Source organism: Papaver somniferum, chromosome 11, assembly GCF_003573695.1.
Source record: "Papaver somniferum cultivar HN1 chromosome 11, ASM357369v1, whole genome shotgun sequence".
In the NCBI taxonomy this organism is placed as follows: domain Eukaryota; kingdom Viridiplantae; phylum Streptophyta; class Magnoliopsida; order Ranunculales; family Papaveraceae; genus Papaver; species Papaver somniferum.
In genome coordinates this window covers 133,119,758-133,263,054 of record NC_039368.1, presented here as the reverse complement: position 1 = coordinate 133,263,054, position 143,297 = coordinate 133,119,758, and the positions used below count along the sequence as shown (strand labels likewise).

At 37.1% G+C, this 143,297-nt stretch overlaps 12 protein-coding genes and 2 long non-coding RNA genes across 24 annotated transcripts in view; 5 read left to right on the top strand and 9 right to left on the bottom strand.

Annotated features, from left to right (window-relative positions):
- The window catches only part of LOC113321971 (COP1-interactive protein 1-like), a 6,945-nt gene extending 308 nt beyond the window's left edge, over positions 1-6,637 (top strand). The window contains exons 2-5 of one of the 3 annotated variants that reach the window (XM_026569960.1): positions 122-220; positions 673-760; positions 2,751-2,936; positions 3,397-6,637. In XM_026569960.1, coding sequence (XP_026425745.1) covers positions 2,843-2,936; positions 3,397-6,440 — 3,138 coding nt within the window. In that variant the 5' untranslated portion in view covers positions 122-220; positions 673-760; positions 2,751-2,842 and the 3' untranslated portion in view covers positions 6,441-6,637. Of the gene's footprint in view, positions 1-121; positions 221-672; positions 761-2,368; positions 2,492-2,538; positions 2,669-2,750; positions 2,937-3,396 lie in introns of those variants that run through there. The other 2 variants (XM_026569962.1, XM_026569961.1) reach the window with 2 other exon arrangements.
- An 8,310-nt stretch (positions 6,638-14,947) lies between these two features.
- LOC113323859 (F-box/kelch-repeat protein At3g06240-like) lies at positions 14,948-18,559 on the bottom strand. Of its 3 annotated transcripts, none has more exons than XM_026572206.1 (7): positions 18,464-18,559; positions 16,963-18,372; positions 16,737-16,868; positions 16,422-16,517; positions 16,145-16,295; positions 15,526-15,632; positions 14,948-15,379 (listed from the first exon to the last, which is right to left on the bottom strand). In XM_026572206.1, the coding sequence occupies exons 2-7, from the start codon at positions 18,190-18,192 to the stop codon at positions 15,359-15,361; spliced, it is 1,737 nt and encodes a 578-aa protein (XP_026427991.1). In that variant the 5' UTR covers positions 18,193-18,372; positions 18,464-18,559; the 3' UTR covers positions 14,948-15,358. The 3 variants fall into 3 exon arrangements, with proteins under 3 accessions (XP_026427991.1, XP_026427993.1, XP_026427992.1); XM_026572208.1 differs by having other exon boundaries at positions 16,737-16,796; XM_026572207.1 differs by having other exon boundaries at positions 16,963-18,545.
- Positions 18,560-50,690: 32,131 nt separating this feature from the next.
- On the bottom strand, positions 50,691-53,238 carry LOC113322471 (tRNA 2'-phosphotransferase 1-like). 4 transcript variants are annotated; one of them, XM_026570558.1, is made up of 9 exons: positions 53,139-53,170; positions 52,946-53,028; positions 52,319-52,523; positions 52,048-52,186; positions 51,771-51,860; positions 51,559-51,613; positions 51,338-51,460; positions 51,185-51,241; positions 50,691-51,083 (listed from the first exon to the last, which is right to left on the bottom strand). In XM_026570558.1, the coding sequence occupies exons 3-9, from the start codon at positions 52,414-52,416 to the stop codon at positions 50,959-50,961; spliced, it is 687 nt and encodes a 228-aa protein (XP_026426343.1). In that variant the 5' UTR covers positions 52,417-52,523; positions 52,946-53,028; positions 53,139-53,170; the 3' UTR covers positions 50,691-50,958. The 4 variants fall into 4 exon arrangements, with proteins under 4 accessions (XP_026426343.1, XP_026426342.1, XP_026426345.1 ...); XM_026570557.1 differs by having other exon boundaries at positions 52,946-53,238; XM_026570560.1 differs by lacking the exon at positions 52,319-52,523 and having other exon boundaries at positions 53,139-53,188.
- A 194-nt stretch (positions 53,239-53,432) lies between these two features.
- Positions 53,433-56,649, bottom strand: LOC113322470 (mitochondrial adenine nucleotide transporter ADNT1-like). The gene is made up of 8 exons (XM_026570556.1): positions 56,416-56,649; positions 56,038-56,086; positions 55,777-55,940; positions 55,617-55,654; positions 55,344-55,456; positions 54,515-54,628; positions 54,009-54,356; positions 53,433-53,900 (listed from the first exon to the last, which is right to left on the bottom strand). The coding sequence occupies exons 1-8, from the start codon at positions 56,568-56,570 to the stop codon at positions 53,817-53,819; spliced, it is 1,065 nt and encodes a 354-aa protein (XP_026426341.1). The 5' UTR covers positions 56,571-56,649; the 3' UTR covers positions 53,433-53,816.
- Positions 56,650-74,920: 18,271 nt separating this feature from the next.
- On the top strand, positions 74,921-79,017 carry LOC113322338 (F-box/kelch-repeat protein At3g23880-like). The gene is made up of 2 exons (XM_026570412.1): positions 74,921-78,353; positions 78,542-79,017. Exon 1 carries the CDS (start codon positions 75,176-75,178, stop codon positions 76,487-76,489), a length of 1,314 nt encoding a protein of 437 aa, XP_026426197.1. The 5' UTR covers positions 74,921-75,175; the 3' UTR covers positions 76,490-78,353; positions 78,542-79,017.
- A 123-nt stretch (positions 79,018-79,140) lies between these two features.
- On the bottom strand, positions 79,141-80,662 carry LOC113322339 (ribonuclease 1-like). The gene is made up of 2 exons (XM_026570413.1): positions 80,265-80,662; positions 79,141-80,064 (listed from the first exon to the last, which is right to left on the bottom strand). The coding sequence occupies exons 1-2, from the start codon at positions 80,628-80,630 to the stop codon at positions 79,600-79,602; spliced, it is 831 nt and encodes a 276-aa protein (XP_026426198.1). The 5' UTR covers positions 80,631-80,662; the 3' UTR covers positions 79,141-79,599.
- A 2,806-nt stretch (positions 80,663-83,468) lies between these two features.
- On the top strand, positions 83,469-85,234 carry LOC113325206. The gene is made up of 5 exons (XM_026573418.1): positions 83,469-83,690; positions 83,799-83,853; positions 84,175-84,269; positions 84,360-84,635; positions 84,689-85,234. Exons 1-5 carry the CDS (start codon positions 83,469-83,471, stop codon positions 85,232-85,234), a joined length of 1,194 nt encoding a protein of 397 aa, XP_026429203.1.
- Positions 85,235-92,013: 6,779 nt separating this feature from the next.
- LOC113320398 (F-box/kelch-repeat protein At3g23880-like) lies at positions 92,014-93,864 on the top strand. Its single transcript, XM_026568312.1, has one exon. It carries the CDS (start codon positions 92,260-92,262, stop codon positions 93,559-93,561), a length of 1,302 nt encoding a protein of 433 aa, XP_026424097.1. The 5' UTR covers positions 92,014-92,259; the 3' UTR covers positions 93,562-93,864.
- Positions 93,865-93,916: 52 nt separating this feature from the next.
- Positions 93,917-95,622, bottom strand: LOC113320400 (ribonuclease 1-like). The gene is made up of 2 exons (XM_026568314.1): positions 95,161-95,622; positions 93,917-94,542 (listed from the first exon to the last, which is right to left on the bottom strand). The coding sequence occupies exons 1-2, from the start codon at positions 95,428-95,430 to the stop codon at positions 94,075-94,077; spliced, it is 738 nt and encodes a 245-aa protein (XP_026424099.1). The 5' UTR covers positions 95,431-95,622; the 3' UTR covers positions 93,917-94,074.
- Positions 95,623-98,927: 3,305 nt separating this feature from the next.
- On the top strand, positions 98,928-100,599 carry LOC113325449 (ribonuclease S-2-like). The gene is made up of 2 exons (XM_026573657.1): positions 98,928-99,284; positions 99,983-100,599. Exons 1-2 carry the CDS (start codon positions 98,970-98,972, stop codon positions 100,457-100,459), a joined length of 792 nt encoding a protein of 263 aa, XP_026429442.1. The 5' UTR covers positions 98,928-98,969; the 3' UTR covers positions 100,460-100,599.
- Positions 100,600-104,072: 3,473 nt separating this feature from the next.
- Positions 104,073-106,205, bottom strand: LOC113320090 (F-box/kelch-repeat protein At3g23880-like). 2 transcript variants are annotated; one of them, XR_003345907.1, is made up of 2 exons: positions 105,858-106,205; positions 104,073-104,444 (listed from the first exon to the last, which is right to left on the bottom strand). XR_003345907.1 is itself a non-coding variant. In XM_026568024.1 (2 exons), exons 1-2 carry the CDS (start codon positions 106,039-106,041, stop codon positions 104,734-104,736), a joined length of 1,227 nt encoding a protein of 408 aa, XP_026423809.1. In that variant the 5' UTR covers positions 106,042-106,205; the 3' UTR covers positions 104,608-104,733. The 2 variants fall into 2 exon arrangements, 1 of the variants encoding a protein (XP_026423809.1); XM_026568024.1 differs by lacking the exon at positions 104,073-104,444 and adding an exon at positions 104,608-105,776.
- A 1,541-nt stretch (positions 106,206-107,746) lies between these two features.
- Positions 107,747-108,765, bottom strand: LOC113325205 (F-box/kelch-repeat protein At3g06240-like). Its single transcript, XM_026573417.1, has 2 exons — positions 108,237-108,765; positions 107,747-108,144 (listed from the first exon to the last, which is right to left on the bottom strand). The coding sequence occupies exons 1-2, from the start codon at positions 108,763-108,765 to the stop codon at positions 107,747-107,749; spliced, it is 927 nt and encodes a 308-aa protein (XP_026429202.1).
- A 10,985-nt stretch (positions 108,766-119,750) lies between these two features.
- LOC113322083 lies at positions 119,751-120,334 on the bottom strand. The gene is made up of 3 exons (XR_003346954.1): positions 120,269-120,334; positions 120,103-120,178; positions 119,751-119,816 (listed from the first exon to the last, which is right to left on the bottom strand). It is a non-coding gene; the product is annotated as an uncharacterized LOC113322083 (long non-coding RNA).
- A 12,642-nt stretch (positions 120,335-132,976) lies between these two features.
- LOC113320222 lies at positions 132,977-135,743 on the bottom strand. Of its 3 annotated transcripts, XR_003345969.1 has the most exons (7): positions 135,543-135,743; positions 135,136-135,201; positions 134,870-134,976; positions 134,523-134,605; positions 134,283-134,379; positions 133,898-134,054; positions 132,977-133,354 (listed from the first exon to the last, which is right to left on the bottom strand). It is a non-coding gene; the product is annotated as an uncharacterized LOC113320222 (long non-coding RNA). The 3 variants fall into 3 exon arrangements; XR_003345968.1 differs by having other exon boundaries at positions 134,283-134,605; XR_003345971.1 differs by lacking the exon at positions 134,523-134,605.
- Between the last annotated feature and the right edge of the window lie 7,554 nt (positions 135,744-143,297).

The window sequence follows — 143,297 nt, the reverse complement described above, 5'->3', positions numbered from 1 at the left end:
AAAATTAAAATGGTCTCTAGTACTTGAAAAAAAGAATCCAACAAAATCCAAACCCGACTTTATTTTAAATTTTTTCTCCTCTCCTCACTTTCCACCTGATTTTTTTCTCCTCTAATCACAGCTTGTTTCCAGTCCTCTCTCCTCAAAGACTCTCCCTCTCTTGGGTTTTTCATCTCAAGAATCCAGACAGGGAGAGTGTAAAGCTTCAGAAAAATTACAGGTATGGATGCCACTCTCCCACTTAAACACTTCTTTCTATTTTTCTTTCTTGAAGTTTAGATTGATTACTAATAAATGTTTTAGATCAAGTTTTTGGGAAATTTTGAGTCTGAATTTTGAATTTTCCTTGGATTTTTGAATCAAAGACTAAGTAAATTCTTATGTTTACCTCTTTTTCATCTTTAAATTCTTTATTTATTTAGTTAGTATTAATCTTTTCTCTAGCTCCGATCTGGGTCACTAGTAGGATCATGTCTTCATCTTCTTTGGAAATTTCAAATTAGATCTTTGATTGAATTTTTGACTGTTACTAGCATTGATCGTGTCAAGTAATTCTAGACTGAGATGATTTTTTTTGTTTTGTTTTTCATTTCTTTCCGCTCTTCTTTATTTATTAGCTTATCATGAAATTTGGACTGGAAGTGATTAATGAAAAGTTGTTAAATTCTACAGGAACTAATTAAAGAAACAAGATATTCAAAAAGTTCGTTGTTGCAAAATCAAGAGGATTCTTCGTCTTCTTCAAAAGTTAGGGCAAAAGGTAAATTTAATTTAATGATTTTTTTTTTCCAGATACTTCGATTTACTACTATGTGTTGTTGATTTTGAAATAATTTACTGTTGAGTGTAAATTTTTGCTTTTCTTCATAGTATCTGAGGAGGTGGAGGAGTATTTTAAATTTTAATGGAGATTATTATTTAAAAAAGTTAGGATTAGTTTAATGGAGAAATTGATTAATCTGTCTTTTTTAAGAAAGTTGGGAAAAACAAAACAAAAACCAGCTCATTGTCTTGTCTGACTATATTCAAGCTGGATATTCATTAGTATATATATTATTCTCTCATCTTTAGATTTGGAAGAAGATGATGACGATTTTAACAAGGGCCGTTATCCAGCTAAGCCCCCACCACCCCCATCATCTATAACTCCGCCACATGTGGCCCTAGTCATATGCCCAATCATGTCACTGGTCTTAAGTCAAAAAAATCTTTGTCATGGAACCCATAACAAAGACAAACTCATAATAGAGCAATAGCAACTAATTATATGGTTTAGTTTTGGGGGTGTAATATGTCAAAGGGATGGAAGTTTATGTAAGTAGGCCTACAATCAATGGTTTGAATTCGATGGTTGTTTCTCTAAATTTGATGATGGGATCGGAAACATGCCGGAGTTTGGCTGTGATACCTTTTGATATTGTACTGTCACCTTTTTGCTGCTTTAAAATTAGTTGTATTAGTAGTTATGCATGGGCCGAGCAAAGTTAACTTCTGTGGTTTTGTTCTTTGTTCGCCAAATTGCCTGAGCCTTATGTAACTTCTTGGTTTGTTTTTTTGTTCGCCAAATTGCCCGAGGCTTATGTAACTTCTATTGACCAGATTTGGTGTTTGGATTGGGGCATGTTAGGCATGTATAACATCTCTAGCAGGCCATTGTTTTGTTGTTTTTTATATTATTTATTCATAGCAGTTTGTTTATGGCATAAGGAACCTGTATAGCATGGGGTGAATGAAATAGGTTGACTTATGGGATATGGCAGTTAAGGCAAGGTTACTGCCTTCGATGTTGCTGCATTTCCTTCGAATTCTTTTAGAAAAAAAGCAAGGTTGTATGTATGCTGTGTGACAGCGTGAGCTCGCGAGACGGCTAAGTTATTTTTCCGTTTTATTCGTTTTTAGTGGTTACAGGTTTGTGAGTCTTTGACTTTTTGAGACATTTTTGTAGTTACCTCTAGTGCACTAGTTTTATGTCTGGTCCAAATGGAAATAATGGATCCTGCCACTGGGTTTGTTTGACCTTCATGAAAAATGAGTCAGCAGATTAGGACGGGTCTTTCTGTGAATGGTGGGTTTGCATAGTTTTGTGGATCTTTCATCACTGAGGTGATGTTTAACGTGGGTTAAGAAGACCCAACCATGTGAAATGCAGAAATGGTGGGAAAGCTTAAAATGGGCAAAACCAATCACATGGTGGGGTTATGTTTGCCTACCTCTTAGCCTTTTGTCTTCCCAATGGGATGAATGTTAGAGTTTCTCTAGCTGCATTTGTTTTACCATCACCTTCACTAATTAGAATCTGATGGGATTTGGGAATTTCTTAGGTTTATGCAAATGAAATGGTAGGGTTGTGGGGGATCAGCTCATTAATGGGCCTTCCCTGTATCTCCTCTGTCCTGGATTTTCTAGGGTAAGAATATATTTTAACATTTCTATCTGGTGGTCATCAAGTTCTCTCCAAATTTAGCTCAGGAGATTTTTTGTACTTTTTATGGTAATTTTTCACATTTCTCTTTTTGCATCATAATAATTTTATATTAACTATGGTAAGAATCTGAGATTGTTGAGAAGGCCCTGAGAATATTTTGCTGTAATTTCATAGAAATTGGAATTTAGGTTCATGAGGTGCAATTTATGCAACCTAATTTGTTTGTTCTGATTCGGAATTATGGTACCCTTTTTCTCGTTTTCTTTTTGTTGTGTGCTTTCATTCTTTGGATGTTTGAGTGAGTTTTATGATTTGATATTTTCAGGTTCTGAGATCGGATTGGAGTCTGCCTAGTTTCGCTCTCTGAATGGCAAACTAGTTAAAGGAAAGGCTTGACGGAAATTGTAATCAGGAGAGATGTCGAAACACGGGTTTAGTAAGTCAATAAAATCCTTCTTCGGGGATCACATTCATCATGAGAAAACCCAAGAACATGAAAGTAATAGAACAGGTAAATTTTCTTTTGCCAATGTGTTTCTCTGTATCTTAAATGATAGTTCAAAGAGGGTTTTGTCAATTTTAGATATCAGATGGACTCAATCCCTGTTTTAATTCACTCATATAGTTATATTCCAGTAAAGTTAGTCGAACATATTTATTCCTACACTAATGAGTGAAACAACGCTACCTCTGGATAAAACAAGTTGGCATATGTCTGCAATTTGTCTAAGTTAACACTCTACACATGACCATTATCTGGCTAGTCGCATATATGTATGATAACATTTGTTGACACAAATCTGTTGTATTCCGTAAACTTTTCTCATTTGGCATTCTTTTGATATTTAAGATGGAGTTTGTTGAATTATCCAGACTCCCTTAAGAGATAAGCTTTTCAATAGTAGTCCTTTGCATCTTACATTCTACTTGTGTTAGATTTTCATATTGAGAGCCTTGTTATATGCTTACAGATTTCGAGGATAAAGTAAAGAAATTGTTGAAGCTGACCAAAGAAGTAGATAATGAAGCAGAATCTGACAAAAGTTCAGAAATCGTTCATCTGGTCGAGAATGTCCGCGAACAATATGAATCCCTCCATAATCGTTACAGTCATCTCACTGGACAGCTACGAAGCAAGGCTGATTACAAGGGTAAAACAGATGGAAGCTCTTCATCTTCCTCCAGCTCAGACTCGGAATCTGACCATTCTTCGAAGAAGCAAACCAAGAAAAAAAGCAAAGGAGAGAATGGGTCTAAAAATCTTACAGAAAGCCTGAAACATGAACCTGAAGTTACAAATAAGAAATTGGCTGCTATCAGTGATGAGATAGAAGCTTTAAATTTGAAAATGCAAGAATCAGATAAAATCATTGAAGATCTCAAAAAGATAGAAGCTGAACTGAACCAGAAATTGGAAGACAGAAAGAAAGAAAATGAAGCTTTGATCACGGAGAAGTCAACGGTTGTGGCCAAGATGGAAGAGAGGGAGGATGCATTTTCTGCACTTACAAAGAAATACTCAGACCTCGAAAGTGAAAAATCAGCTGCAGTTCACGGGTTAGAGGCGCAGATAGCTGACCTCAAACTGGAATTGGACGCCCTAAGTACCAGAGAAAAGGACCTTCAAGAACAAATTGGAAGTAAAACCAGGGAAGCTATACAGTTGAGACAGGAAAACGCCAGTTTGCAGTTACTCAAAACTGAATTGCAAGATCAAGTTTTGGTCGTGGAAAGCAAATTGAGCGAAAAGATAGAAGAGCTCTCTGGTGTTCTGAGCAACCTTCAACAGGAAATAGACACGTTGAGACTTCAGAATGGCGAATTGGAAGAACAGGTGAAGACCAAAACCTCCTATGCTAACCAGTTGAAAGAGGATATTTCTGCGTTGGACATTCTGAAATCCAACTTGGAAGGTCGAATTATTTGTTTAGAAGAAGATTTGAGATCGAAAGAAGGTAGTCTCAATGACCTCCTGAAACAACTCGAGGATGTTAAGATTAAAACATCAGAAGAAGGTGATGCCTTAAGGGAGGATTTAACAGCAAAAATTAAGAACTTGGAACTGGAGGTAGGCTCGTTGGGTATCCAGAAAAGCGAGCTAGAAGAGCAGTTAAGCATTAAAGTCAGCCAGGCAGAACAGTCGTGGGGAGAGAACTCTGGGCTGCGACTTTTGAAATCTAGCATGGAAGAACAGATCTCTAATCTGAATAATTTGGTAGAGGAAATGAAAGTGAAAGAAGAGAACCTTGGTGATCAGCTAAGAAAAGTTGAAGGTGACAAGAACGAAGCACTAGCAGAAACCGATACGCTAGTGGAAGGGTTAAAGACACAGTTAAGCAGCCTGCAACTTGAAGTAGATTCATTGAGCAGCCAGAAAAATGAGTTAGAGGAGCAGGTAAAAGCTATGTCTTATGAATCTGAACAGTCGAGAGCAGAAAAGTCTGAGTTTCTGCTACTAAAATCCAGCATGGAAGAACAGATTGCAGATTTGAATAATTTGTTAGAGGAAATGAAAGTGAAAGAAGAGAACCTTATTGATCAGCTAAGAAAAGTTGAGGGTGACAAGAACGGAGCACTAGCAGAAACCGATACACTAGTGGAAGGATTAAAGATACAGTTAAGTAGACTGCAAGTTGAAGTAGATTCCTTGAGCAGCCAGAAAAGCGAGTTAGAGGAGCAGGGAAAAACTATGTCCCATGAATCTCAACAGTTGAGAGAAGAAAACTCGGATCTGCTACTATTAAAATCCAGCATGGAAGAACAGATTACAAGTTTGAACAATTTGTTAGAGGAAATGAAAGTGAAAGAAGAAAACCTTTGTGATCAGTTGACAAAACTCGAGGATGGCAACAACGTAGCAGCAGCAGAAATCAGTTCATTAGTGGAAGTAGTCGAAGGATTAAAGATACAAGTAAGCACCCTGCAGCTTGAAGTAGATTCCTTGAGCAGCCAGAAAAGCGATTTGGAAGAGCAGGTAAAGATTAGAACCAATGAATCTGGACAATTAAGCGCAGAAAACTCAGAGCTTCACGCTAAACAAACTACCCTGCAAGAAGAAGTTTCAGCATTGAACCAGGAGTTGGAAGAGAAAGAGGAAAGTTCCTTGGGGAAAGTCGATGCACTAATGGATCAAGTTAGGAATCTGCAAGAAGAGCTGACAACGTGTAAAATTGCGTTGGAAAGAGCAGAAGAGAATCTAAACGAGCTTCAAGCAAGGCTGCAAATATCGGATAAAGAGAAGGCAAATATATCTGAGGTAACGGAGTCAAAAACTGCGATGATTGAGATGCTGCAGAAAAAACAACTAGATTTACTTTCAAATATTTCAAAGTTACAGGAGGAGAAGGGTGACTTTGAAGTGAAGCTCCATCTATCAAACAGGAGGCTGGTTGTAGCAGAGAAAACACTGAGCGAGAAAGAAGCAACTTATGAGAAAGCAGAAAAGGATTATCTTCAAGAACGTAAATCACTTGAAGAACGAGTTGCTTTATTAACAAATGAGATTTCTTCTGCAAGGAGTGATCTAAAGGAGACCAAAGATTGTATCCAGAAAGCAGTTAATGCATTCAATGAACTGGAGGTGTCTGTACAGAGCTCTATGGTAGATCAAGCATCAAATGAGAATCGCATTTCAAAATTCACAGAAGAGCTTCAAGATGCGAAGATATGGGCAACAGGAATGAACAAAGTAAAAGACACATTGCAGAAAAAGATGACTGCTTTATCTGAAGAGCTTAAAGAGAAGAAAGAAAAGGAATCATCGTTAAGACAGAAGGTCGAGAAGTTAGAGCTACTGATAAATGAGGAACACCAAGAGAAGGAGAGCCTATCGACTAAAGTGGAAGTGTTGGAGAAGAATCAGAAAGAGATGAAAGAAATGATGAGTTTTAGAGATGAAGAGAAAAGAGAAGCCATTAGACAACTCTGTTTATGGTGTGATTATCGCAATGAACAGTTCGACCATCTTAAGGAAATTGCTTCCAAAATGCTCCAGAGGCACCAAAGAAGTCCTTAATCTCAGTGTGTATTTCCGTCCCTCCCTGTTAGATTCTTACCAGTTGATACAATTTCATCCTTCAATTTTTTGTAATCTGTGTTATTTTTCTTTTCCAAATTTTATTTTTGTATCTTGATTTTAGAACATAAGCAAGCTAGCCATCTTCAATTCATTCAGTTAGTTCAATAAAATATAATGAGAGGGTAATTGTTTAATTGCAACAGTATGTTATATGGTAGGGTGCATTTCTGATTTCTCAGAGGTTGAAACCACTTACAGAGACAATGAAAAAACAAATTGTGCTTACTGTGGGATTCATTCGAACCTGTGACCTGCATAGTAGTACAAATTTTGACCACTTGCTTCAGTCTAATATGGAGTTGCATATTGAAAAAATCAGCCTAATCCTAGTTTAATTGGGGGCCACAACTTCTAATTGGGGGTCATGCACTACCGGACAAAAAAGGTCACTCAATTCTAATTTGGGTCACCTCTTAAAAAAATATTTTCTAAATGGCAAAACTGCCCTTATATGATTAGTATTATGAATTAATTAGTTTGATTAGTGTGGTAAGTGTATTTAGATTAAAATCTGATTTTAGGAAAAAAAATTGTGGAAAATGTGTTTTATGTGTTGAGAAGAAGAGGAGGAGTTTTGAGAGGAAAACCTAGGGTTTTTACAAATGAGTAATTCAAGTGGAGGGAATGAGATTGGTGAAGCTTCAAATAACAACAATGATTGTGTTGATGGTAAGATTGTCTCAACTAATGATATGGGTTGGATGTTTGATGAGGAGATGTTAATAGAGGAAGGCATGAACAATGGTTGGAATGAAGATCCCATTGCTCAAGATGAAGGAACCAACACTCAAAATGAGGAACCCGAAGCTCAAAACAATCAGGTAAACATCTTATACCCTTCGATTTGTCTGTTTGTTTCTCCAAGTGGTCGAATCATCCACACTATGGAACAACTCAGAGAAAGGGTCGTCAAAGTCGGGGGGTGTATACCCAAACGACTCTCCGAGTTTGTCAGTATATTGACACTACCAATAACGACTCAAACCTGCAACTTTTCCACGTTATGAAAAATCGTTAGGGTAGTGTGCTAAACATTGACGACCCTTTCTAACTAGGTCACTTAAAGTCGTTTTGTTGTTTTGTTTACACATAGACGACTCTAAAACCAAAACTCTCCGTAAAAAGTAACACTTAGGGTCGTCATACATGTAGTCATATGAAATGACGATCCTAGCTATCAATTACTAATTTCTTTTAGAGTCGTTAGTTTGTTTAGTTATATAAAGTAACGACCCTTGCACTAGATTCTCATAATTTTTGATTTCATAGAATCATTTCATTGAATCGTAAAAGGCATACATCTCGCATAGCGTTGCATTGAAGGAAATGAAATACAATAGATAATAAAGGTGCACTTATACACTTAATCATATATGGCGTAGTTATATCTAGTGCCTTCCAAGATAAAGTAGCAATCGTGGAGCTCAAACTGTTCCCCACGAAGATCCTCATAATAGCGATACGCCTTCCCCAACTGAAAATGCAAATATACTTAGTTAGTATCGATCAAAGCTTTTTATAAGTTTTACCTCTTGTTCAAATACTTACTCTTACAACACTCAGCATATCCGGAAAGGCTTCCCTAACAACCTTAAGTTCTCTTTTCAAAACATCACACTCTAATTGTATCTTCTGGAAGCGTTCCTTGACTTGTTTCAAAGACCTTGAGTTGCAATTTCCGTCCAACGCCACAAAAACGATGAATACGCGGTTCCACCAAGCATCCGATGTTTCATCAATGTCTTTGTCTAGACTTTCAAAGTGGTTAGTGATTGTTTTCCAATCTCTTGTAATGGCACACTTCTCTTCATTAGTGAATGGAGTCATGACGTTTCTCTTTTTTTTGCTCTTAAATGGTAATTAAATGAGAGGGAGAAGAGGAGGTTGATAATTAGGGTTTTGATATGGAATAGATGAGATATGGGCCTCTATATATAGAATGGAGCGACCAAACTGCCTCAACCACATTTGGTTGAGTTAAATTCAAAAATAAATGCAACCACTAACATGAATCGTTAATCCGTAAAGATTAAAACCAAACGACTCTTCATATGTACCAGAGAACGACTCTTAGAGTCGTTATTTTATATGTATACAAGGTGACGATTCAAGGTGAAAACTTGGCATAGTTGGTTATATCTATCAATGTAGAGTCGTCACTTTATAAAAAGAGTCGTCATATGTCGAGAAAAGGGTCATTTGTCTACAGAAAATCCGGGTGACGACTTAAAGAATCGTTCACCTGTAAATTATGCTGACGACTGTCTGGGTCGTCATATTAACATCTTACAGAGTGACGACCCTATACTAATTTTGTTGTTCTTTTTCTGTAGTTGGTTGTACGGGTGAGCTCTCAACCTGAACCCCTCGACACTGTCGGCCCGAATACCTCCCAAGCATATATGACCGATTTGGTACATTTTTATTGTTTGAGTCAATGTATATCCATACGAAAATTGTTTAATTAGTGTTTTATAATGAACGTGTTATTTGTTTAATGTAGACGTGGAAAACAAATGCTGAGGTCAAGGAATGGATTATTTCCAAGGAAAAAGAGAATATGTGCGTAATTGTTCAAAGCAAATACGTTGATTGTAAGCAAATGGAGATGGTATGCGAGAGAGCGGGGGATAAGGAAGAAAGTCACAAAGGGAAGAACTACAAGTATGTGAAGAAGACGACGAGGGTCTACAAAACTTCGTCGAAGAAGATAAAATGCCCCTTCAGGATTGTTTTCAAAAGGCATCCCGAAACTCTACTATGGTGGATGTATAGTATTCCGCATGGTTTTTCAACATAGGGTCGTCAATTATATATTCAGATACCTAAACGACTGTAGTGGATTATACAACAGTCGTCATATTGATAGTATATACAATAACGACTGTTTGCAAAAACCCCCAACGGCTCTTTTTCTATACACTTTTTCCCATAAAAAATAGCCGTTACAAATTATTCTATAAGTAGAGGAACATATCAAGGTGCAAAATCAATTGAAAACAACCTCATGAAAGCTTTTTCTTAATGGAAACTCCTTGATCAATTGAAAGCATACTTATAAGATGCAAAAAACCAAGAGCCATTACGCCATATCCTACAAAGGAAGAAATAGAGATGCGCGAGGCTGAAAAACGGTGAAAAGAACAAGCGCATCTATGGGAAGTATTCAAGCAAGTCGAGGAAGAGATCGAATGGGTTAAAAACTATTACAGCGTCAAAGATCTTGACGAAGAAGAAAAAGATGAAAGTATATTTTGGATAAACGTTGGTTGCGATCCTTTCCTTAATTCCCACGCGCATCTACGCTATGATTATGAACCGTCCCACATTCGTGATAGGACAATTCACGTTATGAGATTGTGCAACAAGTACAACGAGTTTCTCGCGAGGAACAAAGGCTATAGACATGCGGCCCAAAAAGAATATACCAAATGGAGAGGAGAGCAGTTTTATCACATCGAAGCCGCAATGGTAGTTAAATCTCGCACCGGAAAGAACAATAACATGTAATGTTTTTCATAAAGAGTCGTTATCAGTTTTAGTAAAAAAGTGACGACTATGGTTATCTCCAGAGTCGTCATCTTGTGTAAAAACAAAACTAACGACCCTTATTTTGAGTTTCAAAAAAACAGACCGTTGGGATCTACTTCGCCATCCAAGAGCTCCTCTTGAGGAAAAAGTGAGTATTACGTTAATATTTATACTTCTTTCATGCTTCAAAGTTACAAACGTATAACATTTCTCGTTTAATTTCAGCCGGAACGTTTCGATGGGTTATGGACAATACGTAATGGGGAAACTAAGTTCCATTGACGAACATTTGATGACGAACATCGTTGAGCGAGAAGGTTCATTGACGAAAATTTGATGCATCAACTTCAAGAATACCTATATTAACTCTTATGTAATACGAGATAGATGTAATGTTATTTTCCTAATGAAATCAAAATCCTTTCTAGTATCAAAATGAGAGTCGTCACAGGTATCCATAGTAGAGTAACGACTCCTAAATCCAACAAACAGTCGTCATTGACATGAAAAAGCTAACGACTCTAGCCAAATAAATTCAAACCTCCTGGATATATTTTGTTAACCAAGGTTCGTCATTGATTTCATTATAAACACTGACGACTCTATCCATAAATATTCTTTCCATCTCCTGGATGTTTTGGGAAAAATGGTCGTTAGATCTCTATTTGAGGATATTAACGACTCTGTGTGTTGAAATGTTAAATACAATTAGGGTCATAAAAGTACTATAAAACGAAGATGACGACCCCTGGTATGAGGAAGGAAAATGTTTTATGCATTGGAGTACTACATGGTTCTAACGAGCATACTTGAAAACATAGTATTTTCAACAAACACAGGAGTTACTAAACATAAAAGTACTCGAAAAAAAGACTCCAAACCAAACACATAAGTTGTTTCAACACACACTTAAGTTCAATTCATAAAGTAAAATTAACATAAGTTAAAGTCGACCATCTCGACCTCGACAACCACCTTACTGCCTCCCTGAACTGCTAACTCTCCGGCTTTTCTTAGGAGGAGCACCCTCTGGGGAACCATCATCTTCTCTAGTAATTTCTTGTACTTCTGAGGGATGTTCATCATGATGTTGGCTACTTTGGCCATGCTCAGAAACTTCTTGTGCTCTTTGGCTACGTGATTTCCGGCTCCTCTTACCTTCCTTATCCATCTCCTTGAACATCTTCTTTGCATTGGGATTTTCAATGTGCGTGCAGTAATCAGCGTACCGACGTTGCTTCGCAGGATCCATCACTTCCCCTTTGTCAGCCGAGCAACAAAAAGCTTTGACAAGAAGCTTCATTCGCCCCCTCTATATGTATTCAAAAAAAATTTCACATTAACTCTCTTATATGTAGATGAATAACACAATTACAAAATTAAATACTCACCGCTAGTGTCAGAATGAAAGTAGCATCTATACTGTCGACTTGAGAAGAAGAAGAGGTGGATGCTCTATTGGCTCCTACCCGGAGTCGGATCTACCCATATCACCCTACCATGGGAGAAGCCTTCATACCATTCGACGTAATCCGGTGTTGCCTCATGACCTTCATCCGCATGCACCCACCATGTGATGTCTACAAGCCTAGAGTGTCTATCATTCCAATGTTTGACATCAACTTCAGGTTCATAATCCACCTTTATACCCTCTTTGTCAGCCTCATACTTTTCCAACTTGTGCTTGAACGGAGGTACACAATCCTCATCGGGTGAATCTTGAATAAAACCAAGTTGACGCATGATTCTTATCGGATTGTACATTGAAAAACCGTTAGGGTGAAACAAAGGTCCATGGTAATACACGACATCTTCCATTGCGCCAACTCTATTATTCTTTTACGGATTGAAGACTACCTCTTTAGCCGTGATGTTGTCAAGTTTTTGACGCATTTGTATCAACGCATCAGTTTGTTCCCTATCTTGAGAACCAGTGAACAAGTATTTGGTTCCCATTGGACTACCTTTGTTCCATTTTGGGTTGAGTTCCACATCTTCATTATCTTTGATAAGTGATGGGAAATGATCATAAATCCACACCTATAACAACCAATGAAATAAACATAAATAATTCAATTTTTAAAATGTACAAAAATAAGAAAACTTTCATCAATCCAAATACCTGGATTAGAGCCAAATTCCCATTAATTTGAGAAGTTAGTTTGCGAGATCCCTGAGAAAGCTGACCATTCATGTGTGCAATTATGGCAGTCCCCCAAGAGTACTTGATCACATCCTCTAAGGGATCCAAAAGATGAAGAAGGTTGGCGCTCACCCGGTTACCTTTGCTGTCAGGAAATATAACCGACGCAAGGACATACAACAAATACCCAGCCGCCGCATAGCGACATTCCATATCAGAGAGACCTCCTTCTTTTTCCTTATTTTTTGTCCCAGAAAACATGTTCCGAATATCTACAAGTTTGAACTCTTTCTTCCGGTACTTAGGTCCCTTCTCGAAAAGCCCATTATTCTTCTCGGAATCCCAGCCAAACAAGTTCTTGGTCCATGTATAGATGTCTTCCCAACTAGGCATTCTCTTGAACTTCTCACCGGTTGATTTTCCTTCGACATGCAGCCCTAATATCTGTTCTGCGTCATCAGGAGTTATCACCATCTCACCAAAAGGAAGTTGGAATGTGTCGACTTCAGAGTGATACCTTTCAAAGAAACTAGATACTGCGACCTTGTCATACGCAATCACAGAGTTCACAACGGCATTGTACAAACCTGAGTTTTCAACCAAATCTCTAACTCTTGCACATTCACCTTCTAGCGGCCACAACTCCATTTTCTTGAAAGAAGATTGGTGCCGGAAAAGACGTGCGACATCCTTATGATCCTACAAAACATAAACAAACACGTATTTAAAAAACAAAACATAAACAAGTTAACACCAACTAATCAAATAGCAAGCAAATTTGGGATTCTTACGATTGTCTCATTGATGCAATGAGCCCATGATCCAGGATATCAAAATAGAACTTTGCCCCCATCTCTAGGTTCTCCTCTAAGTTTACCACCTCGAAGAGGAGGAAACATCAAATGAGTATCGGGAACGTGTCTCGCACTGGGTGCAATATCTGTTCCATCCTTCTTAACCCTCTTTACCGGATTTTTCGCCTTTGCATTCTCTTCATCATCCTCAACAGTGGTTTTACCATCATCACCACCTTCATCCTTTTCATCATCATTACCTTCATTCTCTTCATACTCATCATCATTATCATCACCGCCATTATTACCTTTATGTTGTTCCTTCTCATTACCATCATCCTCATCATCACCACTACCATTACCTTCACCCTCTTCCTCCTCTTCTTCTTGTTCCTCTTCTTCTTCTTGAATCTCTTCTTCTTGTATCTCATGTTCTACACCCTGTTCCTCCTCTACTTGCTCTTCTTCTTGTTCATCTGCTTCTTCACCACTAGTGTTAGCTGAAACAACAGGAGTGTCTGATTCTAACGAATCAGACAACTCATTACCTTTGTCTCTTAGTTCGGTGATAGAAAATGATACCTCACTCGACCTTCTTCCGCGCAATGGACCGGCAAGTAAGTATTTATCGTTGCGGGGAGGTTTCGAAGGAGGAGTTATCGTGATTTCAACCTTGTCTTTCGTTTTCTTGTCACTACATTCCAAACACGAAAAAAAAATTATACAACATCAACTTTATCTCTATCAGTTAAAGAGTCGTCAATGATATGCTCTAACAAACTAACGACTCTTCATTACAAAGTAACGATTGTAATTTATAAGGTAACGACTCTTTGCAAAAATTGGACTGTGAGGATGATTTTGGCCCTTAAAGGGTCGTTAAAGATTAAACTTGGGTCGTCAAACAAGTAACTGCCGACCCTATAAAAGAGATGACGACTCTAGGGATTATAGATTACTGACGACTCTAGTCTAGGGATTATATACTACTGACGACTCTATCGTTTTCTCCAACAGAAGGCAGTTCAAGTTCAACCCAGAGTCGTTACGCACTAATTTGGGGTCGTCATCTTCAACCTAATATGGAGACGACTCTATTCTAGGGCACAAAAGGTCGAAGTAGCAGAACAAGGGTCGTCATATTTACACTAACAGGTTAACGATTTTTCATAGAAAAAGCATGCAATGTAAGAGTCGTTAGGGTATTATTTCTTCGATACTAACGACTCTCACTCTGTAACTTCTATTTTTCAGTTACCAATCTCGATTACACAATCAAAAAACAACCAAAACATCGAATAAAAGGTGGGTTTAAGTTCACGTACCCTCTAATTGGAGCCGTTCCCTTTTTGGGTTTCGATTTGCTTGCTTCAGGAGCTCTTCGCACGTACACCTTTGCATTCACCGTATCTACAAGATTAGGAATTTGAAGTGCTTTGCGAGCGGTTTGCTTTGTTTTAGCCATATTTGTAGAAGAAGTTAATCGTCGATTAAAGTTTTATCATCGACGATTACGCGATGAATCGGTTCGAAGAACTTTCCTCGGTGGAGGTGGAGTCGTTAATGGTGGAGGTGGAGAAGAGAAAGGAGGAGAGGAAGATGAAGATGAAAAGAGAAACTGATTTTCTCTTTGATTTAATTAGGGTATATAGATTAGGGACCTTAATTAGGATAGTTAATTAGTGAAACTGATTTTCAATTAGTGAAGGGTAAAATAGTATATTCATATTGCGATATTTACATCCCTGAAAATTTTGGGGGGCAAACAAAATTCCATGGCCCCCAATTGGAAGTTATGGCCCCCAATTAAACAAGGAAAATCAGAGCTGAAACCAATCTTGTTGTTTCAGCAGAATTGCGATATTTATTGCTAAGTTCCCTTGTAATACAAGCCTACTTTCTAAAATATCGTAGATTCGATGTTTTCATAGTGTAATACATTCCTATAGACCGCAAAAAAAAAGTACAACTGAAGTGGCATGCGTCTTGGAGGCGCAGTAGCATTGGATAATTCCTTACATTGAATGTAGCAGATAATATGTTTCCCTGCCATTAGAAGTACAAAAGTCGTTGAATCATCTCGCAGTACAAATAAAAGACATACAGTTGTTTAGAAATCAGAGTTTAAATACACTACGGTGACTATCTTTTGCAAAAGTAACAACAATTACACGACTTGCCCGAAAGAAGTTTTGTACTTGCACAACTAATGTTTTCATTCAGTTGAAAAGAATGCTCCAAATTTCACACATTTTGAGATACAAGTGATCAACCATCTAACGCACCAAGTGATCAACCATCTAACGCCACATAAGGCACAGACTCTGATCTTGAATTAGTTCTCTCCCAAGGTGCTATATTCTTCAAAAGCATGTTCTGGAAGGTTCTCAAATGCCCCTGAGCTCATCCTGCAAAAGTTTCAAGGTATCAATCAATAAACCATATACATTCGTAAAGATGTTTATAAAGATCGTCAGGTTCTCTTGGATTTTCATCGGTGTTTGCAAGTGGCCAAAGCAGTCAAAACAACAAATGACAGGTTTTTGATTGTTACCTTCTTTCCTTTCACCATCAAACCTCTTTCTTTTAGAAGAGCGTGCTGGCTTTTTACGGTCATCTTTTGGTAAGAGTCCTTAGAAGTAGAGTGACTCTTAGACCCGTCTACAAGAAAGCAAAAACAAACAGAAAAAAAGGGTCATTACTTGAACTGTAATTGGAACATCCTTCCGCAGTCGATTTAAACATTCATAACCTAGAACCATACGCCAGAGAAAGTTCTAATGTCATACTACTAGGTTGTCTATATTCAAAATGAATGCGTGCGCGACTTGCCGAAAATCATTCTATCTCTATAAAGACAGACAGTTTGTAACCGTCAACTCACTGAGGTGCATTTCCTCCCAAACACATCAAAAGAGGTAACCCAGTTTTCCGAAATAAACATCTTTCAAACAAAAGAAAGATGTAAAACCTTCTTTCGCATGTTATCATAACAAAATCACCATCCGTATACAAAAAGACAGATCTCCGGAACCAAACTACAAAAAGACATCATCTAACCAAGCAATACTGCAAGAGAGTGAAGAGACAATGGCTAATTCTATACCATTCCAGAATAAGAATATCCAAAACACAAATATATACGAACCTCTAGATTTTTAACCAATTTATACCTTTGATTTCGTAAGGCTCCAGACTACCACCAGTTGATAATTGGACAAGTTTAGCTTGCTGTTGCTCAGCTCTCTGCAGCAAGATGAGACTCTCACCTTCGAAAATTGTGCTTTCTCGTGGACTTGCTGCAACCGCTTTCGAGGCCTTCCTCTATAAACAATATACGTAGGTACAAAACAGTTATCAATAAAATTATAGCTTTTACCAATTCCTCCCTGCTAAACCACCATAACGATATCATTCAAGATTACATAATTGGTGTATCAAAAAACCTACTGTATTATGTTGGCATTGCGCCTTCCTCTTTCGACCGTTTCTCTTGGTCATAGCAGTTTCTTCTTCTTCGTTTTTTTTACTCCCAACTACCTCTTTCTGCAGTATCAGTATCACATAGCAATGAAGAAAACCCAAAATCTCTTTTCCCACAAAAGGAAACCACCAAGCAGCTATAAAAAAAAAGAACTTGGATGCCAAAATTCCTTTGCTTGATAATTCGATTTGCATAATCAGCTCTTATTTTTTGATTCTTTAGCCTAAGACACTAGTCTCTATTAGAAGAAATTCACACAAGTGAAAGATGACAATACAAACCTGAGCATTAACATGTTGTTCTAGATGTTGATACGCTACTTGAGACTCGTGAAGCTTTTTCTGTAGTTCAGCATTATTAGCAACCAATTGGATATTACGTGCTTCAAGAACTGAGTTTCTATTCTCAAGAATCTAAATATCACAAACATACACACACTATAAGTTAAGTTGGTAATTAGTAAGAATAATAAAGATACACAAAAAATGCATCTTGTAAGTTTAATACCTGAAGCTCCGTGTATGAACTATTTGCCATTCTTCCGCCCACATGGATACCTGAGTTTAATGAAACTAAGCTTTCTGAATAATTCTCTGCCGACATATAGTTCAGATTATATTCAGCAGCACTCCCATGCTCTGGGTCATAAAAACATAGGTCACCGGAGTCCTTGAATAGAATAACACCATTTTCAAATGACCACATAAACCTCAAAAAAGAGCAATGATGACCAATTCTACTAGTTATTATCTTATGGGAAATGGTATAACGTTTAGTCCATGATTCCGGATCTCCATAAACTTCCATTTTCCATATGTCAATAGCATCATTTTCATCTTCAACAAGTACACAGAGGCGCTCTTCCAATACCCCCACGAGAAGAAGCTCTAAGGGTCCTGATGGTGGTTGAATTGCTTTGAATTCCTCGTTCCTAATATCCAAAGAGACTATCGATCTATTGGGATGGGAGGCATCCCAATGAAGATCTCCATTAAAAAGTACCCCAGGTTTTTTAGCCGAATCGAAATCACAAGGTGTTGGAAAGCTCTTCCATGAATCTGTTGCTAACGAATAGAGATGGATTAAAGAGCCCATTTCACTTCTTTCTTGTTCAGAGAATACAGGTACACCAATCATGAACTTATAATCGTCTACCATGGGATCATAAACAAAAGCATATAATTTGACGTCGGTGTATCTATATCTTCCTGGTGCTTCACATATTCTCTTGTATTCATTCGTTGCTGGGTTCCAAAGACAAAAGAAATCATCCAGAACTTCCCGGTCGTCGTCATGAAACCATAGACAGACAATTCCATTACACGAACCAAATAAATCCACAGTAAGTCCTAAATCCTTAAATGGATAATCCGTTTGAGCTGCATTACCATCAATCCTACTGAGTGCTGAATCCTCACTCAATGTTGATGATGAATCATCCTCTTCAACAACATTATCATCACTCTCATCTTCGATAAACATTTCAGGCAGTAATAGCGATGCTAATGAGGCATAACCAATTGAGTGAATTTGAAAATTGTTGTCTTGTTGACCAACAACACCAATCAGACAATTGGAGTTTTGTTTATGGAAATTAAGATGCATTTGCACGAAATCGGGATCAGAAATTAGGTTTTTCCAACTCTTAGATACACATTTGCATGCTAATACAGATCTTACTGGTAACCTTGATATGATTAAAATGAAAATCTCACCGGGAATGCTGCTGATTGACATTGCTTCTGTTTAACCTTGATATGATTATTATTGATTTCAAACTCACACCACCACTTGTTGAAAAACAATTGGCCACAAAACCCAAATCAAACCTTGAAAATCATCTCCAACTGTGACCAATTATTATTACAAGCATTCAAATCAAGAAAATCCCGAAATTAAATTTGGAAAAGGAAGTACCTGTTGAGTGTAGAAACGGCTGATCAGATATGGAGAAAACTTATAAATTTGCTCCTAAATCGAATTGAAAACAACCATTAGAAACAAGTACCTGAATGCTGGAACCTTGGTAACCCTAAAGTGAATCAATCAATCTTGCGCAGGACTGAAAACCCTAAACCCCCCAATTTCAATCTGATCCCAAAACTCCGCAAATGTAAATTAGAAAAAGAAGAACGATTTTTTAGGTACCATGGTTTTTTTTTGAGGGGACCATGATTTTATTAGGCCACCTTCCCTATAGTTATAAGGAGTGTCCTAACGCATTAAAATGACTAACCTATCCTTAATCTAATTTAATTTAAAACCAACCCAATAACTACCTATATATAACCACCACCACCTCCCACCACCACCTCCCACCATCGCCGATTACCACCACCACCACCACCTCTGATTATCACCACCACCAACCACCATCGCCGCCCACCATCGCGGATTACCACCACCACCACCTCCGATTATCACCACCACCAACCACCGATTACCACCACCACCTCCGATTACCACCACCACCACCACCACCACCACTATATATATATATATATATAGCTTAATTTAAAACATTAACAAAGATATTCTCACAAACCCATTACTTGTCATTCGTTTTTGGTTGAATAAATGAGAAGTAATCATTAAAATGAGTTGAAAATGGAAGTTGCAGAGAGGTTTAATGGAGGGTTTTTTTGCAGAGAAAAGTTCGGTTATCAAGAATTAATTTTTTCTTAACCGAACTAAGAGTTCGGTTGATTCGCAAATAAATACTTTTAACTGAACTCCTTGTATTAGAACAACACAAGTCCATAAGTTCGGTTTCTTCGCAAAATAAGGATATCACCGAACTTTAGTTTACGAAAATAATGAGAAGTCCACAAGTTCAGTTCGTTCGCAAAAATGTTAAGTTTTCTTTGTAACCGAACTCTACCTTTGAAACTTCGTAACCGAACTCTACCTAATTCGCCAAGAAATAAATTTCCTAGTAATCGAACGTTTGCCTAATTGCATATATGCATATATAAGCCCAGTTCGGTTGATTCGCAAAATATGTTGAAGTTTGCGAACCAACCGAACTTCTAACACTAGGTTATTTTTAACCTGCAGTTCGGTTGGGAACTTGGTTGTGTTGAAGTTTGCGAACTAACCGAACACACAAGATGTACCCAAATAAATTGTTAAGTTCAAAGTTCGGTTACCTACCATTTTATCCTAGGTAACCGAACATTACACTGTACGACCAAAACCTCCATTAACAAGCGAGTTCGGTAACCTGGGTGTTTGGAAAACGTAACCGAACTACACTTTCAGGTGTGTTCGGTTACATATTCTTGACATACGGTAACCGAACTGGCCCAAATCTACATAAAATTTTTCATTTTTTTGAAAGTTTGGAGCAATTCAACCAACATTATCTAAGTTTGAAGCATACATGGGTACCCAAATACCCTTCCTCCGGTTGTGGTTGGTAAAATCCATCATTTTTCATGTTTTCCTTCTTCATCTTCTCTAACTTTACTCTTTCAATAATTCTACTTCTTTTAAAAAAAAACATCTGATTTTTTAATCTCACTAATTATCTTTAACTTAATCATCTCACTAATCATTACACTAACTATTATTAACACTAACTAATCATCACCCAAAATTAATCAGGAGGGTAATTTAGGTATTAATATAAATATCTAGATAAGGGGTGACCTAGATTTACTTCTAATGTCTTTACCCAAAATAAAACCATGGTCTCGCAAAAAAAATCTTGGTCCCCAAAAAATCGTTCAAAAAGAAATAAATGGAACGTGAAAAGCTTGTACAAATAGTTACGTTTGTTATAGGGCCTGTGGCCCATGGATGTGCGGTCCATTAATAATATGATTTCAGGTGATTTTCCTTTGATGTGGTTAAAACCTAAATCAAGCTCTCTTCTTAGAGCTTCTGGCCCCATCAGAGAATATTTAGACCAATAAAATTTTTTGAAAAAATTTAGACCAATAGGAAATAAGAGTTTCTGACCCCCACCATAAATAATTTAATAAATATAAAAAAAAAATTAAGTAGAAAAATCTCACCCCCCACCCCACCCCACCTGAAAATAATTTTTAAGTAAAAAAAAAAAACAAAAATCACGGGTAAAAGAAAAATAAATATTGAATAAAAACAATACTTTGCGGGTAATTTCTTTTATCATGTAAATTTTTTTTTTAATCTTTCTATCCTTTTATTAATTTATTCTTTTGGAAAAAGACATATATCTTGAGTTAAAAAAAACATATGCACGGGTAAAAGGAAAAAATATCTTGAGTAGCAGAAAAATACTTCACGGGTAAAAAAAAAATCTCGAGTGAAAAAAATACTTCACCGACAAAAAAGAATCTATTTTCATTTTACGGGAAGCAAAATATTTAAAAAAATCTAACCATGAACCATAAACCTATTTTTATTCACCAATACCTATTGTTCTGCAAATATCTGGGCCCGTGCAGAGCCCGGGCGTCACAACTAGTTAGATGAATAGGTCTTCCCTTTCCTGTATATAAGAGAACATTATATGTATGTAATAGTTTGATGCCTCTTTATCAACGCCCTGGCTACGATGTGGTCGGGCCGCATACTCAAAGTATGCGACACCTTTCTTTTTCTAACACGTATATCAACTTAAACCCTGCCCCCTCCAAATCCCGGCAAAACATTCATTTTTTGAGAAAAAATAGGAAATTAACTAAAAAAAATTAGTTAAATACTTTTGTAATAAAACTGTTTTTCACTTTATATAAGTGTCAAAAAAAGAAAAGAGGCCACATACTTTGAATATGCGGTCCGACCACATCGTAGCCGCACCGGTTTATCAATACCAAGTTCTTCTCCTTCTCTATATCTTGCTTTAACCTAATTGTTACTCCAAAACGTTATCATGCACGAAGCTATACCGCAGAGCTTTGGGTGATTTATTTCTATCCTGCATGGATGATAAACACAAATTGTTTAATAAAAAAAGATGAGATTTGAATTTAATCAATCACGGCAGTTATACAATCATCGCGAAGCTAAGTTTATTTTCTCCCGTTTATCTTTTTATGGGTTGATTGTATTGTATTGTATTTTTCGCCATCATAGATAGCATCATAGTAATTAAATCTAGGATGATTGATTGTACACTAATCCGTCTGTATACACTAATCCTCCGTCTGTATATGCAATTAAATCTAGGATGATTGGTTGATTGATTGTACACTAACCCGTCTGTATATACTAATCCGTCTGTATATACTAATCTCGTGAAGGAAAATCTTAAAGAACGTCTAATGGAGATCCCATCGGTTCGCTATCCCAGAAATAAAGGAATCTGTGAAACAAAAAGCGTAACTCCTAGCCAGTCCGGTCAACTCGATCCGACCCAACTCCAACTCAGTCCGACCTATCCGACTCGGTCCGATCCAGACGGTCTAGTCCTGTCCTGTCCTGTGCTGTCCAGTTTTCTGCTTTTTGGGACGTGCGCGAGCAAGTCTGTATCGGTTTCGCCCACATACGGTGGGAACCAAAAATGTGAGGTATGTAACCAAAGACCGAATATTTATTGGGTTTATTTATTTGTTTTTAGAACATGCATAGTTCTGTTATGTTAGAACATGCCTGGTTCTATTTTTCTTTGTCTTAAGATAAATCCATGTCATATAAACGGTCAATTTAAATTATTTTTATTGATCTCAATCATTAAGAATTTTGGTCTTAATGCTACTTGTTCTCTTGAATATGATATTGGCTATAGTTAAATGGTGTATTTTGTTTATTGGTTGTACCAACTCAATTCCAATGTATTTATTTGGGTTTAGAAGTACTTGAGCACCATTATTGTGTACTTGATATTTTCTTCCCAAATTTGAAATGTTCCGTGGGATGCAATCCACTGGCTCGACTATTAAGAGTCGGTATTTTCAAAAGATACGTTGCAAATAAAATCACATGCATTCCAAATTTTGTGGAAGAACTCACAAAAGATGATATGAGTCAGAAAATTTCCATTTCTCTACTTCATCCATGATACTAACGAACCAGTATATGTTGAAATATGACAAGAAGAGAACTATATTTAGTAATCTACTCAACCTAAAGTAATTGGTTGACATGTGTAGTGAGATTCTCTTGGCCTACTGAGATAAAGAAATTTCTCAAATTAAGCTAAATGTAACAAAATTGAAAATGGAAAGAACCCCAAAGTAATAAGGGTTAGATGCACTGACTCATATAAAGCATGTGAAAAGGGACATATATATCATGAGACAAAGATGTATTTATTTCCTCGGTAGTGATGCACCAAAGTATATGTATCAACTGAATATGAGACAAAGCTAAAATGTAACTCTAGCTCCCATCATAAATGAAAGAATTGGAAATGCACCTGGTGACAGAGGTTGGTATATATAATGTATTGTATGTATCATAATAGCAACCAATTTTCACATCAACTTTAATGGCAACAAGAATTTTGCCTGTCCAATTGACTATCTTATCGAGCGCAACACTGCTCATTTTTTCAAGATAGAACAAAGATGTCGCCAAATCTATAGATGTACCAAGAGATAATCACACGTTGTTAAGTTCCCAAGTAATCCGTGCAAATGGATATCATGTGGAACATCAAAATGATGAGAATGTAATTGATTGCATCTTTTATAGTCTCTAGTATATTTGGAAGGAAATATATTTTAGAGAAACGAATGAGTCAATCTAGTGCAATATAATTCACTATAATATTTGGATTATTGAATCCATATTGACTCCGACGATGAAATGTTGGAAACTGACTCATACAGGCTTTGGGTATAACCATAAAGAAACTTTGGTTGTGACATGATGATTGTTTTGAAAGAACTCGTACAAATATCACTTTATTTGAGGGAACGAAAATGGGAAAAAGATTGACAGAATGCAAAGTGACGGCATATCTCTCAATAAGTGTTTTCTAAATTACTAGATGCACAACCCCCCTTACTATTATGCTTTTAGGTAAGAAAGCATATCACTCATTTTTACAAAGTCTTCAGTAAAACAGGATCGAGACCATCCTAAGATGCAAATGGTAAAAAATCCATATTACAAAGAAAACAAGGTGAAATTTAGAAAAATATTCATGCAGAATGCGGACCATTGAAGTGACTGATGGATCTGGTGAATGTTTTGACATTTTGGACTAGTTATAGTTCCCAAGAAATTTGTGTTTTGAAAACTCCTAGCACATATTACGTACACAATGCAAAGTGCAAAGGCTAACCACCCTTGTTAATGCTAGAGAATTTATATTAAAAGGACTTGATGAATATTGCGTGTTTAATAGGATCGATATTGAGCATCTTATACCCATTGGTCTCGCAGAGGCTACCATCAAAGGTTACATATGGTGCCTAAGTAATAGGTTATGCGTACCAACCTATCTTTTATTTCTTTGGGGATATGCAATATTACACGCATCTTACTTAATTCGTTTTTAGAACCCAATATTAGTCAACCTTTTCTGCGTACCAGTTGGTAACTGGATTTAAGCCTGACATTTGTGTTATTACGCATTTTCGGTTGCACTATATATGTGCCATTACGACTCCACATCGTACTATGGTGGGTCTTCAAAACTGTTAAGTAGTTATGCTGGAAATGAGTTCCCAACAATTATCCACATTTTAAACCTTTTGGCAGGAGGTCTCTTACCGCTAGATTTGCGAGTTATCGCTTTAGTGAGACAATCTTCCTGTCGTTAGGGGGAGATAAGAAAAAGTATTTTCTATGGGAACGACAGGAATTGTCGTGGTGTATTCCCATTGTGTCTCATATTGATTCTTGTACTCCACAAACGTAAATGTGAAGTGACAAAGAATAATCGATTTTCAGAATGTACACTGATGTCTCTAAAGTGACAAGATCACACATACCAGCTGCAAATATTCCTGCAAGGTTATAAATCCTCAATATGGGGTACACCATAGACTAAGGTGTTGCAACTACACTTGGTGGAAGTGTAGTTGAGGCCGTGGCTCCATAAAGGAAGATGGAGAGACCACCAGGTTCGATCAATGCTCACCTAGAAAGGAAGTAGGTGAGTAAGGCACAAATTATTTATATCATCAGAAATCATATCATAAGATTGTCTCTGAATATGTCCATGAATCAAACTGGAGGACGCTCCAAAGTTTAATGATTTGCGCACGAGTCACTGGAAAGATCATGCAAGCATATTGATGATTAATTTCATATACATTTGCTTAAGGAAATAAAGCAAGATGAGATCGAACCAAGCTCCTTGTTGCTTAATTTCAACGAAGAGAGTATTTGTCCTATACAATCCAGGTAGAACTTGGTTCTTTGAAAAATATACAGGTATTTGGTGTGGTAGTGCTAACCAACCAAGTGTAAAGCCTATTGGACATACATGATTAATTTGTCACAAAGCATAATGAGAAGAAAGCAATCTTAAACTATAAAGACTCGCCTTGTGGCGTGAGGTTTCTCACAAATCCCTGAAATTGTCCTCTTGTAATGAACGTTATATTGTTCCTCTACTTAGTTAGCTTGGTAATTTCAAAAGGACTTGAAATGCATCATATTTATGTAGTTATTATGTATTTATGAAAGAATCAAGAGATATAAGATATTTTCAAAAGTGCATGATGGACTTTTGCTTCCCAAGTCGAATGACTCTAAACCACGGAGTGTGTTTGCAATTACACTGGAACACTCACTTATTGATTTAAACAATCAAGCAGATGTGGTATACCCGTCTAAGTGACTATTTGATTGGGAAGGGATAAACAAGTAAGGTTTCGTGTCATGCGTATTAAATAAGTTCTTGATTCAGAATTTTAGATATTTATGTCGATGGTATGGACATGATAAGTACTCTTAATGGAATAAGAGATCTTACAAGCTATTTAAAGTCTGAATTTGAGATGAAAATCCTGGGAAATCTCGATCTTATCTATGTTCTGAACTAGAAGACCGAGCTTGTGGTATATTATTCCACCAGTTTTCATATGTCCATTGTCATGCAATATAACAAAGACATGCATCCTGATAGCACTCCCATGATTATTCGAGGTTAAAATGTAAGTAAGTGACCATTTCGTCTAAAGGAAGATGACAAAGAAGGAATATGAAATTCCCATATCTAAGTACAATAAACACATTTTTGTACTTAATATAATAATGTACTCAATGCAATTTTGCATCCTCATGGAACTTGTTAGCTAGATATAGCTCAGCGCCAAAGCAACGTCTTTGGAATGGTACAATGAATGTAATCATGTACTTAAAAGTAACCATTGACATGAGTTTGTTTTATCCCCCCAAAGACATATAAAGGAGTGATAAAGGTACTGCAATCCAAAGGTTGTTGATTATGAAGGAACAATAGTCTCTTCTCCAACGAAAGTAATCAGGGGGAGATATGGTAGACTATTTTCTAAGTCATTACCGATATTCAAATTCGAAAAGTACATGACTAAAGGAACTGTCTGGAACAACTCTGAAAGTAATCAGGGGGAGATGTCGACATCAGGGGGAGGATCCAAGGATATGATGTTGACATATTTTACTGCGAAATTGAAGCTGTGTTGTACTCCTTTTTCCCTTCGATCGAGAATAGTTTTTCCCAAAAGGGTTTTGTTACTCGACAAGTTTTTTAGCGAGACAACACTAAAAACATCAAGTATGTTGAATGTTTAAGACATAAAGATCGTCGTTGATATTACTGAAAATATCATAATCAAAGAAATGAAACGCGATAGTCTGTTAAGCAATGTAACTTCCAAAATCAACAACATGGTCTTATAAACAATCAAATCACCAAAGTAATGTGTGATAAACTCCTTTTTCACTGCATTAGACTAATGAAAATTTTCTGACATCAGGGGGGGCATCTAATGGTTTGTTGAACTCTTTTCCTTCACCGAGGTTATTTTTTCCCACAGGGTTTTGTTGCTCGGCAAGGTTTTTAATGAGACAACAACAAACACCGAGAATTAATTTCCCAACTAAGGATATTGTCTTTCCCATGAGGAATTTCTGCCTTAGGAGTTATGAAGCAATGAAGCAAAGTGATCATCTGCAATATATCACATTTACTTGCATTTGTCACGTTGTACTCTTTCCCCTTCGTCAAGGTTTTGTCCCACTGGGTTTTCCTTGTCCAGGTTTTAATGAGGCAACGTATACATATCCAACTATGTTCTATGTTTACTTAATATTGTACTCTTTTTCTTTAGTTCAGGTTTTGTCCCTCTGGGTTTTTCCTGACGAAGTTTTAATGATGCAATTAACTTAGACTCATCGATCTTTAAAGATCGTATTGCATATGATGAACTACATGTAAAGTACGAGACAACATGTGAAGTACTACATGTGAAACGTTGTACCAAGTTTTTATCCCACTAGGTTTTTCCTTGTCAAAGTTTTAGTAAGGAAATTGATTTCGGTACAAGTCATCAAGGAGAGAACTACATTTAAAGCATTATATGTGAATCACTATGTATAAAGCTTTGTTATTGAACTGCACAAGGGGGAGTGTTATAGGGCCTGTGTCCCATGGATGTGCGGTCCATTAGATGAATATGTCTTCCCTTTCCTGTATATAAGAGAACTTTATATGTATGTAATAGTTTGATGCCTCTTTATCAATACCACTTTCTTCTCCTTCTCATTATTACACTTGTTTTACACCTGTGTTGTTTACTTTCAATAGTGTGCCGGCTCGGCTGTTAGCCTTACAACCCAAGGCTGGAAGACACTTTGGACTTGCTAAGTCCGTAGTCTTGTGTTTGTACTCCATTCCACATGACAAAGGAAGGAAAATGTAAACTTGATACAAAGAGAAAATTAGAAGGAAAATGTTTTAAAATTCTAGCCTGAAAATAATAACAAAGGGTCTAAGAGCAGTTCCAGTGGTTGGATAAATGAGCATATTTGCCCATTTCTACCTACCGTGGGACTGCCAAACCAAGAAAACGGATGGACAAAGGCTCAAATATAAGAGTTTGCGCATCCCGTTCCAAATTGAACCGACGACCTCAATGAGAGACGAGCGGTTCACTTAGGGACGATCGTACAAGATTAGGCCGAGACTCGGCTCCACTTGAGACAACGCCCGTCTCATTCCGAGCCGTTCGGTTCTATTTCAGCCGTTAACGACTATGTTCATCCAACGGTCATCATCTCATTCCTTATTAATTCAACTAATTTCAACTTTAAAATCACATTTTACACCAAAAACTGCTTATATTTTTTAACACTTTAACCCTTAATCTCTAATTCTGTAAATCAATAGAAAAAAATAGAAAAAAAGTTTCTTAAAAAATGGTTAATTAGTTCATCACAAAACCAAAATACTTCAGCAGAAACTCCTTCTCAGAAAACTGGCAACCCAAAGTATAGTCTTGATAAAGATAAGGCTATTTGTAGAGGTTATGTAACATTTACTCTTGATTCTATCCATGGTGTTCAACAACATCATAATACTCTTTGGGGGAAAAATTCATAAAAAAATTTGTCAGAAAGCTAGGAATATACAAAAACGTGCATTCTTCGGGGTTGTTGAGTCGGTTAATATAATCAACAAAGACGTCAACAGTTGGGTTGCTCTGACGATGCAAATGTTTCGTCAAGTAGGGAGCGGTGAAACCGTAGTCGATTTGGTAAGTCACGTTTCAAATGGTGGAACTGATTTTAAAAATGAGTTATATTTGTTATAATAACTAATTAAAAATTATTCTAACTACATTGTTGTTTGTGGTTGAAAACTGCTTCTGCCGGTTTTAGTAATTTTGTGTGTGTGGATGAGAAACAAGTCCAAACCCTAAACAATGCACTACACGTGTGTACTTTTGATTCGAGAGATCAATCTGTACAATCCTGGCTTAAACCAAGAAATGGCCGTTTTAGGCTTGCTTCGGTCACAAAGTGAAGGAGAAGGGTTGGTCTTAGGGAGGGAAGCGAAGAAAGTGTTGAGACCAGAATCGTTGATTCTGAAGGTGTGGTTGTTCACGACTTGTATCATAAAGTGGAACTGGCTAGCAGAATGGAAAGCTATCAGGTGATTTCTGGATACTGTGTTGTTCTCTAACCAAAACTTTTTTTTTGGTGGAAAATAGGTAAAGCCTATCCTATTTATACAAGTCTTATTTAAACGTACCTCGGTCTCGTGGGAAGTGGGAACGATTGGGTGATGGAAGAGTGGAGTAACGTATAACCGTCAGAAACCCATGCTTCCATGATGAAGGAAGTGGATCCGTTTACACTCGTTACTTCTTGCCGCCACTAATTGTCCCGCTTCATGACACTTTCTTATAACGGGCGTATTGCACGCCGCGCACTGTAAACCTCCAGACCAATACCCTGATGAGTATCCCCCAGTTTGTCACATGTTTGATGTCTCGAGTGTTTTCGTGGAAAACGTGTAGCAGGTTGCTACGTGCGGAAAGTCAAAGTCAAGAGTCTTGCCGCAGGAAAATAACATGTGATGCTATTAGGCACGTCTTGGCTGGTTGCCTAAAACTTGCCACAAGTACGTCAGTTCGGTGGCGAACTTGGATGGTTGAGATTGTAACTCATGAGGAAGGGTAGCCGTTGATTATGGATACCTTCTGTTGATGCCTGGTAATGGATCAGTGGCGTTTTTGGTTTATGCCAGTGGCGTTGTGGCATGATTGGTATAACTCGTGCATGCCAGTAACACAGTAGTATAAGTGGCGCCTGGCGTAGTCATGGCCACGAGATTTAAGCGGCTGGTCGCCTAAAACTTGCCACAAGTCCGTCAGTTCGGTGGCGAATTTGGATGGCTGAGATTGCAGCTCATGAGAAGGGATGGACATTGATTATGGCCATATCTTGTTGTATAGTGGCGCTATTGGCATAGTGGCGCCTGGCGTAGACGTGGCGTGGCGGCATGCCAGTGGCATAGCCGCGACAACTGTTGTGGCATATTGGTGTTAGACCCAAATATGTCTCCGATAACATTGGCCCTGTTACTAAGTTAGTCTTAAGAACTTATGAGAGTTACTGAACTCAGTTGGAATGGAAACTTTTGGCTAAATTAGGGTTTGGCCGGCGTATCGCAACCCTATTTAGCACGTGCGACATGATGGTGGCGTGGCTGGCATAGTTAGCACATGCCAGTGGCACGAAGTAGCGTCTGGCGTAGCCATGGCCGCTAGACTTTGGCACATTGGCGTGGCAACATTGGCCATGTTGCCACATCAACCCCAATGCTCTGGGAAACATTACTTGGCTTGGTTGGCATAACAACTTTGCCTAAATTAGGGTTTGGTGCGCCAAAACCCTAATTAGCGTAAACGCGCGTGCGGCATGTGGCCGTTGCACATCGATGTTTTGTGCAAATGGTGCCATAACCACGCCAAAGGAACCATAGTCAGGCCATCATGTGGAAATGACCACAGGAGTAAGATTCCCACAGGTGGCCATGTCATGGCGCCATTATTAAGGTTTCATGGGTCCTGTACGGTTCGTGGAATGTTGTGGGGCCCGAAGTGGCATGCTTTGCACCACGACTGGAAATTATGGATTTGACCATGGAAGGTCGTGTTTCTGGTTAGGCTAACCATATTGAATTATGTTATGGCGTTGTCCACGAACATAAGGTGGGTTGGCACGTTCGTGCACTATTTATGGTAAGTTGCCACGTTCCGCATGCTTCTGTGGTAAAGTAGCACGTCGGCACGTTGGGTATGCACGTTTGGCATGCCAATTGGTGCGTTGGCGCAACTTTAGGAAAGCCAATTTGGTATTGGCGCGACTTTGCTTCTATACTGTGGCAGGTTTAGAGCAACCTGATTGGTCAAACAAGAGAGGGCCGGCCAGACACAAGTGGTCACACTTCTGATGTGAGTGTGGCAGGTTTGGAGCGATCTGATTGGTCGAAAAGAGAGGTCCGACCAAACATGAGTGGCCACACTTCTGATGTTAATGTGGCAAGTTTGAAGGGACCTGATTGGTCGAGGGAAATATGGTCGGTTAGGCATGGGGCGTGGCCAATGGAAAATAGCGCCGGTTTGGCCTAAGGCATGGCCACGCCTCCCTTTGATGCTGTTCCTATTCTGCGCTCCTTCATTTCTCGTTTTCTGATTCTAGGCAAGATTTTGCGCCTACTAATCCATGGAGGATTAATCACCTAGTTTGCTTAGGCTTAATTTTAGACATACAAGCTCTGATTTATTGTGCAAGGCGCAAAACCCTAACTTTTGTAAATTAGTCAAGGTCATCGATTGAACTCTATGTGTTGACACAAAGTTCTTTTAAGTTTATTGCCAGAGAGCAGCATGCTTTCTGATTGAATACCTTGTACAAAGACCTTATCCTTGATATTTGGAAATTCGTGCTACTCTGCTGCGAGTGAACACAAATTGTCATGCCATATCAACATTAAGGGTTCAGCCGGGGAACATAGCACAGAAAGCATTCAAGGAAACTTATATTAAGTGAATATAGGCAAGGTGTCAAAATTTACAGAATATCTAGGATTGTTGCTACATGCACCATTCTGGGTAAATTTGATGAGGATATATTGAGTTTCTCAATAAGTGTGCCTGTGAAGAGTGGCGGCCTATTAAATGCAGGGTTTTACAATTTTATCCCTGAACTAAAAGCCACCATCAACATTAAGTCCCCTGCTTAGCACGTAACAGTGGTGTTGTTGCGGGGTAAGCATGAGATGGTGACAAACGAGAGTAAAATCGAAAGGGCAAGACATGAAGAGACATCTAAGGAAATTCGGATGACCTTTGGAAGGAGGCATGAGGAATCCATAATCTTTGCATTGGCGGCTTGACATACTTCTGGCTTGGCCTTGTAATGCCAGTCTTGGCGCTGCAACTTCTTCCATGAACCGTTGATGCTGACGTTGCTACCTTAGTCATGGAACGATAATGATAACATTGTTGGCTGGCTCAAACACAGAAGGGCAAAGAGGGCGCCAGTGGCTTTGGTTAGTGGAATAGTGGAAGGCGTTGCGACCCTGGCAGAGATGGCGCTTCAATCCTGGCTGTGCAGAGATGGCGCTGCTGACCTCGGAATGGTGCTGCTAGCTTGGAATGGTGGATGACGCTGCTTTGGAATGGTGGATGGCACGGGTAGCTTGGAATGGTGGATGTCACGACTAGATTGAAATGGTGGATGGCGCTGCTTTGGAATGGTGGATGGCACGGCTAGCTTGAAATGGTGGATGGCGCTGCTTTGGCTGCGGAGTGGGCGAAAACGGCGTCGGCTGGGAGTGGTAAAGATGGATCCATGGAGCGTTGGTGCTGGCTTGCTTGGTCCGTGGAGCGGTACTGCAACCTGGTGATGAGTGCCAAATATTGTATATATTTATCCCTTTTTGTTGGCATTTTAACTCATCTTTTGTGCATTAATTCTACATTTTATCCCATATTCTGTATTTTCATTGTTTTCAAGAATAAATATTTTTATTAATTAATTTTGCATTTTTTGGTAGTAAATAAAGTTCGGATGAGTCGCGGAGCGAAAAGAGCAGAAAAGTAGTGAAAAGCCGGGAGAAATTACGCAAGGAAACCGCGAAGAATGGTGCGCACAACCTCATTTTCTACACACAAAAGCGCCTCCGTTCTCAGCCATCAGATCAGTTCTCAGAAGCATCCGACGGTCGCTCCTGCATAGAGCATCAAAATCTGAAGTCTCTGCCAAGCACCACAGCGCTGAAATTCCAAGCCTTCAGATTAGATGGTAGCTGAATCCAACGGTCGTTCCCTTGCTGTGCATCAAAGTTTGATATCTCCGCCTAACACTACAACACCTAACTCCATCTGGCATCGTTCATTTTGTTGTATCATATAATCCAACGGTCTCTCATCGCTTGCCTCCGCATCACCGTCCGATCTACCAACCACCTTCGCATCTCGCAGCTCAGAGTCACAGAACATCAAGACTCGATGAAGCCGCCTCACACCCTATCACCCGAACCCATACCACCTACCCAAACACCCCCCTATCCCAAACACAGTCGAGCCCCTCCTCCATCTTCTCCACAGCAGAGACACCATGTCCTGCCACCATCTTCTTCACCTCCACTGCCACCACCACACCGCCACCAAACACCACCATACCACCTCCGTCATCATCCTACACATAATTTAACACCTTCCCCCATCATTCTAGCCCTTTATCCCATCAACTCATTACCTAACCTAAACCCTAGGTTATGGATTGATGGAGTAACGTGTGCTAGAGAAGCAATTGAAGGCAGGGAAAGGTACAGGAGGACAAATAGAGTAATGGGTGCTGTTCAATTTGATGTTACTACATCAAATTAGGTGAGAAATTACTAAACCCTAGCTCTGTCAGTTTGGGTGAACAATTGGGGAAAACCCTAATGATGTATCTGTGACTATAAATAGGAACTATGGGTGTGTTGTAATAGTTATGTTTGGAGTAGCCAACATCCAGAACTCTCAAAGTTCTGTTAAATGTTAAAATGTTAATTTTTCAGTATACTGCTCAGTTCAATTTTATGTTCATTATGTTCTGCTTAATATTGTTTCCTGTTAATTGTTTGCTCTTGTTATGCTTAGGATTATCCTGTTAATGTTCTGTTTAGTTTGTCTCCTGTTAATTGTATGTATCCTGTAATGTGTTAGATGTTTGTATGTGTTCATTGTTAGTTCAGATCATGTTAATTGTTCTTGTAGTGCTTAAATGTCATAGGACTGATAATATCTACTTGAATGAATGCATCTGTGATCAGTTGTGCTGTAAGAAGACAACTGATTCTAGGGGTGAAAGAATGATGGTAGCTAAGGATTCAGTCCATTTGAAGGACTGTGTTTAACTGTTTTAGGGTGATAGATAGATTCTTGAACAACAAGCCTGTGATCAGCTGTGCTGTAAGAAGACAGCTGATGCTAGGGGCAAGTGAGTAAAGATTAGCCAAGAAAATCAACCTTTATGATCATCCCTGTAATGAAACAAGAACAACGATTTGAATAGGTACTGTCTTAGTTTAGCTCCATGTTAGCTTAACCATCTCCCCTGCCTTAGGCTAATTTCCTTTGTGTCATTTTCACTTTGCTCCTTTGTGTTTTGTTCACTGTTTGTTGCTGTTTTCATTTGCTTTGTTCCTTATTTTTGCCTCTGCCAAGCTGCTGCTGCTGCTTTTCTGCAGTTCCTGCTGCCACTTCATTCTTCTGCTGCAGCTGCTGTTGCTATTTACCACTCCCTGTTGCAGCTGCCCTGCCAAGCTGCTGCCACTTCTTCTCCTGCTGCAGCTCCACTCTGCAGCCACTTCTTCTGCAGTGCAGTCTTGCCACTGCTGCTTCCTCCCCAAAGGCCTAGTTCAATAGCTAAGCCCAATACATTTCATCCCAAAGGCCCATCAAACTGAAACCCAATTCAGTCAACTGTGGGCTTAACCAAAGCCCAAGTGTTTAATCAAAAGCCTAAGTTTAAGGCCAAAGCCCATTTGCACTTCAAAAGACCAAACTGAGCCCAAGCTCAGTTCCTTTTATTGTTATCAAACCCAATAGTACTCAAAGCCCAATTTAAGCCAAAAAGGCTTCATAGCCCAATATCAATTTAGGAACCCAATTAGCTAAAACACTTTCCAAAACACACCCGATCTCTGTGGATCGACCCGTACTTGCACGAGCTACAACCGACGACCGTGCACTTGCGGTATTACTGTAGGCCCGTTTTCATCACATCAATTTTACACACCTTTCCGGACCTGCCAAGTTTTTGGCGCCGCTGCCGGGGATTGGTGCTGTGTTTTATCTGTGTTTTTCTTAGCTATTTTGCATTTCATTGCATAGCATTTGCATCTGCATCTGCTTCATTTCATTTGCTGTTGGACCTGCTGATTCTGAACCTGTTTTTCCTCTGCTGGGACGCCACCAAGGAAAAGAACCAAAACCCAACTGGGTTTTTGCAACAATATCAGAGCAGCTGGGCTGTGCTAAAAAGGTAAGCCTAAACCCATTCATTGAGAGAACCCAACCTGTGGGCTTCCAAAATTATTTAATTGTGGGCTTGTAATAATTAACCCAATTTTTTTGGGATTTTTATTCCTCTATTTTGGGTTTGAAATAATTATTTTTGGGCTTGTTGTTGAATTTGTGGGCTTGTATTTATTTTGTGTGGGCTTGTTTAAATTCTTTCATTGGACTTGTATTTTGGACTCTGGGTTTAAACCCAGCGGAGCTTATAACTGATTGTGGACTTGTAAGTGGACCTCGAAACCAAAGTTTTAAAACAAACGTCGGGCCTTAACCAACTGGGCCAAATTAAACTTTCAAAAATTAAAACTTGGATTTTCGTAGGCCGCAGCCTTCATTCCATTCCATTAGAGGCTTGCACAGTGGGCTTGCTCCCATTTCAAAAACCAAATTTTATTTTCTTTTCTTAATTTTATTTTCTTAAAAAAAAAAAAAAAAAAAAAAATTCTAAAATTTTCTTTTGCTCCCAATTTTAAAACCAAATTTTTACTTGCTCCCATCTTAAACCAAATTTTTTATTTTTACTCCCATTTTAAACCAAATTTTCAAATGTCTCCCACCAAAACCAAATTTTTCCCAAAAATCCAAACCCTTTAAAAACCAAATTTTGGGCTTTGTAACATAGTTACTTAGCTCTTGAGCCAATCATGTCTGGATTTTGGTCTGCTCCTGGAGATGGAAATAAAACTCTTAGAGAACTTGCTTATGGGAATGTGCCACGTTATGAACCATCCACGGACCATGATGTCAATAGTCATAGGAATTATTATGGACATTTTCAAAGTCCCGAGCCTCAATACATGAACCCTAATGACTATTCATACATGCATCATTCATCGCAACGTGAAAATGAACATTTTGCTAGTGCCTCACTCACACAATCATCTCTTATGGATCAATTAGAAGCTCGAATCGCAGCTTTAGAAATGCAATCACATGAGGAATCTGTCACATCTAATTTTCTTAGGCAACCTGAAATCTATGCATGTCCCGCATGTGGTAGTTTAGACCACCCTGTTGAGCATTGTCATATTTTGCATAATTTTAGGCCATCAAGAGAAAATCCAATGTATGAAATGCCCATGAATTGTGAGAATGGTAGTCATTGGGACCATAATCAATCCTTTGAGGGTTGCGATCAATATTTTGTAGACCCTAATGACCATACACACATGTACCATTCACCACAATTTGAACATGAAGAATTTTGTACTCCCATGAATTTAGACTCCACCACAGAAGCTTTAAGACTCTGTAAGCAAGACTATGATAGATCTACAGCACGAATTCATGCACATTTAGATCAGATTTTGCTTCACCGACAAAAGGAGGAAATTCATGAGGAAATGTATGTTGTCCCTAATGAAGTGTCTAGTCCCATTCATGTAAATAATGTTGAATATGAACCTAATTTAGAGGAACATGAATCGACTAATGACACCACCACTGTTAATGAGGACCAATATGCATGCTACCATGATGATGATTATGATGATATGCTAGAAGAACATGAAAATATTGTGGAACCTGTTGGTTCAATAACATATGGCTTCTCGCCCTCGACCTTCATGAATGTTGTTCTTTCTAATACTCATTGTAATTCATATGATTTTGATATTGACATGGGATTCGTACAATTATTCTGTGAAGATGAGCATGACATAGGAATAGTTGAATCTTCTGTAGACACCAATATGCATGAAAATATATTTGATGTGTCTGATTCTCTACCTAGGTCACATTGTGATATTTCTCCTGATTTGCCAATGCATGAGAATAAGTTTGTTGATGATGTTGATGATTCTGAGTGTGAACTTGCCAATATGATTGATGATTGTGAGCATGATGTGACATGTGTAGATGATTTAGGAGATTTTGATTTGATTGATAATGATATGCCTATTCTCCTACATGAGTCACAATCTGTTGGCCTTCCACCCAACCTAGATTTGGTTTGTACCCATATTGTCAAACCGATTTTTCTGAAAATTCCTAATCTAGGATTGGAACTGTGTGCTTCCCAAGTCCTCTTGGACTATTTTTCATCCAAATATAAAACATTTGAGGAACCACAGTTGGAAATTGCATGTTTACCCGTCCCTAGCACAGTTCATTTCGAGCTAGACCTTTTGCATGATGAACCCCCGAAACTGCGCGATTTTGTTTTCAAAACTTTATCTTCTGTAAAATCCAGGTTTGGGGGTAGCTCATTCTGTTTCACAGTTTCACTTGCGTTTCTATCATATAATTATTGTGTGAAACTGTTGAAATGTCTACACTTCGTCTTTTGGGTTGATCCTCAACTCTTTAGATTGTTAGTGTATGGTGAATTTTTTGTATATAATCCAGTAGATAAAATTTCTTAAAAAACCCTTTTGTTCCTTTTGTATATATTTTACTAATCCAATATGATCTCGGCTGAAATATGTTGGATTGTTTGCCTTGAATAACGGAGTTTTAATTCTGCTTTCGCCGAAATCGGGTATTCTCTCTCCTTTTACTCTACTCAGCATGTCCCTTTCCATATGTTGCATTTTAATCCTTTCCATATTTTGAAACATTGAGGACAATGTTTAGTTTAGGTTTGGGGGTATAGAGTAGATGCCACGATAATATGCTATAATTGAAAACGAACTCCTTCTTTTTTTTGAAAAAATTGAAAAAATTCCAAAAAAATTAAAAAATCAAAATTCAAAAAAAATTAAAAAATGAAAAAATCATAAAAATGGAGCTCATTTACTTTGAAATGCTGACTCTTGTGCAAATATGTATTTTTATTAGGAGTCTTAGTCTAGATATTTAGGCACCCTGATTCTAGCACAATTCACATAGTGATAAGAAATTTGCACGCGCACGATCTACAAATACATGTATGGCCTCGATCTTCAAGGTGTTGGATAGGAAGTTACGATTGCCAATCACTTTAGAATACTGAACGAAACTGGACTAGCTTGTTCTTTGGTTGGTTGGGATAGAAGATGGAGATTACATTAAGAAAGACAACCATCGAATTTAACTGGGTGCATCAAAAAGGGCTACCTCTTGCAAAGTGTCATGTAATTTTTTTATTTCCTTTTGTATATTTATCAAAAGTGTTTCCTTATACAGTGTTAAAAAAAAAAATGTATATATTCAGAAAAAAATATCAGAAAAATACCAAAAAAAAAAAAAAAAAATCAAGTATTTATCAATTCCATCATCTCTTGTTCCAAAAATAAAAAGAGATTTGTCAATGTAAATAAGAGTCATGTAAAGAGTTATCTTTGGTTGTTTCGTTGTAATAAGCAAGGAGGGTGTATGCCATTGATGTACAACGCGAGAAATTGTGAAATACCGCCAACTCATTCACAATTCTCGTAAAGTCCGGACAGCTAGCTAGATTTCGACCTCAGTTCTTAGCCTGAGAAACTATCTCTTGGTGATTAGTAGTCATGACTTCAGATCTTTCTTTACACATGTGTAGATACACTTTACACTCTTATCACATGTCCTTATTTGTTATCAGTGCTAGGATTGTGCCTTCGATAGCTAGATTGACATCTCCATTTTGCTGTGAGCTTAACTGTTTTGCACATGTCACGTTTGATGGAATATGAGCTCATATTTTGTCCTTAGGTTTTGTAGGCACACCTCTAGTAAACCTTCACGAGACTTCAACTCGTCCACTAGGGACACTTAGTGGTTTAAAAGGCTTAGTGCATACGCTAAATGCATTCGAGAGACCAGCGACAGTGGTATAGTTAGGATTTCCTTAGTTTTGTTTTACTTGAGGACAAGTAAAATTCAGGTTTGGGGGTATTTGATGAGTGCCAAATATTGTATATATTTATCCCTTTTTGTTGGCATTTTAACTCATCTTTTGTGCATTAATTCTACATTTTATCCCATATTCTGTATTTTCATTGTTTTCAAGAATAAATATTTTTATTAATTAATTTTGCATTTTTTGGTAGTAAATAAAGTTCGGATGAGTCGCGGAGCGAAAAGAGCAGAAAAGTAGTGAAAAGCCGGGAGAAATTACGCAAGGAAACCGCGAAGAATGGTGCGCACAACCTCATTTTCTACACACAAAAGCGCCTCCGTTCTCAGCCATCAGATCAGTTCTCAGAAGCATCCGACGGTCGCTCCTGCATAGAGCATCAAAATCTGAAGTCTCTGCCAAGCACCACAGCGCTGAAATTCCAAGCCTTCAGATTAGATGGTAGTTGAATCCAACGGTCGTTCCCTTGCTGTGCATCAAAGTTTGATATCTCCGCCTAACACTACAACACCTAACTCCATCTGGCATCGTTCATTTTGTTGTATCATATAATCCAACGGTCTCTCATCGCTTGCCTCCGCATCACCGTCCGATCTACCAACCATCCTCGCATCTCGTAGCTCAGAGTCACAGAACATCAAGACTCGATGAAGCCGCCTCACACCCTATCACCCGAACCCATACCACCTACCCAAACACCCCCCTACCCCAAACACAGTCGAGCCCCTCCTCCATCTTCTCCACAGCAGAGACACCATGTCCTGCCACCATCTTCTTCACCTCCACTGCCACCACCACACCGTCACCAAACACCACCATACCACCTCCGTCATCATCCTACACATAATTGAACACCTTCCCCCATCATTCTAGCCCTTTATCCCATCAACTCATTACCTAACCTAAACCCTAGGTTATGGATTGATGGAGTAACGTGTGCTAGAGAAGCAATTGAAGGCAGGGAAAGGTACAGGAGGACAAATAGAGTAATGGGTGCTGTTCAATTTGATGTTACTACATCAAATTAGGTGAGAAATTACTAAACCCTAGCTCTGTCAGTTTGGGTGAAAAATTGGGGAAAACCCTAATGATGTATCTGTGACTATAAATAGGAACTATGGGTGTGTTGTAATAGTTATGTTTGGAGTAGCCAACATCCAGAACTCTCAAAGTTCTGTTAAATGTTAAAATGTTAATTTTCAGTATACTGCTCAGTTCAATTTTATGTTCATTATGTTCTGCTTAATATTGTTTCCTGTTAATTGTTTGCTCTTGTTATGCTTAGGATTATCCTGTTAATGTTCTGTTTAGTTTGTCTCCTGTTAATTGTATGTATCCTGTAATGTGTTAGATGTTTGTATGTGTTCATTGTTAGTTCAGATCATGTTAATTGTTCTTGTAGTGCTTAAATGTCATAGGACTGATAATATCTACTTGAATGAATGCATCTGTGATCAGTTGTGCTGTAAGAAGACAACTGATTCTAGGGGTGAAAGAATGATGGTAGCTAAGGATTCAGTCCATTTGAAGGACTGTGTTTAACTGTTTTAGGGTGATAGATAGCTTCTTGAACAACAAGCCTGTGATCAGCTGTGCTGTAAGAAGACAGCTGATGCTAGGGGCAAGTGAGTAAAGATTAGCCAAGAAAATCAACCTTTATGATCATCCCTGTAATGAAACAAGAACAACGATTTGAATAGGTACTGTCTTAGTTTAGCTCCATGTTAGCTTAACCATCTCCCCTGCCTTAGGCTAATTGCCTTTGTGTCATTTTCACTTTGCTCCTTTGTGTTTTGTTCACTGTTTGTTGCTGTTTTCATTTGCTTTGTTCCTTATTTTTGCCTCTGCCAAGCTGCTGCTGTTGTGCAGCTGCTGCTGCTGCTTTTCTGCAGTTCCTGCTGCCACTCCATTCTTCTGCTACAGCTGCTGTTGCTGTTTACCACTCCCTGTTGCAGCTGCCCTGCCAAGCTGCTGCCACTTCTTCTCCTGCTGCAGCTCCACTCTGCTGCCACTTCTTCTGCAGTGCAGTCTTGCCACTGCTGCTTCCTCCCCAAAGGCCTAGTTCAATAGCTAAGCCCAATACATTTCATCCCAAAGGCCCATCAAACTGAAACCCAATTCAGTCAACTGTGGGCTTAACCAAAGCCCAAGTGTTTAAGACCAAAGCCCAAATTCATTAAGGCCCAATCCAATTTAACAGTGGGCTTAATCAAAAGCCTAAGTTTAAGGCCAAAGCCCATTTGCACTTCAAAAGACCAAACTGAGCCCAAGCTCAGTTCCTTTTATTGTTATCAAACCCAATAGTACTCAAAGCCCAATTTAAGCCAAAAAGGCTTCATAGCCCAATAGCAATTTAGGAACCCAATTAGCTAAAACACTTTCCAAAACACACCCGATCTCTGTGGATCGACCCGTACTTGCACGAGCTACAACCGACGACCGTGCACTTGCGGTATTACTGTAGGCCCGTTTTCATCACATCAATTTTACACACCTTTCCGGACCTGCCACCTGGGCCGTGCAGAGATGGTGTCGTTGGCTTTGGCCGTGGGGCATTGACTCCGCGTGCCCAGCTTCCTTCTTCTGTACATGACCTAAAAAGGAAACCTTCTTATACTCAAACTCCAAAAGTAATGTGTATATAAGAGGCATCACCCATCCTTTATTTTTTTGTAACATTGGATTTGTTTCCACGTCTCCGCGTTTGCAGCAAAGCAGAAGAGCAGGCGAGCGCACTCCAGGTATGTGTTCCAACGTTTCTTTCCCTTTTTTTTTGTTCGCTCTCATGTTGGTGTAAACCCTAGCCATAGGCATATCTTACATCAACTCGTAGAAATATTTCCTTTCGAATGATTCTTTTCTGCTAGCAGTGTTGTAGTAATATTAGCCATCACAATGATAGTAAGGAAGCCAATTATTGTGCAAAATAGGCGTGCGCGGACGGGTGGCTGCCAGTAATTCTTTTTCCATGAAAACCTAGCTTTAGGGTTTCCCTTTTCCTTTTGTGTCCGTGCACACAATTTCCACGGTGGGACACACTCTTCCTTTGGTCGAGAGTATACTTCCTGCTGTGAGACACGATTTTGGCTAGGGGCGCGTTTTCCCGCAGCAAAGCATGGGTTGTTGAATCGAGTATCAGTCCCCACTCCTTTGGATATGCGTGCTCCTTTTGGCTATATGTGCTATAACTTGTGGCCAAACAGAGTTTCCCATAGAAAACTTTCAGTGGATTTTTGATCATCGTACTTGATTCTGACAAAACCTTCATGCACGGTTTTCTCCAAAGTAGTAACTTTTATGTTTTGCTTCGTTGTAGTTACTTTAAAAGCATAAGGAATTTTGTTAAGATGTCACCTGAAAGCAGTTCTGCCGCCGCATCGAGAAGTGCTAACAACTCCAAGCCGAACACAGATGATGAGTTTTTTACGAAGTCTGCTACGGTTACAAGGACCCATCCCAGATTTGTGGAAACTCTTATGACTGAATCGGAGAATGATGGAGAAGTCCAATCAGTTTACCCAGGGCGTATAATGAGGTTTTTTCTCCAGAAAAAAGAATGTCGTGCTTCTCCCATAGATTTCAAAATCTCCCATAGTCCATTGTGTTCTTATGGTAAATGGATGAACTTCATGATAAGCCGAGACCATGTAAAGGCTAATCTGACTTGGGCGCAAATCATAAATGTTGTCATGGCATCTGCGACACTTCAAATCAAGAAAGATGCTGCAGGTTTGATTACTTTCATCTCCAGATGGTGCCCAGAAACTCACACGGCTATATGTAGATAGGGTGAGATGATCATTACTTTGGAAAGCGTATCCGTTCTGTTGAGTCTTCTCATAATTGGGAATCTTGACGTCACCTTGTCTGAGGAAGAAGAAGAAATACACACCGCCTTGGTCACGAAATCAACAGGATATGTTCGGAAGTATTGTAAGGAAAAATGCTTCTATAACTGGTGGGTGTCTGAATGGTTCCGTGATGAGCCAGAGCTGGATCAAGTGTTGGATGATACGCTTCATGTTGCTGCATTTTTAGCTATGTGGTTATCCAGGGACGTTTTCGATGATGGCTTTGGTAAGAAGGAGATAAGGCAGAAGCTCATCAAATTCGCCATCAAATTGGCAAAAGGTGTTGCTCTTCCCATCGGCAGTTTGTTCCTTGGCTCTTTGTACACCCATCTGGATCACTTAGCGGCGGACATGTACGTATCTAATAGGTATATGAAGGTAGACTCGCATGTCCATGTCGCCTTTCTCCAAGCATGGTAGTGGGAGCATTTCAAAGATTACGCTCTTAAACCGAAAACCTCATTTCCTGACACATATGGCGTCTCTAGGATACTCCATTGGTTGGAGAGGCGTCCAAAACCTGACTCAAAGCTCATTGATTTCCTCGAAAACGCGCATGCGGTTGATTTTCGTCCTTGGGCTCCAGTCCACGCATCTATAGTTCATCCAAACACTTTTACTTCTGCCTCGAACATGATGTTGCATTCTTCCGAAGAGAATATGAGCATTGGAGAAACCATGTTCGTGCGGAGTTGCATCTCTGGATACGTGCCGTCTTTTTTCAGAGGATCTTGTGAAGTGGTTCCTTACAATATTGATAGGTCCGCTCGACACATGGGTTTTGATCAGGGAGTTCCATTTCGCCATCCATTCACGACTCCAAAAGAACTATTGCCAGCCACCTTTAATAACTGTATCTTTGCATCTCATAGGAGCCTCCCCTTTCTGCTCCCAAAGCGAAAACCGATAACAACCTCCAAGTATAATGCTTTCTGGCAGAAAGAGTTTCTCGCTATTCATCAATTCGTGCAAGATGTTGTGACAGCTCCACGCGGAAAGCCCTCTCCTAAAGCTCTGGAAAAACACGGATTGCTGAGGTTGCTTTCTTCAGGTAAGAGAAAATCTGACAGTCCCTAGGAAAAAGAGTGAAGGTCGAAAAATCGTGCGGGTGGCATCCGATCGGCTTCGGCTCCAACGGCTCTTGTGACTTTCAGTTCTTCCAACATGCAAGTATGTATGATTTTCTTCCTGATTTGGCCGAATTGCATAAATATTCTGAATTGTTCCCATTGAAAATATCTTCTCTTTTTTGACTCAAGGTATTAGCAAGACAAACGCCTTTACCAGACTTGCACATGGCCATGGAATGACACCTTCTGAAGAAAAATCTGGTGATACTGAGCCTCTTGACAGCGAAAAGGAGGGTGAAGAAGAAGAAAGCTAAGGATCCGACAGGGGTGGACAAAGTACTTCAGAGCGTAGTAGCGAGTATTCCTCCAGTTCCAGTAGGCCCATAGATGAGTCGGTGAGTTTCTCACACGTTTTCCTCTTGGGTTATTTATATGGAATAAATATTTAATTGGTGACATTTACAGGAAGAAGTCGCTTCTGAAGATATGGAGATTCATGGCGATGAAGATGTAGTTGTGTCACCAACCATGGAAAGAGTACATACCGGTAATCTAGAGATGGAGGTTGATCGTCGTGAGGATGATGTTGTGTCTCAAATGGCGGAAAACGTTGTCGTGGCGATGGGCGTGATTGTTCCCAAAGAATCTTTGCTAGTCGCACATCCAGCTGCTGGTGTCGTTTTCGATCCTCCATTTGAAGCTTCTTTTGAGGGTCATGTGTTGATTGGAGGATTCAGTGTGCCAGTGAAGTATGCAGAGCTGTATACCAAGATGTGGAGGAAGTGTGGGCACATTACCATAACCAGGAAGATTGATAATCGTTTTGCATTGGTCAAGCGTGTGGAGGAAACTCTATCTTCAATCCATGACATGTGCGGTGTGACTGGACACACTTTTTCTGTAGATGTAGTCAAAAGCTGGGAATTCCATCGGGATATGTGTGTGAAATTTGAGTTTAACGCTTCCTGGTTCTTTGAAGGATTTTCCAAAATCCAAAAGCTGCAGATTGAAATGGATGGAGTTCCTTCCGCAGATTTTATTAACCAACATGAGGAGGAAGTCGAGAGGTTGTCCCAGGATTTGAAGTTGAAGCAGGATGCTCTTCAAAACATGAAGGACATTTTCTTCAAGAAGAACGAGCCGTTGTTAGGCAATTTTCCTTGAATGTTTTTATTTTCTGAATTTCCTTTTATTAGTTTTTTTTTTTTTGAAAGGAAAAAGAAACTTCTAGTTTATGGTTTGGTTTTCTGGTTTTTGGATTGATAGATGATTGTTTCTTATAAGAGTTTTTGGATTATTTTGGAATAATGGCCCTTTGATCAATCAATATGTCAAAATCTGAATTGCGAATGTAAGTAGCAAAATCATTCGGGAAATTATGAAACCGTGAATGTTGCATGAGAAAAGGAAAGATGTGAAATCTTGGGATGATTGGGTTATCGGCTTCCATTATAAATGTGAAAACCCAAACAATAGATCGTGTAAACATTGTCTGACAAAACTTACTCACTTTAGGGTCTTTCACCAAAACTGAATCTTCAAGGAGTAGATCCGATTCTTTATGTGACGCCCTCCTTGGCGCGAGAAGTCCCCAGTCATTCTTTATTGTCTGTGGAACATCTTTATGTCGATCCCCGGTAAGGCGGAGAATTTTCTAGTCCCCAGACGCAATTCTCCTGAATCCATCTTTTCTTGGACGAGCTTCAAAGCATTGCATTCACTGGTATGATGATGGAATTGAAAGTCGAATTTGCAACAGAGAGATTAACCTCCCGCTGCTGTCGCCAATTGTTTGTGGGTGAAAACTACTTCTGCCGGTTTTGGTAATTTTGTGTGTGTGGATGAGAAACGAGTCCAAACCCTAAACAATGCACTGCACGGGAGTACTTTTGATTCGAGAGATCAATCTGTACAATCCTGGCCTAAGCCAAGAAATGGCCGTTCCAGGATTACTTCGGTCACAAAGTGAAGGAGAAGGGTTGGTCTTAGGGAGGGAAGCGAAGAAAGTGTTGAGACCAGAATCGTTGATTCTGAAGGTGTGGTTGTTTACGACTTGTATCAGAAAGTGGAACTGGCTAGCAGAATGGAAAGCTATAAGGTGATTTCTGGATACTGTGTTGTTCTCTGACCAAAACTTGTTTTTTGGTGGCATGCTAGTGTCATAGTTGCATGCCAGTGGCATAGCCTCGACAACTGTAGTGGCATATTGGTGTTAGATCCAAATATGACTTCGATAACATTGGACCTATTACTAAGTTAGTCTTAAGAACTTAGGAGAGTTACTGAACTCAGTTGGCATGGAAAATTTTGGCTAAATTAGGGTTTGGCGTATCGCAACCCTATTTAGCATGTGCAACATGATGGTGGCGTGGCTGGCATAGTTAGGACATGCCAGTGGCACGAAGTAGCGTCTGGCATAGCCATGGCCGCTAGAATTTGACACATTGGCGTGGTAACATTGGCCATGTTGCCACATCAACCCAAATGATCTGGGAAATATTACTTGGCTTGGTTGGCGTAGCAACTTTGCCTAAATTAGGGTTTGGTGCGCCAAAACCCTAATTAGCGCAAACGCGTGTGCGGCATGTGGCCGTTGCACATCGATGTTTTGTGCAAATGGTGCCATAGCCACGCCAAAGGAACCACAGCCAGGCCATCATGTGGAATTGACCACAGGAGCAAGATTCCCACGGGTGGCCACGTCATGGCGCCATTATTAGGGTTTCCTGGGTCCTGTACGGTTCGTGGCATGTTGTGGGGCCCGAAGTGGCATGATTTGCACCACGACTGGAAATTAGGGTTTTGACCATATAAAGTTGTGTTTCTGGTTAGGTTAACCATATTGAAGTCTGTTATGGCGTTGGCCACGAACAGAAGGTGGGTTGGCACATTCTATGGTAAGTTGCCATGTTCTGCATGCTTCTGTGGTAAAGTAGCACGTCGACACGTTGGGTATGCACGTTTGGCATGCCAATTGGCGCATTTGTGCAACTTTGGGAAAGCCAATTTGGTATTGGCGCGACTTTGCGTCTCTTTTTTAATACTGTGGAAGGTTTAGAGAAACCTGATTGGTCATACAAGAGAGGGACGGCCAGACACGAGTGGCCACACTTCTGATGTGAGTGTGGCAGGTTTGGAGCGATCTGATTGGTCGAAAAGAGTGGGTCGGCCAAACACGAGTGGCCACACTTCTGATGTGAGTGTGGCAAGTTTGAAGCGACCTGATTGGTCGAGGGAAATAGGGCCGGTTAGGCATGGGGCGTGGCCAATGGAAAATGGCGCCGATTTGGCCTAAGGCATGGCCACGCCTCCCTTTGCTGTTGTTCTTATTCTGCGGCTCATTCATTTCTTGTTTTCTGATTCTAGGCAAGATTTTGCGCCTACATGGCAGATTAATTACCTAGTTTGCTTAGGCTTAATTTTCGACAGGCAAGGTCTGATATACCGCGCAAGGCGCAAAACCCTAACTTTTGTAAATTAGTCAGGGTAATCGATTGAACTTTATGTGTTTACACAGAGTTCTTTTAAGTTCATTGCCAGAGAGAAACATGCTTTCTGATTGAATACCTTGTGCAAAGACCTTATCCTTGATATGTGGAAATTCGTGCTACTCTACTGCGAGTGAACACAAATTGTCATGCCATATCAACATTAAGGGTTCAGCCGGGGAACATAGCACAGAAAACATTCAAGGAAACTTATATTAAGTGAATATAGGCAAGGTGCCAAAATTTACAGAATATCTGGGATTGTTGCTACATGCACCATTCTGGGTAAATTTCATGAGGAAATATTGAGTTGCTCAATAAGTGTGCCAGTGAAGAGGTTGAACACTCATTACTTTTACATAGCCTTGTCTCTTTGCAGAGTGACGGCCTATTAAATGCATGGTTTTACAATTTTAGCCCTGAACTAAAAGCCACCATCAACAATCGTAAAATAACTCGAGAGGATTAGTGATTAAGAAAAAATATTTCAAGTTTAAAGCACAAAGCTTGTTTCCACATCCTCAAAAAGATGAACCGATATAACTCTGATATGTTAAAAGGATATCACGTACCAAAGGAATCACCTTACGAGCCTACAAATGTTTCTCAACAAACTAGGACTCCTTATTCTTCACCAAGAACAAACTCAATCCCTAATTTCAACACTGGAGGTTTCCCACATGGTAATTTTAATCTTAATGTTAATGGAAATTCAAATAAACCTGATGAAGTGGGTGACCAAAAAGAAAAAAGAATCAGAAAGGTGGCTCAAGATGCGAACAATCATTGAAATTCAGAATACAACCTTCAAGATCTCTTTGATATAAAAGAAAAAACTGATACAGTTAAAATAGTAGAGCGTAAGAAAATGGTTTCAGAAATGAGGAGAGGTCGTAAGGAGGTTGAACAAAATTTGTTTAATTCCCACATGAGAGAAATGATGGGAATGGACACTTCGAAAGGCAAGATGAATTTGATGAAGTTCAAGCAGAAAAGGCAAGACAATGCCCATCAGAAATTGACACTGATTCTGATGCAGACGACCTAGGTGAAAATGCAAGTAAAAATAATGTCATTACGCTTTTTTAGTTTCAGTTTTAAATTCTGGATGTAATAGTTGGTTTTAAATTCAATGTAATCCTTTATTTTTAAATTCAATGTAATCTTTACTTTCAGTTTCAACGGTTGTTTAATCAAAATTACACAATCCATAAAGTAAAAACAAAAAATTTATTCCAAAAATGTGCGGTGAGATCCTCCCTTAGTCTTAAATGTAAACCCCTGTTTTGAATTCTCTCTTCTACGATTCTATATTCTCTTGCGGGCATACCATGAAGGGGTTTAACTTTTTTCCTCAAAACTTTATTTAGATAGCTTGTCCAACTGGTACCCCGTCGGGACTCCTCGATTACCATATTATGCAAAATGATGTAGGTGAGCATAAACCTATTTGTTTCTATTGGTTTACATGAATGATATGGTCCATACATTATATGGAACTTCCTCTTCAAAATTCCAAATGATCGTTCAACATCCTTCCTACCAACTATCTGTTTATCGTTAAAATAACTTTTAGCACAATGCTCCTCGGCTTCGAGTTTATCACTGTAAACTTGAACTAAAGTTGACCATGCTCCAAACAAAGGATTAGTGGCGGACGTTGTAACATATAATGCTATGATCAAAGGCATGTGCAAACAAGGGATGTTTACTGAAGCCGAAAAACTGATCATTGAAATGAAAAATAAAGGTTGTCTACCAGATGCCACTACGTATGGTACCATTGTTAAGGGTTATCTTGAGTCAAATAATGTTACAAGTGCAGCAGAGTTTACCAAAGAAATGGGAGGAACAAGCGACAATATCAGCTGAAATTGCTCAGAGTGGCTGCACAAAGCACTTGCAACACTGTAAAAGATTTTTGAAACATAATAGTAAGTCAATATCATAAAACTGAATCAAAATTCTTTACAATTGTTTTCTCAAGCTTTTTTACAATTCAGATTTCTGCAATCCATGATCTTTTGTCAGCTGCATAACACGTTATACTTGTAGAGACACATGAAAGGAAAATTGTGAAATGGAATTGCAGTCCTTGAATCAATGAACACTACTTACCAAATCATGACTGCAGTCTGCAGTTCTATTTCACCATATACCTATCCATCTCTGTATGCAACACTGCGATTAACCAAGAACAGGTTAATTAGGCACAAAATTATGCAGAGGCTAATTTCAGTATGACCAAAATTCTGCAGAGACTAGTTTTAGGAAACAAGTAATCTCTGCCTAATAAGACTGGCGAATATATATTTTTTTTTTTTTACTGACTGCAACAAAATATCATATTTTGCATTTCTCGTATTCAATTATAATAACTGCACCAAGAATGAGAAGTCATAAATATGATCACACAGTTTTGTGTTTTTAATTCTTACCACACTGACATATTGGAAAGAAGAGACACTAAGAAAACATAACACTATGACCTTCTTTTAAGTAAGAAGCTTATTTCTTTCTTTCTCAGTGAAATGTAAAATAGTTATTCATCTACAATTTCCTTTCTGAGCTTCACTTTCGTCTACAAGAAAATAGAGCATATTTGAAGTCAGCAGATTTCTTTCCTCAATCTCCCTCCATTGAGTTCATCAGTCTGATATTCTCATCCCAGACTCCAAGAATGTCCTTTACCATCTCATATGTCACAAATGCAATAGCTATGGATGGAACCACTAACTACTGCAATGAACAGTGCGCCCCGTTTTGAGGAAATCGCTTCAGAGGAATCAGAGAACTCCTCAAGTCGGTGTGTATTGTTCTCCTTGTTAGATTCTTATCGGTTGAATCATTCAATATTTTTAGAAGGTATCATGTTTCAGAAATTGCTTTAGGTGAAGAGATAAGTATCTGCAAGACAACTGGGTAAAACTGGAGGACCAGAAACTGGACAGACCTCCACTCGTAAATCTCTATTCTCTTGAATGGGAAGAAACTGCTTTGACAGAGCTCTTTAATCCTTCTTTACGTAGAGAATTTTTACAGATTAGAATACCATGTGCAGGGATTATACTCTTAGATAGTCACTAACTCTGGCAATTTTTCAACCAGATCAACTTATATAGCTTTGCTGCAGGGACAGTGTATTGCTACCCCTCAAGAGCAAAAAACAATGGCTTAGGCTTTGGCATTTAAAAAGACATCTGTTCAAATTAGGCATTATTTCTGATGAGCTTTGTCCTTTATGTGGTTTGGCAGCTGAAACTTTTAATCACTTGTTTTATCATTTTTCAATTTGCTAGAGCTATCTGGTTTGGCTTTTATCCTCAGGCTCTCTCTAATATCTCTGATTTTCATTGTCTTAGAGAATGGATGTTTAATTGGAAACAAACTTCTGAAATGCTTGAAACTCAAAAAATATTTGTGGTAATTCTTTGGCAGGTTTGGAAAACCAGATGTAGAGTCTTGACAACTTGCAACAATGTTCTAGTTCTGTGATTCCTAAAATCAAAATTCAATTAGAAACCTTAAAACCAACATAAGTTTTCTTTTGCATTATGTCTGAATAAGCGCTCTTTAAATTCTTCTATCTTAAGCTAATAATCTTATGTTTGTTGATGCATCTCTAAAGAAAAACTCCACTCTTGCAGGATGTGGCCTCGTCTCATATAGATCAAATGGAACTTTTGCAGCAGCCAGATGTTGGCCAACAAATGCAGATTCAGTAATTGAAGCAGAAGCAAAAGGCTCTTTTGATGGCTATTGAACTGCCAGATCAGCAACATTGAGAAATCTTACCTTTTCCCCAGATAATCAATCTCCAGTGAATGCAAATCAATGGAGCAGCTACAAAGATGCACTGGACAAAATTTTCTTATGTAAATTCGGTTTTACTGCTTTTCAGAAAACTCTCTGTATGTATGTTAGTAGAAACTTTATATAGGGTAGCTGATGCTCTGGCAAAGCTAGCTAGGAAGTCAAATGTAATTCAGGAATGGGGTTCTCATCCTCCTGATCTCATCTCAGGAATCTTTTTTCACTATTGTAAATTCTAGTTTGTTTAATATAATCGGCTTTCTTTCAAAATAAAGTAAAATAAAATAAAATAAAGAGAGGGCAATTGTTTATCTGCAATAATCACTTCAACAAATAAAGAGATTACTCTGCAGAACAAGAAGAATGTACTGAAAGTAACCTTTAACCAGTCGCTTCATAAGACTGGTGAAACGTTTTTAGTTTCAGCATCATATATAAGTTCAGATTTTAGTTATATATCTCTACTACTTTCATTCTGGACTACAAAATTAGAGACTGTTGAAATTGATAGATTTCCATTCCTTAATCTTCCTCCAGTGAGTCCATCATAGTTGTTTCTTATCTTCAAACTAGCTACAAGTGTACCAGTTGTCGATGTGGCCATGTTTCCATCTTCTCAAAGTATTTAACAGCTACAACACCGTTGAAACCTTCCGTCAAAATTACCTTGTTTTCTGATATATAAAGTTTCATTCCCTCTGAAACCAAAGAGGAAAGCACAGCCGCGTACTGAATATGAGCTAAGATTATATTGGGGTTTCATACATGAAATGTAAAAACCAAAACACAAATAGAATACCTTTCAAAGCCTTATTGACATCTAGGAAAATCAGGAGATTAACATCTCGCCGCATTCCTGGTAAAAACAGACTATTCAAAATTTATACTCCAGCCAAGTTAAAACAAATTCACTAACTTTTAGCATCTGAGAAGGATAAAATCAAAACCATACCGCTAATTACTTCTCCATCTGTTGGCAAACCACTTGAAAAGTGAACATGCAATCGTTTCATGCATTTGAGACCGTTGTTCAAAATTGACTCGAGATTCTTTGTATAGGTTCCATGCACACAAACTGCACAAATTGTTTAGAAGAAAATCATTCAACGACTAAAATCCAACTCCAACAGTGATTGACAAGTTCAGCAGTTATCATGCAATTAGGATCTCTACCTGGAGCTTCTTCAGCTGAAAGAATGGGTTTTAGTAAGTTATCAGATTCAATTGTCTGAAAGGAAACATAGAAAATAAAACATAGGTTAAAATTTGAGACGAACAGCCTTCAACTTTAACTTAAATGTGTTCACCTAAGAAATTCAATACTGGTTACAAGACATTTGAATCCTACATCCATTATCCCATCCATTAAGTTAATATCTAGTTACCTTTATAGAGTGCCCTTGGTTCGCACGTATCAACAGCTCCCCGTTCTCTTCCAAGAGGCCGAAGCGCTGCTTATTATCCTTCCTGACTGCCTGAATGATGATATAGCAATTACCAATGAATTCTCTCGAGTCAAATGTATTAAAGAGAGGGATCACATAATGATTCAATTTCTAATAGAATTGACACCATCACTGCTCTTTTATACATGAAATCGAGCAATGAATGCATAAATTTTAAAGAAGCATGAAAGGATTCAGAAAAATTAATAAACCTCACCTCTCTAATATCATCAATAGGGTGTGAATTCAACGGAACGCTGGCGAATGTTTTCAAATCCAACTTCAATAGATCAGTCACTTTCACATAACCATCACTCCTCATATTCTCTAAAGCTATATGCCGCAGTACTCGTGATCTATGTAAAGTTCAAAGAAGTTAATCTAGATTTAATATATCAAACAGGACTTGTACCCAGATTCGTAACATATAATGAAGTTAACACCAAATGAGATTGTCATTCCTCGTGGGAATAGAATTGAATACATACAAGAGTCTACCAAGAGCATTAATTTTATCTCCTCCTCTTCCTATTCCACCACCACCACTACTTTGACCACCAGATCGCTGTTGCTGTCCATTTCTCATCTCTGTAACTCTACCACAACCTTCAAATCACACTAGTCTTACCTCTAAACACGAACTTCACATCATTATCTATCGTTTCCAATTTCTGTCTCTTCAACTTCCTACCACTAGTTCAAACCAAAAGCAGATTCAGTAACCCGAGTTTCAGATTAACATACACATAACACGGTATGATTAATGTAAACTTGATGACAGCACACGGTGTGGGGAATGACCGAAGAGGAAAAGCTACAATGATATGTTCATTGTTGAGTTTCCAGAGAGGGACGTATAATAACAAAAAAAGCAAGGAACATCGACTATCTACTATGGAAAATTTTACAGGCTAGAAGAAACCAAAATGATCGGTTGCAAAAGATCATGACCAAGAATTCAATATCACCATATAATTCTCAGTTTCTCATCTTAATTCAAGTATAACGTAAATGGATTATGTTATAGTGGGTGCAGGTGTCACTATTCTTTATGCAGGACTGTAGTAAAAAAACATGAGCATTCCTCACATACCATGAAATGAATCACAGCTTACCTTCAGAAGCCTACCCTCAATCCACCATCGTCCTTGTACCAATTGCAGTAGTCCGACTTCAGCTTCTAATCTCAAACTATTAGCTGTAACATAAAGTAGAAATACAACAATTAGTATCTAACCAGAACCTATTACTCTAACACCGCATATAAACAAAACCCACCAACAAAATCTAATGAGAATCCTATATTACATTCAATCTCAAGGCACTTCTTTAATGCATTTTATCAAACATTGGTTGAGCATTGTACCAAAAAAAAAATAATCTAGGTGTTTTAAAAGAGGTCAGATAAACTATAACCTAGTAAATTTCAACAAGCCTAGATCTGTATGGTTGTTTAAGGTTTTAGTTTATGAATCTATGATATCAAAAAAAAAAAAAAAAAGTTACTGGGCCTGGGAGGAATTCCTGGTTTTACGAATGAAGTACCCTTCTGCTGAACAAGAAGAATGACTGAATATAATGAGTAAAACATTAAACCAGTCGGACTAATAACTCCGGCAAAATGTTTTTTTATTACTAACTAGTGGCAACATCATCATATGCAAATTCACATTTTGCATTTCTCTTATTTCAATTATAATGAGTGTGCACCAAGAATGAGAAGCCATAAATACGATAATACAATTTCCTTCGTTTTTATTTCTTAACACACTGAGATATAGCAAAGAAGACACACTCTAAGAAAACATAATACTACCACCACCCTCTAAGTAAGAAGCTTCTTTCTTTCTCAGTGAAAATATGTAAAATAGTTAAATCCATCTACAATTTCCATTTCGGGCCTTCTCTTTCCGCCTACAAAAAAATAGAGCATTGTTGAAGTCAGCAGATTTCCTTCCTTCCCTCAATCTTCCTCTACCGAGTTCATCAGTCTGATATTCTCATCTCGACTCCAAGAACGTCCTTCACCAACTCATATGACACAAAGGCAATAGCTATGGATGGAACCACCTGCATTAAAACGGATGATTGGTCAGATTCAGCTCCCTTCAGGAACTAATAATATGACCGAACCTAATAGTCCTGCACAACTCTTGTAAAAAAATACAGAAAGCTGACCTTCACGGAATTAGGCACCAAGCCTTTATATAATGCCTTGAAACCCTCATTTCGAACTGTTTTACGGAATGCATCAACCATGCCTGTATATTCAAGTGAAGCTTTGCCGCTCCCCTCACCAGTGACAACTGATGAAGCATTGTGCCAACCAACCATCTGCATCCTACGACGAATGACGTCAAGAGGGTATGCAATTGTCTGGCCAACAGTTCCTGCAGCAGCTCCGCACATGAGCCTTGTGGTAATACCCAGCTCAGAGTTGTTGTCGACTAGTCCTAATGGCTTGGTCTCGATCAACCACTCTTTCAAGGATTCATATACAGCAAAGTTCAAGCCGACATATGGAACCTATCAACACCAAATAAGAGTAAGATCAACGCAGCTTTGAACCATTCAATAAAGAGTTACATGTGTCGCTTGTTTTATAAATTTTTAGAAAGTCGAGACTTCAATAACAAAGACAAGCAGGTATTGCGTAACTATTTGAATACGAGTAACAGACTTACAACTCCAATTACAGAAGGAAGCCATCCTTTGTATAAAGCTCGTGGGCCTTCTTCTTTAAGGACAGTTGTTAGGGCGTGTGCAATTCCCCTGTACTGGGAAGGAGACTTGTCTGTCTGCATTTAGAAAGTAAATGAATAAGCATGGTCCCAAAGCAACATAAACTGGACAATGAAATAAGAACAATGACAAATCATGTCGTGGTCATCATTATGGCAGCAACAACAGGAAGAGAATATGGCTGTGATAAACAGTTCCTTTCTCAGTTTTTAGGGAAAATGTGTGCCCCATAAGACCACATTCATATTGTGGTCAGTATATGCTAAGAAACGGCCGTTTCTTATCAGTATACCACAACTTTCACCCTACAATAGCTAATCTAAGGCATAGAGGCATGGATGTAGGTAATGCAGGTTGCAAGTTTTGTAGTGAGATCGCTGAAAGCAATGTCCACCAATTACCGCACTGTCAACATGCCAGAGACATGTTACTGCTTTGAAAAAGGACTTCAGGAGCTCATTGCTGCAAGGGAACACTCAGTATTGGGTCGAGGTAATTTGGTAATGATCTCTGTCTTGTAAGTGACAACAGCTTATTTCTTATGGGTATGCCAGAGACATATCGTACTACTTTATCAGGGTCTTCAGGATCTTATGGGTGCAAGGGAACACTCAGTAATTGGGTCGAGATAATTCAGCAATGATCTCTGACTTTTATGTGACAACGGATTATTCTCCTTTTCTACAAATACAATTAACACTTTTCGTTCGAAAAAGAAGAAGAAAAGAAGGAATAATGGCCCAACGTTAAAAGCACTGCTCGAGACAATACCTGGACAGTAAGCCTCCCCCGCACCAAGTCCATTGGGTAAGTTGCTGACATGGCAATTATTCCGGCACATGCTCCAGCTCCTAGTCGTAGCAGAGGGGTAAGTTGCGCATCCTCTGCAAAATTTTACCAAAAGAAGGTAAGATTTTTAAATGCTATTGCAACTTTATCAGGCAGCAATCTTAAAACTTACCAAACATGTATCCATTATAACCATCGACGTTGTAAACATGCAGAATTGGGTAAGTGAAGATAACATTGCAGGGATTTTCATACCATTGCCTGGTTGTTGACGATAAAGCCATAAAATACCCCTGTCACAATGAAACAGATGCTAATTTTAGTACCGAGAATAGTATAATTCGAAGCAAGTGCACCAAACCCCTTCGGGTATCAACTAAAATGCTACATTCTAAGATCAGAAGAAAGGGCATACCTCGATGCCTGCTCGTAACTAAAGAACTTGACTGCAGAATTGGGAACAATACGTGCACAATTTGTACCGTTGCCCTTAAATAGTCCTCTGAAACCCTCGGTGTTATAAATATACTTTAACCCTTGAATTGTTCCATTGTACTTTATACTGTGAGGATTCTGAACCTGGAGAAGACACAACAATCCCAAGAACCAGCATTAATTTTTAAAGATCACACAAATTAAAAAACACCACCTTGCACATGGAGCAGCAAAATTATACCTGAAGCAATATCTTTAACCGCTCCAACGGCGCAACAGCAGTACGCGACCTACATTAGGTTACCACCAACCATCAATTTCCCAAATTTCAATCCTTATAGAAAACCACATTCATTCTCTTAAAACCCTATCAATCAATCTGCCTACCATTCATACTACACTTACCAAGTTTCAATTTTGATCCATTAAATCCGATCAAAACAATAGTCATAATTTCACAAAATACCTATGATCAGTCATAAAAAAAAACTCAATTTTATAATTTTATAATCAATCTAAATCAAGATTCAAACAAAACCCAGACCTAAAATCACAAAACCCAATCTTAAAATCAACAAAATTGATCAAACGAATCCAAAAAAAAAGAGTTGGGTCTTACACTCCACCAGCAACACCACCAGCAATAAGAGATTTAGCAATACTGAAGATTGCAAGTTTAGGAGGAGCTGCTTCTTTAACAGTTTCAGTAGCAGCTAATTTGGCTTCTTCAGCTAAACTAACAATCCTTGATTTCCCAACTTCTTCAGATGCCATTTCTGATTTCCTCCTCTCTCAACAAATCACAAAACCCTAAAAATCTTTTCTTGAGAGAGAGAGAGAAATGTTTTCAGAAGAAAATGAGGAATTTTTGGATTTGTATTAAATCTGTCGTCCTTAATAGGAACACAGATTCTGTGATCTTGAAACGTGTATAATCTAACGGTGGTTGGAGTAAGGAGGATGGAATTAGAATGACAACCTTAAAGAGGATTGTATTTCATGTTTTTGTGTTAATCTCATACGAGTATTTAGATTATAGTAGCCACAAAACATGTGCCATGACGATAAGCTTGTATCATGGGGCACTTTGGAATATAAACATTTTACCTGCATACAAAATAAACACTTTTAGCCGGGTTGGATACAAAAAACAGGAGTCAGAAGTCCAGATATTTTGCTTCACAAAAAGTCGACTTTTCTGCTTTTAAAAGTTGTTCTGAAATTTCACATCCAAAGTTGTTTTTTATTTTTAGTATTTTAGAAGTCAAAAAACAACTTCTGGATGTGTATCCAAACACGTTATTTATGTCATATTACTTTGACACTTTTGAGTTAGCAGCATCACAATAACTATACAAAAAATATGTGCACATGTCGAGCAATTTTGAACCAGAAGCATCGCAACAACTATAGAGAGAAAAATTTACATGTATGGTGTTCGAGCAGTTTAGAACCAGCAACATCATAAGAATTCTCTTTTTCTTTTTACTTGGGTGTTATTTGTGCACAAACATTTAAGAACTAGCATCATCGATCAGATCATAATCGATTATTGAGAAACATGAACCATATTTAATCAATTTTTTTTTGTTGAGTGTTTTTATAGGTAGCTTAGAAACCAGCTGAATGTAAAATAACTCAATGTGATGCTGCCAGTTAAAAAATATTAGAACGGAGTACTAGCAAAAAAAGATAATTTTTTGATAAAGTAGAGTAGAGAGATAGTTTAGTGTACAAAAAAATGGGCAGTGGTACCTCTACCAGGATAAGACAAAGTGATGTTGATGGTTTGAATAAAAGGCTTAATTTTGGTAGGGGCAGCAGGAGTCGACAGAGGTGATAGTCTGGTCCAAACAAAAAGGGAAGTGCTTAGATTCTAATTAAAGCAATCAATCTCTTGGTGGCTGGAGCCCATAAATTCTGAGTGGGATTGCAAATAATATCACCTACAGAAGCTCGTAGGAGTCATTTTTGAAGGTGATTCCCTCGAGGTTATCTCCATAATCTCGAAGAAGCCCTTACGAAATTCTAAGAATACTCACTCGAATTTACCAGACGAGATGATGCAAATGTTGCAGCTCACAAGCTAGCAAAGTTTGCTTCTGTTAACACACAGTATGCTTGCTGAATGTCGTGAAGCTATATTTTCTGTAGGTCTTCCTGAAGTACGTGTATAGGTTTTTGTAGCCTGTAGGTTTTGCGGATAGCATTAGTTTGCAATGATGATGGATCTGGGTCTACACGCCCACATGCACCTAAGTAGTTGAGCTTTAACTTTTGAAAGATTGTACAATAAATGGGTAAGCGGCCGTTGCAAGGTTGGAGCTTTGCTTACACCACGTACGTCCTCAAAACTTTTTAATCTTTAATTTTGTGGATGTGGTACGGCCACATATTTGAGGCCAATAATGGCCTTAACATTACTATAAATGCACATGTATGGTGGCAACATAGATAAGCTAAACACAAATGCACTACTGAGTAGATGACCAAAATATTTTAGGCCAAACAAAATCGAAAGGATGAAGGTTGAGGAAGTTTTGAAACAACCCATCAAGCCATCAACTGAAACTCCCCGTCACTCGGAAACTTCTAAACCATCTTTTCTTGATCTGCATCTTGCTCCTCCCATATACATCACCTACAACAGCGACATGAATCAGTGCGTCTCTAACGAGATCAACCTGGAAAAAGGCATGCCAACATCGAGTTGAAAAAAACAATCACTATCTGAGACATTAACTAGATATTATCCCTTGGCTGGAAAAATGAAAGAAGATAGCTTAGTTGTTGAAAGAAACCATGCATGAGGGATTCGAGTATTTTGAATCTGGATTAAGAAATGTTCGACTCTATTAAGTTATTGAACCCTCTCTCTCTCGGAATCATAACAGCATTCTTCCGCAATTCTTACAAGTTACCCTGCGATAGTTTGGCGTCTATACCATTCGATTATGGATTCAAATCCAAGATGCTTTGAGGAATACAAGTCAATGTTTTCAGATGTGGCGGGATTGCTATAAGTATGTATGTGCATGGCTCATAAACTTGCTGATGCGTGTACAGTGTTATCTTTTATCGCTGATTGGGATGCCACAGCTGGTGGTGCAGTTGAACCAGCATTCACTTTTGTCTACACTCTTTTCCCGCGTAAAGATGTAAAAGACTTCAGACCCTTCGACCCGATGTTAAGATGAGAAGAAGAACTTGTTACAAAGTGTGAGAAATACTGTTTGCCAAGAAGAAAAGAGTGTTGAAGCCGTAGATTGTGGAAGGCTTATATGGATTCCATTCCACCGGAAAATCAGACTCATGCTGGCTGCTGCTTTAGTTGATCAGCATTATATGGCATGTTGTATGTCGGTTAACTTGAGGCCAAGGATTTGACTCCACCCTTACCAGCAAATTTTGTTTTGGCCATGTTGCTTGCGAGCAAAATTTTAGATAAATGATCCATATAATTTCGGCGTGGGGCAGCAATATCGAGAGGTGATAGTGGTCCATATAAAAGGGAAGTGTTGAGTAATTTTTGTGGAAACTTACTTTCTTCAGCTAACATTGGGGGGTGTCCTCCAACTCCCAAGGTAATCCCGTAATCCAATTTCAGTTTTTCCTTTTATGAGCTCTTATTATTTTTGGTATCAACTTGAGTTGCATATACCCTATATATCATCAGATAAGAATAACCTTTACATTGATCCTAGAAAGCAACTAGCAGCTACCTCCACCAAATCACCATTACTATGATAGTGATGAAGACGAAGAAAAGAGCATAATAAAAAAGATTGTGGTACAAATACTCCAATGGATATATATATAGAAGAAAAGATTGCGGTGATTCAAATACGTCAATGGTGATGGCGAAGAAGAAGAGACCATTTGGAAGAAATATTAACCAAGCTTCCAGTCCCAACATTGCTAGCTAAAGTCTGTTCTAGTGTCGATTCACAATGATCATAAACGCTTAACTTATTCACATTCTCTTGCATGTAAGCGCAAACAAGCGGGTAACCGAGGCACGAGATGAAACGTTTAATAAAGGGAACACAATTAGCCTAAATATATACTAGTATTCAGCCTAAAAATAGAATCTGTGATCACATGTCATTCTATAGAGGTAGCTCTATTTAGCTTACTTGGTATTTCTTTATTTAGTTTGATTGCTTTTATTAGAACTTACTTGATTTAGGATTTCTGAAACTATATATAGTCCTGCTGTAGAACTCATTCAATCAATACAATTATTTCAAGGTGGTTAATCCCCCATTCAAAGGATTTAGGTAGTTGATCCCATTCAAATTATTTACTTTTAGTACTAGAACCCTAACAGATTTAGAAAAAGATAAGCAGCTATGGCCATAGATCTTATAACTGGTAAGCTAGCCGAAATATCTACCCTAACTCCTCATCCGATGCTCTCTGACTACTTGACTAAGAAAGCAAATGATCTTCGAGATAGGGTTACCAAGCATAAAGCTCTCGTGGAGAAAATTAAATTACAAGAAGCCAAATCAGCACCATCAATAGCGACAATAGAGCTCCAAGAGGCACTTGACGACGTTCATCTTCTATCAAAGCATGATTGGATTGAGAGAGCACGAAAGATTTGGGATCTTCATAATGATGATGCAATTAGGTCCCGGGTACAATCTGAAAAAATGGCTTTGCCAGTTCATATCTATGGCTATCTTACGTGATTACCGAATGATGCCAGTAGTTGCTAGTTGTAGACCTCTCTCTCGTGAAGAGAGTGTTTCTATCTTCTACACCTGGTTAAATGGGGTGGCGCTCGGTGCCAAAATTGCTGCTAAGTATCAAGTATTACGCTTATACTTTTACGTTCCTTCGGAGCGTCTGTACGTTTTTATCAGAAATATTTGGGATCCTAACCATAGAGGAGGTTCAAGGTCCGGGAGTTTTGCGGGAAGCAAAAGCTACTTGGAGTCAATTTGTCGTCCTGAAGATAAGGATCACATTGAGAAGATTTGTCGTCTCAATTCAGCTATTATATCTGATCTCAACAAGCTTTCCATTAGTGGTGTGAAATTCTTCGCGGTGGAACCTGTATCAGACCTTGAGAACCAAACTGCAATATTTCTTTCTAAGCTCAGTATAGACCAGCAAGATATGAAGTTTGCAAAAATTTGTGAGAATGAGAGACTCTCGGACATCCTCTATGAAGATGCCTTTTCCTGATCTAAGCATGTTTTATTATCAAGTTAATTTACTTTTAATAGTTTAATGATAGTTGAGCAAAAACAGCCCGATATTATCTTTAGTCTCATGTAAATGCTCAAAAGTTTGATAAGTTTCGCGGTGGTCTTGCTAATCCAGATACATGGGAGCTGGTTGGTTACTGTTATGGTCTACCTTGCAATGCATAGCAAGTACTCAACGGATTACATAATTTTGGACCCAAACAGGAAAAACTATATATCTCTTTATCATTTATCCAACATCATCTGTCACGGATTTGGGTTTGGAAACTACTAGATGATGCTCGTGAACCTCCAGGACAAGATATGAAAAAACACAAGTTTCTTATTCGTACATTGTTAATTACTTTAATATGCGTCAGTATTTTAGTTCTTTCCCGCACCCTAATGCTGCGAGCCTTCCCATGGTTCCATTCCTTTGTATAACTTCAAGCTATTAAAATGAAGCTCTTCAAGCTGTTAAAATGAATCTCCCAAAAGTAATCTTAGAAGGTGATTCCCTCTCAGGTTATCCAGATTCTTTCTAAACATGTGAAATTTCCATGGCGGCCAGTCGAGATATTGTAGGTGATAACCTTGAAGTTCTAGAAGATCGAGCCCTCATACGAAATTGTAAGAGTACTCATTCCAATATATCAGAGGAGATGCAAGTGTTGCAACTCACAAAATGGAATGATGAAGGTTGAGGTAGTTTTAAAACAAACCATCAAGCCATCAAACTCCTCCTTCTTGCTCCTCCCATATACATTGATTTCACTCTTTCCTACGAATTCAACGACGTTAACAACAACAACAACACGAATCAGGTGCAATATTAACGAACTTGAAGGAGAATGCATGCAAATATATATCGTGTTGAACTAATTAAACAATCACTGTCTGAGACATTATAGATCCTATCCGTCGGCTGGATGAATCAAAGAAAACAGCTTTGATGTTGAATGAACAATGAGGTAGTCTAAGTCGAGTATTTCTAATCTATTTTGTTTGTTTAGATAAACAGGATAAATATGTTTGCCTTATACCAACAACATTATCTTGAATGATTTATAGATCCTCCCTTCATTAAATAAAAACACCATTAAAAACAGGAAAAAGACAACTTCCAACTTAGCACCAACTAATGCACATATTTCTCCAGCTAGCTTGTGATACCCAGTTGCAGCAATGAAAATACCATCCAAAGAAAAGGCTACACAATTTCCTTTTTCCCTACAGATCTGATGAAAGACTTTAAAAAGACAATCATGTCGTCATAGTCTAGCAGCTTCTTAAATAGTTTTTGCTGCAAAACCTCAACGCTCTGCACATCAGTTTCTTCAATTCTTGTTCCCAGCTATTGTTGTGTCAAGCAGTTCATCGTCTGTGTCACTTTCATCAGAAAATATCTTTCGGAATTCTGGCGTATCAACAACGTCAGAAAACAACTCTTGGAACAATGGCTTATCAACAACGTAAGGATACTTTTTAATAAATTCAAAGATCCACTCAGGAGAAGATTTTACAGCGTCACCAAATTCTACTCTGAAACTTACTAAGTAGATCATCAAGTAATACCTTCATAGCATCAACTACCATTTGTTTATCATGCACTTCCATTTTTTTCGGAAGTTTCCAAGTAAAATTTCTGAAACTCTTTTGTAGATCCTCGATTTTGTCCCATGCAGAAAACTCTTTTAGCCAATCCTTCAATTTATTACTTCCACTTGTCGACCCCTTGTCAGCGGAACTTTGCAAATGGTTGTTCATCTCTGGGTTTGCGGAGTTCCCATCTTTAGGTACATGCAAGATCCATTTAATCCAGTCATAACGCTTCCTTATCTTATCACCCTTGGTCTCTACAATTGTTGATGCTCTCACTGCATCCAATATAAATTGAATGTTTTCTGGAATTCCTTCCATTAATTTGTCAACTTGGTGGATGCCTGCTATTACAGAAATAGGAACCCAGCCTTGTTCATTCATGTGCCGCCGCAAGAAAATACTTTTCCATAGACTTACTGGGCTGAAGTAGTATTCTATGTGCTTTGCTATTGTGAAATACATATCATGATGGTCTGGACTAATGTAGTTGCTTCTTGGGTTGATCATTGTTGGCTGCATCAGCTGATGCTGCTGAGCATCTCTACTATCATTAAAGCTGCGATGAGAATTAGGATTTTGACAGTAAGAACCAGGCGAATCTCCAGGAGGATGAGGTCCCCTCCTGAAGGAGGAATTACGCTGATAGGATTTTTGATCTTGTCGGGGTGTTGAAGATGTCTTTCTCCGTAACCCTCATTATTCTCGCGCTGTCAGAGGTACAATTGATGTTGTTATCATTGTGATTATTACAATATGCTTTTGATGAGGATGTAGATGCCGACTTCACATCTGTATTCGATGATAAACCCCGCGCTCTAGCAAACATTGCGATTGTTAACGCTTTACATATTTGCATGCAAACCATTAGAAGTAGATGATGTTGTTGTGGTGGTGGTCACCATGCTTTGAGATGCTAATGCTGATTGGGATCTCTAAGAAAATTGGATCTCCGTGGAGAGATGAAACGATCACTTCAAAACCCTAAAAATAACCCTAAAGTAAGAACTTTCGAAATGATAACAGAATTCTTACCGCCTTTTAAGTCACTTGCCATAGGCGTTCACATTCGACTACGGATTTCTCATGTTTCTTTTCGGCGGTGGGATTAATATCATTGGTGTGCGCAAGGCCCATAAACTCCAGGTCCGGCCCAGATTCAGTGAACATTTTAGAACTAGCAACATCGATCACAACAAAACTATTGAGAAATATGAAGCGCGCTGATCCAATCAATCCAGCTGATTTGGAAGAAAAAAAGTTCATCGAGTGTTTTTACAAGTGCCATCACAAGTAACCATATGTAAAACATTTAGTGTACAGAGAATGGGCAGTAGTACCCTCAGGATAAGACAAAGTGATGTTGATGGTTTTATTATTTTCGGCAGGGGCAGCAGGAGTAGCCAGAAGTGATAGTCTGGTCCATATAAAAAGGCAAGTACTTAGGTTCTAAAGCAATCAATCTCTTGGTGGCTGGAGCCCATGGTCTCTGAGTGGGATTGTAATAATTAATATCACCTACAGAAGCTCATAAAAGTCAATTTTGAAGGTGATTCCCTTGAGGTTATCTCCATAATCTTGAGATGCAAATGTTGCAACTCACAAGCTGGCTTAGTTTGCTTCTGTTAACAAGAAAGGCTTTTGCGCGTGCGACTTAGGATTAGTTTAAAGCTCTATTGTCTGTAGGTCTTCCTCAAGTACGTGTATAGGTCTTGCGGAAATGATGATGGATCTGGGTCTACACGCCCACATGCACCTAACTAGTTGATGCAATAAATGGATAAAGCAGCAAACTTCCTACTCTTTTATTTTGTGGTTGCGCGTATGCCTGCGGCCTAATTGCCTTAACTTGACTATAAATGTACATGTAAGGTGGGCAATACATAGACAAGTTAAACAAAAATACACCACTGTAGATGATCAAAATATTTAAGACGAAACAAAATGCTACCAGGCCATCAACTGAAACTCCTCGTCGCTTGGAAACTTTTAAACCATCTGCTAGAATAAATGGCTAAAGCTAGTACTATTAACAAATAGAAACGAAGATTACAAATGATTCCGCTATGATCGAACAAGACCACAAGGTTTTCCTCTAAACTCCCTCTCAAGAATCCTAGTTCCTTTTTGTGCCTCATTCTCTCTATCATATGAGTTTTTCTCAGGGCAATTCCCACGACGATTGCCAAATAAATTTCGTGTTGAGCCAGGTGGATGGGTGGGTAAATAGGTGTTTCCACTATGATAAATGCACTAAGCAGACGTGCGGATTAAGTACAACCGTTGGCAGGCAAACATAATCCGTTGGCGGATTTCCTTAGATCCGAACGACTACTTTTTAACTGTCATTGGAAAGACCAGTATTTCTACCCCAATAAATACCACTCGAGCTTGAGCTCCCAAATTTACAACAATCTTTCATCCAACTAGTTTTTTCTCAATTTCGATCGCTTTCACTGTTCAACCATGAATATGATTTTGGTTCTTTTGAGGATGGTATGGAGATGGATGAAACCTTGGATGAAGAAGAGGAATAAATGTATATAGATATTTTACGTCAAATGGATGAAGACTCAATTCAAGCTAGAAGGAAGCGAAATTTTATATTGTGATTACAATCAGGGATAATGCCAAAGCCTTTAAAGCTACATGAAGTTATGACCACAAGACGGATGTGGCGAGATCGACATTTTCACCACGGCAAGATGATGCATGATTATTGCTATCATGGATGTGTCTATTCTGATGAGGATTTTCAGCGATGATTCTGCATGGGTTGCAACTTGACGCAAATGATCATTGCCGAGATTTGTCAGGTAAAACCTTTATTTAAATATCAGTTTGATGCACGACATGTATGAGGATTATTCCAAACAAAAGGTCATTGCCTCCCTTTGTGTACTATGTTACCAGTGGATTCCACAGATGACTATTCGTATGGACAAAACAACCGCATTTAGGTATCTCAAATTGTCTTGCGAAACAATAGTCGAGACAACCCATTGGCATCACGATGATTGATGTTACTGGTTTCTTGACAAAATCTCTTTAAAAATTTTCCATAAAAAGTGTTCTTATCTTGTGAGCAACCAATGATTTGATCATCTGTAAATAATTAATTCCTACAAATTGATTCGTCTTCAACAATCGTATACTTGATACCACGAATTCTAGTAGCTTGCTTGAAATTGTTATTGCATTTGTTGTTTGGATTGTTGTGAGGGGGATGCCTAATTTATTAGAAAAATGGACTATAGGAATTTTTCTGAAAGATTTGGATGGTAGGAGTAGTTTTGTTTGAAAAACAAGGAAAAAATGGTATTGAAATGATATGAAATTGAGAAATTTAGAGGTGGAGGTGTAAGAGATGTAAATTTTAAGTTTGAGTAAGATTTGTTGTACGGTTGGATTGAGATATAGTCGTTGGAGTTTGATGGTTATTCTGCTGCCGGTTGGCTAAAACCGCGCAAATTTATTTGCCAGCGAGTTTACTTCGACCGTGAGTTTGTAATGAGACGCGCGTCTCATGTTGGTCCACAATGAACAAACCATCAAATTTGTTGGTCTGGCCACCCATTTTTCATGTTTGTTGAGTCCATAGTTGGAGCAAAATGAACAAACTTGAAGCTTGTTCATTCCATAGGAATCGCTCTTACCTACAAAAGAAAAGCTTATTCCCTTTTTTCACCTGTTAGTTTTAGGTTACAAAGATACTAATGAATTGTTGGGCTAGAAAAATATGGGACAAGCCCAAACAGAATACAAATTTACTCAAGGCATAAACAACAAATCTCCGCCTTGACTTGAATACCATCATCATTTTTTATCATCTTCTTTGCCCATTCCCTCAAGTCTCTCAACACTCGCTGCCACTAACTGAAAATGCGGGGGTCTAACAACCACACCCAATATTTCGATTAGCAATCTGTATGGACAAAATCCAATATACTTTCTAGAGAATCAACTAGACAGTCAGACTCAATCTAGAGAAAAGTATATCAAAGAGTTTATATCTCAACATCTCGATTTGATCTTTACTCAAGCAAATAGAAATATGCGAGTCTTTATCAAAGAGAGATAACTTGGATGGTACCAAAGACCAATATTCAAGGATCAATCAATATCAATCAACAACCAAAGGTCGGATTTCCAATTGATTGATCCAAACGCACAACCTATATTATTTCAATTATATAAACAAATAATATGCGGAATATAAATAACACAGACACTAGAATTTTGTTAACGAGGAAACCGCAAATGCAGAAAAACCCCGAGACCTAGTCCAGATTGAACACAAACTGTATTAAGCCGCTACAGACACTAGCCTACTCCAAACTAACTTCGGCCTGGATTGTAGTTTAACCCCAATCAATCTCACACTGATCCAAGGTACAGTTATGCTCCCTAAGCCTCTGATCGTAGCAGGATACTGCGAACTTGATTCCCTTAGCTGATCTCACCCACAACTAAGAGTTGCTACGACCCAAAGTCGAAGACTTTAATAAACAAATCTGTATCACACAGAAAAGTCTACGGTAATAGATAAATCTGTCTCCCACGAATATACCTACGAGTTTTGTTCCGTCTTTTGATAAAGGTGAACATGAACCAATAAATAACCCAGACTTATATTCCAGAAGAACAACCTAGTATTATTGATCACCTCACAATAATCTTAATCGACACAGTGAAAAAAGATATTGTGGAATCACAAACGATGAGACAAAGATGTTTGTGACTTCTTTTTTATCTTTCCTATCGGAGATTTAAATCTCGAGTCAATTATTACAATCGTACTCGTAACGATATAAACACCAAGATCAGATCACACAACTACGATAAAAGTAGTATCGGTCTGGCTTCACAATCCCAATGAAGTCTTTAAGTCGTTAACCTGGTTTTAGAAGAAGAAAACCCAAGGTTAAAGGAGAATCGACTCTAGCTTAGCAAACTAGTATCACACCTAAGGTGTAGGGATTAGGTTTCCCAGTTGCTAGAGATCTCCATTATATAGTCTTTCAAATTAGGGTTTGCAATCAATGTTATCTTGGTAACAAAGAATTCAATATTCACCGTTAGATGAAAACCTGATTAGATTCAAGATAATATTTCTCAATCGTTGGATCGAAAACTTAGCTTGTAACACACAAATGAAATGTCCAACTTTGGGTTTATGAACCGTACCCAAACATTAACATTTGTTGGTTCAACAATATTCAACCAAATGGTTAGCCATATGATCACTTCCATATCAACCATATTCTTCTTCACCATAACTAGTTCAAATGACTCAAATGAACTAGTTAGAGAGTTGTTCAATTGCAAGGAAATCTTATGTAACTAGAAAAGACACAATTGAAGCAAAATCGGTTTGATTCACTCGAATCAGTTCATGAACTTTATATCCACGGTTTGCCAAAGAATTCCTTAGTTTATTTAAACATGAGTTCAAGAACAACCGGTTTTAGATATAACCACTCAAGTTCGCGGACTGGGTTCGCGGACTTAAGCTCATGGAAGGATTACACAAACTCCAGCAGACATTCTCGGATTTGACAACTTCGTCAGTTCGCGGACTTGGCTCACGCCAACTTCCATTTCTCTTGATCAACAAAGTTCACAAAATTTGGTTCAAGGAATAAGGACTTATACATATATGTGTTTCCACAATAATGTTTATATCCTACCAATGGTTATGTAATCTAAACTCTCATTTCAATCATTTGAAACATTCTCATAGAACGTTATATATCCGTTATTCACGGACCATTTTTCGTCAGAGCAATTTCCAAAGTGATTGAAATATAGCATGACTTTCGTCACTAGGTAAAGATGAATTTGGTTAAAGTGAAAGCTTACCAACACACATTTCGAGAAATAGATAGGCGAGTTAAACTCGGCTCGAAATAACAAATGTGTATAATGAAAGTCTATATCAAAAACGACTTTTGTCTCAAGAGTAGGAGATAGAGTAAATAGACTTTTGAGTGACATATAAGTTCAAGTCTCCACATACCTTTTAGTCGATGAAGATCCACCAGTTCCTTGAGTAGTCCTTCGTCTTGTATGATGATTGCCATGGAGTCTTGACCTCAACTACACTTTCTATCCTAGTACGACACCTTTAGCTACATAGGCTATAAATCAATACTCATAGTTTTGATCAATAATATTGACAAACATTCTTGAGATAGCAACGCATGCGAGTTCGACCGAGTAATGCTCTAACACTAACCAAATTCAAGCAATACTTGAACTTGATACTTGGAACTAGCTTTGTCACATGTCTGTCGGGTTATACGCTGTGGGAACCTTTAAGATCTCTATCTTCCCCTCTTTAACTGTATATTTGATAAAATGATACCTGACGCCGATGTGCTTTGTCCTCTTATGATACATATGGTTCTTGGAAAAGTGAATGACACTTTGACTATCACAATACAAAACTGCACTATCTTGCTTGTGCCGCAGATCACCAACCAAATCCATCATCCATATACCTTTCGTCACTGCTTCTGTGTCTTCCATGTACTTTGCCTCAATTTTAGACAATGTATCTATACTTTAAAAAATCTGCCTCCAACTAATGGTACTACCACACAATGTGAAAGTATAACATGTCAATGACCTTCTTCTATTAAGATCACTTGTATAATCAGAATCCACATAACCCACAATATTTGTTGAATCACCACTGTATTTGTTAAATGCCTAACCAATATATGTACTGCCCCTTCGATACCTCAAAAATCTACTTTACAGCTTGCCAATGAGCCTTTTCGGGACTTCCCATGTATCTAAATACCACATTCACAACTTGTGCGGTATCGGAACTTGTACTAACCATAGCATTCATGATGCTACCAACTACACTTGCATATAGAATTCGAGACATATACTTTGTCTCATATGTAGTTTGAGGTGATAGTTGTTGAGAAAGTCTTAACTTTATTGTCAAAGGAGTACTTACTGGTTTTGGGTCCTTCATACCACCCCGATACCTTCTCAATGTAATCATTCTGATATAAATATAACTGTTAGAGCACTGCTCGGTCGAACTCGCAAGCGTTGATATCTCAAGCTTTTTTGTCAATTTTAGTTGATTAAAACTATAAGTCTTGATTTCTAGTCTACTTATAGCCATGTCTTGGATTATGATAAAATGTGTAGTTGAGCTTAAGACTTCACGACGTTCATCGATTGAAGACGAAGATCTACTGAGGAGAGCTTGGAGGAACTTCATCAACAAAAGGTATGTGGAAACTAAAACTTATCTATCACTTAGAAGTCTATTTTATCCCCTATTGAGACTAAGTCATAAATCTATGTAGAATTTTATATTATACACATTTGGTATTTCGATCCGAGTTTAACTCGCTTATATATTTCTAGAAATATGGGTTGGAAGCTTTTTGCTTTAGCTACGTTCATCATTATTCTTGCCGTGTTTAGTTGGAAACAATTTATTTGTTGGAAACTAAATAATAAGTCAAAAGATGATCGTGTGGGAATTGCCTCGGAACATGTTGCATGATTTGTGTGAGATAGTCGTTTGATGTAGACTCGGAATATTTCATGTTGATCACTTGAAAATTACTTATAAGCTAATAGTTTGTGTGAGATAGTTATTATCATCTTCTAAGGATATTTGAACGATTGAAATGGGAGTTTATAACAATTAATCTTTGTCTGGACACAACACAGTATGCATACCAGTATGCAAACTTTTGTGTTATGATTCAGGTCCAGAAACCTAGTCTGCATACCAGTATGCGAACGTTTTTAATTGTTAAAGTTCGGGAACCAAGTTTGCATACCAGTATGCGGAAGGTTCTACCTGTGTTAGGTCCGAGACAATAGTATGCATACCGATTTGCAAACTGCTGGACAAGACCAAAGTCCAGAACTATAGTTCGCGTACCCTTTTGCAAACTTAGTGGTTAAAGTTCTAAAATCGGTTAAGTATGTTTTCATACTCATGAACAAATATATTTATAAATTAAGGAATGCAATATTTTTAAATCGTGGCTTAATGTTCATGAATTGATTGTCATGAATCAATCCGATTTTTCTTGAATTGTTTCTTATATACTTCTATGAGATATATACAATTGAACAACTCTATGAGTAACACAATTAGATTATTTTGATTATCTTTCATAATTGATCATCATATTTGATCCAGAAGTGTTAGATGAATGTGGATAAGACAAAAGTTTTCATATGACTAACTTCGTCAACTATTGTTGAGCCAACTCAATATACACTTGTAGGTACGGTTACCTACATCTAAATGAAGGTATATTTCATTTTTGTGTAACAAGCTAAGACCATCTAACGGTAGATAGATATTTATTTGGTTTTAAGGAAACTTAATTATATTGAATCTTAAATCAGGTTTTCATCTAATGGTGAATATTGAATGCTTTATTTCTAAGCTAACCTAGCTTTGATTGTAAGAATCCATGATTTGAAAGACTATATAAGGGAGAACTCTAGCAACTGGAAAACCTAATCTTGACACTTTCATGTGTCCTAGTTGCGACTAGAGTCGGTTCTCCTTTAACCTAGGGTTTTCCACAACCATTATAGGTTAACGTCTTGAAGACTTCATTAGGGATACGTGAATCCAGACTCAACTATTTTCTTTATAGTTGCGTGTTTTGATCTTAATTTTTCTATTGTATTGAGTACCATATTCTCTAAGATTTGCTCGAGATTTATCTTCGATAGGTAAGATACAAATAGTAATCATAAAGCTCTTCGTCTCATTCTTTGTGATTCCTCAATAACTTCTTCTACTACCATATAGTTAAGTTATTATGAGGTGATTGATATTTCTAGGCTGCTCTTCGGGAATATAAAACCGGATTATCATTTGGTTCTTGTTCACCTTGATTTATCAAAAGACGGAACAAAACTTCATAGGTACTTCTGTGGGAGACAGATTTATCTATCAGAATAGACTTATCTGTGGGAGACAGATTTGTTTGTAAGTCTTCGACTTTTGATCGTAGCAACTCTTAGTTGTGGGTGAGATCAGCTAAGGGAATCAAGTACATAGAGTCCTGCTGGGATTCATAGGCGTAAAGAACGCGACCGTACCTCAATCGGTGAGAAACTTGGTTAGGGATCAACTACATTCCAGTCTGAAGTTCACTTGTAGCAGGCTAGTGTCTGTAGCGGCTTAATATGGTGTGGTTTTCGAATCTGGACTAGGTACCGGGTTTTTCTACATTTGTTGTTTTTTTGTTAACAAAACATCTGGTGTATGTGTTATCTCTTTTCCGCATTATATTTGTTTATATAATTGAAATATCACAGGTTGTGTGTAGTTCAATCAATTGGTAAATCCGACCTTTAGTTGTTGGATATAAACTGATTGACACTTGGACATTGGTCTTTTGTACCGTCCAAGTTATTTCTCTTATCAATCAGGATCATAGATTTCTATTTGTTTTGTGTTGATTGATTTAAGAAAAAGAGATATAACTCCTTGATATCTTTCTTGGTTGAGATCTCTTTATAAGCTGGTGCTATCAGGATAATGTTGGAGTTAGTCCATACAAATTGACGAACGAAATATTGGGTGTGGTTTTTAACGAAATATTTGATGTGGTTTTTATGCCCCCACTTTTTCATAAACTTTCCTTCAACTTGGTTTTTATATGAACCTCTATGCCAAATATCTTCTTTGTTGCACTTAATTCCTTCATTTCAAACTCACTACTCAACTTTTGTATTTCTGATATGTCTTGGCAAGCTATCAACATATCATCAACCTACAAGCGCAAATACACAAGTGAACCAACTTGGAGATTTCTTTTGACCATACAAATATTTCTTCAGCAAACATACATGATATTTTTTGCCAGAAACTTCAAACCATTTTGGTTTTTGTATGTAAATACGTTCTTCCAAATCAACATGATAAAAAGTTGTCTTAACATTTAATTGTTCCAATTCTGGATCACTCAAAGTGACTATAACAAGAAATGGTTTAATAAAATTATGTTTAACGACAAGAGAAAATACCTCATTGTAGTAAATGCCTTTCCTTTGTGTAAACCCATTTCCACAAGACTTGGTTTGAACCTTGTTCCTTCACCATCTGAAGTACCATCTTTCTTCTTGCTGACCCATTTGATTTCCACAATCTTTTGTTCCATAGGTCTTACAATTATCTCCCAAGTCCCATTCTTGTCAAGAGACTCAACTTCTTCAATCATAGAAGCTCCCCACTCTGTTGATTCTTCTCCACTGATTGCTTCTTGATAGGTGTAGTGATCACTCCTATCTATGCTCTCACCTACTTGAAGTGATGTTGGAGCATTAATGCTCAGTTGAACCCACAATCTTTAATATCTCAAGCTTGTTATAAATGTTAGGGGGTGAATACAATATCCTGATTTCTAGTCTACTAAGTCAAGTTTCGAATATGTTAAAATTTTAGTTGAGTATCAGAGATCACCCTTGAAGACTGAAGATCGACGAAGACATTTGGAGAACTTCTATATCAGGTATGTGAAGACTGAACCATTTTATTTTGCTCACTATACCATCATTCTATCTATTGAGACTATGTTGTATGACTTATTGTAGATTTACTAAGAAGATGTTTCGAGTCAAGCTTGTCGTGTGAAATATCTTTAAATATGATTTAGCGATTAGATGTTCGAAAGTTTCTTAACAATTTTAGTTTTATATATGAATTAATTTGTGGGTCAATTGAAAGTTTCCCATGCAAATGATTATATCACTTGAGAATGTTTCATACATTATATGAAATTACTGAAATTTCTACTCAGGGTAGGTTGGCGAACCAGATTGCAAACCACATATATCTAATATTAGAAATACAGGAAGGTTGGCGAATCAGTTAGCAAACCATAGATATCTGAAATTAGAAATACAGAAAGGTTGTCATATCAGTTCGCAAACTATAAGTTCAGTTAGGTACATTTCACAAACCAGGTTGACAAACCCTGGTGAACAGAAATTTAAGTTGGATATAAATTGGCTAGGAGTTGGCGAACCCGGTTCACGAACTGTAGTCAACCGAGTTCCGGAGTCTACTAGAGTTGGCGAACTAGAATTAGGTCGGCTTGCACAAGTTAACTTTCTTCAAAGCTTCAAAGATTTATGTTACTGAGTACTATCCAATTCACGTAAATTCTATTATCAAGTTGTGCATTATAAAATATTAGGGGTACATTTCTTTTGTTTGAGAAGGGATCCCCTCACACTTTTATTATTACACTATCTTACACGTTGGAAGTCATTTTTGCGAATAAAAACCAAACCGTAACGTATTTGAAGCTAATACTTTGGGCATATGTTGCTATTACATAGCTATAGTTTCCTACCAAAATTGTGTGTATTCCTAGACGTATAACACCATCATCTACTACTTTTAAAATTAGTCGTTCAAAATTTTCGGATTTCTGGCCATCGGAACTAAGACCGGTAAATTGTGAGGTTTTATATTTCGGAATGTGCTCATTTTTGGTAGGCATGTAGAACTTGGTAAGAGGACTATATCCTCAAAATATTAGCTTGAAATCCATTACGGTTTGGTTTTTATTAACAAAAATGACGTCCAACGTGTGAGAATAAAAGTGTGAAGGGATCCTTCCTCTTTTCTTTTTTTCAATTAGACATGCACCCAGAGCAACGTATAAAATGAAACCTAACTCAAATACTTCCGACCCAAATCACAAGTTGGACGTCACAGAAGTAAAGTAAGAAAAAGAATAAAATGAAGTGACCTCTGACTCGTACCGAGTCAGATTAAGACCGCGAGTCAGATCCAAATGTTAGTTAGTATTTAAAAATAATATGGCTGGATTTTTTGTTCCATAAGTTTGGTCATCTTGGTGTTTCTTGACTAGTTTTGTTAGGCTAACCCTTATGGGCTAAATTGGAGTGCTAGATTGGCCAAAAAGTGTTGCAAATCAAAAAATAAGTGTTGGAAAAAATTTAACAGTGATAGTTGATAGTTCTCTCACCTAGCAAGTGCTCGCAGTCCAACTATCAGCGAGATTGAAACGCTGAACCGTTCGGCGCTCAAAAAGTGATCTAAACGCTGAACTGTTCAGCGCTGGGAGAAAATTTTCTGATCTAAAGGCTGAGATTTAAAGCACCGAACCGTTCGGCGTTATATGGTGGTCCCGCTGCTAATCTAGCTGCTAGATTAGCCATCCCATAAGACTTAGGAGGTTGCCCATGCTAACGTGAATGGTCAATCTAACAGCTATATATCTAGCCCATAGGACTAAGCCTTAAGAAGGAGAATAAAACGCCAACTGAAGTGAGCCAAACGAACCCTAACAAATGTATAAACTTTTACGAAATCAAATGTGGGATTTTTGTTGTAATAAAAGCTGTAGTGTGTATCTCTTTTATTACGAAATCAAATCAGAGATAAAAACCCTAAGTTTAGAAACATTACAATCAAAGAAAGGGTTTAGGGATTTTTTTTTCAATGAATTGAAAATCGGATGCTGATAATCAAATTTCCAAACTCCATTCAATTTCATCATCTGTTTCAATTTTGGGACTTCTTTTATCAATCAATCAATGGATGGAACTTGTGAGGGGAATCCTAATCCTAACTCTCTAACTGAAGATTTGTTGATCGAAATTCTGTTATGGCTACCTGTAGTATCCCTTTTACGGTTCAAGGTCGTCTGCAAGTACTGGCGATCGATTATTGAAAGCTCAGATTTCATCCATCGACACGCAACTTTCCGAAGCTCCACAAGTAAGTTGGGTAATTTCATCTTTCAATATCGTCCTAAACATATTGATTATAAACCACATTTTTTCGTGCTATCGTCATCGACTAGTGGCGGAGGAGAAGAAGATTATGGGCAATGGAGTTACAAAAACTTGGGAATGTCACCACATTTAAGTGAAGAGAATGAACACGATATGTATGTTACTCATCCTCCTCAAGCAAATATGGTTGGTTCTTGCCATGGCATCATTTGTATTCATGATCCTCATCCTAGAGACATAATCCTTTGGAACCCTGCAACAAAGAAATTTAGATGTCTACCTAAATCATTACCTCTTCTAGAAGAATTTGGTGTATTGAAATCAGAGTTTGTTTTGTTTGGTTTCGATTGCGAAACGCATGATTATAAGGTGTTACAAATCAGTTTTTTCAAAATCGACAACCAAGTGGACATCACTCCCCGAAACAAGATTCAGATATATAGCTTGAACTCGGATTCTTGGAGGTGGTGTATGGATGCCAATTTATATGGCCACTCTTACAAAACCAAATGTGAAAATCAGGGTCGATATCTTAATGGTAGTTATTATTTTTTGGGAAGTAATTTTATTAGAAAACAAAGGATTAGGATGACGGATTCTGTACCATATTGGTATGGTGATCCAGAGGCAGTGGTTCTCTCCTTCAATTTCAGCAGAGAAAGTTTCAGGATGATACCTGGTCCATGGGAAAACCTTGTTTTAGATGTCATAGGAGGTGACCAGGGAAAGATTGTGTGCATTAAAGTTGAACATACCGTTACTAGTGATGTATGTGAAATGTGTGCTTTGAATGATTATGATTACAATAATGGTGCTACAAATGCGGATAATAACGAGTACTCATGGAGCAAACTACATACGTTCACCATAAATTATTCTCACAGCGGCTATGGTACTAAGGCCATTACGAAAAACGGAGCGTTTGGTTTTCTATGTGATATTGGAGGTGGTCTGGTGTTTATCAACTTTCTTACAGAGGAAATAAAGGATATTGAAATTATTGATGCCCCTTTGGAAGGTCTAGGCGATGTGTTTAGAGGCGATGTTTACAAGGAGAGCTTAGTCTCAATCGATTGTGCAGTGCCCAGCAGCAGCAGCAGTTACCTGAAATGAAATCGGTTTCCACACCGTTGACAACTTTGGCATGCATATATGGCGGGGTTTGTCATCCTGCTGTAGGGTAGCTGCTTAATATTATTTTCTTTATATTTGTCCAAGTGAATGATTTCCATTTAGTGTCCAACAACATATATTTTCAAGTATTATTTATGGGATTCTTGGGGCTCTTATCATACTTGGTACCTCTAAACAACAGTTTGTTGATTTGTCTTATTTGATTGCAGTCATTCATTTGTACAGTGTTTTCTTGTTGTTGGTGTTATTCTTTTTTAACCTGAGTATTGCCAAATTAGTTATGATTTTCAATGCAATTGCAAATCTTTGATGTTTCCAGCTTCCATTGGAACCTGATTGCAGGGATGGTTGGAAAGTTTCAGAGGCGAAGATAGAAAGCTAGCTTCAGGACTTCCTGTTGGGAAAGATTTCCCTGGGATCTTTTTCTTCTTCTTTGACATCAAAAAGGTTCCACAAGGTAAAGAGTCCCTAATTTTAGACGGAGTGGAACTTGTCTCTTTTTTTACAGGAAGGGTTGGTCCTGTTCCTCCACCTTGTTGTCTCATGAAATCTGGGGTCTTGTGGATGTCAACTATGGGGAAGGAAAGTCTCTTATACGAAGAATGTGTCTGCAACAAGCTGAAGGTGGAGATATACAAACTTCTGAGAAGCCAACTTATTTGTTCAAGGATACCTCTTACAGCAGGTTGTGTCGGTACTTCCATTTACGAGCCATGAGGGAAAGTATGAGATATAGACAGGAAGCCTTTTAAGGTGAAAATGTGATGGAAGCATTATGAATGGTGCATCAAATCAAGATTTATAATGTGGATATGAAGAGAGAAGAAGAAATCTTGGAAATATAAGATTTGTTTTGTGAGCTTCCGGAGCAGAAAAGAGTATTTCTGAGAATTGTAAGTTTCATGCTTAAGCATTTGGTGGAACAGGATGAGTCTCATGTTGTGGATGATGCTGACTTCTGTCGTCTGGAAGAGCTGCCTAATACAAACACCCCACAGGAAACACGGCTAAAGTACATGCTCCCTGGTGTTCTGGATCTCCTGACAAACAATTGGGTCCATCCAAGACATAAGGTGAATATAAGACCACTACTTTTTTGGGGGAGGTTCTTTCACGCCTCCGTCTAGGTGCAAGTACTACCACAAATACGAGAATCCTGGTGCAGAACTATTCGGCTCCATGAGTTGACAAAGTCTCCCCCATTTCTGATATGATGTTTATTCGGAAAATAGATGTTGCTGGATATAATAATGGGGCTTGGAGTTCCTTTTGTCATCAGCGGCAACAGTGATTTGTTCTAAAGATACCTATCTACATGTAAGTTTTCTGTTTAACATTCGTCTTTTTCATTATGGTGAACAGATTTTATTCTCTGATGATTTTGTAGAATGTCTACTACCATGTCTAAGTGCTGATGGTATGGTGTACACTTATGACTTTTGACATTCTGCTAGACATTGTTGTAATTCTGCTATACGAATACAATATGCATTATGTGGTCTGATGCCATTGAGATTATTGATATCCTTGTCTTTCCCCGTCCTACATTTAATCCTCGCAGTGATATCTGTTTTAAATTTAGAACCCAGTACTTCTATATCTGTGTTTTAGAGCTCAGTAATTATCGACCCTCGGCTGAATAAAAGTTCTACGTACTTTTAGTGATTATCATTAGTCTGCACGCCAGGGGTTTTGTATTTTGGTTCCATTGCAGGTTGCTGCTTGGCCTATAGGTCACCACCTCGAATACATTAAGCCCCTGGGGGTTCTTATGCGGCTGTGCCGCTGCATAAAACAAGTAAATCAGTAAGGTTTACTCTGAAAACCCCTGTTGTCCGAAAAGGTAATTTTCTAACGATTTATGGATGCAAAGCTGTGTTTTCGTGTTTTATTATTGTAGATTCAGAATATATAGATGTTAATGTTAAAGGGAGAACTGAAAAGACTCGAGGCATATTTTTACGGTTAATAGACTTGTAGAGCCTTCATTTTCTCTTCTAGAGTGTCAGCTCATAATCTCTTTTCGCATAGGTACATCTCTGGTCTGTTACTCCTCCTCCTGGTCTCGCGAAGGTCGATATTCCGTGGATGTCCACTGTGAGGAAGGGAAATCTGCCGTACAAAGAAGTTAGAAGCATATTGAACAAGCTGACAGTGGAGCAATACTGTATTGTAAGAACCCAGCTTATTGATTCAGTGATCACAACCCCGTCCAGGCATTACGTCTGTGATACTCAGCAAACCTGTGACGGTGCCAGCTGTTTGTCCTTTGTGTGCTTTTCTATATTGTGAAGTTTCTGTATATCCCCATTATTTGCGTGAAAGACTAGGCAGAAGATTATGACTGGTGCCTCTAACCAAGATTTGGACCACGGATAATCTGATACGAGGAGAAAAGGAAGATTCTTGGAAATATACCATTCATTTGTGAGCTTTCAAACCAGAGAGCGTTTCTGACGATTGTTCGTTTCAATGATATTGTGGCGAATGTTGATGCAGTGTGTTTATTACTGTACACAGTTGGTAAGGAGTTGGATGAGTACTCCAGCAATTCATGTATTTCTAGTGATGTTTACTTGGATGATCGTCTGAAACACATGGTGGCAACACATCCCCAAATGGAAACACGGCTTAAGTTCTTGATCCACAATGCACTGAATCTTCATTTAACAATTGGGTCAAGACAAGGCATAGATATCAGGTGCAAGACCTGACAAGGCCATCAATCAATAAATCCATCCACAGCGATTCGATGGAGATTGGGGAAAAGGAAACCGGGTTGATAATCACGACTTACAGTGTTTGCTTGTCAGCAATGGCAACAATTGACCAATCTTAGATGCTAACTGTGGTTGTTGGCGAACGTTTGTTTTGTAGTGTGGTGAGTTAAAGACCAATGAAAATTTAAGCACAAGAGAATTAACAAGAAGAAAGATATATTTTTTCTGACATTAAACTTGGAAAAATTACAGAAAAGACAACATCCAATTTTTCAGCCAAGCCGGTACATGCTTCTTTATTCTTATCCCAAACTTACTTACTACTAAAGACCCACATACTACATGTTTTTTTCATGCCATAAGAGAACCCTATATCTTGAGACCAGCCATATGGCCGGTGCAGTTGTGCCCTTTCAGCGGAGACTGAGAATGATGAAGCCTAGCCAGATCTCCTTTGCGGATGGTAACCTGGATCTCAAACAACAGTTGGTCACCTTTACTGTTAAATAGGCATTTCATTAAGGGTTTTACTCCGAGTTCCCGTGTTAGAACTTCAGAAGCCTGGGTGACATTAATCTCTCCCTTTACAATTAATCCCAGTTGAGCAAATTGGCCATAAATGTCTCCTAACTGGTCGAAGAGATTGTCCGTGTTGCGAAAGTAGTCTACAGTGGAAAGTTGAGAGAAAACTCCGTGATTATCCCATTCATGGGTCCAAAATCTCCACACTGAGGTCTTCCTGTCAACTTCCTTTGGACCATTACCACTTGGGACGAAATAAGCATATAACCAATCATTGTACAGTTTATTGACTAGAACTCTTTCATTTAGCAACTGCAAAACGAAATAATTTATCATCATTCACAACATACTGGATATTAAAGAAACAAAAATTCTTTACAGTTAAAAGAAAGAAACCAAGAGAAGAAAAAAAAAACCCATGAAAAGAATTTTGGTGACTAATTAAAGAGTAAAAGACTGGATCAAAAAAATTTGAACAAACTTTAACTTAAGAACAAACTGTAAAATTATACCTTGGATAATTCGATATCTTTGCGTGGACTCGGAGGAGCAGGCTTAGGGTTTCGACCAAAATTCAGCCAAAGGCCATGTATTGTAAACCTATTGGGCAAGTCCTCTTTCCATTTTTTGTCACATTTCTTGTTATAAGCTGGAAAGTTGCATAACGATTTAGAAAATTGCAAAACTAAACTGAAGTTTGTGAAACCTGCAGTAGGAGCAGGAGCTGCATTTGTTCCATCTTCATTTATGCTGAATTGTTGTAAATCTGATGATGAGTTTGAGAGTAAGGATGGACTAGAGAGTGAATGTAGTGATGATGAGGAGGGTGAGACGGTGATTAAAGCTAGAATAAGAAGAAGAAATATTGAAGGCTTCATTTTGTGAAAACAGAGTAAGCTATTGAAGAATATCAGAGATTTCAAGGTGAGTGAATTTCTTCTTGGGATGGCCTGGTATTTATAATAGGGAAAGGAGAGGATCATAGGACGTACCCGAGTGCACAATAAACATGCATTTTTGAACCGTCAAATCATTGAATTATAGAGATGTTAATAACTGAATGCGAAATCCAACGATTCAAAACTATACATACTCACAGTGTTGTTTTCTAGGGTTGGTTACAGCTTATATATTTCTAGGGAGGTTCAGAAAAAAAAAAAATTAATACCATTGATTTTTGGTTCGGTTTCTGTTCTGGATTTTAATCTCTGATGCAGTCACTGAACAGCATTTCCGTAATTAATTAATCTTACCGGCTATAAAGTACTGTTGCGCATAAAGGAGGAGTAGGTATTGATCACATTTGTGATCTTACCATATTATGTGATAATAATGTGGAAATTTGATGAACTCAGAAGCCTAAAATAACTAGCCCTACATTATTAATTAATGTTTACAGTGACAGCCAACGAAGAAAAACAGTAACACGCGAAATTGGACTAAAAGTTGAAGATAATAAAACTGACAACTCTAAATTATACTCCATATGGTATGGATAGTAATTGGGATATGATTTTGATGTGTAACCACTATACCTGCAGATTGATATATGCATGAACCTTTTTTTTTTTTGTTGTTGCTGAAGACTAATCACAATTATAATTATCCTTTTCTAACTTCTTTTTCTTCCTTTTCTGCATCATATTCATCCAAAATGATTCACTATTTGCATTTCGAAAAATGGATTAATGCAGTGGATTCATAACTTCTTCAAAACAAGTGTGCTTCGGGTTAGCAATTCGGTGAGCCACAAAGCCTAGGTCCACGGATCGACATGGCTTGCTAGCTAAATTTTTTTTTCTTGGGAGTTTAATTAATTACACAAAATTGGTCAAAAAGACCAAAACACAAAATTCCTGGGTCATATAGATTCTTAGCTTTTGATACTGTTTATATAGCCAAAAATCAGAAATATTCTTTTTATATAGCCAATTTGGATATTTGGCCCAGGAAAATTAAAAAAAAAATGTCTCTTACCTAAAATACCCCTAACATTTTAAAACCTTTCTTTTCAAAGAGAATTTATTTCTCTTCCCTTCCCGCAGAGCTCTGCAGAACCTCCTCTTCCCTTCCCACAGAGCTACCTCCTCTTCCCTTCCCACAGAGCTCTGCAGAAATCGGCAATTCAAGTGACGGATAATCTTGTCCTTCTCAGCTAGTTCATTCTTCAACTTGGAAACATCATCTTCATATGTGTTTTCTTCTTCATAACCAAACAAGAGCTCTGCAGAACCTCCTCTTCAGCTCTGCAGAAATCGGCAATTGAGAGCTCGTTTTTTTCTTCAGATCTCGTTTATCAATCATGATGATTAGCGATTGTTTAATACGTTTGTAGAATCCAAGTTTCATCTAATCGAAGTTTCATTAATTGGAGTTTCATCTAATCGAAGTTTCTGAGTTAGTTTTGAAGCAATTGAAGTTTCTATAATAGCGTCGAATCGGTAAGTTTCAATTTGTCCAATTGAAGTTTCTCTGTCGATTTTGAAGCAATTTTTAGTTGTTGATGATTAATTTTTTATTTTAGTTGTTGATTTTGAATATCCAGGGTTTAGTTGATTACGTGACTGGTAAATTTTTCAATTTGTCAATTATTTGGGTTTGTCTCGAATCATGTTTTCTAGGGTTTAGTAATCTGATTTTCAATGCAATATACACAGGTGTGAAGTTTGTGTGTTCAATTGTGATGTGAACTGAATTAGTATGTACTGCTGCTAATTTGTTTACATATTATCAATTGAATACATCCAGATTCAGAAGATTTGTTTTTATGTACTGCTAAGATGGATCGTCATTTTCTCTGTGTGGTTATCCGGGGTACCGATGCGTGTCCATACCAAGTTACTACGAAGTCAACAGTTGATGAGTTGAAGGCGCATGCCTGTTCTTATTGGAATATCATTTTACCGGACTCAATTCAGTTTGTATTTGACTATGAGGGGAGAAGCAATGTTGTTGACAGTGATGTGAAGCTCTGTTCTTTCTTGTCATTGTGTATTGTTAACCAGTTGTCTTTCTTGGATCTTCGTTTATTTGAACGTGTTTCTCTTCGTGCTCCTGATTTTGTTCGTGAACCTACTACGAGCGAGTTTCGTTTAGCAACATGCTCTAGCAGATATCAATTGGTTAATCCTTGTCATCTTCCGAGCAGCAGTAGAATGAGCGAGTTTCGTTTAGCACCAGACCCTAGCAGAGCTCAGTTGGTTAATCCTTGTCATCTTCCGAGCAGCAGTAGAATGAGCGAGTTTCGTTTAGCACCAGAACCTAGCAGAGATCAGTTGGTTAATCCTTGTCATCTTCCGAGCAGCAATAGAATGAGCAAGTTTCGTTTAGCACCAGACCCTAACAGAGCTCAGTTGGTTAATCCTTGTCATCTTCCGAGCAGCAGTAAAGTTACTCCTACATCTACAATGGCGGAGTTGCTTTTAGCTCCGTCACCTATTCCTTCCTCTCAAGAGCTTGTTTCTTCTTAAGATATCCCCATGTCTCAAGAACGTACATACAATGGAAAGTTGGCAATTAAAAGATCTTGCAAGGCGGCTGAATGGGACTTTATTATAAAAGGTGTTGGTCAAGATTTTTATGGAGGACGAGATGAAGCTCATATTGTTGTTGAGAAATATAACCATTTTTTTGGTCGCAAGGTGAGAGTCGTCAAGAGCAATCCAGAATGATATACAGTGGAATGTTATTACAAGGACAAATTGGAATGCGACTGGATGTTCCATGCAGCTCCCAAGACTTCCAATGTGAAGGGTCACTTATTCCTCAAGGCCTATAACGGGGAACATAAATGTTGTGCTGGTTATAGTGATGGAACAAAGGATGATCTGGTTACGCGCAAACTTATCAAGAGTTTGATATTTGAGAAGATTGAACAGAATCCCGACAAGAAAGCCAGGGATATTGTTAGAGAACTCAAAAGTGATTATGGGTTGGAAGTGAGCTACGATCAGGCGCATGCCGGGAAAGAATAATGTTTCAAGGAATTGTATGGAGAGGACATTAAATGATACACTGACTTGAGATGGTGGTGTGAAGCCGTGAAGAAACACGATCCAGGTAGTAGGGCTGATTTAGTTGTTGAAGGTGGCGAGTTTAAGAGTTTGTTCTTAGCCTTCGATGCTTGCATCTCTGGTTTCGAATATTGTCGCCCGATACTGTTCTTGGATGCAACTTTCCTAACTGGAAAATTTAGGGGTTGTCTTATGGCGGCTACCGGGAAGAATGAGAATAATGATACGTCTTCTTTTATTTTTGATGTCATAAAAAAAAAATTTATGTCAGATTATCACTGGATGAAACCGGTTTCATCCTTAACTGGTGAAGTCAGACTAGAGAATGAAACTAGTTTCATTCTGTACAATAGCAGTTTCAGTCAGTTTGATATGATTTTTTCTTTTTGTGTTTGTTTTGTTTCTGTAGGAATATTTCCTCTGGCATATGGTATCGTATCAGCTGAAACTGTTGAGAATTGGCATTGGTTCTTGAAGAAACTAGAATCTATCTTGGGTCCTCGTGTACTAACTTTTATTTCGGATCGCCATGAGGGTTTGATCCAAGGGATTTGTGATGTTTTCCCAACTTTCTATCATGCTTGGTGTTACCAGCATTTGAAGAATAATGTCCGCAGTAAGACCAACAAGAAAAAGGGAGAGCATTGTGCTGCAATGGGTTTGTTCAAAGAATGTTTCTATTCATCGACTCATGAAGGCTTTGATCAGGGTATGCAAAAGTTGAAGGATATGAGATGTGATGGTCTTCACAATTTCTTGAGTGAGATTCAGTGGAATGTTGGTCCAATGCACATTGTATGGGCTGTCGTTACGGCGACATGTGTTCAAACATTGCAGAGTCCTTTAACTCTTGGATCAAGGAAGCAAAAGGTATGCCTATTTCAACACTTGTTAACTGGATCAGACTTAAAATTATGGAACAGATGAGTACAAGGAAGAGGAAGGGGGCGACGTATAAAGGATTCATTTGTCCCAGGCTAGAGAAAAAAGTGTTGGCTTCCATTCGTGCTGGTGTCCAGTGGAGAATAACCAAGTCTGGTGACATGGAGTGGGAAGTTTTTGATGGAAAGCACACGCATGCTGTTAATATTGCGAAGTTTCAGTGCAACTGTAGGGTTTGGTTTACTGAGCAGTTCCCTTGTGATCACGCTATTGCATGTATGCATTCAAATAACATCAATGTTTACGAGTACATTAATCCGTATTTTAGCATTGCTAGCTTCCGTGCTTCGTATGATCGTCCTATCAAGCCCATTCCTGATTACGACAAGCCTATTGATGTTGCTACTGGAGATCTCGTGAACCCACCAACTGTCGTAGGAAAAAAACATGGTAGCCCGAAGAAGAAGCGGATTCCTAACACAAGTAGTGCGAGTTTCAAGAGACCAATTACGTGCGGTAACTGCCATACTCATGCACATCATAACAAGACGACGTGTCCTCATCCTCCTGCGAAAAAGCAACGTTAAGTACCTGTTTAAGAACATCTCCATGCTTCATTTCTTTTGTGTAGCTTTTTACCATGATATCTTTTATTAGCTTTTAACCATGATACCTTTATTAGTTTATTCTTCTCTGCAGCCTCTTGTTGCACATTTAAGATTCATTTACCTTGAATTATATTTTTGCAACTAGTATTTACCTTGGATTGTTTCTTTTGTTCATAAAAATATATCTTATGGAATTATTTTTTCAAGTATTTCTCTTCATTTTTATAGTATATATCTTTTAGTCTTATGTTGATTGTTTAATTGTACATTCCCTTCAGTTTTTCACTGTAAAATTTGAATGTTTGCGAAGATTCAAATTTAATTGTACAGGATGTAACCAGTTTCATCCTGCCTATTCTGGAAAAAATGAGATTTTTGGCCAGGATGAAACTGGATTTCATCCATCACATATGGACAGAAAAACTATTTTTTGTCAACCTGCACACTCTGAAAACAGTTTTTATACAGGCTTTGATGTAACCAGTTTCATCCAAGCCTGGTTACAATCTGACAAAAAAATTGAAGTTTTATACAGGCTAGGATGTAACCAGTTTCATCCAAGCCTGGTTACATTTTCAACCTGCAAATTTAATCATTTCTGGCTAACATATTCAAACACAACCATCATGAAATTGAAGCATATGCATTTTTCAGTAAAAGAGTTCATATTTTAATTAAGACGAATCCAAGGATCACAACTGTATGCGAAGACATAGTTCAACAAAAAAAAAAGTACTACCAAATGAACTACATTAATAAAAAATTTCTAAACAACCTAAACACATCAAACTTTCCAACAGCTATTCTCATCAGTTAGGATTTCATATGCCAGATTGATTCGTCTTGTGCCCATCTCCTCTCCAATAGTATCTTTGCCTTCAAAGGAGTAGCCGTTTTTCATTTTTCATTCCATGTAGTAGATAACATACATCATCGAATCATCACTGCAAGACAAAAGAATATGTAATGTCAGTTTAACAATCTGGAAAAAAAAATGTAATGTCGGTTCAAACTTCGTTTCAATTTGTATGTTATAATCTTAGTTCAAAGAGTTAACGACCTACCTTTCGCACTGTTGTGGACAATCTGATTGAACGACGACATCAACGTCATCATTTGAGCTTCTTTTAAATAGTTTGAAGAACCTAGGCGAGAATTGTAATGTGTCCAAGTTCTTCCATGGATGTCAAGTTGAAGCAATGTGAAATGTTCTTTCTCATTCATCATTGGGATGAACAAGTGTTGCGTTTCGACATCAATCTTTTGCAGCGTCCAACTCATCTCCCGCAATGACATCAGCCTGAATACAAATTTGAATCAAAACCAGTTAATCCATATTTTTTAAATTGATGAAACTCAATTACATCCTGTGATTAATGCTAGATGAAAACCAGTTTCTGCAGGTATCATATGAAACCCAGTTACATCCTATATATAATAGCTAGATGAAACTCAGTTTTATCCTACACAAGTGAGAGAATTATATTTCAAGCAACAGATGCAAGCCAGGTACATCCTACACTAACTTAAAATTAAGTTATATGAAAACAAATTGCAGACCTAAGTTCATTCATTTTAAAATGTAGTATTCACAATGTTTACCCATGCAAGCGCGCTGAGAAAGATTGACTTGGAGTATCCTTTGGTATCACCGCCATATTGAAACAATTGTCTCCATTTTCGATTTTAAACTCCAAAATAGTGTTCACCAATGGCCGATTGAAAAAATGTTGCTGGATGTGTTCTCCACTGATACATACACCTCCATTGGACTTCCAAACGCAGTCGCTGCATTTAAACAAGTTCATATAATTTAGTATAAACTTAGCAGTACTTTTACAGAAATAAGAAAAGTAGAATGAAAAAAAAATAACAAAAGAATGCGGATACGTACCTTACTTTTCCAGTTACAAAGTACTCCTTTATTAACTTCTCTTCAGCTTGTCTTATTCCGCTCATCAAGTAATTTTTCCACAACTTGTTGTTCCTTGTTAACTTCCTCAACTTATCGTCCTTCTGCTTCTTCTCTGCACGCTCATCATCATCTGATACAAACTTGTTATTTCTAGCCCTTTTATATACGTTCTTCACTCTATTCTCAAGCGATCCAATAACTTCCAGAGGTTTTGCTGCGACAATTTCTTCTTGGTTGATTTGTGATGCAGGAACTGGTGCTAGAGGTTCTGCTCTAGGAACTGGTGTTACAGGTTCTGCTTCGGGAATATTGTCAGCTTCCTCCACAGGTTTGTTCATCTCTTGAGAGGAACCTTGCTGAGTTCCCGGTTGAGGCTTGAGTTGCGCTTTCAAGGCTTTCACTTCACTTTGCAAGTCTGAGATTGTCTTATCATTTTCTTCAGACTCATCCTCCTTTGCTTCCAACTTTGTATTCCTTGCTTCCAACTCGTCATTCAAGTGACGGATAATCTTGTCCTTCTCAGCTAGTTCATTCTTCAACTTGGAAACATCATCTTCATCTGTGTTTTCTTCTTCATCACCAAACAAGCATAGTTGTTTCTCCTCTTGACTCCAGCTACCAACAAAGTCAACAACCTGCAAACACATAAAATTTATCACAACACATGATGTAACTGGGTTTCATCCACTAATAACACAGGATGAAACTTGGTAGATAATGGGTTTCATCATTTTATAACATAAGATGTAACTGGTTTCATCCAGTTATAATAGGGGATAGAATTTTAAAAATGAATCTAAACAACATCAACACAAGATGTAACTGGATTCATCCAGTTATAATAACAACAAGATTTTTACCTCACTGCTTGAAAGAGTTTCAATCTTCCCCTCAATTTCGCAAGATACTTTATACAAGTCCCATCTTGCAAACCTTGGCCATGAATCACTGTTGTCTTTCCTGTTAATGCCTTTCATTTGCTCAAAAATCCATAACTGCAAAAACAAAAATATATTCAAAAGATAATATATAAGATGTTACTCACTGCATGATACATTTAACGTAAGAAAAAAATATATTCAAAAGATAGAAGACGATACTCACCAGCAAATAGAAGCTGCAACCATTGATAGAGTATGGTGTCTCGTATACAACTTTAACACTTTGCATTAAATGCTCGTGAATGAGATCGGGCCAAGATACTTTGTTAATGGTGTCGATTGACTATAGGCAGTTCAAATACTTGTAGTGGACATACATACCTCCAGTGTTTATGAAGAATATTGTACAGAACATGAACAACAACAAAAGTTTCGCCAAGTCTTCTTCTGTTCCTTCTTCATTCATAGCAGTATGTATTCCTTCGACAATGTATTTCTTATCCAACTTGTCCCCAGTATTCTTCTCTTTCCTTTTCTTCTCTTTGGCTCCAGCCTTCTTCTTTTCATCTTTCTTTTTCTCCTCTTCATCCCTTCTCTTTGGCTCAAGAAAGTACTTTTTGTAAAATTCAGAAGTTTTCAAACTTGGGTCTTCTTTTGGTCCATAAATTTTCTTATCTTGTTCACTCATACGTATTATCTGCATTTTGAAAACAACAGCAAGATGATTTGCATCCGTCTTGAAAACTTGATCACCAATCTTGAATGCCAACTCTTTCGGGTCAAAATTTCTTATGATGAACTCTAACGCCCTTGGAGCTTTGCTATATTCAGCCTTTCCCACCTTACCTTGTTTGATCGCCTTACTAAAGTTCCAGAATTTAGTCTTCCTTAACACAGCCTCTTGTGCTTCAGTAAATACCAGTTTTTCCAGCACTTCAACTGTCGATTTAGGTTTGATCGGAACGTTTTCTTCCCTTCCTTTTTCTCTAACTTGTCTTCATCCATTTCGGCATCCACAAGTTCCATATCCCCTGTGCTAGACTCTCCGCCCACTTTCACATCATGCTTATTCTTGGATGTAATTTCAGCAACAACACTCTTCTTACTTTTCTTGCTACCGCTTCCTGCAACAATTTGGATGAAACCAAGTTTCAGCAGGTTTCAGAATAACTGATTTATGGCATGAAGCTAAAATAGGACCTAACTTTAATACAGATCTTCAAAAGTTAAATTTAAAAAGTAGCAAAATCCTGGATATATCTGATTTCATCCAGTCTTAGTCTGCTGAAACAATATACACTGCAAACTAAACCTGGATGAAATCAGTTTCATAATAGTGTAAACCTGCTGAAACAGTTGATATAACCAGATTCAAGCCAAGATGAAAACCAAATTACATCCAATCTCACTTCAAGCAATTTAACAATTAAAAACAATTAAATAACAAGATGCAAACCCATTTAATCATTAATTTAATTCCACCAACAAGTCATTTACATTCTAACTTAAAATTTGATCAAACCCAGTTTCAAACACCTACTGAGCATCACTTCGTAGCCAAATGCAAACCCAGTTTCGTTCAATCCATAACATAGATTTTCATACATCCCATTCACAACATACTAATAGTCTTATATTAACCGCAGATGTATCTTTAAACCTGAACGAAACTGGTTTCATCCAGTGTTAATCTGCTTGAAACAATATACACTGCATATTAACAAAAGATGAAACCAGTTAAATCCTGGTTTAAACCCTGCTGAAACAAATCAGATACCCAGATCCAATTTCACTTCAACCAATTTCACAGTGAAACAAATCAGTTACATCCTGTTTTAAACCAGATGTAAATTAAAACAACCAAAATGAAAATTAAAACAACCAATTCAAAAATTTAATCATGCAATTCTGAAATTAATAACAAAAAAGAGTTAGGGTTTGAAAACTTTCGAGTTATAGGAGACATTCTGTGGAAACTAATTGAAACACTAACTCTCCAAATACACACTGAAACAGATCGATTGAAACCCTAAAATCTCCCAATACACTGAAATTATTGAAACCCTAATTCACTGAAACCATTTTTGTAGAGTTAATTGTGTATTAGAGACGGAGGATGAAAACAGTTTCTAGTATTGTTGATGGTGGGGTTGACGGTGGATGAAACTGATTCCACTCAATTTGTTGTGAGACAGTGGATGAAAACGATGAAATTGAAGAGAAGATGAAAACGATTTCTGGTAACTGGGAATGAATATGAAGATGATGAAAACGATTTCTGGTGTGGGGATGAAGATGAAGGACGGGTTTTTGTGAAGAGAGAGGAAGATCGTGGGTGGTTTTGATGAAAACGTGGGGTTAGAACGGTTACAAAAGGGTAGTAATGTCTCTCCACACTAAAAATATTTCATTGGCTATTTGATCCAGACCAAATTCTAACTGTCCATTTGTCCCAGAAAAAGAGCCTTTTTGGCTATATGACCCATTTTCTGAAAAACAATAGGGTAAAAAAACAACAACAGTATTAATACCTTTTATATTTATAGAAACATTCAATTAGGGTGTCAGTTGAGTTGATTATTGTTATGAGTACTGTAGAAAAAAAGGAAAAAAAAAAACATCGTAGGTGGTCTGCTGTGTTGGAACTGGGAGGAGAAAACAGGAGACAGTAGAGGTGAACGAAAGAAAGAGATAAAAGAAACTGAAAACGTTTTTTCACAAAGTTAAAGACTTGAAGTATTTGTATAATTTATTTTAAACCCTTCAAATTTATATAACTAATGATTCAATCCATATTTTCAAAATTTTAACGAAAGCCCCTTATCATTGCAAGGATTTTTGTTGCCCTGGGCTTTTGTTGCCCGCAAGTGGAGTTTTGCTTGCTTGCCTATCAGGCCCGGCCCTGAGCTTAGTTAAAACCTTAACTTACTAATTGTTTATTTTTTTTATGACTCAACTCATTCGTGTGCGTCTGACTCAGGTTTATTATGTTTGAACTTGACTCTTTACATTTGATTAAAATGTCATAAAATACTAGAGTTTATCATTAGATTAACTTTTTTGATTCCAGTTAGACATATGCTATCGAGTCAGGTACGAAATGATACTGTACTCGAATTACTAAGTTAGACTTTGAATAAAAGGTCAGAAGATGAGAAAAACAAAAGATCTGACATTTAACTCGCCCTGAGTCAGATGTCCACTAAAGTATTTTCAGTGTTTTGCTAAAACATCTATTTCCCTGAAATTGTAGAACAACAAAACATGGTCTAGAGTATGTTTCAAACTTAATTACCATGAAATTCCATGATAAGTCTTTCCTTTCCTCCCCCGGATATTGATTCCGGAATAAGAAAACAAATGATTTGACAGTTGTTTGACCCCGAGTCAGATGACGATTCGGATTCAAATCGGAAGTCAGACCATAACAACCATGTTGTTAATTAAGAAGAAGATTAAAATGCAAAAAAAGCGAGCCAAACGCGCACTAGTGTGGGATTTTTGTTGTAATAAAAGGGGACTGGACTAGTGTAGTGTGCATCTGTTTTATTAGGAAAAATCAAATCAGAGATACAAACCCTAAGTTAGACTTTGAATAAAAGGTCAGAAGATGAGAAAAACAAAAAATCTGACATTTAACTCGCCCTGAGTCAGATGTCCACTAAAGTGTTTTCAGTGGTTTGCTAAAACATCTATTTCCATGAAATTGTAGAAAAACAAAACATGGTTTAGAGTATGTTTCAAACTTAATTATCATGGAATTCCTTGCCTCCCCCGGATATTGATTCCAGAATAAGAAAACAAATGATTTGACAGTTGTTTGTCCCCGAGTCAGATGACGATTCGGATTCAAATCGGAAGTCAGACCAGAACCAACTGGTGTTAATTAAAAAGGAGAATAAAATACAACAAAAGCGAGCCAAACGCGCACGAGTGTGGGATTTTTGTTGTAATAAAAAGGGGACTGCACTAGTGTAGTGTGCATCTGTTTTATTAGGAAAAATCAAATCAGAGATACAAACCCTAAATTCCCAAACTCATAATCCATTCCCAAGCAAAAATTAGGATATCACAAACAAACAAATAAAGGGTTTGGGATTTTATTGATGAATTGATAATCAAATTCCCAAACTCCATTTGATTTCATCATCCATTCACGATCCCAAATTTCATCATAATTCAATTTTGTGATTTTTTTCTATCGATCAATGGATGGAAATAGTGAGGGAAATCCTAATCCGAATTGTCTAACTCAAGATTTGTTGATTGAAATTCTATTTTGGCTACCTGTAGTATCTCTTTTACGATTCAAGTGTGTCTGCAAATACTGGCGATCGATCATTGAAAGCTCAGATTTCATTCATCGACATGCCACTTTCGAAAAATCCACAAGTAAGTTGGGCAATTTTATATTTCAATATCGTCCTAAACATATTAATAATTGCGATTTCAAACCATATTTTTTCGTGTTATCGTCGAATCGTGGTAGTGGTGACGGCGGAGAAGAAGATTATGGGCAATGGAGTTACAAAAATTTAGGAATGGCACCACATTTAAGTGATGAGGATGAGAATGAAAGGTATGCTTATTATAATCCTCAAGCAAATATGGTGGGTTCTTGCCGTGGCATTATTTGTATACATGATCCTCATGTTAAGGATATTATCCTTTGGAACCCTGCGACTAAGAAATTTAGATGTCTGCCTAAATCATTACCTCTCCTAGACAAATTTGACGTATTTCTGGTAGAATTTGTTTTGTTTGGTTTCGACTGCGAAACACATGATTATAAGGTCTTACAGATTAGTTATTTCAAAAATGAAGTTGACATCGCTTCCAAAAACAAGGTTCAAATATACAGCTTACGCTCGGATTCTTGGAGGTGGTGTATGGATGCCAATTTATATAGTCATGCTAGTAAACCCGATTGTATGAATCAAGGTCGGTACCTTAATGGTAGTTATTATTTCGTAGGAAAGAATTTTCACACAAATGAAACGAGGGATAATTTCTGGAGTTCAACAGTGGGTCTCTCGTTCAATTTCAGCAAAGAGAGTTTCAGGATGATACCTGTTCCACACAACACCAATCGGTTAGATGTCATAGGAGGTGATCAGGGAAAGATTATTTACATTACTTTTGTAACAAACAGTACTGCTGAGTATATTAATGAAGCATATGAAGTGTATGCTTTGAATGATTATGATTACAGTTGTAGTGTTACAAATGTGGAGAATAACGAGTACTCATGGAGTAACTTGCATAAGATCACTATTACTCATCGTTACGGTCACGGTGGTCCTATGGCAGTTACAAAAAATGGAATGTTTGGTTTTCTACGTGGTTTGTACGGTGGTCTGGTGTTTATCAATTTTCTTACAGAAGAAATGAATGATATTGAAATCGTTGATGCTTCTTCGGAAGGTTTGGGTCAAGTGCTTAGAGGCGATGTTTACAAGGAGAGCTTAGTCTCAATCGATAGTTCACTTCCCAGCAATAGCAACAGTTAATAGAAACGAAATCTGTTTTGACAGCATTGGCAACTTTGGCATGCATATATGGTGTGGTTTGGCTTATATCGGTTTTAGCACTGCAGGACGGCTGCTTAATATTATTATCTCGTAAATGAATAGTTTTCATTCTATATCAACCACATATTTTTATAAATTTTATGGGATTCTTCGGCCTTTTTACATACGTGTACCTCTCTCTAGACAACAGTTTGTTGATTCGTTTTATGTGATTATGGTCATTCATCTGCATATATAGTGTATCCTGTTGGTAGTGTTGTTACGTTTTCGGCCTGTGTAACGCTAATCCGCTATGAATTTCAATGCAATTAGATATCTATGATTCTATATGAACTGTAAATAAATCATAACTGTTTTGACAAGCTGATTCCGCCAGGAATGAAACATCGATCCCTTATTAATAATAGAAGTAAATTCACCATCTGGTTACAACATATTACTAGAAAGTATAGGACCCTTTTACTCAATAGTACTCATAATATCTCAACTCAATTAGTTTACCTTGAGACTTACAATGTCACTGGTGCAGCTCCCTCTAAAGGTGGGATTAAAGTGATTTAGTCTCACTAACGTAGCCCGGTCATATAAAAACTCCACCTCATATAGGAATTCTTCCCCGAATTGGTTAGCGATACACTTCAGTTTAGGGCTGAATCCTCCAAGCATGATTGTCAGGGTGTTCATGACATCATTGAGATCAATCTTTCCTCCCGGCATTATAAGCCCATCTTGCTGGAACCTTGCATAGATATTCCCAACGCTGCTGAATAAATTGGAAGTTGTGCGGAAATATTCATGAACAGTCAGGCCGGTGAATATACCATGTTTATCCCATTCCGACTTCCAAAATCGCTCTGCGGCAGCTCGTCTGTCAGCATCTTTGTTTGAACTTTTGTAGATCACATGCGCATCAACCCAATCTCGATAGAGCCCATTGCGAAGAGTCGCGTCACTTATTATCTACAAAGGAACCATAAACACAAGAAATTATTCGCAAATCAAAAAAGACCAACCATTATAGTACTTCTTTTGATAGGCTAGCAACATGTAATTCTAAAAAAATAAAATAAACCTCTTCCTCCGGTCACACAATTGAGTTTCCTTTCTGTTCTTTTTTCCCGTCACACAACATTTCTCATACACTCGTTTTTATTTTTGTATGAAAAGTACATTAAATTAAGAAATGTAGTAGGAAAATAAATGGGAGAAATCAGTGTGTTTGCAGTTTCTTTTCTGCGTCATCTGCTGCAAACATAATTCTATTGCGATTCTCCAACATTCACCCCACCCTCTACGTATATTAGCTCTATCTGTCCCCATTGAAATTACAGTGTATATAATTATATCAGAAAACCACTTTTGTTAAGTCACTAAGTTACTGAAACTTTTCTTAAGTCACTAAGCTAGTTACCTCCAAAGTCCAAACTTAATGAGAAATCACTAAGTTACCTCCAAACTCAATGAGAAATCAATCCTTTTACAACATTATATTGGCTACATACTAAGAACTCAATTAATGATAAAAAAAAAAAGAGACCCCATGAAAAGATTTTATAAGGAAAGAAAAGGATTTGATACCTCAAACAAATTGAATTTTTTTGCAGAGGATTGCTTCACCCCATACCAATCATTCTCCCACAACCCATGAATGCTAAATGTTGTAGGAAGATCTTGCTTCCACTTAGGATCACATGAATAGAAACCTGGAGTTCCCTGACAATTGCATAAAGACCTAGTAAATTGAACTGCTAATATATAATACTTGAATCTTCCTGCTTGAGAATTGCAAATAAAAATGCTATTGGAGAAGACAAGGAGGAGAAGAAGAACTGATGTAAATAGCTTCATCTTTTTTGTCTGAAGAAAATTTGTTGTAAACTGATGAGAAAGAATGGATTGCAAATGGGGGATTTTATAGTTTAGTTTGATGTGACTAGGTATTCAACTTTATAATCAATGATCATGTTACCATATTATCTTTACAGTAAAAATCTTTTACTGAACAAACAGATGACTAATTACGAGTCTTGAGTCTAATCATTTTTTACTAGATCAATTAGGAAAATGATCATATTACTATCGGAAAACGACGCCATTTATCTACCGATAACTTAAACCCAGTTGGGTTTAGAGGAAACTTCCTACGCTCATTCCTTAGTTCCTAGGATTCATCGCCACCTACTACTCTAATTAATCTCTTAGGAGGGGGATTGAATATTTGAATGAAGCATTGTTGTACCATGTGCCTAGCCATTCCATTTCTAACTAAGCTTACCATTTTCTTCCTCAATCATCTAATGCAAAGTCTCTACCTGCTGCAACCTCTTCTCATTTTGAGATAAAGGGTCTTTAACTGGTCATTCTATTTAATATCTTCCATCCACTCAACTGAAAAGTTCATTCACTGCTATTAAGATAGAAACTGTATCGTTAATCTAAGCATACTGGAATTAGCTAGTATTCCTCTTCATTCACATTATAGTAATACCAAAATTGATTAGAATACAAACTGGAATTAATGAATCACATGCCTTGGACTTAATCAATTTCATTATAGTCACAACTATCTTTATCCTGGGTTCTTGTTGTTTATAACCATTGGATTGTGACCAATACCCGCATTACTACCAAACATGTTTAAAGAGAACACAGGAGATAAATGTACTTTGGTTCTGAATTTTTTTGATCTAGTTGATAGTATCATATATAGAATCTTGCTCAACGAAAGAGTGAAAATTGATGCATATCTACTTGCCATAATTGCAAGCCTAGTAAGAAACAACGATAACTACAAAGTGAATTAGGTGGAATATTATTAATTCACAACAAAACAAGTTGGAACTATATGTAGTACAAGAGTACTTTTTCTCTCTTTTCTGAATCATCTTTTATGTAATAAACTGAATACACTTTCCATCATATTTAAGAGAAAGGTAGGTCATTCTTTTAAATACAACACCGAATCCACACACCACCCGAATTTCGCTGTAATACCATCTTAAAGTCTACGAGTATCCATCTCTAAACCAATTGGCAATGAGTTGAGCGGTTCGTCCATATTATAGTTTAAGTTAATTAAGAGGATTATAGCGATGTGTGACTATTGTCTTTTCACTTATATTTTAAGTTAATTAACCGCTTTTGTCACTTGTACACCCGGGGTGTAGGACAGTGCCTATACTGACCGAGGTGTTACCTTCTGATTTAGTCATTCGTCTATGTACACATGTTGCCGATGAACTAATAACTCGTACGTAGGTGCACGTGTGAGGTCCAGTGACTGGCCTTATCCGTGAGGGGGCGTGTGAAAGAACAATAGTCCCAAATCGCTATAGTCCGTTTAATTAACTTAAAATATAATATGGATGAACCGCTCCTCTCATTGCCAATTGGTATTGAGTTGAATGTTTGGAGACTTTAACAATATCGAAGCACATTCGACACAAGAGCCTGTCGAAAATAAAATTTTGGCCGGAATTAGAAAAGCCAGAATGAAAAATATATGTCAAAGTCTTTTACAAAATAGTTGATCCCTCCCTATCTTGGCATTATGTGTTCAAACAGAGTGCCACAATGTGTGTTGCCATTCCACGTAATCACCTGCACCAAAACAAAATTAATAACTGATGGCACCCGTCCACAGTTAAAGGCATGAGGCTCCATTTTGAGAAAGCTAGCTAGAACCAAATTTTTAAGACAAAATAATGTTCTAATTATCTAAACTAGTAGTAAGTTGGTTGTGTACAATGCATGTGATGCATTAATTTCGGTTTGATTTTTACTTTGAGAGCATATTTTTCTAAATAAAAAAAGTAAATAAATGAATTTAATTTTTAGAAAAATTATTAATTTAATCAGATCTTATTTATATTTGTTTTATTTTAGTAATTCTTTTCTTTTTCTTTCATCATAAGCCTTATAATAAACAACGATAATTACAAAGTGAATTAGGTGGAATATCATTTCTCTCATGGAAGGCTCGAGGTTCGGTTTCCAGAATGCTACAACTGGAATTTCAAGATAAAAATGTCCTAATTTATCTAAAGGGTTAGTAGATTGATTGTGTACAATGAATTAGTTCGACTGTTCGAGTGAACCTCATGTGATGGAGTTTCAATTTTAGGATCCTATGCAGTGGGTGGGTATAATTGAATTCAGTTGAACATCAAAATCATATAATTGGTATCCTCCCAAAAAATTGGTTAATGTGGCCGGTAAAGAGATTAATGTGGCCGGTAAAGAGATTCGAACAAAGTTCTACTTCTATGATGCCACTTTGTTGACGCCAATTCTTTTCGTGGATGCCAAAAGTGACCCATTACAGGAGAATTATTAATTTACTGCCTGATAATTAGGAGTTTCAAACAAATATTTGTTTCAATATTCGTAATTGCATGTAGATGTCATCATGTGCTTGTGCAAAAAAATATAGCATGCAGCATTATCCCCACCCCCACTAACCATAAGATGGAACGGATCATGGATGAAACCCTTTTCGAACCTTGGCACGGAAATGGCACATACCCAACTATCAACGGGAACTACGGCTACCAACCAAGTACCAAGAAAGTAGAAAGCTACGATGTTTATTGCGAGGTGGCTAGAGTCTAGTGAGCGAACTTCTCAACTGAGTAGATGAAGCTATTTAATAGAGTGACCAGGTAAGAGAGACACATTTTCTTCCCACGAAACCTACGTGTCATTTCATTACTGGTTCACGATTGTTGTCATCTCGAAACTTGTTCATGGTTATTCAGATAGTACCCATTGTAGCGTTGTTTCTAGGATGGTTATCAGTAATGGTTATTCTCATCAAGGTTAGTATCACTATGTAGTGGGTAGGCATAAATGAATTCTGATTAACATTAAAATCATACCACATTAAGTAATAGGGTGTTTGTTTTTTTCTAGTACGTCGTTTTTCTACCTTTCCACTTGAAAACATTAAACGCGACTTGATCGTGACTATTGCCTAGTTGAATAATTAATCCCAAACCTTAAACCTCAAAGCCTCAAACATTAAAAGATATATGTTTGTTGTCACTAGCTAATTATCCCAAACCTTAAACCTTAACATGCATGTCAACGTCATTGATAGTGGGAAACAGAAGTCATTTGTAATTAACTGAGAGAAGGAGAGGATGCTGATCACCAGTAATGGACAAGTGTTAAAAGGAGATTGTGATGCATAACAAAAACTTCCTTTCAGTTTATAAATTATTTGATAGTGTTAAGAGGAGTATGCTACTTCGGGTAAACAGCGAGTAGGTAAACGTTATGGATACAAACAATAATCACTCTATAAATACCCTTGTTAACTCTTGTGTGTTGATTGTCCCATTTCATTCATTCTCTCTAGCTGCAGATCATCTTCATTCTAGTTCAAGATGAAGCAATATTTCTCATTTCTCCTTCTCCTACTACTCTTTTCAACTTTTATTTCATCAATTTTATCATTATCTATTCACAATATCCAACAAAATGAGCCTGCAACTACAACTCAGACAACTGTTAGTTTCAACAATTACAGTCTGGTGATTCAGTTTCCCAAGTCCTTGTGTGATAACCCGAAGTATGGAAGAAAATGTGATGGCCTATGGAAACTTGAGCTACCAAACAAGTTTACAGTACATGGTTTGTGGCCAAACTTTGGAAGCAATCGCGAGCCGGCTGGTCCAGGGGTGAAACTCGATGTACATCAGGTATACTTTTTAAAAGTTTGTTCAATTTTTCCTGTCTAGTACGTTATTATCCGGTCTGTCACTAAATTAAATTATATTCTCATTGCTACTCTCTTTATTGCTAATGTTAAGTATTTTTCTTTTTCTCTGTTCCTTGCAGTTGTTTTTGCTTTGTTTTTTGTTTCTTAACAACATGTTTGTTCAATCTTCTCATTGCTTTTCTCTTTATTGCTAAAGCTCGGAATTTTTGTTTCTCTGTTCCTCCCAGTTGTTATTGTTATTGTTTTTGTTTTTGTTTTGTCTTTTTTCTTCCTTAAGAACAACATGCACCATCTCTTTGTGTGTTGAATATTACAAAGAAAGAAAAAGAGGAAGTTCCTTGTATACATGCTTCAAAAGAAAAAGGTTATTCTACAAAGTCTGTTCAAAATTCTTACTTGATTTTTCTTCTTTATGAAGAATTTATTTTTCAAGAATTCTTGTCATTTAATCAATTTCTGTGTTCAATTATGCTCAGTATTACAAATACATAGAATAAGTTTATTCGGATGGAATAAATTTACCACGACGGTTTTCCATTTCATTCAACACAATCTAATTTAACTGCTAGAGAACTGTTAATATGTAGGCTTGAGGCTGGGTGCTCATTCATCACCAGTCAAAATCTTTATTTATCAAGTAAATGGTCAAAGTCTTAGTTAATTTATTTTGTTTTGCAGTTGATCACCAAAGATAAAATACTGGCAAATAATCTCTACAACAGCTGGCCAGATGTGTACTTTGATTCCAAAGGTAAGGGTGGTACTGTAAAGCAAAATTTGAAGCAACAAGCAGCGTGGGAATTTTGGGGCCGAGAATGGAAAAAGCATGGTGATTTGTCCGGGCTATCTCCCGAAGACTACTTCAGAACAACATACAGTCTTTATGATGATCTCGAAAACATTTATGAGGATTTTAAAACAAATGGATTAATCAATATGCAAGGAAGAATCAACGTTAATCTTGCATCGCAGAGGCTAGAAATAATACTTCATGGAAAACCATTTATCAAATGTGTCACCAACAAATTGAATATGGAATTGTTAGCAGAGATCCATATTGCCTACCGGCGATCTGATCTCATGAGGTTACCACACAGTGATAGTAAGTCCAGAAATCATAACTGCAGCAGTGATATTGCTTATCTCAGGGTCTAATGGTCATCTTTGTTTAGGTTGAGATGTTATGGTTTTCTAAGTCCATGTCTTTAGTTTTCTTTATGTGAGACTCTTGTAATTAACTATGGGAGTCAGGAATTTTAATGATGATTAATTATTATTGTTATTTGTATGTTAAACTATTACATCACATAAAGAAATTCAATAATAGGTTACAGATTCAAACCCTCTACTTATTTATCGCTATCCTCTACTTCATGTTCAAAATGTCTTGCCGGGAGTTCCTTTTCTGTCAAAGTGAATCATTTGGAGTTGGTCTTCCGCAATAACTAGTTCAGTATCAAATTTAGGCTTTTAGCTTACTCTGTTATTATGCTGCTTGGTACATTCTATCCCACTCACAACCTTAATTAGTACGTATTTGCGGCTTTGATCTTCCTGCATTTGTGCATCTCTTATCCATGGTAAATACTTACCGAGTCCCCAGCTCATAATTCCTCTGTTCACCAGAGAATACCGAGTCTGCTGCAAAAAAAAACTCTACCATTTAACAGGTTCATGTGATATTTGAGCATTTTGTGTAGAATAATAAGTCGTCCGACGGCACCAAAGTAGTTACGGTATTCACCAAGCACTCCGAATCCTTGCAAGACTGTCAATTTTCATATCATCCTGCTATCAACTAGTAGATTACATGGGGCGGTAACTTATGATGGTTCTTTGGCAGTTTGGATGCCTGAATGTTTAGAAAGTTCAAGATATTATAGTTATTGCCACATCATATAGGTGTTGGAAAAGCAAATTTCTAGTCACAATACTTTTCAGCTGCAACTGAAAGCTATAATTTAGTGCTGCAAAATGGAACTTGGATTATATGCAGAAGTAGGCCTGGTCTGGACCCTCACTTTCATTTCTAGGCCACTTTTTTTATTTCTTGCAAAATTAGGCAAGTTAAACGGATTCCATCCACTTTAACCATCTCGGTCAATTTATCGCGTTGACTTGTCAATATCTCGCCAAAATATCATATAGGGAGATCTCATACATGTGGTAAGATTACTGAAATGTCCTTCACACGTGTGTGTTAGTCACACTAGATAAGATGTCCACGTGTTGCTAAAATGGGCTTTTTACAAATCTAAAAAGACCTAAAATGCATTCATTCAGTTCCTCCTTTCATGTTCTTCTTTCTATCTCTGTTCTTTACCAGCCGCTTCCGAAAATAAGAGAGATTAATATAGAAAATCTAGGGTTTGAGATGATTAGAGAAAGATAGTGGTAGCTGCAGAAAGGGTGGAGGATGTTGAAGGCGAGCTGAGAAAGGTGTTTCGATTGTGGTTGCGAGCTAAAAAAGCGATGCGTTGCAGTTGATTTTTTTTTTTGTCTTAAAAGTTGCAATTGCAGTTGATTTGAGATATGGTGATGAAATACAAGCAGTTGATGGTGGATTTGATTTGGGTTTGTGTCGAATTTACAATCTGACTCTAGTTGGAGATGTTACAACTTTTTTTTTAGGGATTTGTGGTTATCTGCATTTGAGATGAAATTGATAAGGAATTGAAATGATTTTTGGTGATGTGTTTGCTGATTGAGACTTGGTAGAGGATATTTAACAATTTAATTATGATGACAAGATGGAGACAGGAGTGGTTGATGTTGAATTAATGAAATGATAGATACAAGGTCGTGAAAGGGTGGGTTTCATAGAATTGGAGACTCGAGCAAAATCAGTGAAGAAATGGGTTGGTTGTAAACAACACTGAGTACTCACTTTCAATTTAATCGATTATAATGTATGAACCAACATCGTGTTGTAATTGACTTGAATCTATGAGTGTTTATGCAGAGATTGAAACAAGAAAATGAAGATCTGAGATGTTTAATGATGAACAAAGTGAATCGATGTTGCTGATGGTCTAATCAATGTTTTCATTAATGGGGTTATGTTGATGAATAAGAAGATGGGTTGCTCAAATTGAGTTTGAAACCATAAGATTTGTTGATTTCAGAAGGATGTTTGATTGATTGTTAATGCATAGAAAGATAACGTTCGCTGCAGAAAGGGTGGTTCATGTCGAATACAAGCTGAGAAAGGGGTTTCAATTGTGGTTGTTATGAATTTATTACAATTAGAGTGAAATGGTTGTTGTGGAGGTTGAGATCGATGGGATATGTGCTGCGGAGGTTGAGATTCAGAAGAGGTTGTGTAATTTAAGAACCAAAATTGAGACAGAGATGAAGAAGTGGAAGTTGGATTTCAATTGAATTGAGAGATCGAAAAGGTGTTGGTTGTTTGACCTTGAAGTTAAAAGAAGGATGTGTTGTAAGAGAGCTGTAATGATGTTGATGTGAAATAGGTGATGGTAGAATTGATTTGAGTCCGCTGTTGTTGTTCCGAGCAGTATCTGAGAGAGGGTTATGTTTCTCAGAAATGTGGAGAGCTGATGGTTTGAGAGAGAGAATGGTTGTTACAGAGGAGCTGGAGGAACTTGTGGAACTGCAGAGTGGTTGAGGTACTGTGTTAATTGAATGAGTGCAGTTTATAGTGAATTGGTGGGTAAGTTTGATGTCTGAAGGGATGAGCAGGTGGAGTTGTTGATGCAGTGCTGCAGGAGTTGCTGCTGTGTGCGTCAATGATTTCAGCTAAAATTGCAGGTATATTGCAGCTGCAGGAATTGATATTAAAAGGCTGGTTGATGTTGGAGTTGTGCTGCAGAGAAGTCACAACTGGTGGTAAATGGGTTTGTGTGTTGCGTCAGAGAATGTCAGATCTAAGAAAATGGAACAAGCAAGAATTGGCTTTTGTTGTTACATGAAATTTTGTGGAGAATAGTTGTCTTGTGTTATTGAATTGAGTAGAAGACAGAGATTATCGTGCTGGGATGGTCGAAAGAACTGAAGCAGTTGAAGTGCTGAGTAGTAGCAGGTGGTGTTGCTAGGTGTAGCTGGGAGAACAAATGGTGCTATGAGTCTGAGATGGAATTGCAGGGAACAGGTGTTAGCAGTGATGTTGCTAGGTGTAGCTGGGAGAACAAATGGTGAAGAGATTAATGTGTATTTTATAGGTTTGAATGATTGGAAATGGGAGGTATTGGTGGAATTGAATCATATTGCAGGGAAAGAGATATAATATGGTCTTAGAAATCAAGAGGGAGTTTATCTATGAAGCAGCAGCAAAACGCACACGAGGTGCTTGTTAAAATGCATGAACCGCACAACTCTTGTTTCAGCCTAAAATGAATTAGCTTTGCCGTCAATTAGATACTGCTTTTGATGGATTATATACACACATAGATGAGTTGAACTGAGAATGATGGGTTCTCTTTGCTTCTGAGAATGATGACAGGGAAATGGTCGTGATTACAGTACATACATGGGTTGAAGTGAAACTGTTCCCCGATTTAAATCAGTGACACGGACTCAAATCATCGATTCAAAGGACTTCAAAGGAGGAACTGAGTTAAATCAATGATATAACATTAAATCAGTGATACAAAGGACTTTTAGGTCTTTTTAGTTACACCTAACGGTGCTAACTTTCCATCCATCACTTTTGGTCAAAACTTGCCTAGTCTAGCAATAAATAAAAAAAGTGGCCTAGATTTGAAAAGCACCAAAAAACAGGCCTATTTTTGTAAAAAGCCCATGAAACTTTTGCACACAAATGTTGTAATAATGTGAAAAGAGTGTGGTAAAAAGTATAATCTCTTGATGCAACAATGAGATTGGTGCTGCAAAAAAGACTTCTTGCTACATATGTAATCGCGACACTAGTAGGGTTTTTGGCACAATTATAGGGTGCTGCAATATGTTAATTAAGTTTCTTGTAGTGTTGTGCCATCTTGATATCTAAAGAACTCTTGAAGGCAGTTCTAAAGCTAGACCACTTTCACCTGAAGCAATACTAGCTAGCTTTTGATCTTCGTCAAGAATGCTGATAGGTCCACTGAAATATTCCAACCATCCCTGCCATCACGGTTCAACAGAAGCTCATCCTCCCAGGTGGAATTACCAAGGAAACATTCTAGAAACGAAATAAAGATTTATAGTAAATAGACAGCGGGACAATTACACTGAAATCCATAGCTAATTAGCAGTATTTCGGGTTAAAAACGTAACAAAAACAAACAAAAAACGCCATCAAAATAAATTACTGTAATCAAATGCAACAAATCAATAAACTGTTGTTTAGAGGTACCAAGTATGTCAAAACCTAGATTTATTCATTTGGATAAATAGAAAGATAAAAACGTTTAGGAGCAGCATGCTAAACAACATCATTCCAAAGTTGTAAATGGTGGATTTCATGTCTATTAACTGCTGCTGCTGCTGCTGCTGCTAGGCACAGCACTATGGATAGAGAGTAAGCTCTCTTTGTAAACATCCGCTCTGATTATATAGCCTAGACCTTCCAAAGAGCCATCAATAATTTCAATATCCTTCATCTCAGCTGTAAGAAAGTTGACAAACACCAGACCACCGCCAATACCAGATAGAAAACCAAACACTCCATTTTTTGTAATTGCCTTAGTACCTATGCCACCATTAGGACAGTTTACAGTGAACGCATGTGACTTACTCCATGAGTACTCGTTACTGTTTGTAGCACTACAACTGTAATCATCCAAAGTATACACTTCATATACATCATGAGAACCATTATAATCAAATGTAATGCAAGCAATCTTTCCGCGGTCACCTCCTATGACATCTAAATCAAATTTATCACATGGACCGGGAATCATCCTGAAACTTTCTCTGCTGAAATTGAAGCAGAGAACCACTGGCTCCGCATCAACATACCAATATGGGACAGAATTCGTAATCCATTGTTTTCTTATAAAATTATTTCCTACGAAATAATAACTACCATTATGATATCGACCTTGATTTTGAGTATTGGCTTTATAAGAGTGACCAGACAAACTGGCATCCATACACCACTTCCAAGAATCCGACCTTAAGCTATATATCTGAGTCCTATTTGGTGGTGTGACGTCAATTTCATTGTCGATTTCGAAGAAAGTGATTTGTAAGACCTTGTAATCATATGTTTCACAGTCGAAACCAAACAAAACAAACTCAGACTTTAGTACGCCAAATTCATCTAGGAGGGGTAATGATTTAGGGAGACATCTATACTTCTTAGTTGCAGGGTTCCAGAGGATAACATCCCCAAGATGAGGATCATGTATACAAATGATGCCATGACAAGAACCCACCATATTTGCTTGAGGAGGGTAACTAGCATACATTTCATACTCATCCTCATCACTTAAATGTGGTGAGGTACCCAAGTTTTTGTAATTCCATTGCCCAGAATCTTCTTGGCTGTCACCACTACCACGATTCGACGCTAACATGAAAAAAAATGGTTTGTAATGCCAACCATGAATATGCTTAGGACGATATTGAAAGATGAAATTACCCAACTTACCTGTGGAGTTGTCGAAATTGGCGTGTCGATGGATGAAATCTGAGCTTTCGATAATCGATCGCCAATACTTGCAGACAGCCTTGAATCGTAGAAGAGATACTACTGGTAGCCATAATAGAATTTCAATCAACAAATCTTCAGTTAGAGAATTAAAATGAAGATTTTCCTCACAATTTCCTTCCATTGACAGATGATGAAATTGAATGGAGTTTGGAAATTTGATTATCAACTTCGATTTCAATTCATTAAAAAAAAAATCCCTAAACCCTTTCTTTGATTGTAATGTTTCTAAACTTAGGGTTTTTATCTCTGATTTGATTTCGTAATAAAAGAGATACACACTACAGCTTTTATTACAACAAAAATCCCACATTTGATTACGTAAAAGTTTATACATTTGTTAGGGTTCGTTTGGCTCACTTCAGTTGGCGTTTTATTCTCCTTCTTAACATTCAGTTGGCGTTTTATTCTCCCTCTTAAGGCTTAGTCCTATGGGCTAGATATCTAGCTGCTAGATTGACCATTCACGTCAGTATGTGTAACCTCCTAAGTGTTATGGAATGGCTAATCTAGCAGCTAGATTAGCAGCGGGACCATCATATAACGCCGAACGGTTCGACGCTTTAAATCTCAACCGTTAGATCAGAAAATTTTCTTCCAGCGCTGAACGGTTCAGCGTTTAGACCACTTTTTGAGCGCCGAACGGTTCAGCGTTTCAATCTCGCTGATAGTTGGACTGCGAGCACTTGCTAGGTGAGAGAACTATCAACTATCACTGTTAACTTTTTTCCAACACTTATTTTTTGATTTGCAACACTTTTTGGCCAATCTAGCACTCCAATTTAGCCCATAGGGGTTAGCCTAACAAAACTAGTCAAGAAACACCAAGGTGACCAAACTTGTGGAACAAAAAATTCAGCCATATTATTTTTAAATACTAACTAACATTTGGATCTGACTCGCGGTCTTAATCTGACTCGGTACGAGTCAGAGGTCACTTCATTTTATTCTTTTTCTTACTTTTGTGACGTCCAACTTGTGATTTGGGTCGGAAGTATTTGAGTTAGGTTTCATTTTATACGTTGCTCTGCGTGCATGTCTAATTGGAAAAAAGAAAAGAGGAAGGATCCCTTCACACTTTTATTCTCACACGTTGGACGTCATTTTTGTTAATAAAAACCAAACCATAATGGATTTCAAGCTAATATATTGAGGATATAGTCCTCTTACCAAGTTCTACATGCCTACCAAAAATGAACACATTCCGAAATATAAAACCAATTAAAATTATCTAAGATCGTATCCTGCAACATGCATGAAATAGTAAAAACCCTAAGATTTTTTCAATCAATTTAACGCAAAAAAATAAAATGAAACAAAATCAACTTTGCGATTGGGTCTTACCTTGAACCAACCGATTAAAGGGTTTTAAACGAGACTCTGAAAGACGAACATGAGATCGAGAAGAGTATGGTAGAGGAGAAATTGTTGAAGGAGAAAACGGGGAAGAAAGGGGTTTGGATTTTCTGTGTTCGATTTGAGAAAAGAGATAGGGAGAGGAAAAAGCAGTTTCTATTTTACCCCTGATGTGTTTTAAAATAACGAAAACATTCAGCAGGGTGAAAAATCTATAGAAGGATTAGCTTGTCTTTTCCGTATTATACGGGTAGGCGGGTAGGATAGGATAATTTCGTGCTTTACCCGTTATCCTATCCGTTTAACGGCGGGTAAAAAATTTCTAACCGTCACCCTACCCGTCAAATAATGGGTAGGATAGGATACGGTTAAAAAACTGACGGGTGCGGTAGGATTGGCGGGTATGGATAGGATATGTGCACCCGAATATATGCATGCCAAAGTTGTGAATGGTGTGGAAACCGATTTCATTTCTAGTAACTGCTGCTGGGCACTGCACTATCGATTGAGACTAAGCTCTCCTTGTAAACATCGGCTCTAAACACATCACCCAGACCTTCCAAAGGGGTATCAATAATTTCAATATCCTTTATTTCCTCTGTAAGAAAGTTGATAAACACCAGACCACCTCCAATATCACATAGAAAACCAAACACTCCATTTTTCGTAAGGGCCTTAGTACCATAGCCACTGTAAGGATGATCAATGGTGAAGGTATGTAGTTTGCTCCATGAGTACTCGTTACTATCCGCATTTGTAGCACTACTACTGTAATCATAATCATTCAAAGCATCCATTTCACATACATCACTGGTACTGTTGAAAGGAAGAGTTAAGTAAACAATCTTTCCCGGATCACCTCCTATGACATCTATAACAAAGTTTTCGCATGGACCAGGTATCATCCTGAAACTTTCTCTGCTGAAATTGAAGGAGAGAACCACTGCCTCTGGATCACCATACCTCTGATAAAATTATTTCCTACGAAATAATAACTACCATTATGATATCGACCTTGATTTTGAGTATTGGCTTTATAAGAGTGACCAGACAAACTGGCATCCATACACCACTTCCAAGAATCCGACCTTAAGCTATATATCTGAGTCCTATTTGGTGGTGTGACGTCAATTTCATTGTCGATTTCGAAGAAAGTGATTTGTAAGACCTTGTAATCATATGTTTCACAGTCGAAACCAAACAAAACAAACTCAGACTTTAGTACGCCAAATTCATCTAGGAGGGGTAATGATTTAGGGAGACATCTATACTTCTTAGTTGCAGGGTTCCAGAGGATAACATCCCTAAGATGAGGATCATGTATACAAATGATGCCATGACAAGAACCCACCATATTTGCTTGAGGAGGGTAACTAGCATACATTTCATACTCATCCTCATCACTTAAATGTGGTGAGGTACCCAAGTTTTTGTAATTCCATTGCCCAGAATCTTCTTGGCTGTCACCACTACCACGATTCGACGATAACATGAAAAAAAATGGTTTGTAATCCCAAAAAATAAGTATTGAGCATTAGCTAGGGTGCGCGTTTGGCTCGCTTTTGCTGGACATTTGGCTTATGATTTCGGAATCTTGAATTAGAGTGGAGCAAGGAAAGTAAGATTGAGCACCCCCGTTTAATGTTTCTCGTACCCCACCTATAGACGGAGAATGGGAAAAATATTGTCTGGTCATTTTTTAGGTGGGCCCATGTCACTTTAGTCTTTTGGTCAAACGCCTTTACTGATTGGTCCATAATTATTTAAAAATATAAAACAGACAAAAGTACCCTTCCGTATTTTTTTTTTTGTAGCAGTTCATTCTTCAAAATGAACTCTGTTAATTTCTACTTATTTTTTCACAAATCACCTAAAAAACAGAGTTCGTTCTAAAAATGAACTCTATATAAAAACTTAAAAGACCAGAGTTCATTCCATAAATGAACTCCATATAAAAAAACCTAAAAAAACAGAGTTGATTCCAGAAATGAACTCCATATAAAAACCTAAAAAAAACAGAGTTCATTCCAAAAATGAACTCCACACATAAACCAGAATTCACTTCTGGAATGAACTCCTCATAAAACCTATACAAACCAGAGTTCATTTCTGGAATGAACTCCTCATAAAACCTATATAAACCAGAGTTCATTGCTGGAATGAACTCCTGATAAAAACCTATATAAACGATTATGTTCATCAACGACAGAGTTCATTCCAAAAATGAAGTTCATTTCAGTAATGAAGTTCATTCCAGGAATGAAGTTCATCCTAAGCAGCAGCAACAACAACAACAAAACGCATAAATCTTCAACTTCAACAGCAACAACAGATTTCTAGGGTTTGACGAGTTCATCTTCATCATCATCTCCAATCGCAGCAACATCAAGAAAACCAAAAAAACTAATTAAATCTTCACCAACAGCAGATCTATCTTGAGTTCGTATTCATCTTCATCATCATCACCAATCGCAGCAAACATCAAAAAAAAAAAAAACCTAATTAAATCTTCAACAACAGTAGTAGAAGATGAGTTCGTTCCATCAAGAAAAAACATAAAAATCTTCATCACAAACTAGTGTTCATTCTTGAAAATGAACTCCGTCATCTTCATCTTCTTCATCAGCAACAGCAACTCATCTTCATCCTCTCCATCATCAGCAGCAACAACAGACGAAAAACATCAAAATCTTCATTACAAACCAGAGTTCATTCCAGAAATGAACTCTGTCATATTCATTTTCTTTTATAGATCCAAAACTTACCCAAGCATGTGAAGATGATAAAGATTCATCATCATCATAAATAGCAGCAGAATCTTCAACCTCATCATCTTCATCATCAACACAGAGCCAATAGTAAAAAGAAAAAAGAAAAAAATGCAAAACCTTCATCGTATTCATCATCATCTTCATCACTAGCAGAGAAAAAAATAGAGAGAATAGAGAATCGTTCATCATCATCTTGATCTTCTTCATCACTAGCAGGAAGAAAAAAAATAGAGATATTTTAGATCTGAAAATATAGGAGAGAGAAAATAAATCTGAGAATGATTTCTTCTCTCTTACCTTTTGACTATATATATGGTCCTTATCAAAAAGGGTATTTCTGCCACTAGAAGATGACATTTACACCATCCATGACATCACTCTAGGACCAAACTATAATTTTTAGGACCAAACTATAATTTATATTACCAAATAGAACCAAACAGACAATTGATTAGGTTAATTCGAATAGAAACAATAACAAAAACAATTAGGAGATACACCCCACCCAACAACTTTTATTACACACAAAGTTACACTTGTCAAAAATAAGTATTGAGCATTAGCTAGGGTGCGCGTTTGGCTCGCTTTTGCTGGACATTTGGCTTATGATTTCAGAATCTTGAATTAGAGTGGAGCAAGGAAAGTAAGATTGAGCACCCCCATTTAATGTTTCTCGTACCCCACCTATAGATGGAGAATGGGAAAAATATTGTTTGGTCATTTATTAAGTGGGCCCATGTCAGTTTAGTCTGTTGGTCAAACGCTTTTACTGATTGGTCCATAATTATTTAAAAATATAAAACAGACAAAAGTACTCTTCCGTGTTAATTTTTACTTATTTTTTGTAGCAGTTCATTCTACAAAATGAACTATGTTAATTTTTACCTATTTTTTCACAAATCACCTAAAAAACAGAGTTCAGTCCAGAAATGAACTCCATATAAAAACTTCAAAAACCAGAGCTCATTCCAGAAATGAACTCCATATAAAAAACCTAAAAAAACAGAGTTCATTTCAGAAATGAACTCCATATAAAAAACCTAAAAAAACAGAGTTCATTCCAGAAATGAACTTCATAAAAAAACCTAAAAAAACAGAGTTCATTCCAAAAATGAACTCCGTACATAAACCAGAATTCACTTCTAAAAAAAACAGAGTTCACTGAATATTTCATCATCTTCTGATTCACATAAAAATAGTACAAAGAGATTGCAACAGTTAAGACCTCAAAATAAAGAGGATATAATTTATAGTTAGACTATCTTATATAAACAAATTACTAAATCACTGGAAATTTATTTATGATGAGAAAGAAACCCTAGGCCCCTGCAATTATAAGGTTGTTATTTCAACTCTGATCAATTGAAAACTTGATTCAGACATTTTGTAAATTGGAACCGTCAAAACTAATAATCCAGCGATAACATAGAGAGAACAACATATTTCCTAATAAGTGTGTGCTAATCAAAAGACAGGACAAACTGAACTTAAACATTACAAGCTGGTTGAAATTTCTCAAGATTGTCTATTGTTCTTAAGCGAAGGTAGTCGTGCTCGATCTTGCCAAAAGATATGCACCTCTAACTTTATTTGAATCAAAAACAGATACTCCTCGCCTCACGGGTCATAAAAAATTTGTTGTAGCATCTCTCTTGTCGTGTCAGTTCTCTAATAATTTATTTTCTTGGTGATATCCCTCAATAAAAATGAGTTAGGCATATTTTGGTATTATTTAACTGGTAGAGTGTTCTTAGCTACTTTGTAGACTACATAACCAATAATCCATTAAAGAGAAAAAAAAAACTTTTAGACTAATTAATGCATAAATTGTACTGCTTCATACAACTTATTTATCCAATTGTCTGTGGAGGCAATTAAGATTCATTAATTAGTACTAATTGTATGCTAGTAATAGAATCCTGATAATACATTGAACTCTACAATTTATAAAGGAAGCCACATATTTAGCGAAATGGTGCCAGAAAGCTTCATAGAAGATTTTATTGTCAATTTGAACACTCTGAATCAAGTTCTCATCTACATGATACCCTTAAAAAAATCGAAATTGGGGAAAAAATAACATAACTTTCTGAGTACTTATAGCGATCCAAGAAAAAATTACTAATACTTTCTACAAAATGCAGGACATCAGGATGTGCTCTTGGCATGCTTATGAATCCAAATTTGCAGTTAAGAAATTCATCTTTAGCTTGAAAAGTCATTCGATGTCATGCATTTTCTGCTAAAAAGATATGATGACATAACTGAGCATATGAGTAACTTTGCCCATGACTTTCTTGAGATTAGTTCCCTAGAAAACATGGCTGTTGTGTTGAGGATGAGGCGCTCAAGAAAACTTTTCCTATATTATGCATTAGTTTCTAATGAAAATCTAAGGCTTACCTTTTGAGAGTGAGGCACTCGGGTTCTAAAACATGTTATATGAAAATTCTAAGTTCATCAATACCAATAGTAATCTTAGATATTAAACACTATTCATAATAAAATTGACAACAAATCAAAATAGCTAAAAGAATTATGGAATACTCACATGTTTACCTGCACATGTTTCCGGCTTTGACAAGACGACCAGTATTGTTCATTTTAATAAGAGATAAACAAATAAAAAGTGGGCTAACTATAAGAACAAACAAAGTATATGGACTCTACAAACGAAAACGAACCTCAAAATACAAAGATGGCATTTAGCCAAACGCACATGAGAAGAATTATCGCACACTCCTGCCAAATACAAAGACGGCCAGTATTGTTCATTTTAATAAGAGATAAACAAATAGAAAGTGGGCTAACTATACGAACAAATAAAGTATATGGACTCTACAAACGAAAACGAACCTGAAAATACAAAGATGGCATTTAGCCAAACGCACCCGAGAAGAATTATTACACACTCCTGCAAATAAAATGAATTTTAATTATGGATTTATGTTCAAACAATTTCAAAGCTTTGATAATTCAAAGAAATCTCAAATACAAAATACATACATACGATACGATTAATGTATCCAGAACCCCCACGTAACTTAAGCATCAGAAATGTAACAGTTTAGCCTTTCAGTGTAAAAATTGGTTTTCCTTACTGTTATACAAATGAAAACTTTAATGTGATACAGTATATATTATGTGCTTATGGAGTAAAATGTACTTATCCGCATCAGCAATTCTTCTTCGTTGGGTTCTGGTTAGATGAACGGTTTACTGCAGTTAATTTGCACATCCATTGATTTAGTTTATTTTCTAGTCGGCTTGAGAATCTGTACCATATAGGGAAAATTTATGTGTTAGTTCAGAAGAAAGTTAAACCAACACATAAGCTCTACCTATCGACCAAATGAAACAAATCTAACACAAAATTAAATCAAAATATCAGTATAACTCTTAGTTTTAAAAGAATCGAAAATGCATGTCATTAAGCCAACACTAAGAAATCATTATAAATCTTTTTCAAGAAAATCCATTACTTGAAATTGTTAATGAGATAAAATTTCAAAGCCCTAAAAATTGCTACTTCGAAATAGACGAATTAAAAGAATACAAACCAAATATTGGGAGAAAAATATAAGAACCCTGATTTGAGATACCCAAACTGAGTCGTACCTGTTCATCTTCAATAAAGCAACTTTGGAATATAAAAGAAACCCTTTTATCAGAGTTATATGGACAAAACTCGACATTAGCTGGATTGGAGTTTATGAGTGATGAGCTTATGGAGAAGAAACGTGAGTTTTAAGAACCCCAGAGGACTGAAGTATTCGACGTAAATCCCATTGATCACCTAGAATTTGAAACAGTTGAGACTTATTTTTACGTGCATTTTGTTTTGATCTTTCATTGAGAGATTAATTACACATTGAATGAGGGAATTAGGCGAGAGTGTGAAACATGATGTTTACGTTGAGCGGATTGAGGGATTAATGAGACGGGAGACACTCCCGGACGTCGGATGCCGGCGTAAAAAGAGGGTGCATTTTCAGCCGGGATTTATCTATCCATTTTCAGAAAAATATTAGCCGCTCATCGCTAGAAAAATCCTACTCAAAGCCGTCGGATTGGAAAAAAGACATTTGTTTTTGTAAGATTGATTATATCTATTTTTCCGGAGAACTATAAATATATTGAAAAGTAAAAATTTGATATGATTGTTTATACTCGTTGCGTTCGTGATTGAAAGAGCTTTCCAAATATATAAAATTCACAAAAATCCGACGCACCATTTGGAAAATACGAAGTTTTAAAATATTCATTTTTATTTTTATAAAAACGGCATTTCTGTAAATAAAAGATTTCATATATTATTACTTTTAAGTCCCTATTCTGTTAAGCATTTCAGTCTTTATTTATATTTCTTAACTAAACAGTCCCTATTTTGTTTAACATTTAGTCCCTAATTCGTTTGGTGAACCATTTTCCGTTTGGTGAACCAAAAAAGAGTAAGGATTTCAATTAAGCTTGCTTGTCTTAAAAAGGAGGAGATTGTATAACTACGGTTTAGCTTATCAAAAAAAAGGGGCTCCATATTCCCATTCTTAATTAAAATTTGGGTTTGACTCGTGATTCGAATATAACGTTAGGGCGAGTTAAATGTTAGATTGTTTGTTTTCTTAAGAACTGAGTCGAACGTATTTGAGTCAGATGTGTTTTTATACCTTACTCGCTGACAACGTATAATTGTAACACTATTATCTTATGATTTATGAGTCAAATGTAAAAAGTCATATTCAGAAATCTAGACGGTTCAGAACAAATAAACAAACCATAAATCAAATTTTTTGTCGAACTTATGGCGGGCATGGTTTGAAGTTCTAACCCTCAAGCCTGCAACTTTTTTTACGAATGTGCATTTTTGTAGAGCGACTTGGCAAAGATTAAGATCTAGTCCTATGAGACTGCTAATATGGCAGCTAGACTAACAGTCTCGGTGTTGGTTTAACGCAGCCAATCTTAATCGTACCGATATCACTGTAATACGGTGGTAAAGTCAATGGATGATGATACCAGTTAGCAGAGTTCGAAATCTTCTTAAAAACATAGGAAGTTTTCTTAAGGAAGTTTTTGTGATCCGTGTCACCATCTCCTTTTACACTTAGACTGATTAATTAGTATCCTCTCTTTCTCTCAATTAGTAGATCTCTCTGTGTTTCCCACTATCGATGACATTGACATGCGGGTGAAGATGACAATGAAAGTAAAAGGGATTCCATCTTTCAATATCGTCCTATACTATCTAGTCCTACGGGAAGCTTGGCATCCCGGTTTCAAAAGTACCCTCACGTGTTAATTTTTATTTATTTTCTTCAAAATGAACTCTATTAATTTCTACTTGTTTTTTCAGAAATCACCTAAAAACCAGAAATGAACTCCATATAAAAACTTTAAAAACCAGAATTCATTCCAGAAATGAACTCCATATAAAAAACCTAAAAAAACAGAGTTGATTCCAGAAATGAACTCCATATAAAAACCTAAAAAAACAGAGTTCATTCCAAAAATGAACTCCATACATAAACCAGAGTTCACTTCTGGAATGAAGTCCTCATAAAACCTATACAAACCAGAGTTCATTTCTGGAATGAACTCCTCATAAAACCTATACAAACTAAGGGTGCACAGGAACCGAGCCGGACGGATGGACCGTCCCGGAACCGGTGGAACCGTACCTGTTTTTGTACCGAACCGAGATACAAGGTACAGGTACAGGTCCAAAATTTTAGAACCGAGGCTAGGGAGGTACAAGTACACGATCCTATCCAGTCTCCTACCGTCTCGGACCGAATGCACCGAGTAGTAATAGTCGTTGGATTTAGGGATTAATCTGAGTATCTTGATGGTGCCGGTTTATATAGAAAAATTACTAGGGTTTTTTTTTATTTTTTTCATCCACTTTGCAGCTTGGTACTGGTTTCTAAGTTTCTAACCATACTAAAGTAAGCTCTGATAATAAAAATAGAAAGGAAAAAGAAAATAGAGAAAGCTAGCAGATCGTTCAATACAACAATTTGATTTTGTGTATTTGAGTTGAAAACCAAGGACAACAGAACACTGTTTTACAGAAACTCCAGTCTCGAGTTCTAGTAAAGCATTGTACAATAGATGTTCTTCAGAATATTATTAGCAACAAATGAAACTTTAAACAGTGAAGAAACATCGGCTTTCACCCAACACAGAACACGACTTTGATTCCGCAGTGTACAACTAGTAAAAATACACTACACCATTTCCATGATTATGTCACAGACTATACCTGTTACTTATTGAATTTGTAAATAACTGTGATTGTATTTTGTAACGGTTTTATCTGTAACATAACGCAGCTACAGTCACATCTCAAAAGCGTTACAATAACTTACCCACAATTGGACTAATTTTATGATAGCGACACGTGTCTTATTTGTCACATTTATTGTAGCGGTTTTAACTGTTACTCTCTATTAACCACAATTCAGAGTATGACCCGTGTCTTTAAGGGTCACATTTACAGCAACGCTTATAACTGTTATTGAATCTTTGCAACGATTTCTGTGGCGACACGTGTCCTTTTTTGTCACGCTTAAAGTAAGATATGCTAATGTTGCATTAATTTCTAACAGTTACTCAGAGGACATGTGTCTTCCTTTTGTCACGTCTTATAATGACGCGTGCTGTTTTTTCTTCATAATTTTTGTCACAGTTATAACCGTGACAAATGTTTCTGTTACAAATGGGTAGCCCAGAACATTTTCATGGTCCTGGACTTCCAGTTTACAGACCTGTAATGCAATTAAAACTGAACTTGGAACCCAGGCCTGCAATTTCTTATTTTTCATCAGTTCATGCATTCTCAAAGAAGATTCATACATTCATTAGGAATACAAGTACAACAAAATCGTTCCATTCGTTATGAAATTTAACCCAAAACTATTCAAAGCTAACACTCTGAGATGCCATAAAGCTCCTCAAAGTAATGCACCCCTTTAATGACGCGTAATCTGTCCAGCATGTGGCTCGCCATCAAGCCTTCAGTATTTAAAAACCCAAGCTGATGAAAAAAGTGGTATTCAACAATCAATGACTGACATGATGACCGATTCAATCATTCAAGAAAGTGAAAACACATTGTTTCGTAAAATTTTATTAATAGCAGTAATTGTACGCTGTCCTAGTGTTGGTGGCAACTGAAATGACTTGGTACAAGTTTGGCCACTCGACATTACTGGAGAATAAGAGAAATGCTAGTCACTACTAACTAGATAGCACCTAATCTAGGCTCCGCGTAATTTTCATCTAAATGTCAATATACAGCATATCAAAGTCTTTTTGTTCGGGAAGGATTACTACTTTTCTCAAACACTCCAACAATAGAAGGTCCACATCAGATTAGTATCACACCTCCCTGAAGTTATCTATCAGTGAAGTAATCTATTGCATAAATTCCGAAAAAACAGAAACTGACCATCTTGTACCATCTAAAGTAGTGATCAAAGTTATGATACAAAGATTCTTACTTGAGCCAAGTAGTTCACAGATTGCTCGCTGGCGGTGGAGGGCATCCATATTTCCAAATGATCTACCTTATCACTGTTTAAAAGAATGCATTCCATTAGTGAGAAATCGTAACCATGCCCGTGAGGCACTCATCATCCGTGATATATATTTGTAAAATGCCCATCCCATTGAAATTCCAAATAAATTAGACAGTGCACATACACCATATGGCATTGCTCAGAATGATGAAGAATAAAATAAACAGGACGCTTAGAATCAACAAATAATTATATTGGTGAAATCAAAAATAAATCTACACTAGTTTTTAAACTTCTTTAGGAAGATGGTTGCGAAATAGCTATGCCAAGAAAATTATTAAAATACACGATCTCTTCCTTGTTACTATATTATGCAGCCATACACCTGACTAATACTGTCGTTGTGAAGGTTATAATTAGGAACAAGTTCATCAGGAAATGGTGGAAGTTCATAACCATACTCAGACCTATCAAACCCTCCTCCAGAATCACCACCTTATAATCGAGAGTAGAATAGAAAACTGGACTAACAAACATAATCTTGTAATGCAAAAGTATGAATGAATAGCAGATAAAACTTACATCGTGTCAGCCTTCTCCTCTATTATATTGATAAATGCCTCAACCAAGTCTGCAGACGGACAATCTGTCTCAGTTATCTTGCAATGCTTTTGATTATTATTTCTTTGAGTAACTGCAGTGCCTACAAAAAGAAAGTTGGGGTAATATTAAGTCTACAATGGTGGATCAGCGAAAACCAAATGGTGTTGTTTCTCAGTTCAAAGATAATCGGTAAGTTTAATCAATTACTTGATATATTACAACTTTGACTTTTTTTTTGTGCTTTCTTCAGTTTTGGAGTTTAAGAGATGGAGTTAGTGCTTTTCAGATGTTATTATGAGAAACTTCAGGATTAAAAACAACCAATTTATGTTCCTTTATTGCATGCAACCGTTGCAACTTTTTTTGGAACAGGTTCTAAAGTAGACATGGATAAATCTATTGCGCAGAAGTTAAATACATACTAACACAGACCACACTTATTGGAAATAACAATAACAATTAAACAGATAGAGAATCTTAGTTAGAGTACATAGTTGTGTTATCCTGTTGAAATGCTAACCACATAAATCAGAGTTTGACACACTTGGTAACAAACGGTTGACTTTACTTTCTGAAACCCTTCTTTGTTAGATTATGCCTTCAACTTGTTAAAATCTACAGGTTTTAGTATAATACCAGTACGTTAATTTAATGAAGCTAACAACAGGGCAGTTGTAAATCCTCCCTATGCCAGCTCGAGCAAGGGAAGGCAAATACGTCAATGATAGACAGGGGAGTTGTTAATCCTCCCTGCCAAGCAAAATAAAAGAAAATACATCTCCTGGACATTGATAGACAGGACACAAATAGCATACATAATTGCACAGGAGCTAGGCAAAGATATAACCTTAAATGTAAGTAGACAAAAATTCTTACTTCTTCGCCAAGTATAGTTAACTGATCAATTTGGACCAGCTGCATGCCATAATGGAATACATAACTTCGCAAACATTATTTTCGGTAAATATCAGGTATATCAGCTCTCTTCTTTCTCATTACCTGCTCCAAATAAATCAGTTTGGTAAGAAATTTCATTCGTAACAAATTAAACCCAACACATAGGATACAAAGGCTACGTTTTAATAGGACACAATACCAAATAAGCTCACATTATTAAATATTGTGGATCACATTGATCCATGGCCATTGTTGTCACGAGGTGACCGCACAAAAGTGGTCCTTCAATAACTTTAGAGTAGTTCTCTTAGGAACATGACCTAATCCTTCCTCATTTAAGCTCTCTAACTCAGGCAAGATACCTACAATTTCAAGTATAAAACTCAAATTCTCATTCTCAACTCATAAAATTTCAAGGGCTAGTACATACTACAACTCAATAGGCTGCAAATTAATCAGGCAAACATTATAAAATCATGACCGACTTGCGAGTTACAAACTCTATTATCATGAAAGACTTGCGCGAGTTACAAACTCTTATGATTTATGATTTTTGGACTAATTCTTTGTATATATCCACAATTTTCTTTGCAGTTTATGCAGGTATATAAATGTCACAAAAATGCATTCCTGGTCAAATTTAATCATTTTATAAGATTGCAGAGCTTACTCCACAACTTCTAAATATTTACCTCGTCAAAATGGAGAAACATGTGGACGATGAGATAGATGAACAGAAAGATCCTTCCAACCTGATATCAAAAAAACTTGCTAGAGTCAAATATCGATCATGCCACTACAAAGATCTTTATGATAAGTGCAAACTGAGGTATAAAAACTTCAAAGGTTGCATATACTTGCATCCGTCATTATGAGATGGAAAGGAAATTAATTTCAAGCAATGTGAGGGAACACCCACCAACTTCAATAGTAGAACTTAAAGTTTAGGTTTTATATTCAATTAGAAAAACATTTTGTAAACTCTATACAGAATAATCGCATTAAAAACATAGTATTCCCTAAGAGGGTAAAGAGTACCAGCCAAGACAGGAACATAGCAATGCGATTAAACATGTAGAGTTTAGAGCCCTTTTGTCCAGCCAAATCCAAGTACCTGACAAATTTGGTTGATAAGGAAACAATAAATTGGTGAACATAATCATTGTAAAAGTGAAGCATACAAAGTTAGGTTATTGAAATTTACCATCTTAAATTGACTAATGGAGTCGTGCATTCTGAAAATAGAACCATCAATATGTATATTTGTCCTACGCCACTTATAAGTGAGAGAAGGATCGAAAACATGGAATGTCAACGATCACGTCAGGTTAGGATTTAATTTCCATGAGTTGGCTATACAACGCAGCACCGACTTTGAGGGACGCCCAAGAATGAGTAGTATGGGGTTGGTTAATCCTACTTTTAAAAGAAAAAGTAAGGGATTAGTAAATACAATTACTCTGCTAAAGATATATATAAATCGAGTGCAAATCAAGCTTACCCCGGAGATGTTTTGAATCAACCATGTGCCTGCAAAAAATAGCACACCTTTTTCCCTCTTCCTTTATCCGGACTTGGGACCGGAATTGCATTTGCAATGGCGGAGTTAAAAAGGGTGTGATCAACAAAGACAATAACAATAAAGAAACTACATTCTTTAATTAAAATAAGAGCAAAAACACTGTCTTTCAGAAAGAAAAAAAGCCGCACGGAACAACTATGCCAAAATGCATTTGCTTCAGAAAAATACATGCACTGTCACACATGTAGCTAACACAAGCAAGAACTAAACCATAAGATATTTGCTCCACAAATACAGTTAAGCATGTAACTTAAGGATCTCAGAAAGAGAAATCAGCCACATCATATTCATTTAGGTGATGGATGGTGCCATGCCATTTCTTGTGCTACTCTAGGTAGAACATTTAACCTCTTGACCCTTGGCCCAAGGGGAAAATATGTCAACACTTCGGGAGGTTCACTCGAGGATGACTTCATCCCAGCTTGAGGATCAACAGCCATCTTTGGTAGAAGGCGAGCTGCTCAAGTTGAGTTTTCACATTTACTCATATACAACAAATGAGTTAAACTTCCATCAACAAGGTATTATGAGGTTAATCAGCTACGATATTAAAATGCTTCTAAGGACAGTAGTTGTTACAACATTCTTTCACACACATGACTGATATCAGTATACTCTGAATCTTCTCCAACAGAGGCCTCCCAACTGGCTTGGTGATTGGCATCACGTGGTTTTTCCATGTACTCCATGGCATACCCGACTTCTTCATTCACGAGGTTGTCCTCCTGGATAGACCCTTCAATGTACCTTCCCCTGTATCAGTTTGTACTCATCAGAAAAAAGAATTTTATAAAAAATAGCAAACATCACATAAGCAAGGCAAAATTCATGCTAAGAACTCCTGTATTGCACTTTCAATCGTTAACTCTACTTAATTCTTAAATACTCAGAACTATGAATAACTGAATATCAACAACATATGCAAGATTTTTTTCCCTCCTAATGATATTAGAAACAGACCCAAATTTTTGAATAACTGAATATCAACAATCTAATTCTCAAACCCCTAATTGAAATAGCATAACAAACCTAATTAAAAACTTTGAAAAAAAAATTAAGAACCCTAATTCTTAGACAACAGATCGAATGAAACAAGGATATAATCACAAATACTCAAACATCAACTAATAAAAAAACTAAACTTGAACCAAAGCGTATAGATATGTAAGAAATAACTTACATTTTTGAGCAAATGGGAGCTAGGGTTCAGAGAACTTAGGTCTGTGAATAATGAAGAAATTAGGTTGGAGACGAAGATAAGGTTTTTTTTAGAGAGGATTTGAGAAAGATTTGGGTTTTTAGTTTGAGGAATTGACAAAGACGAGAGGGTTTTTTTTCTTCTTCGTTACAGGTTTTGAGAGTGACGATAGGATTTGGATCTGAGAAAGTGAAAGGAGTTAGCGATAAGAGAAAAAGAAGAAAGAGAAGAGGATAAAGAAGAGGGATAACAGAGTGAAAAGTGAAGGAAAGGTTTAACGGCTGAGATTTGTCCATCAAAAAACATGGACGATTGACATTTTGTTGATGCTCTCATACGGACTGAGGGGGAGTGTGTAAGAAGCATGTGTGTTCTTTCTAGAATTACGTGTTTTTTTGACCTGAGTTTCTCGTTCGGATGAACTACATACGTAATATATTAGATTTAAACATCACAGGTTAAAAGATTACTACAGTTAAACCTAAGTTTCTCGTTCGGATGAACTGCAGACGAAATATATCAGACTTAAATATCACGGGTTAAAAGATTACTACAGTTAGACCTAAGTTTCTCGTTCGAATGAACTGCAGACGAATTATATCAGACTTAAACATCACTGGTTAAAAGATTACTACAGTTAGACCTAAGTTTCTCATTCGGATGAACTGAAGAAAAAATATATCATACTTAGACACCACAGGTTAAAAGATTACTACAGTTAGACCTAAGTTTCTCGTTCGGATGAATTGAAGACGAAGTATATTAGACTTAAACATCACAGGTTAAAAGATTACTATAGTTATACATGAGTTTCTCGTTAGGATGAACTGAAGACGAAGTATATTAGACTTAAACATCACGGGTTAAAAGATTACTACAATTAGACTTGAGTTTCTCGTTTCAATGAACTGAAGACGAAGTATATTAGACTTAAACATCACGGGTTAAAAGATTACTACAGTTAGACTTGAGTTTCTTGTTCGGATGAACTGCAGACGAAATATATCAGACTTAAACATCACGGGTTACAAGATTACTACAGTTAGACCTAAGTTTCTCGTTCAGATGAACTGGAGACGAAATATATCAGACTTAAATATCACGGGTTAGAAGATTACTACAGTAAGACCTAAGTTTCTCGTTCGGATGAACTTCAGAAGAAATGTATCAGACTTAAACATCACAGGTTAAAAGATTACTACAATTATACCTAAGTTTCTCGTTCGGATGAACTGAAGACGAAGTATATTAGACTTAAACATCACATGTTAAAAGATTACTACAGTTATACTTGAGTTTCTCGTTCGGATGAACTGCAGACGAAATATATCCGACTTAAACATCACGGGTTAAATATTACTATAGTTAGACCTTAGTTTCTCGTTCGGATGAACTGGAGACGAAATATATCAGACTTAAACATCACGGGTTAAAATATTACTACCGTTAGACATGAGTTTCTCATTAGGATGAACTGAAGACGAAGTATAAAGACTTAAACATCACGGATTAAAAGATTACTACAGTTAGACTTGAGTTTCTCGTTCGGATGAACTGGAGACGAAATATATCAAACTTAAACATCACGGGTTAAAAGATTACTACAGTTAGACATGAGTTTCTCGTTAGGATGAACTGAAGACGAAGTATATCATACTTAAACATCACAGGTTAAAAGATTACTACAGTTAGACTTGAGTTTCTCGTTCGGATGAACTGGAGACGAAATATATCAAACTTAAACATCACGGGTTAAAAGATTACTACAGTTAGACATGAGTTTCTCGTTAGGATGAACTGAAGACGAAGTATATTAGACTTAAACATCACGAGTTAAAATATTACTACAGTTAGACTTGAGTTTCTCGTTCGGATGAACTGGAGATGAAATATATCAACTTAAAGATCACGGGTTAAAAGATTACTACAGTTAGACATGAGTTTCTCGTTAGGATGAACTGAAGACGAAGTATATTAGACTTAAACATCACGAGTTAAAATATTACTACAGTTAGACTTGAGTTTCTCGTTCGGATGAACTGGAGATGAAATATATCAACTTAAACATCACGGGTTAAAAGATTGCTACAGTTAGACATGAGTTTCTCGTTAGGATGAACTGAAGACGAAGTATATTAGACTTAAACATCACAGGTTAAAAGATTACTACAGTTAGAATTGAGTTTCTCGTTCGGATGAACTGCAGACGAAATATATCAGACTTAAACATCACGGGTTAAAAGATTACTAAAGTTAGACCTAAGTTTCTCGTTCGGATGAACCGAAGACGAAATATATTAAACTTAAACATCACGGGTTAAAAGATTACTACAGTTAGACATGAGTTTCTCGTTCGGATGAACTTCAGACGAAATATATCCGACTTAAACATCACAGGTTAAAAGATTACTACAGTTAGACATGAGTTTCTCATTAGGATGAACTGAAGACAAAGTATATTATACTTAAACATCACAGGTTAAAAGATTACTACAGTTAGACTTGAGTTTCTCGTTCGGATGAACTGGAGACGAAATATATCAAACTTAAACATCACGGGTTAAAAGATTACTACAGTTAGACATGAGTTTCTCGTTAGGATGAACTGAAGACGAAGTATATTAGACTTAAACATCACAGGTTAAAAGATTACTACAATTAGACTTGAGTTTCTCGTTCGGATGAACTGGAGACGAAATATATCAAACTTAAACATCACGGGTTAAAAGATTACTGCAGTTAGACATGAGTTTCTCGTTAGGATGAACTGAAGACGAAGTATATTAGACTTAAACATCACAAGTTAAAAGATTACTACAGTTAGACTTGAGTTTCTCGTTCAGATGAACTGGAGACGAAATATATCAAACTTAAACATCACGGGTTAAAAGATTACTACAGTTAGACATGAATTTCTCGTTAGGATGAACTGAAGACGAAGTATATTAGACTTAAACATCACAGGTTAAAATATTACTACAGTTAGACTTGAGTTTCTCGTTCGGATGAACTGCAGACGAAGTATATCAGACTTAAACATCAATTTTGTGCTCATGTATCATCTAGTCATCCCATTCGTTGCCAAAGAAAGTCAGTGTCCCAGTTGTAATCGTATACCATGGATATCTTTGGAGATCATGCGGTACACTGCGTTAAGGATGTGTGTCCCAAATTCAGGCATGATATGGTTAGAGACGTCTTAGCGGATATATGTTATAAAGCTAGTGTGACTGCGAGGAAGGAAGTATCTTTGGGTTTGTTGTCGGATACTGAAAATGGTTTGAAACCAGCTGATATTCTTGTGTAAATATTCAAAAAAGCGTGGGAGCGCGGATTGTCGCTAGACTCGGCCAACATGGTAATTTTTTAAGAAATTATTATTTTATTTTTTTTAATCTTATAATAATAATATATATTTTTAATCTTATTATAATTATTATTATTTTGTTTGCTTTAAATTATACTTCCTTAATAATAATAATAATATTTTTTTATATATATTTTTTAAAGGAAGATATTTTCCGAAAATTGATTTTTTAAGAAAATTTTATATATATTCTCTTTTTTTTTCCAAAATTTAAAAAAAAATATAAAGAAAAGAAAATTGTGCTAAAACGTTTTTAGCTACAGGATTTAGTTGACTATGACTTAATCATGCGTGGAAACAAACGTGTCAAACGTGCAAGTACTGATAGAGAAAACCTACATCTAAAACAAAATCGAAGAAACTCATTTTTTTCACCATTCGTTTTCTTCCCTTCCTTCTTCATTCCCGCTCCATTCTCCCTCCCAATTCTGTCAATGTCACTGAAAGGATTTCAAAATCTTTTGAATCCTATGATTTCAGTTTCCCACCAATTATTCCTCCCAATTTTCCATCAAAATCTCTATATAATAGGTGTTGAATCTCCTGATCAAACCACACCATCTCAGCTTCACCTGTTGTTGCAGATCTCACTTATAAATCATCAATTGTATTTGTCTTTCACTCCTAAAGGTGTTCATACAGATTAGTTAAAAGGTATTCAAACGATTAGGGTTCTTTTCTTTTTAGATTTTGCTATTACAAATTTTAGGGATTACAAGTATTGGGGCAATCTTGACTGAGTTCAAATCTTCCTTCAATTTTTGTTTATACAATATTTTTCAAGTATTGGGTTTGTTTTTTTTTTCTTGTTAGGTTTTGCTGTTTATTCAGACTTCAATTTTTATTTTGGTATAATAATCATAGAAACACTGTTAGATCCCTTAGCATTGAAATGGTTAATGATTTGACTAATCGCCACAAATTACAACCCTTAATGCTGCTTTCAGTTTTTCTTTTAGCCTTTTGTTTGTACATACAAACTATTGAGTTCAAATCTGCATTCCATTTTGCTTATCCAAGTATGTGTAAAGTTCTAATTGAGAGCCATACATTCATATTAAGGCTTGTTATGTACTTATGTTGTTTATTAGTAAGCGTTACATTATGCAGGTACTGGAGGGAAGAATGTTTCATGGAGATCCCCTTGCAGCAGACGAGAGGAGAGTGCAGATTTGAACCATCTTGGATGAGACTTGTGTTGTATATGATGCACCGCAGGGGGATGATTACATGAATTTGAAGGACTTTTTAGGTATATCTGGATGGTTAGTATGGCCTTTAAAACGGCTGGAATTTGTGGATGAATGAATATGTTGTGGGTGATGGTATCTTTTTGAGCAGTTTAAGTTACATGCGTAACGGTGTGGAGAAAATCACTTTTGGTTTTAGTTCTTGGTTGTTTTGAGAACTTAGTGCAGCTTTCGTTACATGTGTAACTTTGTGGAGCAAGTTACTTTTTGGTATAGTTTTTTGTTTTGTGAACTTAGTGCTGATGTGCAGCTTATTTTGATAGTAAGTTCTAAAAATACTTGCAATCTTATAATTACTAAGAAATATAATGTCTTTTTGTTTCTCAAATTGTTCTTCATGTCCTATCACCATCTAATCTTTGTTACACTCTTATCATATCATTTCTTCTCTTTCATTTCCTTTTTTATCTCTTTCATTTCAGAGGTTGTACTAAAGAGAAAATGAGCCAAGCCAAGGCCAGGCTTACAAGAGTTACAAGTATAGATGAGACTGCAGTAAACTTCACAACCAAAGACATTGCCTAAACAGTGCTGTAGAAATAGTGCAAAAGATTTGCAGACATCAATACACTTGACAAACAAAGGAAACAAAACATTTCCAACTGCAAGATACTACAGAGCAATACACAAAAAGTTGAAAACTCATACATAGACTAGTCACTTGAGAAATCATCTTGCAGAACACCAAAACTGCAGACAACAAAAAGCTGAAATTTATTATAGAAGTTTATGTAGTTTCTGTACATAGACAAGGCGGTTGACATACACCAAACAAAATTTAGAGGAAATGTACACAAAAATTTCATATCTTGATGTTTCAAAAGATATGAAATAGGCTAGCAATGATAGACAATATTGAATGAACTTGGCGTGATTCGAACACACATCTCCTGACGGGAGGTCAGATGTGCTACCATTGCACTACAAGTTAGGTATTTGAGAACACAAAGACTGGAAATTTTGTTTAAAAAGTCAAATATCCAGGAAAGCTAAGAAATCCCCGCACAAAACAGTCAGAATAAGTCCAAACTTAAGTCTAAGTTTTGATCACGTAAGTACTTTCAATTGTGCATTGTCTAAGTAGTTTTATTAAAGCTATATTGTAACCTAACTCTAAGTTGATGACCCACCGGCAATGGTCCAGGTGCAAACATAGTCTGTCAAGAATAGGATAACCCTGTCACCGAGAGTACCTTTCTTGAATGGGCAATGACACCTGTGGCAGCTGCACTCACAGTTCTGAAATGATCCATTTATGGCTTCCCTTGCAGCCAGATGCTGCCACTTCTTGTCCCTATAAAGGTTTGCAGATCAAAAATGCATAAGCTATTAGTGCATCCATGAATATTTAGAATGGGAAATATAATAAAGACCTCAGCATAGTGAATGTCAGATAAGCAGTTTAAAAATGGGAAATAGAATAAAGACCTCATCATCGAAATGCTAAACCGCTAAAAAAAAAGAAATAAAGGCGTACAGCTTTCAAAAAAATATCCCAACTTGCAGGTTACCAAGAAACTTCAGTCAACCAACATGTAATACTCGCCCTCGCCTGCTTCTCCAACTATGGAAATATCACCTGGAACTGAAAGGGAATTTAAAGTGAGCAAGCGTGCCCAGTGGATACTCATAAAGTCCAGAAGCAATCACCAGAATTGATTTTTAAAACATTTATAACAACGATAACTTTGTGCCGAAAAATAAGCTTACTGACAGAAATTTAAACATTGGGCAAACATGTATATATTGCGACTTCTTCTATTAATAAAATTAATAAATACTACCAGCAAAGGCCAGGCCTCGGCACTATTCCATACCAGAAAACATGGTGAAGTCCCCATAGCATAACAAGGTTATATATCGGGATCACTGGATCCCGTAATATCGAGGAAATACCAATACATACGCTCAAACAATTGGGAATTCCATTCTCACACATAACAAGCATCAATAAATATACTTACTCCTTTCCAATCAATGGAGAGAAATAATTGGACAGGAACATTTCAAAGAGTTTTAAGTTCAAACATCGACTAACAGATATGAATGATTTCCATAAATAAATTACCCAAACAATAAGAAATGCACAACTATGATTGCAATAAAATCTCATAAGTCCCCACCTTAATTTTGCTACGCAAACCTTAAGCTCTTTGATCTGCTTGGTAGTTTGAAGTTGTCGAAATCATAGAGAAGCTAAGCTAAAGATAAAACAAGAGTCCAGTCAACTTACAAGATTCTCAAAATATTCTACACCAACCAATTTGACTATAACTTTCTGGCTGCACAATGGTTTTCGACAAATGATACCTTTGGTATAACTGGCGCGAGCAATAAACTCTACAAGGTAAACATAAAGCTAATAGGAACGTAAGATGGTCGAAATTCTAGTTAAGTATGGAAATCGAAAATTATCCTAATTCATTAATTCTCATACATATTTCTTTCCCAAAATAAAGAAAATTACTTAGTTTCCATTGTTCCATCAACAAGAACCGATTAGCTTATCTAACTGGCCTAATAGTAAAAATTTCCTCAAATAAAAACTAATCATTACTCAAATATTAATAAGTAAAAAGAGATAAATCTGATCGATGAAAGAAAGTCAATTATTACCTTAAGGAAATCCCGATCCTAACCTGCCCTTACTTTTTCTTCTTCCTCTAACAATTCTACTCTTCCTCTTTCTTATCTTATCTTTCTTTGTCCTCTCTCTAGCTATCTATACTTGACTGAAAACTCAAAGCACCTTATTCATCTAATTGGGGTCACTTGAGGTGTCGTTCGATCTAGCTAGTGAATACAAAGCTTATCTACAATATCATGTCTAAACAACCTAATTCTAGTTGGTTTGTTGTCATTGCAAACCGTCTACACTTCCTTCCATAAGCCACTAAAACCCACTTAACTACCCCTGCTAAAATACCCAGGTCCAAATCAATACCTAGTCAGTAAATGATGTTAACAAAAGAAAAATAATAATAATTAGTAATGAAAAAAATAAAAAATGTGAGATAAATTAATAGTATGGCATCGAAACTGTTGATCACTACAGTACCGCCTGGAGGTATAACAACTTTTAAAAGTGCAATTTCCAATCCAATCATTTAGGGAAGACTGGAGTTTCATAGGAAAACAACCTGATATAAAAATACAAAGGCCTAAGTAGTCACCAGAAACAACTAGAGATGTACTTATTCAGAGTTAGACAGTCAAAACGAACTAACTCACCTGATTTAACAGAGCAATAGTCCGTCCTAATGGAATAATTCCAAGAAGCTCATCCACCACCGCTAAATCTAACAATCTCCACCAACATCATGTCCTCCGTCCTCTACCTACAGCACAACCGAGTCATTGATCTTGAAACCAACAAAGCACATCAGCTCCGACATATGCCTCAGTAACCACAACACCATCACAAAGATCGAAATTTTAGTCTGCTTCACTAACCTGAATCTTACAGGCCATCGTAATTAACACAGTTGTAATGCAGGATAAGCCATGTATCAACATTTAACATACCACTGAGTCATCTTACAGGAAATAACATAAATGGGTAGCAAGCACTCATCAAATAAGACAACTAGCTAGGGAACCATTCAATATTCAGTGTTACCCTCGACTACTGCAGCTCTGTGTATGCATATAATTGCATATATTACAGTAATAACATCAGTTTTGTTTCAATAGTCCAAGGTGATGTTTTTATTAAAGATCAGTAAGCTAAATATTATTCATCATTGCATCCACATCTATAAACTTCTTGGACAAATAACTTTCAACATAATAAATCTATATGGACATCAACGTAGTTCTACTAAACATGCAATTGATTGAAGAACAGATTATAGCAAACTTCATCTCCAAAAACAATTTATCTATTTATGCATCTCATACTGTAATCAATCTAAACTAAAAGAACCCACATCAAAAAATCAGTTCTGTAATCAATCTAAACATTCAAAATACCCTATAATTTCACCCTAATCTTTCACCCAATTTCATATAACTAAATTATCAAACGATTCTGAAGATATAGATAACTCAATCACTTAACTCGTCAAGAAAAAGATGACCAACGAAATTATCATCAGCAAAATCAACTCTGAACCATCTTCAACGTTCCCACAGAAAAATCAATTTATCATCAGCAAAATCCATCAACTCTGAACCATCTTCTTCATCGATTTAGGTCAAATCGATGTACATAATTAACAGAATATATAACCTAGCTAAAATTGAAACTCAGATTCAGTTTTGGTGAAACGGCTAACCTCACTTAGAAATTTTTACACTCTTAGAGAGGGTTAATGGCAGCACCCACGAAGAAGAAGGGAGAAGGAGATTTTTCTCTTGTGTTGTGTCGACTAAATCAAGAGAAAAGGGTTAGAATTTGTCCAAGTCAAACTTCCTACTAGGTCACGAATTGTTGACTTGGTCTTGAATTCAGTTTTCTAATATTAAGAAAAATAAAAATAAAAATAAAAATAGATTTTCATTTTTAGAAATTAAATTAAATTGTTAGTTTGTATAAATGTTGGGAAAGTTGTGACAATCAAAATCCTAAGAGTGGTTGATTTGGGGTTGCTTTAGATGTGGTGAAAGTTTTGGGTGGAATTATAATTTTAAATTATAATTGTGATTGTTTGGATAATTATTAACAAATATTGTTGTGACTAGTAAATTTTTTTTAATATTTTTATTTATTATCACGAATACAAAATTTGTTACAGTTATAACTGTTGCAAGAATTATCACAGGCGTACCAGCGACTGAAAAATAAACTGTGACAAGTTGCACTGTGAGAAAATCCTGGTTTTGGTGTAGTGACAATCGACATTCTCATTCCATTACATATAGCTCCATGTCATTCTGCAAATCCAGAGCGCATCTTCTCCTGCAGAAAATCATTTTAGTTAAACATATATCAAATCGCTAAGATGTGACAAGGACAATGTTATTGTAGTTATCTACCCTGTAAAGATATGTGGTTTATAACACACAGAATTTCCTAATTAAAAAATAATATGACGTTCTCTACATTGAAAAGCTAGGTCTGAACTAAAATCAGATACTGGTCTCTAGTAGACCGACCTTCTTATTCAAATCATAATTGTAAGTTTCAACATGTTGAAGTAGCAGGACTGCTTCCAACAATGAAGCAAGAGAACATAATCACAATTAGTAAATAACGAGTAAATATCAAAAACCACATTCGTGGAAAGAAAAATTACTAGGGAAGGGATGACGCACTACATTTCTGGTTATGGTTTTTCCTTGATTCCCCACTACGGGATGAACTTGTCCAAGGCTTTTCAAACCATCCAAAAGCAACCTTGCAGTAATTATGATTGCTTCCTCTAATATTTTTTTAGAAAAGTACCTACGCGTACCGGAACCATACCTGGTACGGTACGTGTATCGGATGGTATCGGAACCGAGGTACAAGATACAGGTACCGGTCCAAAATTTTGGAACCGAGGCTAGGGAGGTACAGGTATTCGGCCTCGACAAGAACCGAGCCGAACCGTACCGTGTGCACCCTTAATACAAACCAAAGTTCATTTCTGGAACAAACTCCTCATAAAACCTATTGTGGATGGTGGTTTTTAGCCTAGGATTAAAATCGTAAAACCGCACATCTGACACGACGTCATTATGATCATTAGCACATCTATTGAATCGATCAGCATGCTTACGTTAGAATTACCAGGGTATCTTTTTTCTTTTATGAGTCATGTTCCACATTTCAGACCTTACAAGTATGTGTTTGTAGAAACCTGAGTCTGAGGATAGAATCTCTTACGCATATCAAGATGCCTCCTAAAGCTTGCAACTATGTCATCTGTCTCGGGAATACCTCAAAGGATTACCCCTTAGTTGATTGTTCTAAATCCCGAGGTAGGAAGATTGTCTCATCTTGTGTTGATCACTCTTCCTCCAACGAGTGTCCAATGTCAAAAGCAGAAATGGAGCTCACTAGAATTGCAACAAATTCTACTAAGTTTGTTGATCTTCATAATCATAATCAACTCATCGATAGTATTGTACTACTCTATTTTCTAGTGAACGAAGAAGTATGGATTGGGTATTGACAACAACCAAAGTGTACCATGTTGACACTAGTCCAGAAGGGGCTATAAATGACGAATGAAAATTGTTATAAAGCATCGTTTATCACAATTTTCATCTGTCATTCGAACCGTTATTTATTTGGTGTAACTCTTTATAAATAACAAATAAAAACTATTGTATAAAATCACGGATATGGTTTGTCATTAAGAATGACAAATAAAGTTTGTAATTAAGAATAAGAAAAATGGTTTGTTATTTAGAGTAACAGTGTCTTCTTGTCATTTAATATCAATATAAATAAATTAATGGATATTCCTGATTATTATTATTATTTATTTATTTATTTATTTTAATTTTAATTTTTTTTGCTGAATTCGTATTTTAAAGTGAATCAGACAATGCTAAATTTGGAATTGAATAAGCTGAATCGGAAATAGAATCTGAAATCTGGTATACATTGCATTTAAAAGATGAAGTTTTACATTACAACCAAAAAAGGATAAATTCATCCTGCATTTCCAACTCAAAATCACACTGAACAAATCAATCTACTATGACTGCCACTTAATCTACATTTAATGTAGTCTCTCCTATAGGATTACAGAAGTTTTATGCCTCATAATCATATGACCTAGTGACACATCTCCAAAGTATTGCATCGTATAACATCCACTTGGATCCAGTATAACATTAATGAGGCAGTTATATTCGGCATTGCTGGGTGGCGTAGTAAAATCAACAAAAACACTTGCAACAGCTCCCCTCAGTTACTCAAAAATCAATACGTTAAGGGAATGTTGAATAATCCCTGTATCCTGTGTAAGAAGATGCCAAGTTAGTTTAAAAACACTCTGAACACTTTCAACAAACATCAAAGCTATAAAATGTTACAGCAGCTAGCAAAGGCATATAACCAAAAAAGGAAGACACATTTTTTAAGAGAGACAATGAAGAAGTGGAAACAATCCAACTACGAACAAACTTATACTCTTCCTCAATGAGTCATAACTTATGTGTAGTTTTCCTAGTAGAATTATAACTAGAGCCGCTACTTTACATAACCACTATATCTAGTTAATATAATAATTCGAAGTTTCAAACCAACTATATTCAAAACTAAATCGAGGCAAGCATAGTCAATTGCAATGCCTTCGCTGCAAAGTCAAACCTCCAAATAATACCAAAGAAGAAAAAAATAAAATCATTTTTCCATCTTGAATTGCAGCTTCAAATTCAGTGGAATCGCTAACCCAACTGAAGTCGATAACTCATTTATGTATGTAAACCAGGAGAAGGAAAAAAGTAAACAATATATTCCAAAAGAAGCAGAACAAAGCAACAAATAAGTCGTACCATACCTCGGAACCTCCAGTAGGTGGATTGGTAGCTGACTGACTATTTTTATATGAAACAAGTTCTCCTCCAGAACCAAAAGACACCGCCGCTGGGCATTTCATCCAATTTGGAGCTCTCCAAGTACCCCAATCACAGTCTTTACAAAAACATCATCGAGTCCTGCTCAAGCATAAAGCATAGACATTGTCAGCAACTTAATAAAATTTACCTTCCACAACAACAAGCAGTTTATATTCAAACTAATTAAATTGAGGATATGTTCTCGTAAGAATAAGAGGATGTGAGGAGCATATGGCAACAAAAGATGGGTCTTTCAAGAACTCTTAAAGCCTTGGAAGATTCCTTAAAATGCCTCCAAAATCCAACTGTAAGGAGGAGGTAGCAAACCTATTATGTAGATCATTTATAAATTAGTTTCCATCAATGCACAGGTAAGTGTTTAACAAATTTAGCCTCCATTTAAGCTCCATCACCATCGCATCGCCTACAATTAAACATGTGAACAAAATTTAAAATTTTGCACGACTTAAATTGACTTATCGCGGAATTTAAAATTGAAACTAGAATAAAAACTATCCTGAAATTAGTCGCCACATAGAAACCAAAGGACATGATCCACACCATTACCAATAGAATTGGAAAGTGAGATGGAAGAAAACAAAGCGCTGAATGGCTCAAAGTCCACCTCAAGCATGAGGTTCTTATTGGCCCTGTACCAGAACATCACAATTTAAATGAAAAACTCAGAGAATACATATATCTAACAGAACTAATAGTGGTGAATATTAGCATTCCTCTTTATCTTCCATTTACAAGTTCTTTGAATTGCAATTACTCATAAGCAGTCAGCTCTGTTGCGTATATATATATTATATAATACAATAAAATAAAATTACACACTAGAACCTTGATGCCTATATGATCCATAAAATACTAAATTAAATCAAGGAGCAACAAAATTTATCAGCAATTACCTTGCCAGAAAAGCTCACAATCGTTACTATCTCTTCGAATCGCTAAGGCATTGCAAAACAGGTTACAGGTTCCGGCATAACTTGTTAGGAAATTGTCACCATAACTTCTGTACACATATATAACAAACCCAATACCTTTAATTTTGTTGAAATTAAATTGACTTAGATTGTCAAAATTCAATTGAGATAACAAGTCTAGAACCTCAAAATCAAAATTCAGTTTTCAGAGTTCAAAACCTAAATAGAGGACTAATAGTTGTTCTTACCATCTTATTATTTCACAAAATCTCCATCTCCATACTTGTAGTCATCATCTTTTGTTGTTGAAAACCCTAAGAAACGAAGTAAAAAAGAGATGTTTCAGAACTCTTCAACGATTGTAAGCAAATTTGAAAGAAGAGCGTAACCCTAAGCAGAAGAATGAAAAACGAGGCCTTCACCATTTCTCCCTCTTCATCAACATAATCTACTTCTTCTTTGTTTGAGCAGAGATTGGGAGAGAGATTCGGGGATAGAGGGTTATCGATATGGTTTACGGGGATTTAGCAGATGGATAGGTTTTTCTATGCTCTTCTTGATCGAATGATATAAAGAAATTTCTGGTGCAGTGAAGGATAAAAAGATAAATAGTTTTGAAACTGGGAAAATTTAGGTTTTTCTGAGAGAACATTACCTGATGAGGATGAGAAGAATCCCTGTTTCTCCATTCGAACTCAAGACTTTTACGAGGCTTTGGTAAGATCATGGTTGGTGGAAGGATTTTTCTGCAGAGAAACGTCTAGGGTTTTCAATGTCTCGGATAAAAGAAAACTTGGAAAAGTGAAAGCCAAATGAAAGAGATTATCGGATCGGGTGATAAGGACGAGGTGGGATGGGATTCATCTCCAGCCGACCAGGAAAAAAAAGTTGTAAGACCATTATAGCACTGCCACAAGTTATCCGGTGGCTAACCATTTTCAAACTGATATAAACGTGGTTAGCCTCTACTGTGAGCCCAATAGAAAACTAGTGGTGGGCTTATAAAAGCCTGATATATGTGTCAGACTTTTATTCCGTGGTTTAATAGTTTCTCATTAAATGACACACCTAATAAATTATGTATAAGAATAACGTTTTTTTGACGTTAAATGGTGGGCCCAGCTTTTTTCATGTTATATGAGAGAAATTACTTGTAATATCGTAACCACGCAACTAATATGTCATTTAAAAATGTAATTAATGATCCCTTCTGGACTAGCGTAAGTGTACTATATATTCTTCTGTAACTCTGCAATCGTCTCTTGTTGTTACACATAAATGTCAGTACATGCAACTTTACGCACACTTCCTTGGTAACTGGGCCAATGGCCGTTGAGTTAGAGCCATGGATATGGGGGTATCAAAATCCTTGGGGGTGTACTGGAATACATACAAGACAAAACATATTTCAACTGTGTTGTGGTATCCCAAACAAATTAGAACCACTATTAGCACTGTTGCAATTCGGTGCCAAAGCAGAAGGGTTTTCATCCATTCCTCCGGTCTATGGCTTCTACTTATGGGTGCTAGCTGCATATGCTCCTACATGATTGATCCTTTTCTTAGTCCACTTGCTTGCATCGCGACATCTAACTTGCTACTATGTTTCAAAAATTTCTATGTGACCAAAGATCTTCCGAGTGACCGAAAATCTATCAGTTTGACTAAACCAATCGCTATGCATCACACATGTCACCGATTTTGCTTCATGTGCACATGGTTTACTTGATGAAAGCAGGGTACGTGATATGTGGTGCATTTTATTTTGTTTTTCTTTCTTGACTGCTATACGTATAAACTTTTTTTTCCCACCTTATCTTGGGCACACTATTTATGCCAATTTGTATAAAACAAAAGAAGATACAAACTAACAAATTTCCATGCATCGTTCTTGTCTAGTTTTGCCAAGTAAGAAAAGCATATATAGGCATTAAAAAATGTTACCACCCAATGACCTTTGAATTTGTGATTAGGGGTGTACTAAAATCCATACAAATAAAACATACTTCACCCACGTATTGGCTTCTACGTACTGACGGGTGAAAACTGCATATATACCCTCCCGCGCGGATGGTCCTTTCCCAGTTCCCTTGCATCACGAGCAATAATTTGCTACTGTGTCCCAGAATTTCACCATACGAACTAAAATCTTCCAAGTGGCTTAAAATCTTTGGAAATCCAAATTTTTTTAAAACACGGATCAAATGGACGAGTAAAAATTAGTATGGGTGAAATGGACAAAAAAGAAAAACAGTAAGGATGAAATTGGATTCATCCTAGCTTAAACTTAAAAAATAGCGAGGATTAAACTGGATGCATCCTGTGTAAATTAAAAATAAGAAAAAATATTTGAAAATGAACTGCATGAAACTGGATATATCCTGGTTATTTTTACATTTTTGTCCATTTAAATATTATCAAAATCTAAATGTTTTTTCACTCAAAAATTGTTGGTTTTGATCTTTTTAACCAATTTTGTGTAAAATCTTCTCAGTGCACATTTGGTTTACTTGATGAAAGCAGTGTGCACGACACACTCATGCGCGGATTGGATAAAAGAGGATTGGCAAAGAGAAATTATCTTATAAGAAACGGCTTTTCTATTATCAAGTACTAACTTGGACATAAATCTATTAATGGTATTGCACAAAGATGTAAGTAAGTCCGAAATCCGCAACAGTTTTTGGTGACTCATATTGGGATGATGTTCGACTCGAAAATTGGGGCATCATGTTTGTTACCCCATCCATCCTTGATATTGGCATTAGGTCCTCCTCAGTTTAACCCCTGGGCTTAGACTCAGACATTTCAGTTTTTTTTTGGAGTTCAACTTATGCCCTCTCCTTTTCTATTTCTTTTTTTCTTTTTATGAATAAATTTGCCTCTTAATAGGTTTTCCTTTAAAGAAAAAATGCATAAAAAGGTCTTTAGAAGAACTTGACATGTGCATTTCCTGACCACCACAACGGCCAGCAGTCCAGTAAAAACAAAGATAACTACAAAGATAGAAAGCCATTGTCAATGAAAAAGCTTTTTTTACTCTATTTAGTAAATATAACCCATCTTTCCAATTTTTTCTTCCTTTTTCTGAATCATATTTTAAGTAATAAACTGAATATATATACACTTTGATTAAGAGAAAGGGACAGACGATTTCCGGCACCTCGATTTCCGGCACCAAGCTCCTCCTTCTCCGGCGACCTCTCACTGCACAGATCTACTCCTCTAGGGATAGATCTGAGCAATACCCTCTTTTCCCTTCCGTTTTGTTGTTAGTTTTTCTTTGTTTTAGGTAGGATTTAGATGTTTTCTTTTAGATTTAGTTTTGGGTATCATCCATCCTTGCCGGCGGCAAGTTATCTTCGTCTTCATGGCGGTTGTTTTTGTGCTCTTGGAGCATCCTATCTCGGCTTCAATGGTCGTTTTATGTTGGGTTTACAAGGTTTCAAGTACATCTCCGGCGACCTCCGGTTACCGGAAACTTCATCTGAAAATTCAAGAACAAAAGCAAATCACTCCTTTTATGGAGTATCTCTTTCTCAAGAAGAAGAAAACTATCAAAAATGGTGGATTCATAATCCGAAAACCATTTCTCTGCCGATTCAATAAGTTCTCCATTCATACTTGTTTCTAGTATCTTACCAATTTTCTTCCTCTTCTCTTGTTAGAATTGTTGGTGTTGTATTATTATGATATGATTATTCATTATGTTTCTTAAATCTTAATGTATTGAAACCCTATGTAACCTAATTCTACTATCAATGAAGTTGAGTTATTTATCAAAAAAAAAAAATTAAGAGAAAGGGAAGGGAACTTTACCTCTGCTGGTCACTCTATTAATACCTCTCCCAGTCCACTCAACTGTGAGCTAGGTTCATTAACTAGTCACTCACTACCACCAGCATTGCAATGTCTGAAATGGGTGGGCGTGCCAGTTCCGTCCCAAGCCCAAAAGGGTTGCACCCATTCATCTATTTTATGGTTTCCACTTTTTTTTTGCCGCAAACAAATGGAATTTTATTAAGATAAGGAGTTTAGGTTATCCAACAATAATTGTTCCTCTGTAATACTAGGAGGATTAACTGACCAGACCTGACTTACTCTAGACCTTCTACTAAACTTGGCAAGCTTATCCGCTGCTTTATTACAAATTCTAGGAATGTACTTGCATTCCCAGCCATGAAAAGACTTTAAAACTACTAAAACATCAATCAAAATACCTTCATTTTCCCATGCTATAACTGGTGATGCTTTGTTAATGTAATCTGCAATATTCTTTAGATCAGTTTCGAATATCACATCTGTAAGCTGCATCTCTTTACTCCATCTGACAGCATCGAGAAGCACCAGGCATTCAGCTTGCTCAGCATCTCTTATTCATGCATAGCATTTTGTTGCGTGTCCTCTCCAAGTACCTGCAAAATCAAGCAAAATACAAGAAGTTCTAGTTAGTCCTGTGTTAGAGTCAAAAGAACCATCACAATTGACATTTAAGAATGGCAACTTGGGTGGAGACCAAACTGCATTAGACTGAAGATTGTTATAAGATAACTGCTGGTTATGGGCAGTAATTTTATGCAATCTGTCAATACAACTTGCAAAGCTAATAGATTTTCTAGCAGTATCTCTTGGTTCAGGTTTTTTGCTTTGGAAGACAGTCTCACATCTGTCATTCCATATACTCCAGGCAACCACCATAACCAGGTTAATCCAACTGTCTTCTGAATTATTCTGCTTATCTTGTTGGATCCATCCCTGAAAGATTTCAAGAATAGACGTATGAGGCCCCTGTAGAAAAACACTTCCACCTGGGACTTCCATCCAGACATCCCTTGGATAAGGGCATAAGAATAAAATGTGCATTGTGCTTTCATCAAACTGATTGCACAAAGGGCATTGTTGGTTAATATAACCACGGGTTCTTGCAAGTCTCTCTCTAGTGGGAAGGATATCTGACAAACATTTCCAAAAGAAATGTTTGACCCTTGGCCAAGTATTCACTTCCCATAAATCTTTCCATTTGGCAGTAGAACCTTGAATATCAGTTGAGACCTGAACATCCCCCAAGCTTTCCTCATACAACTTGTTATATGCAGACTTCAAGGTGAAACCCCCATGTCGTGTAAGTTTCCACATCAGCTTGTCATCCAGCATTGGAGAAATCCTCATTTGTAATATTAAATCTACTATTTGCTGATCAAAGAGGTGTTGAAGTAAGTGTAAGTTCCATTCTGTACCATTTGAGTTTAAAAGCTCCATAACCCATATATAATCTTCACTATCATTTATATCTGCTCTTGGACTTGGTGGATTATCCAATCCTATTATCCAAACATCCAACCAGATTTTTATCTTATTTCCCATTCCTACTCTCCACCAGCTGTTTGCTTTTAAGAAGGAAATATTATGTTGCAACCCTCTCCATGACCAAGAACGTTCATTTTTTTGGACTAGCATGTAGTAGACTAGTTGCTGGGAAGTACTTAGCTTGAATTGCTTTAGCCCATGGTTCTTCAGAATTAGTGCATAACCTCCAAACAGCCTTGACAAGTAATGCTTGATTTAAGACTCTTAGATCTCTAAAACCTTGTCCACCAACATTTTTATGCCCGCCTAAAGATTTCCAAGAGGTGATGTAAGTGCCTCTCTTTTCAGTAAGTCCCCACCAGAAATCCCTTTGAAGAGCCTCCATTTGATTGATAGTATCAACTGGAATTTGTAAACAACTCATTGAGTAGGCTGGTATTGTATTTTTCACAGTTTTAATTATTAAAGATTTTCCACATTGTGTCATTGTCTTACCATTCCATGTAGATAGTCTTCCTTTAAATTTTTCAACCAAGTAAGAAAAATATTCAGTTTTCTTCTTTTTCATGATAAGTGGAATACCAAGGTACTTTTCATTGGGATTCATTCTTTGCACTTTCAGCCTTCTAGATAACAGTCTGCAGAATCTATTAGGAACTTTAGCACTGAAGTAAACACTTGATTTATTGAAATTCACCAGTTGTCCAGAGGCAGCACCAAAACTATCAATAATCTGAAGCAAATTGTTGATATTATGCAAGTCAGCTGTAGTGAAGAGTAAACAATCATCTGCAAATAGTAAGTGGGAGATGACAGGGGCTCCTGCAGCAATTTTTATTCCTTCTATTTGACCCTTGTGTTCTGCTTCTAATAACTGTCTTGAAAAGGCTTCCATAAGGATGATGAAAAGATATGGGGATAATGGATCCCCCTGTCTAATCCCCCTTGAAGGTGTATAGTAATTACATGGTACTCCATTTAGCAATACTGAGATTTTAGTTGTCCCAATACATTGCATGATTAGTTTGCAAAAAACTTCACATAAGCCCATTTTTTCCATAATATCCATCAAAAAAGGCCATTCAACCCTATCAAAGACCTTTGACATATCCAGCTTAAGAGCAAGAGTATGTTTATCTTCTTTTTTCCTTTGCATTGTGTGAATAATCTCTTGTGCTAATTGGATGTTATCAGAAATATGCCTGCCTGGTACATAAGCTGCTTGTAGTGGAGAGATAATCTTATTCATAATCGTCTTCATTCTTGTAGCAAGTATTTTGGAGATGAATTTGTATGAAGTATTACACAAAGCAACTGGCCTCAAGTCAGATGGAAATTGCTTGTTTTTTGTCTTAGGAATCAAAGAGATATTAGTCTCATTTAATTTCTTAAGAAAAAACCTGTTTGAAAGAATAGTTGCACACTCTGGATCATATTGTGACCAACTATATCCCAATGAGATTGAAAAAAACCAGGTGGAAAACCATCTGGCCCAGAGGCTTTCCAAGGATTCATACTTCTCAAAGTTTTTAGAATCTCTTCTGCAGTAGGAATGCTAATGAGCATTTGATTATCTTCTTCTGATATTGACTGTGGAATGCAGCTTAATATATCTTCATTTCTTTCTGGATTTGATGTTGTATGTATGTCACTGTAATGTGTAACCAACAAGTTTTCCAGCTCCATTCTTGCAGTGCACCAATTACCAGTACTATCTTTTAAAGCAGAAACGTGATCCCTTGACCTTCTTCGATTAGCATTTGTGTGGTGAAATTTTGTATTTCTATCCGTTTCCATATAATATTGGTCCCTTGACTTCTGTTACCAAAATTTATTTTGTATGTGCTGCCAATGTTCTATCTGCTTCTCAACTTCAAGCACTTGGTCATTGTTTTGATTATGATGAATATTTTGTTGTAGTTGTTCTAATTGATCATAAAGCAGATGTATGTTGCTGTGGATATTCCCAAACTTTTCCTTGTTCCACTTTGAAATGAACTGTCTAGCAAAGATTAGCTTTTTGGATAGTTGAAAAGAATGTGAACCTGGCACTGGTTGATCCCAAGCAGCAGCAATTTCAACTTTCAAAGTTTCATCACGTTCATAACATTGGAAGTACTTCCAATTCCTTTTCTTATCACCATCTGAATAAGAAGTATCAAGCAATATAGGGCAATGGTCAGACCCCAACTGCGGTAAATGCATAAGTTTTGCATCTGGAAAAAAAAGAACCCACTCTTCATTCGATAAAGCCCTGTCCAACCTTGAACGATGAATCCCAGTACCATGAATATTACTCGACCAAGTGAAAGATCTGCCTATGTAACCCATATCCTCAAGACCAGCTTCAAATATCATGTTGACATAAGGAGAATCTCTGGATGAAGAAGTGAAAGAAGTATTTGAAGAAGAAATATGAAGAACTACAGCTCTTGAGTCATGTTCAAAAGTCAGATTCAAGTCACCCATCACAACCCACGGTTGATTTACTTGGTAACTTAAGTCTCTGATATACCCCCATTACTTCTCTTTATTGTGCGGATAGGGAGAGCCATACATGCATGTTAATAACCACTCAGGCTTTGAAGGATCATCTGTAACTAGACAATTAAATATCCAAGTGTCTGCATTCACAACTTTAAATTGAAAACCATCTTTCCATAACAATATTGTACCACCTGCTTTTCCTACAGAAGAAATGAGTTTTTGGTTTGGAAATTTATAAGGTTTAACTAGTTTGGTCACTTTTTCTAGGCCTATTTTAGTCTCACTAATGAAAATAACATCAGGATTGTACCTAAATATAAGATCATGCAAATGATTTCTAGTGACTTTTTTAAAAAAACCTTGACAGTTCCATGCTAAAATCCTCATATCATCTAGCAGTTTAAAATTTCCAAAATCTTTATCAAAAGTAATATGGCTGCTGTAAGTTCTAGAAGAAATTTGAGGTTTATTCTGGGTCTCAATATGCAAATAATAAACACTATCGAAAAAATAATTTTTAAGAATAAGAAAATAGAGCAAGGATTATAGTAGACGTAGGGAGAAGAGAATTTTTCTACCGTAATTGCATGGCTTCCTTGATTTTGCATGGCATTTG

Coding starts and splice junctions, on each gene's coding strand:
- LOC113323859 (XM_026572206.1), bottom strand. CDS start 18,192: ATGTCAATCAGCAGCATTCCCGGTGAGATTTTCATTTTAATCATATCA. Junction 16,869..16,962: donor GTTCATACACGGAGCTTCAG/GTATTAAACTTA, acceptor TGTGATATTTAG/ATTCTTGAGAATAGAAACTC. Junction 16,296..16,421: donor CGCAATGCCAACATAATACA/GTAGGTTTTTTG, acceptor TATTGTTTATAG/AGGAAGGCCTCGAAAGCGGT.
- LOC113322471 (XM_026570557.1), bottom strand. CDS start 52,416: ATGAGAAATGGACAGCAACAGCGATCTGGTGGTCAAAGTAGTGGTGGT. Junction 51,614..51,770: donor ACCAAGGGCACTCTATAAAG/GTAACTAGATAT, acceptor GTTTCCTTTCAG/ACAATTGAATCTGATAACTT. Junction 51,242..51,337: donor AGATGGAGAAGTAATTAGCG/GTATGGTTTTGA, acceptor TGTTTTTACCAG/GAATGCGGCGAGATGTTAAT.
- LOC113322470 (XM_026570556.1), bottom strand. CDS start 56,570: ATGGCATCTGAAGAAGTTGGGAAATCAAGGATTGTTAGTTTAGCTGAA. Junction 56,087..56,415: donor GGTGGTGTTGCTGGTGGAGT/GTAAGACCCAAC, acceptor AACCTAATGTAG/GTCGCGTACTGCTGTTGCGC. Junction 55,941..56,037: donor GGTTAAAGATATTGCTTCAG/GTATAATTTTGC, acceptor TGTCTTCTCCAG/GTTCAGAATCCTCACAGTAT.
- LOC113322338 (XM_026570412.1), top strand. CDS start 75,176: ATGGATGGAACTTGTGAGGGGAATCCTAATCCTAACTCTCTAACTGAA.
- LOC113322339 (XM_026570413.1), bottom strand. CDS start 80,630: ATGAAGCCTTCAATATTTCTTCTTCTTATTCTAGCTTTAATCACCGTC. Junction 80,065..80,264: donor AAGATATCGAATTATCCAAG/GTATAATTTTAC, acceptor TTCGTTTTGCAG/TTGCTAAATGAAAGAGTTCT.
- LOC113325206 (XM_026573418.1), top strand. CDS start 83,469: ATGTTCCATGCAGCTCCCAAGACTTCCAATGTGAAGGGTCACTTATTC. Junction 84,270..84,359: donor AATCTATCTTGGGTCCTCGT/GTACTAACTTTT, acceptor TGGTGTTACCAG/CATTTGAAGAATAATGTCCG. Junction 84,636..84,688: donor TTGGATCAAGGAAGCAAAAG/GTATGCCTATTT, acceptor ATTATGGAACAG/ATGAGTACAAGGAAGAGGAA.
- LOC113320398 (XM_026568312.1), top strand. CDS start 92,260: ATGGATGGAAATAGTGAGGGAAATCCTAATCCGAATTGTCTAACTCAA.
- LOC113320400 (XM_026568314.1), bottom strand. CDS start 95,430: ATGAAGCTATTTACATCAGTTCTTCTTCTCCTCCTTGTCTTCTCCAAT. Junction 94,543..95,160: donor AAAAATTCAATTTGTTTGAG/GTATCAAATCCT, acceptor GTTCCTTTGTAG/ATAATAAGTGACGCGACTCT.
- LOC113325449 (XM_026573657.1), top strand. CDS start 98,970: ATGAAGCAATATTTCTCATTTCTCCTTCTCCTACTACTCTTTTCAACT. Junction 99,285..99,982: donor TGAAACTCGATGTACATCAG/GTATACTTTTTA, acceptor TTTGTTTTGCAG/TTGATCACCAAAGATAAAAT.
- LOC113320090 (XM_026568024.1), bottom strand. CDS start 106,041: ATGGAAGGAAATTGTGAGGAAAATCTTCATTTTAATTCTCTAACTGAA. Junction 105,777..105,857: donor CAATTTCGACAACTCCACAG/GTAAGTTGGGTA, acceptor TTTTCATGTTAG/CGTCGAATCGTGGTAGTGGT.
- LOC113325205 (XM_026573417.1), bottom strand. CDS start 108,765: ATGTTATCGTCGAATCGTGGTAGTGGTGACAGCCAAGAAGATTCTGGG. Junction 108,145..108,236: donor AGGAAATAATTTTATCAGAG/GTATGGTGATCC, acceptor ACTTTGTTATAG/ATGTCATAGGAGGTGATCCG.